The sequence below is a fragment of the Capricornis sumatraensis genome, chromosome 1 (genome assembly GCF_032405125.1).
Source record: "Capricornis sumatraensis isolate serow.1 chromosome 1, serow.2, whole genome shotgun sequence".
Taxonomy (NCBI): domain Eukaryota; kingdom Metazoa; phylum Chordata; class Mammalia; order Artiodactyla; family Bovidae; genus Capricornis; species Capricornis sumatraensis.
Genome location: NC_091069.1, coordinates 176226867 through 176348762, shown reverse-complemented (window position 1 = coordinate 176348762; position 121896 = coordinate 176226867). Strand labels below are relative to the sequence as shown.

At 40.6% G+C, this 121896-nt stretch overlaps 1 protein-coding gene and 1 non-coding gene across 2 annotated transcripts; one reads left to right on the top strand and one right to left on the bottom strand.

Moving 5' to 3' along the window:
* The first annotated feature begins 1253 nt into the window (after nt 1–1253).
* Nucleotides 1254–52079, top strand: SNX4 (sorting nexin 4). Its single transcript, XM_068976361.1, has 14 exons — nt 1254–1394; nt 14571–14692; nt 20393–20528; nt 20606–20755; nt 21218–21265; nt 28247–28302; nt 31822–31894; nt 36569–36630; nt 40219–40284; nt 44437–44526; nt 46257–46356; nt 48078–48223; nt 49280–49394; nt 50998–52079. Exons 1-14 carry the CDS (start codon nt 1254–1256, stop codon nt 51043–51045), a joined length of 1353 nt encoding a protein of 450 aa, XP_068832462.1. The 3' UTR covers nt 51046–52079.
* A 31031-nt stretch (nt 52080–83110) lies between these two features.
* LOC138093523 (U6 spliceosomal RNA) lies at nt 83111–83217 on the bottom strand. Its single transcript, XR_011146111.1, has one exon. It is a non-coding gene; the product is annotated as a U6 spliceosomal RNA (small nuclear RNA).
* Nucleotides 83218–121896: the final 38679 nt, after the last annotated feature.

The window sequence follows — 121896 nt, the reverse complement described above, 5'->3', positions numbered from 1 at the left end:
GCGTCTCTTGTTGAGCAAGACTTAGGCACATGGGCTTCAGTAGTTGCAGTACGGGGGCTCAGTTGCTCACCGGCATGTGGGATATTCCTGGATCAGGGATTGGATTTGTGTCCCTTGCATTGCAAGGTGGATTCTTAACCACTGGACCACCAGGGAAGTCCTAAATGCCTTTAAACATTTATTGAGTAAATGTCCTAGGCTTGGTAAGAAAGAACAAAAAATAGAGTCCTTGCTTTAAAGGAGTCTGAAGTCTAGTTGGGGCAGACAGACATAAATAAATAATTGTAAATTGTAAAGAAGTATGAAAAAGGTCGTAACTGATTTATGAACAAAGTGATATTAGCACTTGGACATAACCTGAGGTTTTAGGGATGAATGGGAAAAATCGCTACCATGCCAAAAGAAGGATCAGGAGGAGGAGAAAACTGCGTGTCACCGCTTCGAACAGCTAAGTTATTTGGACAGAAAGATCAGTTTCTCTCCTTGAAAAATTGACGACCAGACTTCCTATACAAGGTACTACAAAGTACCACAGTCTGGTACACCCAGTGAGCGTTTCCCGTCAGGTTATCACAGTGAATACTTGCCTAGGAAATAGGTTCCGAAAATTCAACCGAAGTGTTTATAGAAAATTATCAGATATCACCAGGGCTTCAAGAAACACTTGAAGATAGAACTCAAACACAGCTTCAGTTAAGCGCTTCACTTTTCTCAAACACTTGAAAAGTGTTTACCTTTTCCTGATTGTGTCACTCAACCTGGTGAAAATTAGTGAGTTACGCGGCTCTGATCTTTCTGGGTGTGTGTTTAGCGGGTGGGGGTGGGGCCAAAAAGGAACCAATGATGGCAGGTAAGATAAAAGGCCAAGAGGGAGACGTCAGATCACAGCCACTGATTTCTACCGATTTCAAGTTTTCTTTAGGTGATCACCAACCTGAGTGGTTCCAGCACCCACCCTGTCTTCACCTTCCCCTTGCCTTTCTGTCTTTCCCTCCACCGGTTCTCCCGGATTCCTGGGTCTCCTGGCTCCGGAGCTGACCACTTCCCGCGCAGGCCCGCCCTTCCCAAGTACCATCCCCAACTGCTGGCCTAGCCCAGGAGCGGTCTCAGTCTGCGTGGCCGTGAGCTGGCGCGGCGGGGCGGGGCGGCGCGGCCGCAGGCCGAGGGGGCGGGGCCTGGCCGGCGGCCGTGGGCGGGGCCGGTCCAGGCGAGGCGGCGCCGGCGCACTGTGTCCGCTGCGCTGAGCCGCAGCCATGGAGCAGGCAGTTCCCGACCCTGAGCGGCTTTTGCAGCCCGCGCCGCTGGAGCCGCTGAGCCACCCCGACGCTGGGCTGGAGTCCATGGTCGGTGAGGAAACGAAAGGGGCCCGGGACGAGGGCCCCGGGGACGGCACGGTGAGGAGAAGGGGCGGCAGAGCCCCCCCACCCCCGCGGCCTGGGGCGCGGCCTAGAGGGCGGAATGGACTGGTTTACGCTGACCGCGCGGGTGGGCTCGCTCGGCCGAGAGGCCCCGCGGCGACGGGGAAGCGGGGTGCAGTCAGTGTGGGGAGGCTTGGTGGGAAAAGGGGGTTCTGAGCAGGGGCGAGCGCCAGGGCTGCGGGACCGCAGGAAGGGTGAAGAGGGCGCGGCCGTGGGCGCGGCTCGGCGGGCGCGGGCGCGGGGCCCGGAAAGCGCCAGGCTGAGGCAGGTGCGGTTTCAGGGTCGGGAACCCCGGGGGGTTGGACCCGAAGAGGAACGCTGATGTTTCTGGCATCTGTAATTTGTGCGGAGGAGTAGGCTTAACCGTGGGCGGTGGCAGCGGTGTTTGAGAAAGAAGAGAATGGGGGACTTGAGGAACAAGTTTGGGGCACGAGGGTGTTTGGCTTGGTGCCACCATCGGGAGATGGAATAAAGTGTTAGAGTCAAGAAAAGGTACAAGTGAAAAAGATTTTTTTTGTTTGTTTGTGTGGTTTTAAATAGATTTTTAGTTGGAGGATAATAAAATTGCTTTACTATATTGTGTTGGTTTCTGCCACACAGGAACGTGAATCAGCCATAAGTAAGTATACATATGTCCCCTCCCTCTTGAACCTCCCCCCATCCAAAATCTTATTTGACTTGTAATTTTCTCATTTGGGGTCAGTGCTGTGTCTCCCAATGGAGATGTGTCATGGATATCCCATTTGTTGGCTTTGTGAAGCTCCTTTGATAGTGATTTTCATTTGCTTGACAGAAGGATGAAATGCATCATTTTATATTTGTAATTACTTTCATTCCAAAGTGTTTTCACGCATAATGCAAGATGAGTAGACCATGTTAAATAAAGTGATTTGGAAACTCAGTCGAGTACTTATCATCAGACCACGGTAATGAGCCTGTGCAGTGCTCATCCATTTTGGTTGGTTTTTTTCTGAAACAAGTTAACAATATAAAACTGCCCATCCTTGTGATAAATGGATAAAGAAAAGTTAAAAGTTGTTGGCTGACTGTAACTAGAAAGACAACTAGCTAGGAATTTCAACACTAGTTGAAGTTCAGCACTTCACCACTAGCTATTTTAACTAGCTAGGAGTCCAAGGTTTTGCCTACTTGGGGGAAATGTCGAGGTATAGGATAGCATGAAAACTTCTGTGGGTGAATTTTAAGTTTTTCATTTATTTTCTTCCTAAATTATAGAATTGTTTGTGGAGAGGTATCTTATATGAAATGTGAGAGCAGTGTGTGTATTCTGTAGTCCATAAACTTGACTCTTACATGAATTGCTTTTTTAATGCAGATTCTATTTGTGACTTAGTTTTTCTATTTCTTAAAAAAACAACTTTTACTGTGGAAGTTTATAATTAATGCAGAGAAGAGTCTCACAAAATAAAAACTAGTTTCTTTGAAACCTGTGTATATTCTCCTGTTACATCTGCTCCCTCGACCATAGAAGTAATTATATTCTGAATTTTGTATTAACAACTTTCTAGCTTTAAATATATATATAAATGTAAATGTCCCTAAACAACATGTTGTTTAGTTTTACTTCATTTTGAAATTTACATAATCAAACTAGTTTTACTATGACTTCCTTTTTTTGCTCTATACTGTTTTGGGGATTCACCCAAAATGTCACTTAGTTTGTTTTTATACTCATGACTCTATAGTATACCATTTTGTAGGTATTCTACAGTTGATTTCTCTTTTCCTCGTTTTACAGACATTAGGGTTGTTTCAAGATTCTTGCTGTTCCTGAAAGATTACTACCACTATGAACTTCTTACATGTAAGAAATACATAGTGCAAGTGTCTATAAACTTAAAAGTGGAATTGTTGGATCATAGGGTGGTAGCATAAGACATGGAGAAGACAATGGCACCCCACTCCAGTACTCTTGCCTGGAAAATCCCATGGACAGAGGAGCCTGGTAGGCTGCAGTCCATGGGGTCGCTAAGAGTCGGACAGGACTAAGCGACTTCCCTTTCACTTTTCACTTTCATGCACTGGATAAGGAAATGGCAACCCACTCCAGTGTTCTTGCCTGGAGAATCCCAAGGACAGGGGAGCCTGGTGGGCTGCTGTCTATGGGGTCGCACAGAGTCGGACACGACTGAAACGTGTCTGACTGAAACAGCAGCAGCATAAGACATAGAGGTGTGTGTGTGTGTGCGCGCACGCACGTGTGTGCTCAGCCACTCAATCATGTTTGACTTTGCGACCCCATGGACTGTAGCCCACTAGAATTTTCTAGGCAAGAATATTGGAGTGGGTTGCTGTTTCCTACTCCAAGGGATTTCCCTACCCAGGGATTGAACCCAGGTCTCTTGCATGGGCAGGCAGATTCTTCAGCAGTGTGCCACCTGGTAGCACTGTAGCATAGTAAGTAGTGCCAGGTTGTTTGCTAGAGTGAACATGCCAGTTTGTATTCGCATCAGTAGTGCCTGCTGCTGTCTGTCCTTATCAGCACTTAATATTTTCAGACTTGAAGTTACTTGCCAACCATATGGATATGTGTTAAAGCAATTTTAGATTGTTTCAAAGGGTGAGAATCATATCTTTCGTTAGCTGCATTGTGAGTTTAATTTTGATAATGACTGAACATTTTGGTAATTTTTTTTTGTGACAGCCTTTGGATGGTTAACTAATATGAAGTTGCAACTATAGTATAAAATCCATTTGTGTGAAGTGATTATAAATATCTCATTTAAAATAAAAAACCTGTGTTCAGTTTAAGATATTTGAAATCCCAAAGATGCCATCATACAGTAAAAGTTGTAGTTATGTAATATTATCTGACTTTTAAATGTGTGATAAGAGACCATTTGAGATTGCCCAAGCTTAGGGTTTCCTCAAACAATGATTTAGTAATTTATAGAGATAATTTAGTAATTTTTAGAAATACAAGCCATTTGGACAAATATTTCAGAATCATCTGGAGCTTATCAACACACACATGTGCATCCACATACACTCTATATGTTGTCCCCTCCTTCTAAAAGTCTGCAGTCTCAGAAGATCTACTCCTTGTCCTGTTTCTGTCCCCTCTTCCACTCTAATCCATCCATAGTTGAGAAGTATTGCAGTAACCATAGCCATGTTGCCACTGTTACTGGTAGATAGGAATGTGGTCTGGGCAGACAGGTAAATTACATTTGTTTGTGCTAGACACTGTGAGGCTCTACTTTTCATTTAATTTTCAAAATTACTCCCAAAAGACAAAAGACATACAGAGATAAGGAAGCAGAAGCTCTGAGAGAAGTAATTTGGCCAAAGTCACAAACTAGTGACATGACTGGGATTTGGGCCCAAGTCTTTGTGGCTTTGACATCAGTGCTCTGTTCATGAAACCATAAAGCTTCACTCCCTGCCCCCTCACCACCAAGAAAAAAAAAAGATTAAAAATAGTCTTGTAAATTGTAAAATACTATACTTAAATATTTTTTTGTTTTATTAAGATTCAAGTTGTTATTTTAAGAAGAAAAGAGCTCTGAATAATATGTTGACTTATCAATAACTTTTTCACCATAAAAGCATATATACTGATAGTGTGGAGAAATGACAAAAAGCCTCATCAGCCTTATTTTTGACTCTGCAGTTTGGTTGGAGAGAAAATTGTGCTAGTTGCCCCACACCGAGGGATAGTGGAAACATGCACTGCCAAGGTGATCTTTTCCAGTTTTAAACATCCCTAATTTTAACATTCTTTAAATTCGGTTGTAAACTCTCATTCTCTTGTTTTTGTTTCTGTGAGTCTTCGTCCTCTTCCTTTCCAATGTCTGGTTAGAAGTTTCCCTTTCTTTCTGTACTTTTTCCTTACGAGGAAGAGTGTATTTTTTTTAAAGTGTTGTTGGTTTTATTTAAAGAAGTTTGGAATATGAAGAATGAGGGAGGACCACAATCTTCAAGAGAGTAGCAGTCAGTCCTGGCGAGGACGCAGCAAGGGAATGGGGGTAAAAATGCTGCTTTTTTTGGGCTGGAAAATTCCATTGAGTTGGCAGTTAACAGTATTTGCTCAGAGAACCGCTGCCTGAGGTATTCATAGTGTCTTTTCTTTTGTAGGGAGGATTCTTTAGGCTTCTGGAGTGCTCCTGGGGCTAAGAGTGCTTCAGCAGCCATTGCTTGAACAGTGCCTGTACACTGTTAGTTCCTTCACAGGTTGGCAGCAGAAAGCTGAGTGAAGGAGTCCAGAAGTGAGTGGAGGAAGGTTTGAGACATTTGTGGTAAAGATAATATGAAAAAGGAAATGTATAGGCAGAGTTACAGAATTTATCAGCTTAGGGCTTCCCTGGTACCTCAGCTGGTGAAGAATCCGCCTGCAGCGCAGTAGACCCCGGTTCAATCCCTCAGTCGGGAAGATATCCTGGAGGAGGGCACGGCAACCCCCTCCTGTATTCTTGCCTGGAGAGCCTCCGAGGATAGAGGAGCCTGGCGGGCCACAGTCATGGGGTTGCAAAGAGTCGACACGACTGAGCGACTAAGCACACACAGCACAGGAGATTATTAAATAATTCTCAAGAATTGCTTTCCTCACTTTCTACTTCAGCAGTTCTGTTATTTTTTGAAGGCAACTCATGGTGCAGAATGCGTTTTAAATCATAGTCAGTACACATGTACTTGTGTACATAGGCACTGTTTCAAGTCAGTCATGGCCCACTCTGACCCCAGGGACTTTAGCCCACCAGGCCTCTGTGACCATGGGATTTCCCAGACAAGAGTACTGGAGTGGGTTGCCATTCCCTTCTACAAGGGACCATCCAATCCAGGAATTGGACCTGTGTCTCCTGCTTTGCACGTGGATTCTTTATGCTGAACCACCAGCCCCCTATTTACCATGGGAATAAGATATTTGCATTTATTATCTACTTTTTATTAAAAAAATTTTTTTTGATGTGGACTATTTTTGAAATCTTTACTGAATTTGTTACAGTATTACTTGTTTTTTGTTTTTTTGGCCACAAAGCTTGTAGGATCTTAGCTTCCTGACCAGGGATTGAATCTGTGCCAGCTGCATTGAAAGGCGAATTCTTAAGTACTGGTCCACTAGGGAAGCCCCTGCATTTATTATCTTAACTGACTCTATTTTTAGCTGATTTTTTTCTGTTATAGTTTATGCTTTCTTATTTTGGTTTCTGTTTTTGGATTTTCCTTTGTGGACCATAGTTTCTTTCGTTTTATCCTCTATAATTTTGAAGGCATGTCTTTTTTTTTTCTTCCTCAAGACATAATTGAGACAGATTATTTATGTAAATATAATGCCATTAAATTTTTGAAGTAATTAATAGAAAGGATCTCAAATTTATAACCAAGTACAGTACAAAGAATTGTTTCCCTTGAAATATTTGAGAATAAACTGCTGTTTATCTCATCCTCAGAACATTTAGTATATATTTCAAGGGCAAAAAAGGACATTTGATATAATCACAGAGCCGCTGTCAAAAGCATTGATAAATTATTATCTAATCCTCAGACTTCATGTAAGTTTTGCCAGTTGTACCAACAGTGTTCTTCAGAACAAAATAATTCAGCCCAGACTCAAGTATTACATTTAGTTGCATTGTCTCTTTAGTCTCCTCCAATCTGAAAGTGTTTCTTGGTCTTTGCTTTCATGACTTTGACCCGTTTGTATATTCAGTTCAGTTCAGTTCAGTTCAGTCACTCAATCGGGTCCTACTCTTTGCGACCCCATGAATCGCAGCATGCCAGGCTCCCTGTCCATCACCAACTCCTGGAGTTCACTCAAACTCACGTCCATTGAGTCGGTGATGCCATCCAGCCATCTCATCCTCTGTCGTCCCCTTTTCCTCCTGCTCCCAATCCCTCCCAGCATCAGAGTCTTTTCCTGTGAATCAACTCTTTGCCTGAGGTGGCCAAAGTACTGGAGTTTCAGCTTTAGCATCATTCCTTCCAAAGAACACCCAGGGCTGATCTTTAGAATGGACTGGATGGATCTCCTTGCAGTCCAAGGGACTCTCAAAAGCCTTCTCCATCACCACAGTTCAAAAGCATCAATTCTTTGGCGCTCAGCCTTCTTCACAGTCCAACTCTCACATCCATACATGACCAGTGGAAAAACCATAGCCTTGACTAGATGGACCTTTGTTGGCAAAGTAATGTCTCTGCTTTTCAATATGCTGTCTAGGTTGGTCATAACTTTTCTTCCAAGGAGTAAGCGTCTTTTAATTTCATGGCTGCAGTCACCATCTGCAGTGATTTTGGAGCCCAAGAAAATAAAGTCTGACTCTGTTTCCACTGTTTCCCCATCTATTTCCCAAGAAGTGATGGGACCAGATGCCATGATCTTCGTTTTCTGAATGTTGAGCTTTAAGCCAACTTTTTCACTCTCCTCTTTCACTTTCATCAAGAGGCTTTTTATTTCCTCTTCACTTTCTGCCATAAGGGTGGTGTCATCTGCATATCTGAGGTGATTGATATTTATCCTGGCAATCTTGATTCCAGCTTGTGCTTCTTCCAGCCCAGCGTTTCTCATGATGTACTCTGCATAGAAGTTAAATGAGCAGGGTAACAATATACAGCCTTGACGTACTCCTTTCCCTATTTGGAACCAGTCTCTTGTTCCATGTCCAGTTCTAACTGTTACTTCCTGACCTGCATACAGATTTCTCAAGAGGCAGGTCAGGTGGTCTGGTATTCCCATCTCTTTCAGAATTTTCCACAGTTTATTGTGATCCACACAGTCAAAGGCTTTGATATAGTCAATAAAGCAGAAATAGATGTTTTTCTGGAACTCTCTTGCTTTTTTGATGATCCAGTGGATGTTGGCAATTTGATCTCTGGTTCCTCTGCCTTTTCTAAAACCAGCTTGAACATCTGGGAGTTCACGGTTCATGTATTGCTGAAGCCTGGCTTGGAGAATTTTGAGCATTACTTTACTAGCGTGTGAGATGAATGCAGTTGTGTGGTAGTTTGAGCATTCTTTGGCATTGCCTTTCTTTGGGATTGGAATGAAGACTGACCTTTTGTATATTAGCAACCAGTTATTTTTGTAGAATGCCCTTCACTTTGGGTTTGCCTGATGTTTTCTAGTGGTTAAATTCAGGTTATGCTTCTTTGGCAGAAATTGCCACTAACGTGATGCCGTGTTCCTCTAATTGCTTCTTACCAGTTTGCACATGATTCAGGTTTGATCACTTTCTCTGCTAGTCTTCTCCAGTATAAAGTTTCTCTTTTCCTCTTTGTGATTAACGTTTTGGGGATACACTTTTTTTTTCCTTTCTGTTTTATTGAGGTCTAATTGGCATACACAACTATATGTGTTTAAGGCATACAATATAGTGATTGGACTTACATTCATCATGAAATGAACGTCCATCATCTCATATAGATACAATATTAAGAAATACAAAAAATACATTTTTTTTTTGTGACGAGAATGCTTAAGGTTTACTTTCTTAGCAATTCTTGTAAATAACATACATCAGTGTTAATGTATCATGTTGTACATTATATCCCTAGTACTCTTTATAACTTTGTACCTTTTAATTCTTTCATCCAGTTTCTTTTTTCCCCATCCCCTGCCTCTGGTAACTACAGATCTTATCTCATTTTGTGAAGACATACTTTGAAACTAGAAAAGTACTTTGTTCCTCATCAAAATCTCTATTTACTTGTCTGTTTCATTATGGACTTGTGGGTTTTATTTTTTAAACTTTATTAAGATATGATTTATATATCATAAAATTCCCTCTGTATGTATATAAATTCAGTAATTTGTAGTAAGAGCTTCACTGGTGCCTCAGATGTAAAGAATCTTCCTGTAATGCAGAAGACCTGGGTTTGATCCCTGGGTCAGGAAGATCCTCTGGAGAAGGAAATGGCAACCACTCTAGTATTCTTGCCTGGAGAATTGCATGGACAAAGGAGCCTGGCCAGCTACAGTCCATGGGGGTCTCAGATTTGCAGAATTGCACCACCATCACTACAACCCAGTTTTTGAACTTTTCTGATTTTTTTTAAATTACTGAATAGCATTCAGTTTTATGGATGTATCACTTTTTGTTTATTCACCATTTGATGCAAGTTGGGGTTATTTTCAGCTTTCATATTATGAATATTATTGCTGTGATGAATATTCATTCACGTTCAAGTCTTTGTGTGGATGTATGTTTACATTTCTCTTGAGTTAAATTTGTAGCAGTATAATTGCTGGGTTATATGGTAAGTTTTAACTTTTTGTTGTAAGAAACTGCCACTGTTTTCCTGAGTGTCTGTACCATTTAACATTACCAAGAGCAATTATGAGGCTCACTTTTCTCCACACCCCTGCCAGTACTTGGCAGTGTCTGTCTTTCTGATTATAACCATTCTAGTGGATATGAAGTGGTTTTAATTTGCATTTTTTAAATGACTGATGGTGTTGAACATCTTTTCATGTGCTTATTTCTATTTGCATATCTTTTTTGGTGAAATTCTATTCAGGTCTTTTACTTATTAAAATTGGGTGGTTTTTCTTTTTATTGAAGGTGCTTCCCTCGTGGCTTAGCGGTAAAGAATCTGCCTGCCAGTGCAGGAGACGCAGGTTCTGTCCCTGGGTTGGGAAGATCCTCTGGAGTAGGAAATGGCAACCTGCTCCAGTCATCTTGGCTGGAAGATTCCATCTACAGAGGAGCCTGGTGGACTGTAGTCCATGGGGTCACAGAGTCGGACACGACAGAGCACATAGGCACATGTTGTTCAGTTATTCTGGATTTTTTTTTTGAATCAAATAGTGAGATTTGCAGATACTTCCCCTGGGCCATGGCTTTTTACTTTTCTTAATGATACCTTTGAAAGTTTAGCAATAGTTTTTAATTGTGATGAAGACTAGGAGATCAGGTTTTTGTTTTCCTTTTATAGATTGTGCTTATCTAAGAATGCTTTGCTTATCCCAGGATCATGTTTTTTTTTTGTCTTTTTTTTGAAATTACCCCAGATGGCTTATGGATCTTAGTTCTCTGACCAGGAATGGAACCTGGGTCCTTGGTGGTGAAAGCATATGAATCCTAACCACTGGATTGCCAGGGAATTCCCCAGGTTTCGCGTTTACATCTGAGAATGTAAACTGTTTTGAGTTAATTTCTGTGTACAATGTGAGTAAAGGGTCTAGTTCTAGGGTTTTTTCCTTGGTCTGTGGCTACTCAGTTGCCTCTGCACTATATGTTGAAAAGACTCTCTCTGTCAAATTGCCTTGGTGTGTTTATTAAAATCACTTGACCTTAAATGTAAGGGTTTATTTCTGGATTCTCAATTCTGTTCCATTGATCCATTGATGTCTATGTCTATCCTGCCAGTGCCCCCACTGTCCTTATTAGTTTAGCTTTTTAATAAATTTTGAAACGAGATAGTATAGATCCTGCAACTTGTTATTTTTCAAAACTATTTTGGCTATTCTAGGTCCTTTGTATTTCCATATAAATTGTAGGAACAGAGCATCAATTTCTACAAACAACACCACCACCACAAAAATCCCTTCTGGATAAAGTTATCTTTAAAGGAACAGTGTGTTAGTATTTTTATAATATTTCAAGCATTCTATATCCATGATGCTCCTTTGTCATTTGGCCTTTATATTATTGTGAAATCTAGGGCAAATCTGGTCTTTATTCTTTGGTAGTGATTGTGCTTTTTATTTTCCTGCCTTAATTTTTTAGCATTTTTTTCCTCTATGCTGAAGATGTTTAATTTTCTAATTCATTATACATGGACCACATGCCTTTCAATTTGGAGCTGTGGAAATATTTTTCAATCCAGAAAGAGTTTTTGTTTGTTTCTTTTTTATTATACTGGTGATTATTATTTCTGTTCTGTTTCTTCTGATTTCTTTTTTAAGAACTATTATTTAAGCATTGGTTCTTCATTTTCCTTTTTTAAAAAATCATCTTTCATCATTTTCACTTTTCTGGATGGTGAGAATTCCTCAAGCAAACTCAACCACTGAACTCTGCACTTTGAAACGCTGAACTCAAGCACTTTGTTTCAGTTATCTTCTCACTGCTAATGACTGGCACTGTAGATACTCAGTAATCATTCAGTTACTGAATTAATAGTTTCTGTCATTCCTTTTATCACTGTTACCTGTCTTATGCTTGCTTTTACTGTTTCATTGTTTGCACCATTATTTGTTCATTTGTGGCTGCACTGGATTTTCATTGCGGTCATGGGCTTTCTTCTAGTTGTGACAAGGAGGTGCTGTTCCCTTCTTGTGGTTTTCAGGCTTCTCATTGCCGTGGCTTCTCTTGTTGCAGAGCACAGGCTCGAGGGCACATGGGTTCAGTAGTTGCAGTTTGAGGGCTCTATAGCGCGGGCTCCGTAGCTGTGGCACACAGGCCTAGTTGCCCCGCAGCACGTAGAATCTTCTTGGACCAAGGATCGAACCTGTGTCTTCTGCATTGGCAGATGGATTCTTATCCCCTGAGCCTCCAGGGAAGTCCTTGCAGTATTTTAAAACTTATAGTAGATTGATTTGGGGGGCTTGCCTGGTGGCTTAGATGGTAAAGAATCTGCCTGCGATGCAGGAGACCTAGGTTTGATCTCTGGGTTGGGAAGTTCATTGGAGAAAGGAATGACAACCCACTGCAATGTTCTTGCCTGGAATATCCCATGGACAGCAGAGCCTGGTGGGCTGTAGTCCATAGGTTCGCAGAATTGGGCATGACTGAAGTGACTTGGCACACACACACACACAGATTGATTTTTGCTCATTGACTTGGAAATAAAAAATTTCATCAGCCTTTTAAATATGTCCATCTTTTATATTTATTTGGTCTTAAGTCAGGTAGGAAGTAGTGATTCACCTATCAGGCATCTACATTTGGGATGTTATTCTTTGAATATAAGTATAGGATACAAGTGTAGCATCATTCTTTAATGATGTTCTTTACTCTGATGAGAAGTCCACTTTTAATTCATCTAAAGCATTGTGTTTCACCAATACAACATTGTAAATCAACTGTACTTCAATTTAAAAGTAAATACATAAAATATTCTCTCTCTCTTTAAAACACACTCCTAGTCTCATCTTCCAGTCATCAAGTTTATCCATTTCTAAATCTTTTGAATGTGTCCTTTTAACATGAGTTATGCTATTCTTGGCACCGTTTGTACTTTAATATGACAGTGTTAGCAATTTTATACCATCTACCAATCCCTGCTGGTATTTTTATGTGCCAGTCTTTAGTTTTTATGATAGTTGATTTTATACTTTTATTTTTCCCTTCTGTGTAATTATTTGGATGCCATAATGGGGTAAATTTATGATTCATGTGCACTATCTTTTTGGTGGGAAATAATTTATCAGTTTTTGATTCTAGAATTGAGAGAATTTTTCAGTGACGTACATGATGATAAATCAGTGCTTGGCTGTGGGCCAAAATTTTTTATATGTATAATCTCAACCAGTGAGGGGTCATAATCCTGATGTTGAGTGGTTTATGCTTATGTAATTTCTGGAGCTTTCTTTTAGTTGAATGATTTTTCTTTATCTTATTTTCTCTTTTAATACATGAACATAAAACTTGCAGTTTATAAAATTGTCTTGTTTGGCAACAGAGTAGTTTTGTTTTGGGTTCATTTTTAGTTCTCTATCCTTTATTTTCTTTTAGCATTTTTACCTCTTCCATTATTCTTAAGCGTTCTTGGGGTACTTTCTAAGCATGTCATCTTGATTCATCACTGATTTAATTTTGTGTATTGTCACATAGCTTATTCTGTCTTCATAGCACACAGATTTAATTCCTGTGTAAAGTATCATCATGGATTTTTATTGCATATCGCTTTTTCTTTTAACTTGTTGGTATATCCATCTTTTTACTTATATCTCTTCTTCACAAACCAGCCCCAACTGTAATGCAATACAGTGCTTTTTAATTAAAACCCACCTGTGAACTTTGAAAGTTCAGGGAGGAAGAAAAAGCAAGGGAACAAAAAGAAAAGCACAGCAGTTATCGCGTGGCCTCACTGTGTCTTTATTGTTTAAACTTGGAGCTAGTTTGGGTGTATTCAAGACCCCTCTTCAGTGGCAAGACTTCCCTGGTGGTTCAGATGGTAAAGCGTCTGCCTACGATGCCGGAGACCCAGGTTTGATCCCTGGGTTGGGAAGATCCTCTGGAGAAGGAAATGGCAACCCACTCCAGTACTCTTGCATGGAAAATCCCGTGGATGGAGGAGTGTGGTGGGCTACAGACCATGGGGTCGCAAAGAGTTGGACAGGACTGAGCGACTTCACTTTCACTTTCTTTCTTCAGTGGCACAAAGAACCTGTAAACTACCAAGTGATGTTGTTTGGTACAGACCTGGGGATGATCTAGCAAGAAAAGAAAGAAGTTTCCTGTTCTTAAAACCTGCTGTTTCAGATAGACAGGGTCCTGTGTATAGTACAGGGAACTCTATTCATTATCCTGTAATAAACTATAATCACAAATAATATGAAAAAGAATATATATTAAAGAATATCTTTGCTGTATACTAGGAACTAAGACAACATTGTAAATCAACTATACTTCAATAAAAAATGAATAAATCAATAAAAGCAATATTTATAAAAAAGAAAAACCTGCTATCTCACAGTGGAGCCTGTTAACCACTGCCAAAATTTTAGGCAAATTTATGATCAAATATGTGATGGCTCCTTTTTAAAAATGAACCTTCTTTTTAAAAACATTTAAAATTCAGCTTTAATTTTTAAAGCTGAAAATCTCATCTTTTGTCACATATCATTTTATATTTGATTTGAGTGGTAAAATGATGTCAGTATTGAGGATCATTCGTCTTTGTAAACAGTGTTTTTAAATTTTTTCTTATGTATTTCTATATAGATTTATTCTTGGTCATTTAAGTGCTATGTATACTTTTTATTTTAATTTTTTCTCCTATAATCATGCCTACATTTTAATAATTAAATCTATGGCACTTGCTAAAATAGCTTCTGGAAAAATTTAATGTGCTACATACTGATAAAAAGAGGGACATCATTTGCTGATGTTGTTGAGCAACCACTAGTAATGCAAGAGATATAAAAAAAGTAACCTGTGATACGTACTAATAATGGATTTGATTATAATAGCTGGGTTTTTTTTCAGTATCATTTAAAAAGTTTTTTGTTGTTCTATTTTTATTCAGATGACAGAAAATAATTTTTCATTGAAGAAGATTGAAATCAGTGTTTCAGAAGCAGAAAAGCGAACTGGAAGAAATGCCATGAACATGCAGGAAACGTATACTGCTTACCTCATTGAAACAAGGTGAGTGATGAGAATTATGTCTGAGGTTAGAAAGGGCTTTGGTAGCTGTTGATACAAATTCTGTTGTATAATGGAATCATTTACAGGTCATTGTCTTTTAGTTTCTTTACTTTTTAACAGTGACTAGATTTTCTTTTACTCTGGTACTCTTAGAGCTACATCTGAATGTATTTGTTTTGGAGGGAGAACGAAGGTTACTGGATGTTACTTGATGCTTGCTTTAGTGTCAGGTAACATCCAGATCCCATCCACATCACGGGCCTGCCCATGCGGGAGACACGGGTTCGTCCCTGGTTTGGGAAGATCCCACGTGCCTCAGAGTAACTAAGCTCATGTGCCACAACTACCGAGTCTGTGCTCGAGAGCTCGGGAGCCATGACTTCTGAGCCCATGTGCCACAACTACTGAAGCCCGGCCCCTAGAGCCTGTGCTCCACAGCAAGAGAAGCCGCTGTGCACGACAACTAGAGAAAGCCCACACAGCAGGGAGGACTCAGCACAGCCACAAATAAAGTTATTCATTTTAAAAACTCACCAGGAAAGTCTTTTACTTCATAAGGAAAAAGATAAATGAATTAAACTGTTTTGTCTAGAGAAAAGCAAAGGATGTGTGTGTGTGTGCGCTCACGTCTGACTCTTCGTGACCTACCAGGCTTCTCTGTCCGTGGGATTCCCAGGCAAGAATACTGGAGTGGGTTGCCATTTCCTTTCCCAGGGCCTCTTCCTGGCCACTTCCTGACCTAGGGATCGAGCCCACATCTCTTGTGTCTCCTGCATTGGCAGGTGGATTGTTTACCACTGCACCACCTGGGAATTTTGCTTATTATAAATAGTTTATATAAAGAATGTACCGACAAGTGCTTTTCTTTCTGTGAACTGAGAAGAAATGCTTTCAGTTAAAACAAATGGGGGGCTTCCCTGGTAGGCCATTGAGACCCACACTTCCATTGCAAGCTGTGCGGGTTTGATCCCTGGTTGGGGAAATCAGATCCCACATGCTGTGCAGTGTGGCCAAAATGTAAAAAAATTAATAAAGTATAGTCCATGTTTTTATAGAAAAGTAGAGGGACTTGCCTGGTGGGTCAGGAAAGTATCCTGCCCGTGTACATACATGCATATGTATCGGAGAGATTTTTAAGTTAATTTAAAAACAGTATGGTCCCATGAGAGGTTTTTTTTTTTTAAGTTAGCTATTTTAAAATATCATACTTTAGAAATTTGTATTGGCTCTAGCTTTTTAAGTAAATTCTTAAATTTAAAGCTAAAAAGGATATTTTTAGTATATGCCTGTTTCTTCATCCAGTTGAACAATGAAATTAGCTGTTGATTAGCTTTACTGCTAGAAGAACCTCTTGATTTCAATTATCTGGAATAATTTATAGCTGTTTACTCTTTATTTATTATAGTTGTTTACTCTTGACTTTGAAATGAATAGAGAATTATAATTCAAAAGTTGGAGTTAGAAGCGACCATACATGAGTAATATAGCTAGCCTCTGGATAAATATATAAGTGGATCATCAGTAAATAATGTGGTACACAAAAGGATATTGAGTTGACTTTCACACTTACATTTCATTTATTTTAAAACAGTGCTTCTTAAACTTTAAAATATATAGGAATCACTTGGAAAATTTGTTAAGCTACTGAATTTTGAGTGGAGTCCAGGAATTAATACATTTTGAGCTTAAGTTCCAAGTGTTTTTGAAGCAAATGAGCCATGGACTATAGTTTTATCTTTCAAATACAAAAGCTTTACATCTTAGGATAGTCAAATTTATCTTTTTTCTTTATGACTTATGTTTTCCCTGTCTTAAATTCTTGCCTATCCCATGTCATATACACGTCCACTTTGAGAAATACTGTTTATAAATAGATTATTTTGTCAGTACCATAACTGACCTTCAGCACCCACAGAACCCTGGAATTTATTATTTTGGTCATGTAGAATTCTTGCTGTAATTCAGTGTTAGGCAGAGTATCTTGGACACTATGAATATTGTTGAGCCTTGTCATTGACTAAAAGTTCAACTTTATCACATAGCTCATCTCTTCTCTAGACACAAGAAGAAAGTCAGTTTAGCAGTTGCCTGTTGTGTTACAGTTTAATAGATTAAGGATTAATAAGGCTAAGGTCATTGATTTTAGTTTTTCCAGAGATTTTTATGTTTTCCTGTTCATAAAGTGTGAACCCTTTTAAAACAGGTAAGAATATTGTTAAGTACTAATAGGTAAGAATGCCTCTTTGTCCTGGGAAGCTATATGGTGTTTTTACTTAATTCTTCTAATTTGTAAAGTAGGGCTAAAGATCCTAATACTTTGTCAAATTAAATGGTTTAAACAGTTAAATTTTATTTAAATATTGCATGTGAAACCACTTCAGTTCAGTTCAGTTGCTCAGTTGTGTCCAACTCTTTGTGACCCCATGAATCGCAGCACTCCAGGCCTCCCTGTCCATCACTAACTCCCGGAGTTCACTCAGACTCACGTCTATCGAGTCGGTGATGCCATCCAGCCATCTCATCCTCTGTCGTCCCCTTCTCCTCCTGCCGCCAATCCCTCCCAGCATCAGGGTCTTTTCCAATGAGTCAACTCTTTGCATGAGGTGGCCAAAGTATTGGAGTTTCAGCTTTAGCATCATTCCTTCCAAAGAACACCCAGGGCTGAAGGAGTTCAGAATGGACTGGTTGGATCTCCTTGCAGTCCAAGAGACTCTCAAGAGTCTTCTCCAACACGATAGTTCAAAAGCATCAATTCTTTGGTGCTCAGCTTTTTTCACAGTCCAACTCTCACATCCATACATGACCACTGGAAAAACCATAGCCTTGACTAGACGGACCTTTGTTGACAAAGTAACCAATAAAGTTTGGTTGGTCTAGGTTAAGCGGTCATAACTTTCCTTCCAAGGAGGAAGTGTCTTTTAATTTCATGACTGCAGTCACCATCTACAGTGATTTTGGAGCCCAAGAAAGTAAAGTCTGACACTGTTGCCACTGTTTCCCCATCTATTTCCCATGAAGTGATGGGACCAGATGCCATGATCTTCGTTTTCTGAATGTTGAGCTTTAACCCAACTTTTTCACTCTCTTTCAGTTTCATCAAGAGTTTTTTATTTCCTCTTCACTTTCTGCCATAAGGGTGGTGTCATCTGCATATCTGAGGTGATTGATATTTCTCCTGGCAATCTTGATTCCAGCTTGTGCTTCTTCCAGCCCAGCGTTTCTCATGATGTATTCTGCATAGAAGTTAAATAAGCAGGGTGACAGTATACAGCCTTGACGTACTCCTTTCCCTATTTGGAACCAGTCTCTTGTTCCATGTCCAGTTCGAACTGTTGCTTCCTGACCTGCATACAGATTTCTCAAGAGGCAGGTCAGGTGGTCTGGTATTCCCATCTCTTTCAGAATTTTCCACAGTTTATTGTGATCCACACAGTCAAAGGCTTTGGCATAGTCAATAAAGCAGAAATAGATGTTTTTCTGGAACTCTCTTGCTTTTTTGATGATCCAGTGGATGTTGGCAATTTGATCTCTGGTTCCTCTGCCTTTTCTAAAACCAGCTTGAACATCTGGGAGTTCACGGTTCACGTATTGCTGAAGCCTGGCTTGGAGAATTTTGAGCATTACTAGCGTGTAAGATGAGTGCAACTGTGTGGTAGTTTGAGCATTCTTTGGCATTGCCTTTCTTTGGGATTGGAATGAAAACTGACATTTTCTAGTCCTGTGGCCATTGCTGAGTTTTCCAAATTTGTTGGCATATTGAGTGCAGCACTTTCACAGCATCATCTTTCAGGATTTGAAATAGCTCAACTGGAATTCCCATCACCTCCACTAGCTTTGTTTGAAGTGATGCTTTCTAAGGCCCACTTGACTTCACATTCCAGGATGTCTGCTCTAGGTGAGTGATCATACCATCATGATTATCTTGGTTATGAAGATCTTTTTTGTACAGTTCTTCTGTGTATTCTTGCTACCTTTTCTTAATATCTTCTGCTTCTGTTAGGTCCATACCATTTCTGTCCTTTATCAAGCCCATCTTGGCATGAAATGTTTCCTTGGTATGTCTGATTTTCTTGAAGAGATCTCTAGTCTTTCCCATTCTGTTCTTTTCCTCTGTTTCTTTGCATTGATCGCTGAGGAAGGCTTTCTTATCTCTTCTTGCTATTCTTTGGAACTCTGCATTCAGATGCTTATATCTCTTATGTGTTATTAAATATTTGTTAAATGATTGGAAAAATGGGGTAGTTTTGTGGTTCAAAGAAAGTCTTCTCTGTGCTTTTAGGTGACTTCCGCTTACTTCTTTCTGTGGCCTTTGAAATGAAACAAACCGAAAACAACTTGTAGCAGCTCTTCTAACAGCCTTTAGATGTACTGCCTATAGGCTATATTTATCTACTTTTTAGCAAGATTGCGGCTCTGTTGGTAATGATTTTGAATAATTTGAATCTTGATATTAACCCAAGATATTTTTTTTTTAGCTGAAGTTGAAAATCTGAATTAGAAAAGTTTTAGTCAGCTAATGGTTAGGTCAACTCTTTAAAATGAATTATCATTTAATAATCCTCTATCTTGCCATTAAAGCCATTTGTATATTTTGAATTTCATATTATGTTTCCCTTTTTATTAATATACAGTGAATTAATGTAGCAAACTTAATATGTAAATAATAAAAACATTGAACATCTTGTGTTGAGCATGGCATGGTGTACACATTTTCTCCAGACTTTATTCCGAGACTGACTTAGCCTCTCTTCCTTTATACTGTACATGTACAAATGCACATTTTGGTTATATGTATGTTTCTTGGAGGATTTGTAAGTTATTTTCAATTAGGAAATGAGAAGGTTCAGATAATGTTTAGAAGACTGATGTTTTCTAATAGTCATTATGCTAGCAGAAATCATAAATAGTCAAAATAATTTCAAATAGTCTTTTTATGATTTTACCCAGCTTTCCCCCAATTTGAACTTCTGTATGGGTGACTATGGCATTGCCTGCAGCTCTTTATATTAAATACAAGACTAAAACTGATTCATTACTTCCCTTCTTGCCACTCTTTCAGAGTTCATTGACACTTTACTTTTGTGGATCTTTTCTGGTACTTGGATGCATCTGGTTCATTGATGATGTTAAATTGAGGGTTTTTGGTGTCACGGTCTTTGGCATGAATGTTGTTCTCTCGTGGTGGCAGTTGTTCTTTCATTGTGGCAATTAAAAATACTTTTTTCTTTAATGAAACACTGGTTTCATTGAAGTCTGGTGAAGCCAGACTTTCACTATATTGTAAAGCCAGCCATTATGTTAACTGAATTATTTTACATTGAGGCTTTTGTTGAGAAGAATATTCCTAATATGACTATTTCTCTCAAGTTCAGATAGGTTTTCTATAATGAAGTAAAGTGGTTAGGAGTGAGGGCTTGGGAATCAGACGGATCTGAGTGCTCTACCCACAAATCTTTGTGATTGAAGGAAAAGCATATACTGTGCCGCTGCTTCCTCATCTGTGAAATGGGGACAGTAATCCCTGCTTCACCAGGTGTGTTGTAGGGATTAAATAATACATGAAAAGTTCTCAGTCCCTGGTTCATAGCCCTCCTGGTTCATAAGCATTCAGTAAATGGAGTTATCAGTTTTAAAGGAGGTCGTATGCATGCATTTGTATTTTTTAAAAAATCACTAGAAATCTTATTCTGTCTTTTTCAGGTCAGTTGAACATAGTGATGGTCAGAGTGTCCTAACAGACTCACTGTGGAGGCGGTATAGTGAATTTGAGTTGCTGAGAAACTACCTTTTAGTTTACTATCCACATATTGTTGTGCCACCTCTACCAGAAAAAAGGGTAAGGAGTGAAATGGTGGTGTCGTTTAGAAGTCGTTAGCATTGAGACTATTCTTCATGACTGTTTTGTTTATCTAGGCAGAATTCGTTTGGCATAAACTCTCTGCTGACAACATGGACCCGGATTTTGTGGAAAGACGACGAATTGGTTTAGAAAATTTCCTCTTGAGAGTCGCTTCACATCCCATCCTTTGTAGAGACAAAATCTTCTATTTGTTTTTAACACAGGTATTTTTCTTTTATTTAGTCTTTTAAAAGATTTCATTTGACTTGGGATTTTAAAAATTTTAAATTGTGGACTGCTGCTTCTTAAGGATTCTCTTGGAGCCGCCCTTTGTTAATTTATATGTATTTTCATGGTTTGTTTTGTTTTGAATTTCCAAAGTATTATATCATTCTTTTGGCTAACATTTTTATACTTAAAGATACTAAAGATGGTACTTTTCGGTATCACTTAAATGGTATCAAAGTTAGTCTTTAGTTTTTTGAATCCTGGATCTGTAAAATTTTGAGGCTGTCTCTGGTAATCTTTTGGAATCTGGATTGTATGTGTAATTGTGCAATGAAAATAATTCTTTTTTAACCACTCTCCCCCATCTCCCATGAAAGAACAGAACGATGGGTATTTTATTTGGGATATTACTTATGGGCTATTTTACAGTGATATCTAAAGTTATCTTCAATTTTTAGGAAGGCAACTGGAAAGAGACAGTAAATGAAACTGGATTTCAGCTGAAGGTAAGGGTAATTGTATGAAATAATTTGTCATGTCCGTTTACACTTTATTGCACAGTGCCATGCCTTAATGGGTACTTGGTATTTATTGAATGAGTGAATGTTGGAAATAGGCTTTACATCTAATAACACTGGTAAAGTTTTAAAAGAAACAATGCAGTTTATTTTTGATCGGTGTAATTTTTGTTAATAGTGAGACTATAATGGGCATATTTATGTATACATTTAATTCTCTTGGGAAAGAACATTTTGAAGCAATAATTTAGGTATAAGCTATAGATTTTTCCCGCAGTATAGTCATATTATGCTTTTCATGGTTTTTTCTTCCCTCTGTCCTTATCACTGTCACTCTCAGTGGTGCCTGCATAATTGCTTACTCTATTAGATAGAAAAGACACTTGTAAAGGGTTGAACTTGGGTTTTCCTATCTTAGTAGGCTAAAAGAGGAGCCATCAGTCATGCTTATTTTGTATACTGAGACATGGTGGCCGATTTTGAGTGGGCATAGGATTCATTTTGTATCAGTGATACAGGTTTAATTAGCTTTTGATTGCTCATCATATTGATCATTAGAATTAGTGTTTGGGAATGGAACTGTTACCTAAAAATTAAAGAGCGTGTCAGTCATAAGATGACTACCCTCACTCTGCTCTGCTCTCCCCTCCCTCTGGTTTCCGAAAGTAATTTAGCACTGCAGATTTTTAAAAGTTTTCATCTTTTACATAAACAGAACAGGTAAGAAGAAAAAGTAATATAAATTCATAAACAGTTCATATGATATCACAATAACAGAAGTTCAATAGGTTTAGGCAGCAAGAACAGAATGTCTTTACAGTAATTTTAAGAACTAGAGATTTATGCATTGGCCTATAGGTATTTTAATTTTAACACAAAAAGGAGAAAACATTTTTTTCTGCACAGAAAATGTAATTAAGTATCTAATTTTGTCATAAACCAATTTTAACTTACTGGTTCAACTTATGAGTTATCTGAAACTTCAGATAACATGAAAAAATTAGTATTTTCTTAGCTGTAACTCACTGTGGTGCTCAAAAAGAGAATAATGGAATTTTAAAGATGATTTGAAATAACTCTGAACTTTAAAAAATTGTTTATATTTTGATAGAATTTTATGAGAACTAGTCCAGGATTTCTTAGGAGCTAATAATAAAGAAAAGAACAAACTAAAATATTGTTTTTGGTGATGTCTCTTTATATAATAGAAAATTTTTAAACTTTTATATTTTTGAAAGTTTCATTGATTTAGTCATTATTTTAGTAACTGGTTATCAGTTGTTTGTCCTTAGCACAATTTTTGGGCGTAACTGGGTGGCCTTGAGAAAATTCATGAATCTCCCCATCCATTTAGACTATTCTGTCTACAGAGTGCTTTGAATCTTGTGTGTCGGTGCTACCTAAGTGTTTAGATATAATGTTTTATATTTAGGTAGCCTTACGGTAAAATCCTGGTTTCACTTTTATAAAATCTTTGAAAGGTAATACTCTGTACACAGTATTAATAATTTGAAAAGTAGGAATTGAAATGGACTAGACATAAAATGTAGGAGAAAGCAGTGGCAACCCACTCCAGTACTCTTGCCTGGAAAATCCCATGGACGGAGGAGCCTGGTAGGCTGCAGTCCATGAGGTCGCTAAGAGTCGGACACAACTGAGCAACTCCACTTTCACTTTTCACTTTCATGCATTGGAGAAGGCAATGGCAGCCCACTCCAGTGTTCTTGCCTGAAGAATCCCAGGGGCAGGGGAGCCTGGTGGGCTGCCGTCTGTGGGGTCGCATAGAGCCAGTCACAACTGAAGCGACTTAGCAGTAGCAGCAGACGTAAAATGTATAGGGAGAATTTGGAAACACTTGCAAGGCAATGGAACCTTTTGGACTAACACGTGCATGTATGTGCATGCATACATTCAAGCATGTACGTGCATCTGTGTATATATATAGAGAGAGACAGAAAGACTCACTTACCTGGAGATTGTGTGCTTGGTAGTTATAACTAACCTGATGACAGTCAAAAGGTGGGATTTAGAACTGACTTCTGAGATGTTCAGATGGATGTGGCATAGCTTACTACAGTGTTTCCAGATATACTTTGGTCCTCTCAGATGGTATCCAGTTCATTTTATTGTAGTTATCCAAACAAACTTGACTGTTTTTAGTCTGCAGCCTCCTAGAAAGTTTTAAAGGTCTAAAGGTGCATACTGCTGGAGTTAGACATACCGTGACAATAGTGAGAGTTGACAGCTGAGCCTGCCGGTCAAGTGTAACAGTGAGGTGAGAGTCAGACACTGCAGTACTGGGGTCTGTGGCATGGTGCCAAATCCCCACACACCTTTGTAGCCTCTCGGGCTTCATTGCATCACAGGTGGATTCAGTATTAGTTGTTTATAGTGGTTACTTTGAGGCTTCCAGAAAAGGTTGAATTGCTGGCTGAGTACTTATAATTCAGTGTTTTTTCTTCTTCTTCTCCTTCTTTTTAGCATGCAACTAGTTTTTTGATGTAAAAAATTTTTTTTAATTCAATGTTTCTTCAAGTGTGGTCAGTTAGCTTCATGAGTCTCAGTTTGTTGGGATTGTTCAGAATACTGAATCCTAGAGTTCATTGTAGACGTACTGACTCCCATGGGCCTAAAACTTGACAAACATTGTTGTAAGATGACAGATAAGAATATTTTTAGGAAAATAATTTTAAAAGATTATCAAAATTGTTAAGAAGAAAAGTTTAGAACCAAAAGCAGCATTTTGTCTGAATATCATTAACATTAAATGTTTACCATGTGCTTAAGCACTGTACTCTGATATAGTGTTCATGGTTTTTTTGCTGGCAGCTGCCTCAGTACTTTTGAGGTTAGTTCAGTATTATCCCAGCTTTTTAGGTCAGGAACTCGAGAAAGTGCCTTAACCCACAGTCATATAGTTATAAGTGATAGAGGCTGAATTCAAGTCCAGGCCTTCTTAATTACCATCCTGTATTACTTATCTTTTCACTAGCTACTTATATAATTAATGTATATAAAGATGGTTGGTAAAGGAATGTTGGAAACTATATTTCATTGAAAATGAGATTGTTCTGAGTCAGACTGGAGCTAATATAATGTTATAGGTCAATAATGAAAGTGAAAGTGAAGTCACTCAGTTGTGTCCAACTCTGTGACCCCATGGACTGTAGCCTAGAGTATTATACTCTGCAGGATAATTGTAAAAATTTAGTTTTATTAAAGTCTGTGCTTTATTTATTTATTTTTTTGGCCATGCTACATGACTTGTGGGATCTTGATTCACCAATCAGGGATTAAACATTGAATGGAGGCCCTTGACAGTGAGTGCAGAGTTCTAACCATTGGACCGCTAGGGAACTCTCTCCCCTCCCCTCACCTCCCCACTCTTGTTCTTCATTTAACACAAATATGAGCAACAGGCTTTTCATCACTGTTATATATTGGCATTCCTTCATTTTTCTTGGATGTCTATATGATACTTCTGTTAATTCGCTGAAGGGAGAGCAGAGAATTTCTCTTTAGAGTAATGAACATATTAACTAGTTACTTTAATTTAAAGAAATACCATTTTAACCCAGTTACATGAAAGTAAGTGTCATCCATATGCCCAAATCTTAAATGAATTTAGGCTGACTGGGAAGTATCTAGAACCTTGTTTGTCACTTGGAGGAGGAACTGCCAGAGACAAGATCTGAGCCTTTAGTATCTCTGCTAAATCTGGAGATTCCAGATGCCAGGTACCTACAGACTGTCAGATATTCTTCTAGGTGCTGTGGATCCAACTGTGAATAAGCTGGAAACATTCATAAGCTCCAATACTGAAGTAGTTGAAGTTGAATTAACATCTATTTAAGATACTTTGAAAGTTATAGGTGATAAAAAAAGAAAACAGTTATCGTTGTGAGATAATATGACAGCTGGAATTTTTTCCCCAGAGATTATTTTGAGATATGACAGTATAATTTATTGTTCAAATGGAGACAGTTTTGAGAATAAAAAGGGGCTCTGCTAATAATTAGGTTAGGACAGCAGGTGTAAACCAGTAGTACTGTTCTGGGCAAACTGGGTCACATGGTTGAAGAGAACATTTGAGCTGAGACCTGAATGATGAGAATCCTTCAGTGGAGTCAGCCAAAGGGGTCAAGGAAGAAGAATGTTAGAGACAGGGAAAGCTGGTAATGGTTTACTAGGTAAGGTTTGGAGGAAGAATCTGAAAATGAAATAGAGGAGAGACAAGGTCTAGAACAAGAGAAGTATAGTGTGTAATAGGAATTGGAAAGGGAAAGGGAGGTAGGGATTAAAGAATATGGGAAGGTGTTAAGTTGGGACTGTAGAATAGTCGGGGTTTTGTTTTTGTTTTTCATTCATCCAGTATACTTACTGCATGTTTTTCTTGTGCCAGGCATTGGGAAGTGTTGGGACTACAGGAATGAAAATGCAGTTTAAAGTAGTGCCATGGAGGCTATTGTGCAACTCTCGGGCCCTGTTCACATTGTGTTTTTCCTTGTGGCTCTTACATTTTCATGGACAGCTAGGAAACAAGCAAACAACCCAGGGGATTTCAGACAGTGCTGTAGCAAAGGAGACAAAGTAGGGTGGTATGAAACAGTGGCTTAAGGGCTTCTTTAGATATTTAGTGGGGGATCTCATAAGATGGATGAACGGTAACCTGTCAGATTTGGGTAGGGCTTCCCTTGTGGCTCAGCTGGTAAAGAATCCACCTGCAGTGTGGGAGACCTGTGTTCGATCCCTGGGTTGGGAGGATCCCCTGGAGGAGGGAAAGGCTACCCACTCCAGTATTCTGGCCTAGAGAATTCCATGGACTGTATATTATAGTCCATGGGGTCGCAAAGAGTTGGACACGACTGAGTGACTTTCTCTTTCACTTAGAGATCTAGATTTGGGGAGAAGTTTCTGATTTGATGACATTTTAGGTAGTTTCTCTTTTTATGAAATCTTGTGATATGATGAGCAGATTGAGTGGGGTGTTATGATGGACTGACCTGTCAGTGTTTGGTAAGCAAGGTTAGGATGGTGATGGTTTACATTTTATATGCCTTCTATAGTGGTAAATTGGTAATATTAAAAGTAAAAAATAAATTGGTGGGATTCAGTATGAGATTCAGAAAAAGATACACATGAAAATTTTTTTTTTTTTACTTATGGGTTTTATGTAATTTCATCCTTATTTAAAGAATCTCATTTGCTTGTGCCTATAAAGTCATTAACACATTGGTAATTTGAAATCACTTAAAGAACACAAGGGAGTCATATATGCCTTAAATTCATATATGCATAATTGAAAGGACTTTCACATGCATTAGCTCCTTTGCCCTTCAGATGTAAGAAATTTCAAGAATTGGTAAAATATCCATTTATTTATTAAAAACTTTTTTTTGGTGGGGGGCGCCATGCCACATGGCATGTGGAATCCTCATTTCTTGACCAGGGATCCAACCTGTGCCCCCTGCATTTGAAGTGTGGAGTCCTAACCCCTGGACTGCCAGGGAAATTCCTAAAATATACCCCATTTTAGAAATAAGAGAATCCCCTGAATTCAGTGACAACTTAAGCTTTAGATATTCTTGATAGCTCTTTGAATTGCTTTTGGTCTAAAGTTTTAGGATGCTGGATTTGTGGAGTGGTGTATTGCAGTTTTTTTTTTTTTTTAAGCTGTGTAATCTAGGAAGCCTTAGTTGTTCTGGTTTGTTTGTTTTATTATTTGGGGAGTATTTGTAATTAGGGTTTAGAAGTTGGAATGATATAAAATGTTCAGGATGGTTGGTATTTTCAAAACCAAATCATGTTATAAATTGTTAACCGATTGAGCTACACCTTTTGTGGTTTTTGTGCCTTGGTCAGGGGAAAAAATACATTTATGTATATATTTTAAATAAGGACATAGACAAAGAGGATAAATTTGGATATATTAAGTATAAGTTTATACAGTGAAATTATTATTTAGTGTTGATCCTTCTGTCTCTCCTTTGAAAAAAGGTAGAAGTGAAGAGGTTTCCCAGGTAAAGAATCTGCCTGCCAACACAGGAGATGTAAGCTCTATCCCTGGGTCAGGAAAATCCCCTGGAGAAGGAAATGGCAACCCACTTCAGTATTCTTGCCTGGGAAATCCCATGGACAGAGGGTGCCTGGCTGGCTGTAGTCCACAGGATTGCATAGATTTAGACACCACTTAGCAACTAAGCAGCAGCAGAAATAACTAAAGGTAGTTAAACAGTTATGTCAGAATACCTAGAAATAAGTAAAGGTTGTTTAAAAGTTGTGTTATAATGTTTTCTGTCAACTAGAAAGTAATTAATATGATGTCATCTAGCTTGTTTTCGGAGAAGGCAGTGGCAACCCACTCCAGTGGTCTTGCCTGGAGAATCCCAGGGACGGCAGAGCCTGGTGGGCTGCCATCTATGGGGTCGCACAGAGTCTGACACTACTGAAGAGACTTAGCAGCAGCAGTGGCTTGTTTTAATTTGGTACAGGCATTTCCATATTTCTTTCTTTTCTAAAATACTGATCATGAAAATGAGAAAACCAATGCACATTTGGTTTATGTACATTGAGAATGGCCATCTGAGAATGACCCTCAGTAAGGCCCAGGCTTCAAAGCAGTAATTTTATTTAGTTTATATATACAGATCATTGTTTTTCTTGATTTAGAGAAAAAGTAAACTACTTTTTATAATAATGCAGAGCTGTATGCTTGCTCGCCTGTTGGTATTTACAGTTGTTTTACTTTGGTATCATTGAATGTCATGTATTCAGTTTAATTTATAATACTATTTTTGCAGTGTTCAAAAAATAACTACTAGGTGTTTTGGGGGGTATGTTTAATGTGTTTGACACAAATAATATGAAGAAAAGTATACTTGAATAGCTTAATTCTAAGGGGAAAATAAAACTGTTTGGATTTATACCCTGAAATATAATTGTATTAAGTGAATAAATTATTTTTTCCAGGCAGACTCCAGGTTAAAAGCGCTTAATGCAACATTCAGAGTGAAAAACCCAGACAAGTAAGGTTTTGCTTTAATAACAGTTACAATGTTGTTTTGAATGGTGCCTATCAATCTATTTAATTTTTCATTTCTGAATGTATGCACTTTATTTGCTAAATATTTTAAATAGTAATTCACATTAGTAAAATCCTTTTATAGTCTAAAACTGATTTTGAAATTTGATGATTTTATTGGGATTAAGGTTGTAAGTAACTGAAGTTTTAGAAAATTAAACCACTATTTCCTGGAAGGATTTATTAAGTGTTATTGAAGGTATCAGAAAAATGAGGAAAGTAATTTTATTTTCGTATAAAATAGGTTTTCTTATTAGACTTTGCTTGTCAGATATGTGCAAAACTCAAGATAATATATTATCTATTTTAATAATAAACTATCTACTTTGAATGCCAAGAAAACTTGATCAGTAAATGCATACTAGTATATAATGTCATGGAGCTATATCTATATGACAGTTACCTGACTTCATTAATGTTAGTTTGGAGTTTGTGAGAGCGTTTCTATATTAAAGGAAACTGTGTATTCAGAAATAACTTTCCGGAGGGTGGAATCTAGGTACTTAAGATTTGGTTTTGCTCATTCTTGGAATTTGGCAGATAATTCAGGCTCTTTGTCATATGGACCTTTGCCTGAAGCTTAGTTCAGCTGTACTTTCCAGTTAGAAATGTGCTTAGGTAGATGGAGTTATTCCATACTTGGCGACCAAGTTTACGAGGTCTGTTAGAGTTTCTCTAGTCAGGCCTTCAAGCCTTAACTTCTACATAGTGTACATTCTTAGCATACAGAGGCCAAGTTTGCATAGTCTGACAGCCTGTTATGCTGATTTTCATAAACCATAACATATTAACGTAATGCCTCTACTTTTTAATATAACGTCTGAATATAAGATGTAAATATTAATATTTTAAAGTTTGGTAATTAGGGAATTGTGATGGTAACCATTGAGGTTTTCACTTTTTTAATAGACTTTGTTTCTTAGAGTAGTTTTGGGTTCCCAGAAAAACTAAGTGAAACATCATACAGAACCTCCCGTATCCCCTCTGCCCCTACACCTGCAAAGCTGTTCCTGGATACACACAGCCACTCCTGTTATCCCTTTCCAGCATGATACATTTGTTAATGATTGATCAGCCTGCATTGAATCATCATGATGCCTGTCAAAGTGCATAGTTTACATCAGGGTTCACCCTTGGTGTTATATATTGTATGGGTTTTGACACATGTACAGTGACATGTATGTATCATTATAGTATCATGAAAGGTATTTTCACTGTGCTTAAAAAGCCTCTTTGCTCTCTCTTTTTATCTCTTCCTCCCCATAACCCTAGCAACCATTGATCTTTATACTGATTCCATAGTTTCGCCTTTTCCAGAATGTTGTATCATAGTATGGAGCATTTTCAGATAGACTTTTGCTTTACAGTATGCATTTAAGATTCCACTGAGGTTTTAATAAAGGTTATGACATCCATAATATATAAGAGGTGTTGTCTAGATTAAGAACTAAAATTATGTCATCCTCCAGAAAAAGCTTTGGAAAATGTAAGCAGTAGAGTGTACGACATTGGTGAATGTATGTTCGTTAGAGGAGCATGTAGATGAGACAGTTTAAATTAATATTTTAATGTTGCTGTTAAATGTTTTTTAATGTCATAAAAAATGTATTGTCAATTGTATGTTTGTCTTCCCTTTTCTGACCTACCATCTTTTCTAGACTGCTAAATTTTACTTAATATCCATATTAGAGAATTTTGAATGTGATATGGCCAATAACATAACCAGGACAGTTTTTTGCTCCTGTTAAAAAACTTGTTAAAGTATATAATTAGTAATATAATTTGTTTGCCTTAAATTTTAGATTAGAGAATTATCTATATCAGTCATTGTTGTAACAGATTTTTAATGTGTAGAATCTCTGTTCTATTCAAACTATTACTAAAATAGTTTATATCGCTAAAATACTTTATTTCTGTTCTTTCTTAAAATCTAGAAAACCAGAAAGAGTTTCAGAGGGAATACCAAAATGATACCTCCTTCATGCACGTTTATTTTTCTTTGCACTGTTCAAAGCAGTAAGGAGGAGGACCTTGAGTCTTCTACTTTCTTGTGGCAATATTTGGCTGATATTTAGGAGGTAGACAAAGTGATTAATAGAATGTATGGCGTGAAAGAGAGGAGAAGGAAATACAGGTGGCACCTAGGTTTCATTTTTAAACTGCTAGGGAGTACAGAGGAGAGAGATTTGATGGGATAGGGGAAGATAAATTGAACTTTGGATATGTGAGCAGCTACTAATCTGCTAATCTAATCTGTTAGCCAGTTGGCATTATAGATACAACATTTAAAGAGAGAATTTTGGGCTGGAGATAGATATTTGGAGTTAAGCAGCATGTAGATCATAATCGTGAAGCTTTGTGAATAAGTCACATAGAGTACGGGCTTCCCGTGTGGTGCTAGTGGTAAAGAACCCGCCTACCAATGCAGGAGACCCAGGTTCGATCCCTGGGTCAAGAAGATCCCCTGGAGGAGGGCATGGCAACCCACTCCAGTATTCTTGCCTGGAGAATCCCATGGACAGAGGAGCCTGGTGGGCTACAGTCCATAGAGTTGCAAAGAGTCAGACACGACTGAAGTGACTTGGCACGTATGCACACACATAAAGTATGTAAACCGAATGATTGGTTGTAATATGGCTAGGACCTAGGGCTGAACTCTAAAGAAACCAGTGCTTGAAGGGTGTTTTCCAAAGTATAATCTGAGGATTACCAGCATCTGAATCCTGTGAGTGAGTTTGTTATAAACTTAGATTCCTGAGTCCCACTAGGGCCTCTGTGTACAGTTATGGTGATTACTCATGCCCTCTTTTACTTAGAGGCCCTCAGTTGTAATTCTGGCAAATATTTTAGCAGTGCTTTGCACACTAAAGTTGGCATTATAAGAGATGGGTGAAGGAAGTCAGTCCTGCAAAGGAGACTTTAGGAGTGACCTGAGAGTAAAAGGAGAAATCATTAGAAATTAACAATGATGTCAAGGAAATAAGTTTTTGAGGAGGGTGAAGTAAGCTGTTATATTGCTGGAAGAACAGTGGTATCTAAAGTTTCAGGTTGTTATGGAGAATGGCAGATATTAGATTATAGAAACAAAGATTACTGAGCAGCGTGGAGATTAGGGTTAGAGATCATGAGTTTATGTTTGTACCAAAAGATTTTTTTAGCACCATAAATTTTCTCCTGTTTTCTTTTTTTCCCAAGTAACTTTTCATACCAACAAATTTTATCTCTATCTCAGTTCCACGATGTAAATTATAAAGTATGACATCTTTTCTTGGCTTTAAAAATATCTGAAGAAAATGTGGTTATTTAATTTTAGAACTTTCTGAGTTTGTATCAGTGTGTAAATGTTTAAGGCCAGCATATGGTTAAATAGAATCAGTTTCATTATTCTCAGGAACTGCTGTTTTGTCTTTCAGTTTCTGACTGCTTTTCAAGAAAAAAAATGATGTTTTGTTTCCTGTTTCAGGAGATTTATTGAACTAAAACACTATAGTGATGAACTGCAGTCTGTCATCTCACATCTCCTTCGAGTCAGAGCTGTAAGTGGTCACCAGAAGCTTTTTGACAGGTGTTCTTGTGGAAGTGCTTCTCATTTAATCATTATGTTTTTAAGTAATGGAAGGTGTTTATGATGAATAACTGATTTTTATATTCAAATTTGGCGTGTTATTCACCTAAATTGCATTTTTTTTAATTATGAAATTTTTTCTGGCATAAATAACTTAAAGAATTTTAACCTATTGTTTTCTCTGTAGTCTATATATGGTTTCTTTTTTTTTTTCTTCTTAGTATATGGTTGTTTTGACATTTATCAAAGGGCCTGCCATTTCAGCATTGGAATATAATTGTATGACTTTGATCTACATATTCTTTTATTCTTTCAAGATTTATTTTTAAGATTCATGAATAGTTAATATTAAGCCATTCTGTGTCTGTGCTCTTAAATTATACTAAATAAACTTAGGTAGGGTAATGGTCTGCTATGACATGAGGAACTAGAAATATACCAGTAATGATTGTACTTACCTGTAGAGTTTGGCTGTAATAGACTTGGAGAAATATATTTTGGGGTAGATTAATGTAGTACCTGAAAAATATTGTATCATCCACTCTGGTCCTTTGGGGTAACCTAAAGAAAACCTTAGAACTGGTCTTAAAGGGTTTGAAAGACACTGAGTTACCAGGTCTAGTACCATATCTTTACACTCATTGGAATCATCTTGAAATGAAATATATCATCTGGGATTTGTTTTAATGAAAGAGTCTGCTGGTAAAGTGTGGAGAGAGGGTCAATTTTAGATGCAACTTAATTGGCCATATGATAATTGTTGAAGGTAAGTGTTGGGAAATGAGAGTATATCCTACTGTTCTCTACTTTTTGTGTGTTTGTATGAAGATTTTCATTAAAAGTATAAAAAATAAGGGAACACTCCTTTTGAAGTATCCTCATATTGGCCCAATCTGTGTAACCATCCAGAGTACTAGAGGACTCTTTATATAAATTGTAAGTTACTTTGTAGGAAAAGAAAAAGGTACCTATGGGAATTATTAGGGTAGAGTCAAGAATCGGGTATTGAAAAGGACTTGTGAATTGATGAGATAAAATTCCTAGGCCTCTAGTTGCTTTGAAGTTACCTAAACAAATAAGGCAACAGTTCTTAATAAGGAAAGTGAAGGTGGGGTCAGAGACACCCCAGAAGACTGGAAGAACCCTTCATACAAAAAACCTCTGTCAAAAAACTTAGAGAATTTACTTAAATTAGAGGTCTGGCTGATTATGAAAGCTGTATCCTTCGTAAAGACCTTCCACCAAAGGGAAGAGGGGGCACACTGTGGAAGGTGTCATGCCACAGGAAGCTGGACAGCGCTGGGTGTCGGGTAGGCAGAGGCACGCTGTTAAGCAGTCACATAACCAGCTCCAGGTATTGAGAGATTCTCAAGCAGTCGTTCACATCCAGAAGAAACAAAGGGAAAAGGCAGAAAAACCAGCCAGAGTCAGATTTATCGAAAATATCAGAGGTGAGTGGTGAATTGAACAAAATGTAACAGTTAAAACCCAGAAAATCTGTAAAATGTAGGGAATAAGTTTGAATGATATTTAAAGGAGGGAGGAAATAACTGTCGCTGTTGTGAAGCTGTGCTGCAGATCATCTAGCCTGCAAGAAGATGTGGGTGATTGCTCTCATAAAGCAAGTAAGAAAATGATCACAGTCAAGCTGGGATATCCAGTGATCATATTTGGCTTTCTGCTGAAAGTATATATATATTTTTTAACTTTATTTTACTTTACAATACTGTATTGATTTTGCCATACGTCAACACTAATCCGCCACGGTGTACATGTGTTCCCACTCCTGAACCTCCCTCCCACCTCCCTCCCCATACCGTCTCTCTGGGTCATCCAAAAGTATATTTTTGAATGTGATTAATACTTAATAATCTTTAGAGATCATGATAAAATGTAATAGTGATGTTACAGAAAATTTTGAGTCTTGCACACAGCTGTTTGAATACTTCGTACATTTCATTTTGAGGGCTTCCCTCGTGGCTCAGTGGTAAAGAAACTGCCTGCCAATGCAGGAGAGGCGCAGGTGACTTGGATTTGATCCCTGGTTTGGGAAGATCCCCCTGGAGAAGGAAGTGGCAACCCACTCCAGTATTCTTGCCTGGGAAATCCCACTGACAGAGGAAGCTGGGGGGGCTACAGTCCATGGGGTTGCAAGAGAACACGACTTAGTGACTAAACAAGAGCAGCACTTCATTTTAGCCCTGTTGTTCTTCTATTTTTAACCATGCCAAGCTTGTTTCTGGTCTTTTGTTTGCCGTTTCCTGGGCCTGTACCCTTCTTCCCCCATGCCCTACCCCCAGGCTCCTCACTTGGCTTATTCTTTTGTTATTCAGTTATTGGTTCAGATACCTCTTGGGAGAAATTATCTTTCTTGAGCATCCTGTATAAAATGCGATGCAGGTTTCTATCATTTCTGTCATTCTGAACTTGTTAATTATCGCTTGCAAGAGCAGGAGCTTTGTTTTCTCACTGCTGGATCCTGAGAATAGTGCTTGACTCGAATAGCACCCACTATGTATTCATTGAATGGATGAATAAATAAATGTATGTGCTGACAATTTTATGTTTACAAAAATCTTGAAAAGCAGTAAGATAAATTGCTCCTTGATCTTAATTATAACCAGCCAAGGGGAACTGGTTAGTAATGTATATATGACAAGAACTTTTAAAGAAAATGACCTTGTCATCAAACAGCTTGTAATACACAAGTAAGAGAATTCTGGGTAGATATTTACCCTAGACTTTATGGAAACAGGCTTCAGAAACTTAATTGACCTGAAAGACTGCTTGAGCTCTTCAAAGGAAAGATAGCACTTGATAAATAAGATAAATGCCAGGGAAAAATATGGAATAGCTAAAATCTTGATTGTACTAAAATTAGGAAAAAGGCTTTTTAGTCATTGACAGTAACATAAAAGTTAAAAATGGAAGGTTAGAACCCAACACTGATAGAATGCTGAATACAACAGAGATCACCACAGGGAGAGCCTTTTTGTAACATTCAGTGTCAAAAGAAGAAGGCTTAGACACTGTTGGAGACATGATGACTTGTTAACAGATAAAGAGAAAATACAGTTATTTGGTTATCTTTTCTGTTGAGGAAAATTCTTTTGAAAGTCTTGATAGAAAAGGCAAAAAATAAATGACTTAGAGGTTAAAGAGTTAATATTTAAGATATTAAAACAGAACAACCAGAAAGGGTGGGTAGTCTTAGATTGAGAGGAGCTGGAGTTAGCACTTGTCTCTGCCATTTACTAAGTTCTTCAGGCCAATCCAGAGACCTTTCAGAGTTTGTTTTCTTGGAGAGTATCTGCCTGGTACACAGTAGGTACTGCATAAACATTTGTTGTATGAATGAGTGTGTTATTCATAGAGTTGTGATATTCGGATGAGATAATCCATGTTTCATAAACTAAAACAAAAGTAAAAAGTACTAATATCTAATATTTTGAACTGTGGTGTTGGAGAAGACTCTTGAGAGTCCTTTGGGTTGCCAGGAAATCAAACCAGTCCATCCTAAAGGAAATCAGTCCTGAATATTCATTGGAAGGACTGATGCTGAAGCTGAAACTCGAATACTTTGGCCACCTAATGCGAAGAACTGACTGATTGGAAAAGGCCATGATGCTGGGGAAGATTGAAGGCAGGAGGAAAAGGGAATGACAGAGAATGAAGATGGTTGGAAGGCATCAGCAACTCGATGGACATGAATTTACGCAAGCTCCAGGAGTTGGTGATGGACAGGGAGTGCTGGCGTGCTGTACTCCATGGGGTTGCAAGAGTCAGACACAACTGAGGACTGAACTAAACTGAACTGATCTAATAGATGGCAGCCCACAAGGCTCCGCCGTTCTGGGATTCTCCAGGCAAGAACACTGGAGTGGGTTGCCATTTCCTTCTCCAATGCATGAAAGTGAAAACTGAAAGTGAAGTCACTGAGTCGTGTCCAACTCTCAGCGACCCCATGGACTGCAGCCCACTAGGCTCCTCCGTCCATGGGATTTTCCAGGCAAGAGTACTGGAGTGGGGTGCCATGGTTAGAAGGCATTAATTTGATAAAGTAGCACAGGAACTATATTGCATGTGTGTAGCATTTATGTATAAAACTATCAATAATACAATTGAAAATGTTTATATTCTCTTCCCTGGTAGATCCCTCTTTGGGGACTTTTATCTTAAGGAAGCAATCTGAAATTTGGAAAAAGCTTACTCTCAGAGAATGCTTATTTAATACTGAAAAAATTAGGGATAACTGAGTACCTGACAAGGAATGCGTATATAATCTGTATACCACTAGGTGAAATTTTATGCATCTGTTTTTTTAACTGGTGTCTATTAAAAATAATATTAACCTGCTGGATAAAAATATTAGCACTCTTGGTATAGGAAATTTTAAAATGTTAATTAAAACATATATATATATGAAAAAATTACATAAATATGATGACAACATTAGTTTTTTTCCCCCATGATGAGACTGGAAGATTTAAGATCTTTTTTCTTTTTTTGCATATTTTTCAAGTTGTGCTAAGTATACATATGTATTTTTAATGAAGATAAAATGTATTTTTAGCAATCTGTTTATAACTTATAAACAGTGAACTGTTTATAACTAATAGCAGTTTCTTTTGAATATTTATTCCAGAGAGTAGCAGATCGACTATATGGTGTATATAAAGTACATGGGAATTATGGGCGAGTTTTCAGGTATGCAAACTTTTATAATAACAACTAGCTCTAATCAGCTTTTTCGTAAGAACTGTAATTCTTGAATATATATGAGTCTGCAAAGCAAAAGATAATTTTTAATTGTTATTTATTTATTTTCTGTGCTGGGCTAGGTCTTCATTGTGATGTCTGTGCTTTCTAGTTGTGGCGCACAGGCTTAGTTGCCCTGCAGCATGTGGGATCTTAGTTCCCTGACCAGGGATCCAACCCTCGTTCTGTACGTTGAAAGGCAGATTCTTAACCACTGGACCACCAGGGAAGTCCCAAAAGCTTATTTTTTAAATCCCGTCCAATAGTAGTAGTCTTCAGACTTTTCCTGTAAGCTCTTGATTCCCTGACCAGGGATCGAACCTATGCCCCCTGTAGTGGCGGAGTCTTAGCCACTGGACTGCCAGGGAGTTTTAAGTCTTCAAACTTCTTATTGTAAGGCCTTTCTTTAAATAAAAAATAGTAAAGGAGTCTAATATATTGCGCAGATAAAAGATAAACCCCTCTTAAGCAATGAGCAGTGTCTTTTATTTTCTTGGCAGAATGCCCAAGGAGATTCCTTTTAAATCACTGTCATATTGAATTGGTGGTTTTCTTTTTCTTTTTTTTCCTTTGTTTCATTTTATAATTTCTAAGGCTTTTGCAAGATGGGTTTTTCAGTCTTGGGGTAATATTAGTGTAAATTAGAATATTGTGTATGTAACTTGCATATATTGGTCATTTTTGAGCCTTCTGTGAATTTTTGTTTGTTGATTATTTTAGTTGTAAAATTTTAGTAGTAATGATCCATATCTCCTTGTAAGAAGACTGTCCTTGCTAATGCTCTGTCCTTTTGATTGAAGTAGTCAAAAATAATTCATTTAACATATTTGAATAGGTAAGATATTCATATAATACAAAATTCAGTAGGAACAAAAGCTTATCTAGTGAAGTCTCTTTGCTCCTCCTGCCTGCCAACCACCCAGGTCTCCTCCTCTCAGGCAACTACTAGCAGTTTCTGAGTTACATGTGTATCCTTCAGTAAAATGTATTGTAGCACTGTCAATGTATAAAGTGAAAGTGAAGTCGCTCAGTTGTGTCCGACTCTTTGCAACCCCACGGACTGTAGCCTACCAGGCTCCTCCGTCCATGGGATTCTCCAGGCTAGAGTACTGGAGTAGGTTGTCATTTCCTTCTCCAGGGGATCTTCCCAACCCAGGGATTGAACCCAGGTCTCCCGCATTGGAGGCAGACACTTTAACCTCTGAGCCACCAGGGAAGCCCGTCAATGTATATTAACACACAAACAAATGCATTCTACTCCCTCCCTCCCCCCCGCCTTTTTTAAACATGTAAATGTTCACTTATTTTATTTTGCTTTTTTTAACTTAAAAACTGCTATCCTAGATATTTTGTTATCAGCAAAATAACTATTGGGCTTTACTGAGCTGGAGCATCATAATTTATTTAACCAGTTTCTTCTTGATAATTATTTCTATTCTGCTGTTGGATTCAGTGCTTTAATTAATGTTCATGTTCATGTCATTTCACACATGATTGAGTGTATATGTAGGATAAAATTGTACAGATGTTCTTACTGGATCTAAGGATAATTGAGTTGGTAGATATTGCCAAATTTTCCTGTATGGAAGATACTCAACTCCCATCATCAAACTGTTAATATCTATTTCCTCAGATCCTCACCCAAACAATTTTTGGTGAACTTTCATCTTTATCAGCCTGATGGTAAAAAATGCCTTCTCACTGTAGTTATAATTTGTATTACTCTAATTATGAATGAAGTTAAACTTTTTTCCTGATGATTAATAGCCTCTACTTTATTTTATTTTTTTAATTTTATAAACTGTCTGTATATATCTTTGGCCGTTTTTTCCTGTTGGGCTGGTAGTCTGGTTTCTTAATTGATTTGCAGGAGTTGTTTATCTTTTAGGAACATTAGACCTTTATGAAATGGATTGCAACTTTTCCCTCCACTTTGTCATATGTCTCTTGACTTTTCTTATGTGGCTTTTAATATACAAAAATATTCAGTCTATTAAATTCAGTTGACATGCAAGTGATTAGTTTTTTTCCTTTATAAAGTCATAGCTTCTGACTTTTTGTATATCTTAGTAAGGTCTCCCCCTTATGAATAATAAAGCATATATTTTTCATTGATTCATCTGAAATTTATTTGAATATCAGTGTTCAGATGTAGCACAGCCAAAGAAAAAGAATCATTTTGTAAACAGCCAGCACTAAAAAAAGATTAACTGTTGCTATTACTATTTTGAGAATAAACACGAGTAAAATTATCAGAAGGAGATATGTTTATTTATGTTTGTTTTCCTTCCTTGACAATTTTAAAAACCATGTGAGGGTTTTCCCTTCTAGTATTATAAGCATACTGCTACTGCTGCTAAGTCGCTTCAGTCATGTCCGACTCTGTGCGACCCCATAGACGGCAGCCCACCAGGCTCCCCCATCCCTGGGATTCTCTAGGCAAGAATACTGGAGTGGGTTGCCATTTCCTTTTCCAATTATAAGCATATAGTCTTGATATTTCAAGAACAGTTTATAAAGACTACAGATTAACAGAATCATAGTGTTTTAATTTTTCTTTTTATGATATGCAGTTGAAGGTGTTTATTATACATTCTTTACATAGCAGAAAAATTGGAAACAATCTTGAATGGTTCAGAAAATGGTTAAAAAAATTAAGAGTTGCCACTGAAACAGTGCTGAGAACAAATTATTTTAATAATGTGGGGAAATACTGTTAGCAAGAAAAAACATGGTACAAAGGTGCATGTACTACATGATCTCAGCCATATTAAAATAAGTAAAAATAACTAGAAGAAAATACATCAAATTATGTCATCTTAGTATTTAAGATTATAGATGTATTCCCCCCTTTATTATAATGTATACATCTTCCGTAGAAAGGAGTTTTTATTTCAGGAATTTCCCTGAAATGGTAACAAAATGATCTGTAGTTCCAGTAGACTTTTTTTGTGCAACTTAAGTGCAAGTTACTGAAGTTTTATGGTACACCCAATATTTCTGTACAATTGTCTTTTTCTGTTACCTATTAAGATAATGAATGATATGTAATCATGTGTGGTTATCACAGTGATTCATGTAGAGTTTAAAAATATACATGCCTCAGCTTTATCCTAGAAATTCTGATTAAGTCATTCAAGAGCAGGACAAGCATTCATAGTTTCTGAAAGCACCATATTTGATTTAAATAGGCACTGTAGCTGACAGAGTCAGACATGACTGAAGCGACTTAGCAGCAGCAGCAGCAGCTGAGAAAGCTGTCTATAAGCAGAAACTGTTTTGTGTGATACTAACTGTGTACTTAACAGCAGATATAAACTTTTGAATTAGCGTTTTTAAAGCCTTCACTTGCATTTAGTTGTTAAACTTCAGGGAAAGGAGCATATTTGAGTCACAGAAAATAAATCGTCAAGAAAAAAATAAAATAGATAGCATACTGTTTAAAAGCTAACTAGGGAAAAAACGTTGTAAAGATTCTGTTTAATAATATTTCATATCTAATTCATGATGGTTTGGGTTTTATCTCTTTCTTCGTAGTGAGTGGAGTGCCATAGAAAAAGAAATGGGTGATGGACTGCAGAGTGCTGGTCATCATATGGATGTGTAAGTACCCAGAGAATTTAAGGTAGAACTGGAGGTGACATTTAGTGTGAAAGTGTTAGTGATTCTTCTGTTTTTAAAAAGTTTGCTGGCATTTGTATTGCGCTCTCTGTATACAGATTTGACTTAAAGAAGTTAATCTCAGGAATGCAAGATTAACATTCAAAAATCTTTCAGTTTAGTTCATATATTAGCAGAACAGAGAAGAAAATCCAGATGTTCATTTCAGTATATGTAGAAAGCATTTTACCATCCATTCACAGTAAAAATTTTCATCAAACTAGGAATGTAAAGAATTTCCTCAGTGTAAAACATACAGCTAATACTGTACTTAATAGTGAAATATTAATATTTTCTCCTAAAATCAGGAATAAGGCAAGACTGTTTGCTCTACCACTACTGGTAGAAGTGGTAGTAGTAGAGATCCTGGTCAGCGCAGTAAGGCATGAAGATCAAATAAGTGGCACACGTCTTAGAAAGGAAGAAGGAAATGTCCTATCTTTATTGGCAGTTAACAGGATTTTTCTGTAGAAAATAAAGAAACAGCCAAAAAATACTATAGAATTAACAACTGCGTTTAATAAGAATGTATGATACATAATGAATATAGAAAAAAAAATTTTTTTCATACTAGTAAAATTAGAAAATAAAAGCTTAAAAATGCTGTTTATAATAGTGTGAAAGACCTCTACACTGAAAACTTTATATATAAACATTGCTAAGAGAAACTAAATACCTAAGTAAAAGGTGAGATTAAACCATGTTCATAGACTGGAAGACTCAGTAGTGTTAATATGAGCATTATTCCTGAATGACAGTCCCAATCAAACCTCCAGTGATTTTTAATAGAAATTGATAAGCTGATTCAAAAATGTATATAGAAATTCAAAGAACATGAAGTAGTCAAAAACAATCTTGAAAAAAGGACAAAGTTGAACATATTACCTAATTTCAAGATTTACTATAGAGCTATAGTTATCAGGAGATACTGAGATAAACAGATCCATGGAACAGGATAGAAGTCAGAAATAGATCCACATTTACATAGCTCATTTCAAGAAATGGTTCTGGAATAACTGGATATCTTCATGGGGAAAAAACTCCGGAGCCTTGAGGTCTTCCCTTTTGGCTTGGTAGTAGAGAATCCTCCTGACAGCGTAGGAGCCACAGGTTCAGTCCCTGCTCCCGGAAGAGCCCACATGCCACATGGCAGCTAAGCCCCTGTGCCACAACTGTTGAGCCTGTGCCCTAGAGCCCAGGAGCCACAACTTCTTAGCTGACGTACTGCAGCTGCCGAAGTATGCATTCCCTAGAGCCCGTGCTCTGCAACAAGAGAGGCCACTGCACTGGGAAGCTCATGCACTGTAGCTAGAGAGTAGCCCCTGCTGTCTGCAACTGGAGAAAACCCCATGCAGCAACGAAGACCCAGCAGAGAAAGAAAGATGGAAAACTCTTTATCTGCAGTTCAATTTTGTTTTTCTGTGGAAAATAAGTAATTTTTTTTAAAAGTGAATCATTAAAAAAAAGGAACCTTGAGCCATATCTCACATCATACATAAAAGCTAATTCAATTTGGATGACATACATCAATATAAAACCTTAAACTACAGCTTTTAGTAGAAAATAGAATATTTTAGCAGCCTTCAAGTAAGCAAAAGATTTTTTTTTAAAGGACATGAAAGGAAAAAAAATCTTTTAAAAATGGTAAATTGTTCTTCAAAATTAGAAATTTTGGGATCTCTCTGGTGGTCCAGCAGTAAAGACGCATGCTTCCAGTGCAGGGAGCACTGGTTTGAGCCCTGGGTAGGGAACTACTATCTAACGTGCTGTGCCAAAAAACAAAAAAAAATTAATTAAAAATTTAGCTTATCAAAAGATTCTGTTGTAAGTGGAGGGAATGTAGGCGTACAGAGTCAGTTGGGGAAGGTAAGTTCTGGAGATGAATGGTGATAATGGTTGCAACGACAGCATGAAAGTACTCAAAGCCACGGAACTATATACCCCAATAAATTGTTAAAAAGGTGAATTTTATGTTACATTTTACCACACACACGAAAACACACCCCATTAAGATGGTGAAGAGGCAAGCCACAGACCGGGAGTAAACATTTCCAACCAAAATACATAAAGAACTCCTACAACTGACCAATAAAGAGACAAAAATATTTATTTTATTTAAATATTATTTTTCTTTGGATTATTGTTTAAGCTGACCAGCTGCTTTTCAACTATTTTGTTGTCTTCATGTATTCTGTTGACAGGACAGTCTCAGTGTTTGCAGGAATTTGGGATTATCCCTTCACTTGGTTTATGTAAATGTTAAATAAAATCGATTTTAGTACTAATACCTAAAACATCTTTACCACTTATCCCTTTCTGCACACTGTGTTTCCTGTCTTAAGGCCACAAGCCATTTACCTTCTTTTTTGTTTTCTTAACATTAACTTTTCCAGAATCGTAGATTTATTAACTACAGACAGTTTTTCCTACTCTTAACAATGATTCTCAAGACATTTTTCAGTCACATAGGACAAAGTCCACACTCTCACAAATGTAAATTTATATTTACAGAATATGTATTTTTCCTACTTTCGTAAATACTATAAGCACATCGCTTTTCAGTGAGCATTAACTTAGATTTTTTGTTTATTTTTTAATTCAGTAAACTTGTTAACTTAACTACATGAAGCAGGCTTAAAGACATAAAGTATATTTTTCTTCCATGCCCATGCTAAGGAATCAGAATTAATTTGAAAAAAGAATGCTAATTATACCATACAGAAGTAATAAATGACATAGACGATGTCCTTAGGGAATTTATAATGTGATCAGAGAAGGTGTTATTGCTTAGTTGTATCTGACTCTTTTTGACCCCATGGGCTGCACCCCGTGGACTCTGTCCATCGAATTGCCCGTGCAAGAATACTGGAGTGGATAGACATTCCCTTTTCCAGGGGATCTTCCCAACCCAGGGATTGAACCTGGGTCTCCTACATTGCAAGCAGATTGTTTACCATCTGGGCCACCAGGGAAGCCCTGATGATCAGAGAAAACCAACACAAAAGCCATTTTTTAAAAAACTTTTTATTTTGTATTGGAGTATAGCCGATTAACAAATGTGTTCTGATAGTTTGAGGTGAACAGTGAAGGGACTCAGAGATGCATATACCCATAAGAGACATTTCTTTGATAAGACTTAAGTTCTCAGTTTTTGACAAGAGATCAGAAGTAGAGTGATGAACAAGGACTAAAGAAGTCTGGAGAGATTTCTAGAGGTATTGAGGATTTGGCAAAGCAGTGTGGAGAGCCATTATAGTTCTGTGCAAGGGAAGACTCAGAACAAGAATGTCACACCAGTGAGGGACTTGTACAGATCAAAGCAGAGGTTGCTATTGAGAATTAGAGTAAAATAACGCTTCTAAAATTTTCTCTGATCTTCATTTGTTCAACTGTTCCTTTTATAGCTTTTTGACTTTATATAGTTGCTATCAAGGATACTAAATTCTTCAATTATACTAAATTCTTATTCTTTGTACAGATTTTGTAGCCTTTTTTGTACTACATTTAACGAGATACTACAGTGCTTATTAAGCTACCTTAAGATGGACCATTTTTTTGTTTGCTTTGTTTTTTTATGTCCAAGCCCTTGCTAAACACATTTTGGTAAAATTCAGTAGAATTGTCATGGTAATTAAGGATTGCTATTGCGAGGAGGGATAAATTAGGAGTGTGGGATTAACAGACACAAACTATGTAAAATAAGTAGCATGAAAGTGAAGTCGCTCAGTCGTGTCCAACTCTTTGCAACCCCATGGACTGTAGTTTACCAGGCTCCTCTGTCCATGGGATTTTCCAGGCAATAGTCCTGGAGTGGATTGCCTATCTTGTAATAACCTATAATGGAAAATTTGAAAGAAATAAATATATAACTGAATCACTTTGCTATATACCTGAAACTAACATAGTATTGCAAATCAACTATACATCAATTTAAAATTTGCTATAAATGTTTCTAAATGCTTATTTTCATTTTCTGTACTTTGGTCATTCATGGGTAGCAAGTGGTCAGTGGACCACGCTTTGAATAGCCCTTCTTTAGAATATTAGTATTTTGTGTCTTGATAAAAGTTACTATATACATTATTTTTTAAACAGGTATGCTTCTTCTATTGATGATATTTTGGAAGATGAAGAACATTATGCAGATCAGTTAAAGGAGTATCTTTTTTATGCAGAAGCATTGCGGTAAGTATAATACATGTTCCAGATGCAGTCCTATGGCTGACCAACACTCTCTTCATCTGTTACTCTAAAACAAAGAGAATAAGGTGATTTTTAAATGAATCCCCTCCCCTAGATATTGAATGAGATCTCACTGTATTCTGTCTGTTGCAGAGTGCTAGACATAGGAGTTTGAGATGACCCTGATCCCTGGTGGCTCAGATGGTAAAGAGTCTGCCTGCAGTGCAGGAGACCTGGGTTCAGTCTCTGGGTTGGAAAGATATCCTGGAGAAGGAAATGGCAACCTACCAGTATTCTTCGCGGGAGAATCCCATGGACAGAGGAGCCTGGAAGGCTACAGTCCATGGGGTCACAAAGAGTCAGACATGACTAAGCGACTAACACTTTCACTATATTTGAAATGTTATATTGATAAAACCTTTTAGTCTCTGACTTCAGGTCTGTCTGTATGTTGTTCTTCCTGCTTTTTCCAGCTTGGAAATTGGAAGCAGAGTACACATTGAGTGTGTGTTATCATGATCTGTCATTAAATTGTATATTACCTTTAAATTCTGTGATTTTCCATACCTGCGTATTTTATCTCCTTAGTAAGGTTGTAAAATTTCTTAATGTCGAGACTTTGTTTGTATGGTATCTCCTACAGGGCCAAGCAGAATTCTCTGGGAGATATTCCAGTTTAGAAAAATAAATCATTTTCCTGTCACTTTTAAAATCAGTGTAAGAATTCTCTTAATAAAACAGAAGAGCAATATTCCTTTGGCTGTTCAGTAGCTGGGTTGAAAACATCACATTGTTAGCCTTTTTCCTTCTAGAGCTTTGAGTAGTAAAGGTCACACCAAGCTTTTTCAAGTAACTTACCAAAGAAAGGTTGCTCAACACAACGGAACTCTTTGCAACTCTTACAGATTATAGAAAAAATGAATGTATATTGATAAAGAAACGTGTCTTTGGTATATAGTTCAGAAATGCCTAGCTAAAGTCTAGAACAATATATACCATCTATTAATATGAATTGTGTCTGGATAGTAGAACTACGGAGAAGAAAGTGTTTTTGAAACTTATTTAGTACATTCCTGTATTAGACTCTTTTTTTTTTTTAGTGAGCATGGATTACTTTTATGATAATAAAAACTAATAGACATTTCTAAATAGAAAACTTTGAGATAATCTTTTTAAATAGTACTCAGTTGTTATGTGAGATTATAGCATTAATTCCAGTGCTGTACAAAGAAAGCTTTTTTAAAAAATGTATGTGATAACGGTATGTTTATTGAAAAAATTTTTGCAAGTGTCTGGAAAACAACCTTTTTTGATTTAAGAAAATATAAAGTATTTATGCTTAGGTTCTGCTAGATTAAATTTTTAATATTGGGGCCTGGTGGCTTAGAGGTTAAAGCGTCTGCCTCCAATGTGGGTGACCCGGGTTCAATCCCTGGGTCGAGAAGACCCTCTGGAGAAGGAAATGGCAACCCACTCCAGTATTCTTGCCTGGAGAATCCCATGGATGGAGGAGCCTGGTAGGCTACAGTCCACGTGGTCACAAGAGTCAGACACGACTGAGCGACTTCATTTTCACTTTCACTTTCACTACATTTTAAGCTTAAAAATTCTAGATATAAAAGTTCTGACCATAGTGAGACATGAATGCCTCCACTTTACCCCCTGGGGAAAATTTAACATGTTAATAATTAGAGAGGCCACAGAAATTAACTGGCAGCACTTTTTTCCCCTAGGGCTGTGTGCAGGAAACATGAGCTTACACAGTATGACTTGGAGACGGCTGCTCAGGACCTAGCAGCCAAGAAGCAGCAGTGTGAGGAACTGGCCACTGGGGTGAGCTGTTTTCTATTTGGGTCTTTGGTATCATTAAAATGAACCTTAAGTGAAATGGGCTACAGGATGCCTGTAGCTTTTAAAGGGGAGTAATTTGTGGACAACTGTATAATTCTTTTGGTTGTGATCTTGACATAAAAAGATATAAGCCACTAAGGGCTTCCCTGATGGTCCAGTGGTTACGACTACATGCTTTCATTGCAGGAAGCACGAGTTCAGTCCCTGGTCAGGGAACTAAGGTCCCACGTGCTGCCTGGTGGAGGCCAAAAAGTAAAATTAAATTTAAAAAATTAAGTCTTAAAAAAAATGTAAGCCATTAAAACATATATAGTGTTATAAGAAATTTTGCCAAATTGCACTGTGTAATAAGAACCATCTCTTTTCTGATTAAGTGAAAAAAACCATTATTCTTTGGGATTGAAATAATGACCTTTGCAAGGTTTAATTTTATCACTTACATTACGGAAATTTTAGTTAACTTTGAAAAACTGCCCTGTTAGAATCATGCCTCTCTCCTAACAGAGAGCTTTTTGTGTACTTTATTCTTGAATCCTTACAGTGAGTACTTGTGAAGAAAATTTTGTATCTTACTGTATTAGACTTAGATAATTTTTATAATCAGCTTTCTCCTGTCTAGCTATTTCACTGGAATAAATAAGCTGTCATGGTGAGAGCACATAATCTGGAAGTAATGAAGCAGCGACAGTGCCACCATTTATAAGCCTTTTCATAGTTAACAAGTCCTTTACTTTTAAAAGTGCTTGTGGGTTCCCCACATAAAGATATGTGGGGAAAGACCTTTGACCATGAAGCAGATACACACTGGCTTGATTTATTTTTAAAATCCAGGGGAGATTTCCAGTCAGTTTTCAGGGAGCTTGGTCCTCTACTCCTGCATGTGCTGGGAAAAGCATCTCCTTCAGTAAACTCCAGAGAGTGAGGAGATGGTGAAGTTTGAGGCTTGGGTTTAGGCATTCTGCTTTATTAATAGATAACCAAGTTTTAGTGTGAGTTATGCAGATTTTAAATGGTTTTTTCAGTCTGATTTATTTTCATTGTTGCCTGTTGAATTTTATCCCTTTTTTATGATCACAGAGTAATTGAAAAAATATGACTACTGACATAAATAACTTGCCTAGTATTTCGCCTGGAAGTTTTCCATATGATGAAGAAGCTCAGTTAAAATTTTTCCTTTTTTGATTCTTCAGCATTTTCTAGTAGTATAAGCCTTAATGGTAGCCCCCTGATTGTATGGTTTGTGGTGTTCTGTCTGAGTTAGGGGGAAATGTCTATTTCCTCTTAAAAAAAAAATTGTGATAAAATATACAGAACATAGCATTTATTATTTTAACCATTTTTCAAGTTCAGTAGTAGTAAGTTCATTCACATTGCTGTGCAGCCAACCTGCAGAACTCTTCATCTTGCAAATTGAAACTCTATACTTATGAAATAGCAACTATTAATTTCCCTCTTCAGCTAGCCAGCCCTTGGCAGTCAGCATCCACTTTCTATCTCTCTAAGTGGCACTGCTCTGGATGCTTCATGTAAGTAGACTTGTGCTGTATTTGTCTTTCTGTGACTGGCTTATTTTGCTTAGCACAGTGTCCTCAAGGCTCATCCATATTGTAGCCTGTGTCAGAATTTTCTTCCTTTTTAAGACTGAAAAATATTTCAATGTACAGATGTGATTTATCCATTCATCTGTTTCTGTTTCATTTTAGACTGTGAGAACATTTTCTTTGAAGGGAATGACTACCAAGCTCTTTGGTCAAGAAACTCCAGAGCAGAGAGAAGCCAGAATAAAGATGCTAGAGGAACAGATAAAGGAAGGAGAACAACAGCTTAAGTCTAAGAATCTGGAAGGCAGGTAAAAATGCTGGGATGCTTAACAGGGCTAGACTTGCAGGCTCTGTGGTAGGTGGCTTCATCAGTGTCCCTGGATGCAGCCTCATCTTCTAAAATACAGGGATTGAATATTCCTAAGAAATCTGAGTATTCAAAAATCGTGTTACATAGAAACAGTTGTGTTAGTGTTGGGGAAAGAGGAAGAAGGAAGTGTTTAAAACTTCATAATATTATTTTCTTGCACTTTACATGATTTCTATCCTTTGCATATTTCCTCTACTCTTTCCTGTCAGTTAAAAGCCTGATGATTCTGCAATGCCCAGCTCTTGAACTGCTTCCTTTGTTAAGCCTTCTCACAGGCTGTCACAGCACTTGGTTCATACCCTTTTCCCATGGCAGTTTGCACAGTGTGACTGTCTCTGGCTATACGAACCCTTCGAAGTCAGTGATTGTGTCTTCTTCATCCTTGTGTCCCAGCACCTTGCATATGGCTTAGAACATAATTATTCCAGAAATATTTTTAGAACTTCAGTTCTCAGATCTGCCATTGACTTTTGGGCCCATTTTTCATGTTGTTTTTGTCTGATAGTTGTTGAGTAGATTGAGGCAGACTAAGAGTTTCGCTGATTTGGAGGTGGTTTTGTTACTTTTTGAAACTGCTGGTGTCAAGTAAGTCAAAGTAAACTCATGAACAGAGTTAAAAAGACAAATGGCTCTCAGAATTTCTAAAAGTGTAGTTGTAATTTAAACAAAATACATGATAAATATAATAACATAATCCATCTTGTTGAAAAGACTGTATGTTTTGCAGTGACTCCAGGCAGGTAAGTTCATGTGGCATCTGTTGGCTTATAAGTTGGTTGAAGGACCCATTTACATCTGTTTTATAGGAACAATTTGAAGCTGGAATTTGTGGTAAAAGAGACTATTAATATGTAGAAGAGTCTATGACTGTCTGCTTTTTCTCTCACTTTAGACAAAAACCCAACTCAGATGAGAAGTGTTTATTTGAATTAATAATATGTAGTTTACTTAATTTAAATAAGAATAATAATCATGACTATACCCTTTATTTCAGAGAGTTTGTCAAAAATGCTTGGGCTGATATTGAACGCTTCAAAGAACAAAAGAACCATGATTTAAAGGAGGCCCTCATAAGCTACGCAGTCATGCAGATCAGTATGTGCAAAAAGGTAGGTTTTGGTTTCAGTGAAGCTACGAGTATATTCAGAAGTGCTGGCAAATTTCTTTAAAATCAGTTTCTTATTTGGAACAAAGTATATATCACTTTCATTTTTAAAGTCCATTCTTTTCCAGAATGTTTCCCAGTTTCTCTACTTAATTTTGAAAGAACTGTCATAATCAAAATCTTAATTACCAAGTCTCCACTCATCTGAAGTTCCAAATTTGTATGCCCTATTTATTACTTGTATTTGAAAATATGTACTAAAAGCATTGTATGGTTATGTGATATTCTTGAACAGGGCAGTAAAATACCATTCCTAGCGATACATAGTTTCATTGGAAAATGGTCTAAAGGTTAGGGCCTGGATAAAGTAGTATCTAATGGAGTATTCATTGTTAGAAAAGGCAAGATGGCTCTCACATGCACTGTCCTAAGAAGACGTCCTAATAGGACGGCAGATGAGAAAACAAGCTACACACTGGTGCACGTAATGCAGTCCTGTTTTTGTGGGAAAGAGGAAAGTGTGTATTTTTTAAATGATTGTATATATACAAATGAGTTTGAAAAGATACACATGAAAGTGTGTATTAATAAACATGTCACTGATACCTATCGTATAAGGTATGAACACTGAAGCTTATTCTGGTTAAAATAAATGTTTTGACAGTGATGGAAATTTTTCTAAAATGATGTCGTAAGAACAAAATGTATAATATTCCTTAATCTCATTTTCATAACCCCAGAGCTGCCTATGTGATTACCAGTCAGTACTGGTGCTTTACATTTCTCTAGTACTTCTCAATTTATTGAGCGATTCAGCATGCTTTATCTCAGTAAATCATTTAGTAAGGCAATCTGGGACATTTTAAAGGATTGTGCGGTTTTGTTTTGTTTTTCTTTCGTGTTCCATCAGGGAGGAAAAAAAGCTAAAAAGATTGAATTTTTTCCTGTTATTCAAAGCCTCAGTAAATATTGATAAACTTTAATGTATAAGTATTAAAATATTCTTCATAAATTAGCAGTTATTAGAGAATATATGTATATAAACAAGATATATATATATATATATATATATATATATATCTTGTTTGTTGAAAACATAGCTTCTACCACTTTCTAGATTTTACTGTTACATTTTTTACAAACATGCATTTTTGTTTAAGCCTATTAGGTATATAATAGCATGTTAGTTTTTGCCAAATAGCCTGCTGTAACCATTGAGAGGGAGTTTATATTAATAGTTCATTAAATAATATTTGTTAGACTAATCAAGTTTTTTGTTTCAGATATTGCAAAACTTGTTTGTTTTATAAGTAGAAATGATATGAATATATGATATGAGTAAATGAGTCTTTCAGAAAGAGGTAGGAATTCTGTCTGTTTTTTGAAGATAGGCTCATACAATGATTCTATGACTTTTTTCAGAAGTATTTCACTTTGACTTATATTAGCCATTGCAAGAAAAAGTATTCTGTTTGTTGGACTTACTGATTATTCCAGAAGGTGAAACCTAACATACCATTTAGCCAAGTACTTGGGCTTTCAAAATCCTTCCAAAATTACATTTTAAGGTTTTGGGGGCTTTTTTTTTGGTTTGTTTGTCTTAAAAGGGAATTCAAGTTTGGACCAATGCTAAGGAATGCTTTAGCAAGATGTAATCCTGTGAAATGAATTTCTCTTCAATCAAACTACCCCAAAACAGAAGCACAAGTAAATAAAAAAGATTTGTTACCCTGCATACACAAAAATATATAGTAAGTTGAGTAAGTTGGACTTTCTTTAATTTGATTATATTAATAGTTATATTAATATAGTACAAAAGGATATATTTTAATGAAGATTAAAATTATAATTTGAGGTTTTGGGGACTGGTGCTGATTGTAAAATGTTAATTAGATAAAATACCAACAGATTGTCGCTTCTGAACCAGTGTCTGAATATCAAGTAGGTCATTTCTAGAAGTTCATTTCAGTGCCCACTGTTTCATATCTGCTTACGTAGGGAGTCTTTCCCTAAGACTGAATTCTTATCTTTATTTGGTAAGGCCCACTAATCTATCACAGAATTTTTCTTGCCTTACAGTTGAGCTGTTTGGTTTGACAAAGCTCAGCTGAAATTTAGTGTGAAATCTAAGAATTTCTTCTATGTTCATTAATGCCCGTGAACATTACCTACACTAGACAATGCCTTCAGTGTGTTTTACCAGAATTTTGATCTGGTCAAAAATTTTATACTGCCAACAAAGAAGACTCAACTTCTCAGTGGAATACATTGTTATAATCTAGGAATTGGTATACAGAAAGTTTTGAGTATGTTACATATACAAGCATTAAATTCTTAAATAATTCTTAACCTCAGTGATGAGCCTAAATTTACTCTGCTTGGCTCTCTACACATGGCATTTCAGGGTACAAGATGTAGCATTTCAGTGTATAAGATACATACGTATTAGTATCTTCATTATTATCATCCTTTTTTATTGCTTGGCTGTAATTTTTATAAAGATAAATTATATTGCTTTTGTGTATGTGTTTTTGTGGTATATGTCCAGAAGCCAAGCACCCTTGGAATTTGCTAGCTTTGCAGAACTCTACATGTGTACTCATTATTACTAACTGTAAAAAAAATTTTTCAGTACTGTTCAACATTTGACTTTTTTACATGTTTGAAATGTTGCTGGATTTTTGTGCTGTTGCCAGACTTATACGGTAAATAAATGAAGTACTGTGTTGATTTTCATATGATTTTTGTTATTTAACAAAGTGGTCTATATCTATTAGTATCTGATGGCCTGTGGAAAAATAATATATGCCATACTATGTTTTGAAGAGTTTCAGTTCAGTTCAGTCACTCAGTCGTGTCTGACTCTTTGTGACCCCATGAATTGCAGCACGCCAGGCCTCCCTGTCCATCACCAATTCCCAGAGTTGACTCAAACTCACGTCCATCGAGTTGGTGATGCCATCCAGCCATCTCATCCTCTGTCATCCCCTTCTCCTCCTGCCCCCAATCCCTCCCAGCATCAGTCTTTTCCAATGAGTCAACTCTTTAATTGTATATATTTGTCTTATGCCAAAATATTGGATTTCTTAAAAATAAGATGCTGAAATGATGTATGATTTCTGAATTTTTACCTTTTTTTAAAAAAAGATAAAATTGTTAGAAGCAAAAGTCATCTTGGTAGGTACACTTTTCATCCCACTGAAGTGTATCCTCTCTTGGCTCACGAAATAAAATAGCTTTCCATTTGGCCTTTGAAATCAAAAGCCTTTTCTTCCAACCTAACCTTATGCTAAATAGAAAATGTATTAGAGGACTTCCCTGGTGGTACAATGGATAAGAATCTGCCTGCCAATGCAGGGGACACAGGTTTGATCCTTGGTCCAGGAAGATCCCACATCCCTTGGAGCATCCAAGTCCATAAGCCACAGCTACTGAGCCTGCACGCTCTAGAGCCTGTGAGCCACCACTAACGAGCTCCTGCACCGCAGCGGCTCAAGCCAAGCACTTAGAGCCCACGCTCCACAACAGGAGAAGCCACTGCAGTGAGAAGCCTCTCCCTGCAGCAGGAGAAACTCCAGGCAACACTGAAGACCCAGCGCAACCGAAAAAAAGGGGTAGATTTTTTTTCTACTACCTGACCTAATTTGAGAAGGTCACTGATACCTATGTTTTGAGATAAATTAGCAAAAATATTTTATTATCTCTGAAATATACAAATATTCATTTGGTTGTATATTTAAGTAGGAATATCTTGATGGATTGAGTTTGAAAAAGTTTCACTTGATAGTACAGTAATTCCTTTAAAAAGTGCTCTTAAAGGAATTTTATGTAAAAATCAATTTTGGTACTATTGTATGTGCGTGTGTGCTCACTCAGTCGTGTCTAACTCGTTGTGACCCCATGGACTGTAGCCCACCAGGCTCTGTCTGTGGGATTTCCTTCTCCAGGGGGTCTTCCTGACCCAGGGATTGAACCCACCTCTCCTGCACTGGCAGGCAGATTTCTTTACCACTGCGCCACCGGTATGCATTTACACTTTTCAGTATTTAAAAACTAGAACTCAAAAATGAATTATTTAAAGGGGAGATAGATCTCCAAAGATAAATATAAAAAGCTTGTATGAGGAATAACTAAAGAAGACTTATTACATAAATGTAAATACTTCATAACAGAGGAAAATTTAATCTTTACAGGGTACCAGTGATGCAGTTAGTGTAGTCAAAGCAGTAAAATTAACTGAAGTCATACCTCACCTTCATTTATATCCAAAACCTTGATGAATGAGTCATGGGTAATTACAACATAGCATCCAAAACAGGAACTGAGAGTTCTTAAAATTCAAGCATCTTTAGAATAAACACATACCCAGCTTGGAATAGAATGAAAAGCCAAGGGTTATGTAACAGGAATGCTAGCTAGGCTTTGTATATTCTTATAATTATTTTTTATATTTACATGAATACTCTCTTCATGGTAGAATTTACTGATTATCCTAGAAATATTTACCTTAAAAAATTTTAGAATTTTTAAAAAATTTAATAATCCAGAGAAATAAACTAACAAAAGGCCAAATCAGTAAAGTTATACTTGCTTCCTTACTTTCATAGCTTTAAATATTATATATTTAAAAGAGCATACTAGAGGGAAAAAAAAGAGCCAATAAAATTCAAAGTAAGTAGAACAAAGAAATATTAAAAGCAAGAGCAAAAATCAGTGATACTGAAAACAGGTAATACAGTTAACAAAGCCAAAAGTTGATCTTTGAGAATATTAATAAAATTAAACCTCTAGCAAAATGATGGAAAAACCTAAAAGACAGATTATCCCTATCAGGAATGAAATCAAGAATGTTATTTAGATCTTTCATATATTAAAAGGATAATAAGGAATATTATGTACAAATGTAAACCAATGAAGTCATCAAATTTCTTGAAAAGTACAGCTTACTAGAACTGACACAAGACAGAAAATGTGAATAGTTTTAATATTAAAGAAATTATCAGAAATTTTCATACAAAAGAACTCCAGGTCCACTTTACTTTATTGGTGAATTCTAGCAAACATTTAAGGTATAAAAAGCTTTAATTCTACACAGATTTTCAGAAAACAGGGGTAAAGGGAATACATCCCCAATTTTTTTAAAAAAATGAGAAAAGTATTACCCCAATAGTGAAACTAGCCAAAGACATTTCAAGGAAAGAAAATGGACATACCAATATATATCATGAACATAGATACAAAAATTATTGAACTATTAGCTAGTTGAATCCAGCAATATATAAAGAACTTAATACCTTATGACCAAATAGAGTTTATCTCAGAATGCAGGGTCGTTTTAAAATTAGAAGAGTCAATTACTATAATCTACCATATTAACAAAATAAAGGAAATCCTTCATGATCACTTGAATACATGTAGACAGACGTTTGACAGGATTCCACTCTGATTCATGACTTAAAGCTCTGAAGAAACTAGGAATAGAAGAAACCTTAATTTGATAAAGTGCATCTGTGGAAAACCTACAGCTAACATCATATTTAATGTTGGGAAAGTTAAGTTCATCACTAGACAACTCCCCACGAGACAGTATATGTCCCTATTTCCCCCTTTGCTCCCACCAGTGCTGAAATTCTTCTGGCTTTCTCCCTTCAGCTGTCTCTTTCCCAGATTGTTCCCTGTGCTCACTTTTCTCAGAATATTGTTGAACCTTGAAGAAGATTGATGCCTCATTCTTAAAGCTTCTAACAGGAAGTTCATTCACGTATGTTTGCTAGGTGGACACTGCATAAGTCCAAAAAGTCTGGGGAATCTGTTGATTCAGCAGATTTTATAAAAATCATCCCCAGATGAAGGTGGAACTAGTTAATTCAGTACCAAGAGTCCAAATGAATAAACCATCGTGTGATATAAGCAGCATCAGCAGAAGACGAGAAACTCCTAAATACTCAGTTGTTAAGGCCTTGATTTCGGAGCATAATAGCTAACATGCATGAAAGTGCTATTCATACTACACGTAAAACTGAGGCACAGTGTGGCAGTGTGCTGGCCCAAGGTCCCATATATAGTAATTAGTAGAGTCAGAGTTTAAATGAACCCAGATAACATGGCTCTAGAGCCTGGATTTTTCGAGGCTTTTCCCGTTTGGAGGAGCAGAAACTTGGAGGAGACCCTCTGGGACAGACCCATGAGGATGGCAGAGGGATAGAAAAGCTAACTTTCATCATACTCAGATTGTAAGGTATTTGAAAGGAAAATGTCATGGGTACTTCTGAAAGTAGGAGCAGGGAGTGGAGACATGAGAGAGAAGCGGGACCTGGTGAAATACTAGACTAGTTCTCCAACTTTAATGTGTTTGTGAATCGCTTGGGGATCTAGTTAAAACACAGATTCTGATTGAATAGTTTATAGAGTGGAGCCTGAGAGTCTACATTTCTTAACAAGCTCCCAGATACTGGCAGTGCTACTGGTCACCCTTTGAGTAGTGAGGTGTTAAATACATATTTTATGTTGGACATCAGTAGCTATTAGGCCAATGACCTGGCCAAACAGATGTATTTTGGTTCAGTTATTTAGAAAATACACAAAAATTTAGCAGTTATACAAAAAAAAAAAGAAAGATAGTAGCAACTTTTTAGTACTATGTCAAGTTTGGAAGTTTATATCAAAAGCAAATTCTGTGTGAAGCTTTAATGATAAAGATGAGTATATGGATAATAATTACGTAAAAACACTGAAATTTTATAATATGGTGATTAAAATAGCATTTATGAAGCATTCATCAAATATTGTGGAAGACTTGCTGTTAAATACAGTGATTTACACTGTACTTTTGGTTTATCTTTGCACCTTCTCAGAATTCCTCTAAAATGGCAGTAAGGGGAAAAAATTTTTTTTGAGTACCATTAAGGGCAAAGGGAACAGAAGAGACAACAGTGCACAAGAAATGTTGACAAAACCACAAAAGTTTGGAAGAATAAAAAGATGGAGAAGTGTTAATTGACTAAGGAAAATGGGTGACAGCTGAAACTTAATAATACATGCTTATAGTGGGGGCTGCTAATGAGAAGCAAGCTAATTTGCACAGCAGAATATAAGAAAGATTCAGGAATTAGAGGAAACCGAATGAATGGGTGTAGAGTTAAAGGTGGGGGGGACGGGTTGGTGGAAAATCTATACCAAGAGCAAGTAGACGCCCAGGACCTGACTCTTCTCCATATAAAGAGGAGAGCACCATTGCACGTTACTGTGAAATTTCAGATGAGTAGAAAATTCCAGGAAAACAGTTAATATACAGAGAATTGCCATCATCATAGCATCAGGCTTCACAATAGCAAAGTCTCCGAAAAGAATAGAGTAATTGCTTCAGAATTCTAAAGATAAACTGTTTCCAGCTTGACAGCCAAACCGTCAATCACATGTGAGGCAGAACAAAGACATTTTTGGATACGTAGTCTCAAAAAATTCTCTTCCTATACAGTTACTCCCAAAAAGCTATCAGAGGATGTGGTTCACCAGAGCAGGAGCATTGACCTGGAAGACATGGGATATAGAAAAAGGAGATCCAGCATAGAAGGTAGATGACAGAAATGCCCAGAAGACAGTCAGAAGGAGTCCCAGGAAGGCACTGTCCAGTGGGAAGCCAGAGTTGGAGAGCTCCAGGAGGAAGAACAGCTGGGGAAAAGATGGAATTGTAGGCTTCTGTATGGATTTGACAAGTGTGGAATGTTGTATTTGGAGCCATTGGAGTGACGCTAGACATGGAAAACGAAGCAATAAAAATAAGTCTATTATTCAGGAGGAAAAGAAATGTTTTGCAGGAAGAGTATCATAATCAGAATATACTACATGGCTCTGAAGTTAAAGTATTTACATAATTATAATAATGGAAACCTGACAATCAGCTTATCCAGTCATGGTGCTAACCACTATAATGGTGGTTTGGGAGGAGAGATTAAGCATGCCAAATACTTAACCTAGTATGTCGATAAATCAAGACACAGCACCAGAAGCATTGTTAAAAAATACAAAGATAATTGTCCAAAGAAATGAGAGAAATGGCAAAAAGAAGTGAAGGGACTGAAGAATAGAGAATAGGTAGAAGGTGAAATAAGGGGCAGCTATTTTTGTCATAAACCTTTTTTTTTTTAACACTGTATTGTGGAAATTCTCAAACATACTCAACAGTATAGAGAAAAGTACAGGGAATCTTCATGTACCCCTCAACCAACCCCAACAATTACACACTTGGCCAATCACATTTCACCCATACTCTCACTAATTTTATTTTATATTGTAAATCTTTAAATGCTATTTAATTTCTTAAAAATTTATTGAACTATAATTGATTTAGAATGCTGTATCAATTTTTACTGTACAGCAAAGTGATTCAGTTACACATATACATTCTTCTTTTCCATTATGGTTTATTATAGGAAATTGAATGGAAGTACTATTTAATTTTAAATTAATAGTTAAAATACCATCAGATGATAGGAATAATACTTGTGAAAAATTATCACTATACACCAAACTGCTTTGTGACAAAAGGAAGATAACAGTAATCACTACCTCAGACAACATGACCCCATAGGAACCATATCAAAGTTGGTACATGTGTTAGACAGTATAATACACTAGAAATGAATATGGATATGAATGATAAAAGGGAGGAAAACACACATCTCCTCTCCAGAAGTGGCTCCAAAGGAATTGTAACTAAAAGCCAAAAGTATGGCTACAGTATACTGACGTGAAACGGCAGTGTCCACATCTGCCCCTTCCCACTTACTGTGAAAGTGAAAGTGAAGTCGCTCAGTCGTGTCTGACTCTGCAACCCCATGGACTGTAGCCTATCAGGCTCCTCCCTCCATGGGATTCTCCAGGCAAGAGTGCTGGAGGGGTTTGGTTTCCAGTCACCACAGTGAAGTACACTTCCTGCTTGTTAGAAACTCGGCTTGGTGTGCAAATGCTGCGCTCCTGTATGTGGCAAGATGAAGAAAAGAGAAGTAATGTGAGTCAATAGCTAATTCAGAATATGTATAATACAGTAAAAATAATTGCTTCTTTCGTCTAATATATAAGAAGCAGAGAAAAAGGTGGGGCACAGGTCAAAAGGATTAGAGTGGGGAGCAGTGTATACATAACCAGGGAGCGGCTGACACGGGAAGGGAGGTCTATTCTAGCACATTCATGTCTGATTACGTTCCCATGCTGGCTTTAAAATAATTTGGCAATGACCTACCATTTAGGACTGCTTACATTTTACCCATCCCCACCCCAACCCCTCTGCCCACAAGGTGAAAGTGAGAGTTGCTCAGTCATGTCCGACTCTTTGCAACCCCATGGAATCAAAAGTACAAAAAGGTAGCCAGCAGTGCATCAAGGCTCCACAATGACAGATTCTTATCAGGAGAAGCAAATCTGAGGCCAGAAACTCAGGGCGACCCCCAAGCCAAGGGTCAGAATGGGAGCCCACTGAAAGATGGTGTGGGCCCTCATGGGCGTTGGCACCTTCCAGCACCTGTCCTGGCTCTCCTGCCCTTTCTTTTCCTGCCCTTGAGCTTCCAGTTTGGAGTGGGTGGGGGCAGTTAGTGATTTGGGAGTTGCTCCAAAGGACAGAATTACTGTGAGAACAAATTAATACTATGCAGTCAAGCACCTGATGCTCAGAGAGGCCAGATGAAGGGCAGATGCTTTCTGGAGGCATCAAGTGAATAATTCTTCCCTGAGTTGCTAAATTTTAAGAGAATGGTTGAGCAGTGTGTTTTCTGGTTAAAGGAGGTGATAAGAGCCAAGACATTCATTCCCTCAAAATCAATCCCTGATCTTTCCCACTGACTCTAATACATGTGAGAAAGAAATTTTCAGTGGTGATATTTATGAATTGTTAATTAGCATAGTTGACTTTTGTTGATCTCATTAGTGGGAGTCAAAATTTGAAGGAAAAAAAGTTAAAATTCATGAGATTCTGATTCATGGAATTTCAGGTGGGGCTTGGGGTAAAAAATACGCATTTTCTAAAAATATATCAGGAGATTCTGATGAGCAACCAAGTTGAAAACACTTCATTCTAAGGTTAGAGGCAAATGGTAACCACCACAGTGGAGTTCAGTTATAAATGACACATTCCATACCCTTCTTTGCCTTCCAGATAGGCCAATAAAAATGCAGCCCATAAAAGTTGAAGCCCTTCCAAATATGGTCATGGATGTGGTGAAGAGTTCACTTTAGGACATGTGGAGCTTGGTATGATGAGAACAGCCAGGTTGAGGTGACCAGGAGGGCATTAGATATAAAGGTCAGAAGCTCCAGAGGAGTCTTGGCTGAACATGGGTTTGGGAGACATTACCAGATAGATGGAATGAACGCTGAGGGGAGCAGCCTGAATGAAGGGAGACCCAAGCACGAAACTGTATGTGTGGATATGGACGTGGCCATGGCAACTAATCTTCCTTCTACTTAGGTTTTGGTAAAAACTCAACTCTTTGTGTGCTAACCTGTGTTCCTGTTTAGACTCTGAATGCCCAGTTCTTTCAACCATCACTCACGTGCTTTCGAAACTCCGACCCACCTGACTAATATTACTTGTCAACCTCTGATTTGAAGTATCCTTCTCAAAATTTAGGACCCAGAAATAAGTATGACCCTGCAGAGGTTCACCCAGTGTAAGCAGGATAGAGGAAGGCTGCTCCTAGCTGGTGTTGAGGTACCACTCGTTACCTGTCAGCCAGCTGAGGATCACCACTGTGAGCCTGGTCCCTGTTGGCCTTACACCACTAAAGATGCTCGAATCAAAAAGAAGAAAGAGTGAGTCGCTCAGTCCTGTCCACCTCTGTGACCCCATGGACTAGCCCACCAGGCTTCTGTGTCCATGGGATTCTCCAGGCAGGAATACTGGAGTGGGTAGCCATTCCCTTCTCCAGGGGATCTTCGCGACCCAGGGATCAAACCTAGGTCTCCTGTATTGCAGGCAGATTCTTTAACCACCAAACCTATGTTGTATCACATAATTCTACTTTCCTTGAGTCACTGTATATTCATATATATATATATATATATATATATACACACACACACATATATAGTCACTGCAGTTGGGTCTGAGTCTGTGCGACCCCACGGACTGTAGCCCACCAGGCTCTTCCGTCCATGGGATTCTCCAGGCAAGAATACTGGAGTGGGTTGCCATGCCCTCCTCCAGGGGATATATATATCTATATCTATATATCTATATATATATATAGATCTGAGAGAGAGAGAGAGAGAGAAAGGTTTCAAGTTTCTCTCTGTATCTTTAGGTATAGATACATGCATACCCACAGGTAAAGGATTGGCTTCTCCTAGGACTTAAACTAGCATATCAAGAACGTTGGTCAGGGCTGATAGAAGCCCCAGTGTTGCCCGTGTTGTGTGTTGGTCAGGTGGGGATGACTGAAAAACACTGGCCCTGCTGCAGCCCTGAAACCGTGGGTAACCATTAGTCAAAATTCCATGTCACCTGCCTTCACTAGTCAAGGTTCTCTACAGAAGGCTTGCACATCCTCCATGCAGCATGGAGCCTAAACAGTAAGATGTTTGCCCGAGTTATTTTCCAGGAACGTGGAGTCTGCTGCATCTAGTTTGAGCTGAGCCGGTTGAGACTGGACAGGACCACCAACCCTTGAAACTGGGCATGCACGAGTGTCTGCCCAGTGACCTTTGATGTCAGAGGGCTCACAACCACCCTCAGGTGGTGCTTGGTGCCTGCATTTTCCAATTATGCGCTGATGCTTGTAGCTCTGTGCAGAATATCCGTTACCTCACCTTTCCCCAGGCTCCCTACACCTCAGGCTACCCTGCATCTTTATTCCTTAAGTGCCTTGAGCCCTTTGCCTATGGAGAGGTCCGTGTGAGGATTATTCGCCCCTGGCTGCCTTGTGAACAAGCCCCCTCTCTGCTGTAAACCTCAGCACCTCAGTGTTTTGGCTGCTGCGTGGGGAGCAAAATGAACCTGGTACGGCAACAGCCCCTGAGAGGTCTAGTTCCCAGTCCAGCTCAGCAGAGTCGGGAAGTCCCTCTTCTACTTGTCAGCAGCCCCAGTAAGTCAACGGAGGGGATGATACCCTCTAATTAAGAACTTACTTGACTGACCTTTGAAACAGACCCAGTTCTTCCAATGATAGGATCCCAGAACCTTCAGCAAGAAACAAGCTTAGAGATGATTTCCCGTCAATTTAGAAATGAGGAAATATGACCAGAGAGGGAAAGTGACTTGCTCCCAGTCACACAGCAGATTCTCGACTTCTGGACAGGGTTCCTCCCCTCCTGTATTTGCTCTGTCTTCTGAGCTAGTTGGAGAAGGCAATGGCAGCCCAGTCCAGTACTCTTGCCTGGAAAATCCCATGGACGGGGGAGCCTGGTAGGCTGCCGTCTATGGGGTCACACAGAGTCGGACACGACTGAAGTGACTTAGCAACTGAAGTGACTTAGCAGCAGTAGCAGCCTGAGCTAGTGGGGCTGGGTGGCTTGCCCTGACCTCTCTGGCTCTCATGTCTCACCACTTGCTCAGTAGCCAGGGATGGGGACTGAAAAGGGGATAAGGCGAGCCCCCACACCAGGTCGGGGCACACGGAGAGCAGTTTGTGGGGAGAACACGGGAAAGCAATTGGCTGAATGAGTGTTTGGGATCAACGCTGCCTTTCAACCACACAGAGACTTCGGATGGTTACTGTTGCAAACACCTCTCCAGTTCCTCCTTTAACCTGAGCCTGTGTATGTGACACCCTGGGGCGTGGGCAGGAGGCCAGTGATAGCTGTGTTTTACAGGTGGCCTGAGCCCCAGAGGACGACGGGTGATCCGGGTCACACAGCTGGGGGGACCAGGCCTGGAAGCCGTGGCTCCGCCTTTGCCTGGCCCAGCCTGCAGGGAGGCCTGTAAGGCTCTTCGGGGTCCTCCTGGTGGGGAATGGGTTCCTTTGGTGGTTGGCAGAGCCACAGGAGTCCTGCGACCTTCCCACTTGTGGTGAGCTCGCCAAACCTGCCTGACACCTGAGCTCCAGTGGCTCCTTTTCAGGCCCAGCTCATGTTGCTCTTCGGGGGACATGGCCCTGCTTGGAAGTAACTGAAGACCCCCTGTCTTCTCTTAGAGGTGGAAACTGAACCATAGCTTCTGGTGGGGCCTGGGTAGTCATGACAGAGAGCTGGTGTTACCGCAAGGGTTGCCCTCTGCAACTCCCTGAGCTCATTCGCTTTTGTTTGCCTCAGGACCCCGGGACCTAGTGCCTCTCCTGCGTGAGGCAGGCTCGCCTCCCAGCTGATCTTCTCTATCTAGAGAACCGTCCTCACAAACTCATCTCAGCCACGACTTCCTCTGGGCGATCTTCTCTGTGCCCCCAAAAGCCTCCAGCTCCCCAGGCCCCCTGTTCTTAGACTTTAGCATCAAATGCTGAAACTGCTGGTTTCTCCGTGGGGGCGGGGAGGGTTAGCGAGTGGGGGTCGAGTCTGCGTTTGAAAAGGACATGTTTGCTTCAGCTACAGGGAGCAATGTACTCTGCAGTGTTTTTATTAAATTTCTAAATTGTGAAGTTCAACCCTTTATCCTTACAGATTTTTTTTGGTTGCTTGATCAACTACTGAAAGAGGTGTATTAAAATCTACTTCAATGCTGAACTTGTCAATTTCTCCTCATAGTTTTGTCAGTTGATGCCATATACAATTTGATGCTCTCTCATTGCGTGCATGAAGGGTTTTAATTTTTATCTTTATTGATACTTTTTACCAGTATATTATGCCTCTATTTCTATTTATACCGTGGTCCTTCCTCCACTCCACAACTTACATGATGAGATTTTTCCCTTTAATTTTTAAGGACTACATACGGATAAACCATGATTTAATTAACTAGTCCTCTATTATTGGACATCGATTGTATCTAACTTTTCACTTTTATAATCTCACTGAAATGGAATTTTTGTATACAACTCTCTCTTCTTATTTCTTCTGCACAGAGTCCTAGTAATGGAATTATGAGGTCAGGGCGTATGAACATTTTAAAGGCTTGTCATATCTGTTGTTCCTTCATGGCTATTGATCAAATTAGAATTTTGAGTGTGGAGTCACCCAGTTGGCTCTGGTTGAGCTGTGTGTTCTTAAAATCTCTCAGTGTTTTTGGCTTGGTCTTTTTTTGTCAACCAGGCATCCGCCACACTTACGCACTTGGTGGACAATAAATGTAATTGAGAGCTTTATTCCTGTTACGTTTTGCCTGTTAGTTTTGGCCAGCCCGCCGATACCTCAGCCTCTGATTCAGTCACCGATGTGGGGCCATGCCTCCTGTAACTTCGCTTGGGTCAAAATGGTAATAAGAAGAGGACCCCACAGGGATATCGAATTCTTAAGACTAATTAATAGTTTATTACACATATACTATGCACACCAGGCATTATATATACGTTAACTCATTGAATCATAACAAAATCCCTCAAAAGCCACTTTAAGAGGTAGAAAATGAAATTCAGAGCAGGGAGACTCTAACTAGTCACCCTGCTCTGAATGAGCGGAGCCACGATTCCTGCCCTGGACTCAGGTTCCAGCCTGCGACCCAAATTGCCAGCCCTGCTCTACAGAAATCCACCAGCAGGTGGCAGTAGTGCTAATGGGCCTAGGAAGGACCTCTTGCTGAAGATCAGAAATAGCCACAAACCTGCATTTTCTTCCTATAAAGTAGCATTGACTCTTATTGACGTGCCTAAAACTAGATTATTCAATAAAATAAACATTAACCCAGCAGGCACATTCCTCAGGGTAAAAAGACAATAAAGTAAACAGACCTTTGACCGTGGCCCTCTCTTGCCTAGATTTCATCACTGTGATTCCTCAGGGGGAATCTCTGCTTTGAACTCACCTGCACTTGGTTGATCCTTCCTGACTTTCCACCCACCCTTTGCTGCTCCTGCCCCTGCCTTTCCACCCCTGGCAGAAATCAAGGCCGTGGGGCCATATCCTCAGCTGGAAGAGCCTGTCAGAGCCTGGGGCAAGGGTTTTAGAGAGAGGAACTTGGTGGCCTGTGGAAACCCTTGGTGACTGGGGTAGTCCTATTTTTGGAAAGAATCTTCGACTCACGGCCCAACCACCCGTCCTTCAACCTATCCAACTTGTGTTCGAGAATGTGCCTCTTTCTGATCTAGGAGCCCACAAACCCCTCTCATTTCTTCAATCTCCCACTCACAGTTTGAGATTTTTCTGCTTCCTTTAAAAAAAAAAAAAAGGTTTTATTCTTTCTTTTTGGAGTTCCTGAACAAGCACGAGGGCTTTGCTTGCTGCTTTCCCCCCTTGCCCAGCAGCATCTCTTTCACACCCTTTGTACAGGCACACGTTTGTATTGTCTAACTGCGTCTATCCTTCAACAGAAATAGAACAGCAAAAGGATTTTTTTTAACATTTCACCACATGTGGGTTCTGCCTAAATGGTCCAGGGTTGAACAAGCCTTCCCCAGCGGTGTCCCTTGCTGCAGTCTGACTGCTCCCAGAGCCACTCTTCATGCTTGGGGCAGGGTCTCTTGCAGGCAGACAAGTTCCTGACTGTTAGGGACCTCAAGGTGGGGCTGGTGCTCGAGAAGCAGCCAGGGGTGGCACTCTAAGCTCCACCCTTTGCAAAGTCTGGGGTTTTAAGGTACATCCCTAGAGTTTTTGAGACTTGGTTTCCTCAGTGCAAAGTGGGCATAAGCATAGCATCCACTGTGCAGAAATGTTGTGTTAGGTACAATAATGCACGTAAAGTGCCTAGCATAGCACCTGGCACACTGAGCTGTGCTTGGTAATGCTGGCTATTGTTCAGTTAAGTAAAGGATGGAGGTGGCTCATGGGGTCATGGAACAATACTGCTGATGTGCCTGGAGAGACCAGGCTACACTGCGGTCTGAGTGCTCATTTCCCCCCAGACTGATATGTTGAAATCGTTATGCCCAGCCTGATGGTGTTAGGAGGCAAGGTGTGTGGTTCAGAGGGTGGAGCCCCCCAGGAACGGAATTAGTGCACTTATAAGAGAGACCTCACAGAGCTCTCTCATTCCTTCTGCCATATGAGGGTCCAGAGGGAAGTTGGCACCCAGAAGAGGGCTCTCACCACAACCTGATTCAGCCAGCATTCAACCTTGGACTTCTAACCTCCAGAACTGTGAGAAATTTCTGGTGCTTATCAGCCACCCCATCTGTGGTGTGATGTCAGGGCAGTCCGAAAGGACTAAGGCAGGATAGTTCTCTCAAATAACCAGAAGTCTTGCTTCACCAACTTGGATGAAAATAAGAAACTATTTTTTAAGGTCCAAATAAGCAATTCCAAGCTCCCAACATACAACTTGTTAAAAAATATCTCCTGTTATTTGTCAGGTATACTTCAGTAGAGCTTTTAAAAAATGTGTCCTGTCTGTCAATAATGAATCTAGAAACCCTTAGTGCTTCTCAGTCATGGTCATTTCATGTCTTAGAAGATACAAGAGGCCAGAAGGACTGTTCACCATGCGGCCTGCCACCTAGGCCACGGCTGTTTCTCAGGGTTGTCTCTGCAGGTTGTGGTCAATGGGGGCTGGCCTGGGCTCCCATGGCAGTGATGTTTTAGAAATAAAGCTCTTTGAACTTTGGGCTTCCCAGGTGGCTCAGCAGTAAAGAATCTGCCTGCAGTGCAGGAGACACGGGTTCGATCCCTTTGTCAGGTAGATCCCCTGGAGGAGAAAATGGCAATCCACTCAGTATTCTTGCCTGGAAGAATTTCATGGGCAGAGGAGCCTGGCAGGCTACAATCTGTGTGGTTGCAGAGAGTCGGACACAACAGCACACACACGCCTCTTTGAACTTCTCCACACAGATGCTGGTCATCTGGGGCTAGTTTTCTCCAAGGCTCTGAATCCCTCAAGGGCTCTTTGTGTCCCCTGGAAGCTGGAGGCTGCCCCTCATTGCAGCTGCCAGCAAAAGTAAAATGGCATCCAAGGATGCTGTTAATCCCCCCTTCACCCCTGCAGCAAGCATCAACTCACTGTCGTCCCCAGAGCTGCTTCCCATCCTCCCAAAACTCCTGCGTTCCAGAATCCCCAGAGGAAGTCCTTCATCTCCCAGCCGCAAGTTCACAGCAACCCTGGACTCCTCTTCCCAGCAGCACCTCCCGTTTCCTTCAGGAGAAGCCACCATCCTGTTGCTCCTGTATTTGGGCGAGACGACTGCAGCCTAAGAGAGGCAAGGTGACCACCCAGTACACACAGCTGGTCAGTGGACAGAGCTCACAGATCCTGACACGCAGCACAGAGCTCTTTCCCCAAAGCCTAAGGGGCCTGAGTTAGAGTGGAGAAATTGGGAGTGGCCAGGGGTCAGGAACAGGCAGTTAAGACAGGCAGTTGTTGACTTTGCAGTTCATGGGGGTAGAAGTGATAAGGGGGCCCAGGCCTGCTGAATGTTGTTTTGCATTTTTGATAGAAACTTTCCTTAAGAGCTCTGCAATTAGGTGCTTAATGAATCAAATAGTATTTTGAAGATTAGAAGAAATACCCAGTGCTGGCTTATGGCTATAGGGCTGTTTTAAAAACCAAAACCATGAAGTCTGGGGACTGAATCCCACTCATTTGCATGTGAGCTGCCATTAATTTGTAGATTGAATTTGGGGCCCTAACAAGGCGCACATAAATTAGCTAATTAGTGCTAATGTCTGCAACTGCTCTCAGGACAATTACTCAGTGAGGGAAGTGTGCGAGCCGAAGAACGTTAAGTCAGGCTCTTCTTTTTCTTGGTCAGCTGCGTAAATGCGGGGCTGCAGATAGCTCAGGAGCACACGTGAGTATACCACTACCATCCCAGAAGCTTCCACGCAAGTAGATGGGGTTAACACGGAGTGGTCAGAGAGCAGAGAGCCTGTCGGCCTTGACCTCTGTGCTCGAGACACTTCTTATTGAGACCAGGAGCAGCTTGGGATGCCTGCAGGAGGGATGAGGGAATTCATCCAACTTGGGGTTTGCAGGATGGAGCATCCAGGCACCTGGGAGCCCTTTATTCCGGATGCTTAGAGAAGGAAGCCCTTGCTCTACGTGCTGGCTTCTCCTTCCACCTTAAGATGGTGTATTTCCCAAGTGTGGAGTCTGAGCCAGCAGCATTAGCATCACGTAGGAACTTAGAAATCCAGATTATCAGCCTCACTCCAGGCCTGATGAATCACAGGCTGCGCAGGTGATCCTGGTGGCTCTGATGCACCCTCAAGTTAAGTTCCTCCCTAGGGGATCCTGGGATGGTAAGAGTGGCCTGCGTTCCAATTCTGGCTTCACAGTGGGACTAGGGCGAGCTGGGGCACCTATGTTTAGATTGTACAAAGGCTGGCTCTCTGTGTGTACCCTCGCTCCAGCTGCTTCCATTGGCTCACCCCATTCCCAGACCTGTCTTCACTGGATGGGTAAGTAACCTTGGATCCTAAAGAACTGAGTTCTGGTTTTGTTGTGCTGAGGTGGACCTAGGAATGTGCATTTTAAGAGCTCCCTAGTTATTCTGATGATCAGCCAGGTTTGGGGGTGACTGGCTTAATATCTATGATCCTCAGTTTTCTAAACAGGGTGGCAGTATCTGCCCTGTGGGGTCGTTGTGGAGATTAAATGCACTCGTGCAGAGAAAGCACTTAGCATCTGTCTAGCATTTGGTGAGTGCCAACAACGGCCGTGAGGGAGGATTTGCTGGGTGCCCCTGAGGGGCACTGAAAAGGCCTGGACTGGGAGGGGCACCACGGTTAAACCTCCCCTTACCAGAAGTCTGGCCAACCTCCAGAAAAGGGGCTTTGGTCATCCTGCACAATGACAATCCGCAGAAGCCTGGGGTACTGTGCTGGGCTCTCTACCAAGCCCAAGAAGGAATGCCCATGTTACGTTGAGCTAAGACTTGAGTTAGAATGAAATGAGAGAGGCGCAGACATCTTGGATTATCAACTAAGAGCAGATGTGCTTGCCCTCTTGGTCTCATAAAATTCTTCTGAAAACGGTGAGGCAGGCTCCGTCATTGTCCACCTTGCACAGATAAAGATACAGAGGTGCAGAGATGTTCACCTGCTCTGTAGCCCAGGCTGGTTACCTTACACAGGTGGTGTTCAAATTGTGCTCTGCACACCCCAAGCCATTGATGTCACTTTACGGGGCACTGTAGGAGCAAGGAGGGCGTCCTCTGGACCAGCTTGGATGTCCCCCTCCCTCTTCAACTAAAGCATAGCTTTTAACTTGTCTGGACCTTCAGATAGGACTCTGCCAGGATTTCCCAGCTAAAAAAGAAAAAAAAAAAAAAATATATATATATATATATATATATTTTTTAAACCACTGTCCCATCCATCTGCTTGAAGACTTCCAGTCAGTATCTGCCCCAGCCGGTCCTGGACCCAGTGCCACAGAACCTGAAAGTGAGGCTCTTTGGGCCTCAGCTTTAACTGAAGTATTGCTATGAACAATACTAGATGCTGTGTGAGCATCAGATAGAATTCCCATGCACTTTGAATTTGTAAAGGAAATTTCAAAGAGTTGATTCCACAACTCTTGGACTCCTCAGGCAGATTAGGGATATGAAAGTAACTCAGGTTAGGGATATGAACTCTCTTCCAGGGTAGAGTGTGGGGAGAGAGGGTGACTTGTGAGAGGTCACAGATCTTGGAGAGATCTGTTGCCAGGCTGAGTCCCCATCCTACCATCTATTTCACATCCAACCTAGTGGTAAAGGCTTCCATGGGGCTACTTGGAGAACTTAGAAGCATGTCAGTTACTGATTGCTACAAAACAAACCACCCCTCAAACTAGTGCCTTACAACAGTAATCACAGATTTGTTCACATCTTTACAATTGGGACTGGGCTCATTGGGGACATCTGTCCATGTTCTACATGGCTTGGTCACCCGATTAGCAAGTTGGCGCTGGCTGACAGCGGGGAGGTCAGCTGGGGTCATGCAAGAGGGTTGGTTCTCCATGTGGCTGTCTGGGCTTCCTCACAGCATGGATGCTGGGGACCAACAGGGAGGGAGGGGGAACTGTCAGTCTTCCTAAAGCGTGGGGACAGGGAGGATCTTGGGAAGAAGTGGATTCCTCCTGTCTGCCTAGGGCCTCATTTAAAGTGAAGAACCCCTTCCTCCCAGAGGGGATTAGCCCTGAGAATGACATTATTTCAAGGAAGTCTGTATGCTGGTCTGCCCCCTCCTCATCCCAAGGAATTCCTGGATCGGGAATAAACACAGAAGTAAAGCTCGGGTCCAGACCTTGTTCAACTTTTAAGTGCCTGGTAAAATCTAGGATTCTTCTAGTTGTTAGTGCTAGTCACCAGATGTTTACGTTTCATCTCCCAGTTACATCTTTTGCTTCGAAGTTAGGTGTAGGCTTGTGAGGTGGTTTTAAAATATCTAAGTGTTCTTTGATACTACTCCCTTCGGGAGGTGGAACTTCGCTTTACCCATATAGTATGGGTTGGAGTTAACGACTCACTTAGAATAAACAGAATATTCTGACTTTCAGAGAAGGTCCTAAAAGGTTTCATGGCTTCTTCTTGGACTCTCTGTTGACATGCTCATTCCAGGGGAAGCCAGCTGCCATGTCATGAGAACACTCAAGGAGTACTTTAAAGTTTCATGTGGGGAGGACCTGAGGCCTCCTGCCAACAACCAGTCCTAAGCTGCCAGATGTGTTAGTGAGCTGCCTTGCAAACAGACTCTCCAGCCCCTGTCAAGCCTCCAAATGCCTGCAGCTTTGTGAGAGGCCTGGGGCCAGAGCCACCAGCTAATCTGGTCATAGATGCCTGACCCTCAGAAGCTATGTGAAATCATAAACGTTCATTATTTTCAGCTACTAAGTTTTGAGGTTGTTATACAGCAATTGATAAGTAATACACCTGTGATTTGCTTTGGCTTATAAAGAATGGACAGAAGTGTCATGCGTCATTTTCAGGAAGAAGAAACCTTAAGGACAATGTTCAGTTCAGTTCAGTCGCTCAGTCGTGTCCAACTCTTTGCGACCCCATGAATCGCAGCACACCAGGCCTCCCTGTCCATCACCATCTCCTGGAGTTCACTCAAACTCACGTCCATCGAGTCGGTGATGCCATCCAGCCATCTCATCCTCTGTCGTCCCCTTTTCCTCCTGCCCCCAATCCCTCCCAGCATCAGAGTCTTTTCCAATGAGTCAACTCTTCGCATGAGGTGGCCAAAGTACTGGAGTTTCAGCTTTAGCATCATTCCTTCTAAAGAAATCCCAGGGCTGATCTCCTTCAGAATGGATTGGTTGGATCTCCTTGCAGTCCAAGGGACTCTCAAGAGTCTTCTCCAACACCACAGTTTAAAAGTATCAATTCTCCAGCACTCAGCTTTCTTCACAATCCAACTCTCACATCCATACATGACCACTGGAAAAACCATAGCCTTGACTAGATGGACCTTTGTTGGCATGCCAACTATATTCTTTTTCCAGACAAGTTCTAGATAGTGGCAGCTTCATCAGGCTGGCCCTGGAGTGAGGACCGTGTGTGAGTCAGGGTCCAGCAGGGGAAAGATGGCACAGGCAATAGGGGAACTGGGCGTTTAATAAGGTGTTAATCCACGAAGGCGTGGACAGCCTTAGCAGAAACTGGGGAAGGATGGTGAGACGTCCCCAGCCAGCATTACTACCTGCCCCCCAAGCCTGAAGGGGCAGAGGACGGAGCAGTTGCTAGGATTTGGTGAGAGCTGTAGCTGGAGGAGGGCCCCAGCAGAGCTATAGGTTTCAGTACAGAAATGCCACTACTCCAACTCACAGCCCTGCCAGGAGGGCTCTGGAGGAATGAACACCTGAGCTTACCTCCTCCTGGGTCTTCCCCCTGGCCAACACATATAGTTTCAAATATTGGTTTTGTCAGTATTTAAATGACTGTTTATTTATCTTAATAATATTTATTTGGCTGCTCCGGGTCTTAGTTGTGGCATGCAGGATCTTTAGTTGCAACCTGTGGGATCTAGTTCCCCAACCAGAGATTGAGCCTGGGCCCTTTGCATTGGGAGCATGGAGTCTTAGCCACTGGACCACCAGGAAAGTCCCTCAGTGAGTCTTTAAAAGTGGTACCAAAGAGTTCTCTTTATTAGATATTTAGGGATACAATTTATAGCTTATTCATTTTGATAGTTCAGTGAGTGTTTTTCTTAAAATAGTTGTACTTCTGAGGCCATCCTGAAGTTCCTTTATGGAAGAGGTGGCCAGCATCTGCTTTAGATCCTTGTTTGATGGGGCTTTCCACATGCCTACCGGCCAACCCCGGCCTGCACTCTATGAGGCTTGCTCATGGAGGTTGTGGCCTCTGATTTCAGAAGAATACATCTTTTCCCAAATAGCTCAGGCCTTCCATCCTTCCATACTCACATATGGTGGTCCAGTCCAGTCCTAAGTCCAGCTGGAGGATCTATACAACACCCCTTCCCCAGAGCTGCTTTAGCTACCCCTAGGCTTTCAAGATCCAGGAGTCCTAGGCAGAGAAAGGGCCAACTGAGTAGGAAAGCGCTTATGGGATAATTGACTCAACGTGCAGAGTTCTTAGTGTGTGCTTGCTTTCACAGAGAGCCTGGGCCAGGTTGGCAGTTTCAAACCTCTCCTTAGAGCCTCATTATTCTAGTGAACCAGCCCACCCAGTGTCCACCACCCAGGCATCTTCTCCCTAGGATTTCAGGTAGGTCATGGTCATGAATGCTAGAGATGAAAAGATCTTGCTTAAGAAGTAAGTATTGGCTCTTGCCTATTGTGGTCACTCTTAATGTTTGTATCTGTGTAAAACAGTGGCTAAACAGTAAGTCCAACTTATCTGTGTTCACCACATAATGTCAACTTAAAAAAAATGCCTGTCAACCAGAGCTTTTATAGGCCTTCTTTTCTATATTTTAGAAGAATATGCAATGTTCTATTCTAAGACAGTTAATATTGGAAAGAATGGTTCACTAATCTAGACTCTGAAAGCACTGAAAGAGAGAGGAAGAAAGAGAAATCGCTCAGTCATGTCTGACTCTTTGTGACCCCATGGAATATAGCCTATCAGGCTCCTCCAGCCAAGGGTTTTTGCAGGCAAGGGTACTGGAGTGGGTTGCCATTTCCTACTCTAGGGGATTTTCCCCACCCAGGGATCGAACCCAGGTCTCCCACATTGCAGGCAGACGCTTTACTGTCTGAGCCACCACGGAAGCACTGGCCCAACATCAAAATTAAAGTAAAAGTGTATCTCTGGGCATAGAGAGGTCCAAGTCAGCTGGTCCAGAGTTGCTCAGTTGGGATAAAAACAGCTCATCTTCCTGGAGCACCAATTCTGTTAGAAGTTTTAAGGGTAGGGGGAACACATTTTTATCTATAACACATTATGAAACAGACTGTAATTCACATGGACTTGAAATATAAATTGCAAATCTTCAAACGCATTTTAGCTTACAGCTGGCCTTTTTGGGCTACAACATCTTCTCGCCCACCTCCAGCTCGTATTCACGTGAGGGTGCTTTCGTGGCAAAACTGGAAAAGCACAGGATCTGAAAGCGCCTTGCTGGTGGTAGAGCTCCCCAGATGAGAAGACTCAACTAGGACCAGAAAATAAAATACCCGGACCCCTCTCTTGTCTGTTTACATAAATAACTTCCCCAGGTTGGGACAGGATATCTTGCTGTGTGCTTTTACTTTTATAATGAACTAAAAAATTTTTTTGATGTGAACCATTTTTAAAGGCTTTGTTGAATTTGTTACAATATTGCTTCTGTTTCATGTTTTGTATTTTGGCCGTAAGGCATGTGGGATCTTAGCTCTCTGACCAGGGAGGGAATCCACACCCCCAAGTGTTAGAAAGTAGTCTTGACCACTGGAGCCCCGGGGATGTGCTGTGTGCCTAGTCGCTCAGTTGTGCCCTACTCCTTTGCAACCCCATGGCCTGTAGCCCTCCAGGTTCCACCGTCCATGGGGATTCTCCAGGCAAGGATACTGGAGTAGGCAGCCATGCTCTCCTCCAGGGGATCTTCCCAACCCAGTGATTGAACCCAGGTCTCCCTCATTACAGGCAGATTCTTTTCTGTCTGAGCCACCAGAGAAGCCCTTGGAGCCCCAGGGAAGACCTTGGTATGTGATTTTGGCAAATTCTTGGAGAGCCATCCAGGCCAATGAGTTTAGCAGAATATCTTTATAAACTGTTTGAAGATAGTAAGGGATTCGAGCACCCAGTCCCAGCTTGTGGCCGGGGTGAGCATGAGGGTGTGTTCCCCACACCAGCAAGCAATTCTCCTGCACCGGTTGGGTGTCCTGTGATTCAACTCGATTCTGACACTGTCTCCCTGGAGATAGTGCCAGCTTCCACAGGTTAAGGCTCAGTCCCACAAGAGGCACCGCCCCCCCCCCCCCCCGCCCCGCCAACATTCCAGTCACAAATCTAGTTTGTCTCTGTACTTCTGACCTCCTGCCTATAGATTGGAGGTTCTATGACCCCCACTTGGGTTCAATCAATTTGCTAAAGGGGCTCGCAGAACTCAGGGAAACATTTTACTTACTACATTACTAGTTCATTATGCAAGGATGTAACTCAGGAACAACCAGATGGAAGAGATGCACAGGGTAAGGCATAGGAAAGGGACCAGAGGTTCTTCATCTGCCCCCTCTTCATGTGTTCACCAGCTCCAGGGCTCTCTGAACCCTGTTCTTCTGGGTTTTATGGAGGCTTCGTTACACAAGCAGGAGTGATTAAATCAGGGTCATTGGTGATTGAACTGTCTCTAGCCATCGGGGAGTAGGACTGAAACTTTCAACCTTTTAATCACAAGGTTGGCTCCTCCAGTAGCCAGCCCCCCATCTTTAGGTGCTTTCCAAAAGTTGCCTCATCAACATAAAGTCAGTTGTGGTTGAAAGGGACTTACACATAACAAGATACCCACTTCACCGTTATGGCTCTGAAGCAATTTCAGAAACTGAGGACGAAAAACCGAATATTACAACAAAAGATGCTCTCAAGACTCATAGCTCAGAAAATACCAAGGGTTTGGGGAGCTCTATTCCAGTCTTCAGTGTCCCTCAGTACCCATTACGTGAAGATTCACATAAATTTCTGCTTGATTTTAGATCTCAAAAAGAGCTGCCTTCACAAAAGAATTCGTACGAATTCTTTTCTTATAGGACAATGAAAATTATGTAACTTACTGTATTTCTTTCTGCTTTGTTGCCAGACAGCTTAGAACCAAATTGCTCAGGTCTTGTAATACGTTCTGCTCTGATGCCAGAAAATGCCCGCCTCCTTTGTCTCCTTCAGATGGACTCTGAGCTCTTTCATCCTTATATGTCATGTCTTGTTCTGTGTTGCAAACAGTCAGCCAACTTAGGAAGCAAGCAGGGCACAGATTTTAATGTAAATATTGTTTTCAATCAGCATTTAAATGAGTGTGATCAATGTACACCAAAATTCAGACGCAAGGCCAAAAATTATAAACACAGACAAAAAGATAAGTCAAGCATTAGAGAGGAACAACTGATGAATATTGTTTTAAAACAGAAAAGCCAATATAAATTCATATTGCTATAAATAATACTACAATGAATAACTGTGCATAATTCTCTGATTAGTTCTCTAAAGTATATTTCGATAGGTAAAGTTATTGCCCTAATGGCATAGCTATTTCCAGTGAAAGGTGCTCAGTCATGTCCAACTTTTTGTGACCCCATGGACTATACAGTCCATGGAATTCTTCAGGCCAGAATACTGGAGGGGGTAGCCTTTCCCTTCTCTGGGGATCTTCCCAACTCAAGAATCGAACCCAGATCTCCCTCATTGCAGGCAAATTCTTTACCAGGTGAGCCACAAGGGAAGGCCAAGTATTTTCAAGGGCAAGTTAATTTTCTATGGATATAGGGTACTTGGGGTCACGCACAAGGCTGTACAGCATCGTGGCTGAGACTGTGGGCTCCAGGGTTCAAATTCTGGCTCCACTACTGAGTATAATTAAAAGCAGGCTATTCACCCTCTAGTTTGCTTTAGGAAATAGTGGTAAACACAGTGATCTACTCAGTTCAGTTCAGTTCAGTCGCTCAGTTGTGTCTGACTCTTTGTGACCCCATGGACTGCAGTACGCTATGCTTCCCTGCTGCTGCTGCTGCTGCTGCTAAGTTGCTTCAGTCCGTCACCAACTTCCGGAGCTTACTCAAATTCATGTCCATTGAGTTGGTGATGCCATCCAACCATCTCATCCTCTGTCATCCCCTTCTTCTTCTGCCTTCAATCTTTCCCAGCATCAGGGTCTTTTCAAATGAGTCAGTTCTTCACATCAAGTGGCCAAAGTATTGGAGTTTCAGCTTCAGCATCAGTCCTTCCAATGAATATTCAGGACTGATTTCCTTTAGGATGGACTGGTTGGATCTCCTTGCTGTCTAAGGGACTCTCAAGAGTCTTCTCCAACACCACAGTTCAAAAGCATCAATTCTTAGGCCCTCAACTTTCCTTATAGTCCAACTCTCACATCCGTATATGACCACTGGAAAAACCAAAGCTTTGACTAGATGGACCTTTGTTGGCAAAGTAATGTCTGTGCTTTTGAATATGCTGTTTAGGTTGGTTATAACTTTTCTTCCAAGGAGCAAGTGTCTTTTAATTTCATGGCTACAGTCATTATCTGCCATGATTTTACAGAGGTCTACTCAGCAAAAGGTAAAATATAAAAAGAAAGAGCAAGGATACATAAAAGCTAGAAAGCTTAAAACAAAGTGAATGAAGCAAACCGAAATGAAGCTATTATGGAAATAATTGTAAATGAGTTAAACTTGCTAGAGTAAAAGAGAGTGGTTCTCAAAATCGGGTCAGGAGTCAAATAAGAGATTGTTCCCTCAACTCCGGCTGACTCCTTCCTATGAAATCTGGGCACCATGCACAACTCCTGTCACTGCTCCTGTCTTGTAGGTGGCCACTAAATCCAACGGAGGCTCTTCAGCCCTTGTCTTTCCTAACTTCTTAGAAATAGTGGATGTTGCAAGCCACGCCTTTCCCCTCTATACAAGCTCTTTCCTCAGCTTCTCGAAGGCTGCATTTCCTCCCAGTTTTCTTCCGGTCTTGTTGGCTTTTCCTTCTAAGTGTCTTCGGCTCATCCCTGCAGTGTTGGCACTGTTCCTCAGGGTGTCCCTAGGTGCTTTTCTTTCTCCCTCCACATATTCTTTCTGTAAGATCTCCACCACTCACTCCCAAAGCTCTGATTATAACCCATATGCTGATGGATCCCAAATCTGGAATTCCAGTCGAGGTCTCAGGAGCAATTCTGAGCTGTAAATCTGTATCCCTAATTGCATATTGGCTATTTCCATCTGGGAAGTTTGGAGGAACCTCAAATTCAACTTTATCCAACTGAATTCATACTTTTTCTCATTTCTTTCTCCTGATGCTAGTAAATGGCACCCCCTGGTTGCTAAAGTCAGAAACCTAGGGTCCAACTTTGACTCCCCTCTCCCTTACCACTCCTGATTCAAATGAAACAGTCTCTCCTAAATATTTTCCCGATCCGTTTGCTTCTCTGAGTCCTCAGGGTCAACACCCTCTTGTGGCTCACTACCCTTTCTTGCCTGGGTTATTGTAGAGCTTCCTAAATGATTTCTCTACCTTGAGTCAAGCTATACTTCAAACCAGTCAATGTCCATTGTGCTCCAGGGTGCTTCCTCTAGAGCAAAGAATTTGACCATGAAACACCCATGCTTAACATCCTTCAGTGGCAAGGCCCTTGGTGACCTGCCACTGAATTTCTTTTGTCTTAAGTGTGCCTTGCTCTTACATTCAGGCCTTTGCACTCGCTGTTCTTTCTATTATTTGCAATTCTTTTCTTAGCTTACCTCCTCTCATTCTTCAGGTCTCAGATTAAATGTCACTTTCTCAGGAAACTCTAAAGTAGGTTAGGCTTCCTGGCCATGTGCTTCATTATCACCATACAATTTCTCTACCATTTATCACAAAAGTGTTGCAATTTCTTAATTGTCGGTTTCCCCATTGAGCTGCAAGGTCCATCAAGATGGGAATTGTGTCCGTCTCTTTCACCACCATGCACCCCAGAATATGCCCAGTAATAATCATTAGATGCTCAATAAATAGTTACTGACTACATGGACAGATATACAAGAAAATGTATATCTTAAGATTGCTCAGAGTGGCAGAAAAACTTGGAAAACGCCTAATTTTCTAACATGAGAGGATTAGTTCAATGAAGTATGAGTCTTCATATTTTAAATTTCCCAGTCCAGTTACTAGGAAAATTATGGTTAGAAAATGTAAATGACATATGGAAAGATGCTTCTCATATACGGTTAAGTGAAAACAGTGGTATTACATGTGTAGATGTCTAGTGTGATCTTATTCTTGCCCTGTGTTTATGAATTTCCCTTAGCATTCTTCGTCTCATGCATCTACCTTTGTATTTATTTCGTTCTTTTTCTTCTTAGCTGGTTTTCATCCTATGACTGTCTGCTTATGTTTTATGAAAGACGTCTCTTCTTCCATCCTTTGGAGGCTGCCCAGCAATTGCTCGGCAGCCTTTTCCTTCTGTATCCTGTAGCAGTCTACATTTTCAGGGATTTGTCCCTTCCTCTTATTGTTCAGGGATCAAGAGGTTTGTCCTTCTAAAAAAAATTTAGTAGAATTTTTTCATGGGTTCCATTTTTTTTCTCCTTTTACTTACTTGGATTGAATGAAACAATGCCATCAGCTTGGCCCAACACTTTCTGCTTGGGAGATAATAGCATCCTTTTCTTAGATCAACAGCTTGAGAGGAGGTTGGTGTGAATGGTTCCCAGTCAAATTCTGAGTCCTAGGGGACTCTAGACAGCTTTGCTCACTAAAGTGACATCTCCTTCAACACCTACCTCCTGGCTCTTTGATTCTGTGACCCTATATGGTATGTAACAACTTCAATTCCTTTTCCACTAAAAGGAAACAGGGCTTCTAGGGAACATGGCTGATTCCAGGTCTGGATGGGAAATATACAAGATAAGCCTAAACATCTTGTCACACCAGATAGTGAGGATTGTATATCAGAAGGATTCAGGAACTAATGTGAAGGGGTTTCCATTGGCCAATGGTGGATAATTTGAGCATAAGTGAGGATAACTGCAATGGATTGAAACACTGAAATAATTAAATCCATGCATTCACAATAAACCCTTTCCTGGCAAAGCTCTAGTTGGTCTCTGGGAGGGTGCTAGAGACCAACACATTGTTTTTAAAATTAATAAATAAATTAAGCAGTTATGGTGCCTTTCCTTTTTTGAACTGTATCATGTAGAAGCCAAATAGAGACTGTGATAAGTTTCTCTTTATAGAAAGAAACAAAAAATAAAAATTATAAAGTTTCTCTTTATTGCAGTTAGTAAATGAAGAAGGATGGATAGAGTTAGAACCATTTTGCAGCCACCACCGTAATAGTGGGCCTAGGCTTTGACCATCCACAGCCATCAACATCACAAAGAAGAGATGGAACCAGACTGTAAGGGACTCCTGGGGGAAGAAAGCAGCAGCACCTAGAAGGTAGTCTTGCAAAAAAAATCTAACAAACCTGATTAAGCCTCCAGATTCAACTTCCTTATATAGGAAATTCAGGGGATAGAGGAGCATGCTAAGCATTTCAGCAATACCAACATGAGGATGCAGTCATCAAAATCCAGATGGTGGGAAACTGCCTATTCTCTTCCACAAACAATTTTCCTGGAAAAAGAAAAAAAAATATATATATATATACACACACACACATATGAGAAATGGTAAAGGGAAAATGTATAAAAGATAGTATTATCTTAAAAGATAGTATTATCACCATTTTCAATGTATAGACCTTATTTAAACACGTTACCATTCCTTTATCCAAGAGATCTTCCCAACCCAGGGATCAAACCCAGGTCTCCTGCATTGCAGGCAGATTCTTTACCAGCTGAGCCACCTGGGAAGCATCTAGTTAAACAAGCAAACTATTAAATAAGTCAACACTTCCCTGGTGGTTCAGTGATTAAGACTCTGTGCTTCCAATGCGTGGGGTGCAGGTTCAATCCCTGGTCAGAGAACTAGGATGACACATGCTGTGTGGCCAAATTTTTTTTTTTAATCATAATCTTTATGCAACAATTGAAAAATTGAGCACTGATTGGATTTCTTTACAATGTTAAGAAATTACATTAACTTTTTGGGGGTGATAATGATATTTTATTAATGTAAAAAAGTCTATTTTTGCAGATGAAATGATACGGTGTTTGGAATCTGTTTCAAAATATATGAAGATAGTGAATGAAATAGAAAAGAAAGAAGTTTGGCCATGAGTTGATTGTTGTTGAACTGGGTGATGGGAACAGACAGGCTATTATAACTTTAGACTATTCTGCTAATTTTGCACATGTGATAGTCTCTATAATGAAAGTTTTTTAAATTGCAACTATCAATAAAATTCACTTGATCACTGAGTAAACACTGCCTCTATCCTTATAGCATGTTAGAATCCTTCCAGCTCTCTTGAAACTACAGTAGATCCCATTCCATCACAATTATGTTCTTGCATCAATACCTATGGCTAAAGTCAACTCAAGTCAGAACTACCTTGAAACTCTTTTAAATTTCCCACAAAATAAGTAATTAAGGCATCCTCTGGATACTTTGTAGAGTGATTCTTATGAACATGAGCATTTGAAAAAAAAACTGAGGGAAAAAAAAACAACTAAAGGAACTCAGTAATTTGGAATACTTCCTTCATTTGTTTTCCTGAACACCACTTTTTCTAGATTCTCCCCTTTCCTTACTAGCCACTTGCACTTTTCCCATCCTCCTCCTCTCCATGTTAGAGTGTCCCAGGGTTCAGTTCTTGAATCTTTCTTTTCTATCTGCCCTAACTTCCTAGTGAATTCATTGACTCAGGGCTTTAATTAATGATAAACTGATAACTCCCATGTTTCCATCTCTAGCCAGAATCAATCCTTGAACTCCAGACTCATTTATTGAACTGTCTACTTAATTTGCCCATCTGGGCACCTACTAGGTATCTCAACAGATTCAAAACAGATTTTTTAAAATTTATTTTTATTTATTATGGTCTGTTTTGAGGTGTAGTTGATTTACAGTAGTTTTTGGTTTCAGGTTTACAACATAATGACGATGATGATGATGACAGTACCGACGACCGTTATTTGTGGTCTTTTTGATGATAGTCATTCTGACCAGAGTGAGGTGATGTCTCATTATGGTTTTGATTTACATTCCTCTGATGATTAGCAATGTTGAGCATCTTTTCATGTGCCTGCTGGCCATCTATATCACCTTTGGAAAAATGTCTATTTAGGTTTTCTGCCCATTAAAAAAATATATAGTTATTTCTTTGTGTGACCGCACTGGGTCTTAGCTGCAGCACGTGGAATCTAGTTCTGTGACCAGGGATTGAACCTGGGCCCTCTGCACTGGCTAGCAGTGTCTTAGCTGCTGGACCGCCAGGGAAGTCCTGCCCATTTCTTAATCCAGTTGTTTGGTTTTTTGATGTTGAGTTACATGAGTTGTTTATATATTTTAGATACTAACCCCTTATTAATCATATCATTTGCAAAAATGTTCTCCCATTCGGCAAGTTGTCTTTTCATTTTGTCAGCGGTTTCCTTTGGTATGCAAAAGCTTTCAAATTGAACTTAATTTTGTCTATTTTTGCTTTTGTTTCCTTTGTCTTAGGAGACAGATCCAAAAAAAAGACTGTTACATTTTATGTCAAAGAGTGTTCTGCCTATTTTCTTTGAAAAGTTTCATGGTTTCTGGTCTTTAATTCATTTTGGGTTTATTTTTGTATGTGGTGTGAGAAAGCTGTGATGTCATCTTCTACACACAGTTGTTTGGTTTTCGCAGCACCGCTTATTGAAGAGACTGTCTTTTCTCCATTGTGTGTTCTTGCCTCCCTTGCTGTAGGTTAATTGACCACTGGTGTGTGGGTTTATTGCTGGGCTCTCTATTCTGTTCCATTGATCCATGTGTCTGTTTTTGTGCCGGTATATACTGTCTGATTACTGTAGCTTTGTGGTATGATCTGAAGTTAGGGAGCATGATGCCTCTGGCTTTGTTCTTTTTTTCTGAAGCTTGCTGTGGCTGTTCAGGGTCTGTATAAATGTTCGGGTTATTTGTTTTGGTTCTGTCACAATTCTTGATTTCTGAACCTTCCCCATCTCACTCCTCCCCCAGCATTCCTCTTTCTTCAATGGCACCAGTTGCTCAGGCCAAAAACTCTGGAATTGTCCTTAATGACTCTTTTTTTTTGCTCCCATATTCATTCTTTCATTACAGCTTATTTACCTTTAAAATAAATCCTGAATCCAGTTTCTTCTTACCATTTTTGCCTGTATCATTTCTATTGTTTGTAACTGGTGTCCTAGCTTCCAGCCTTGCCCCACAGACCATTTCTTTTTAACCCTAGCAACCACGTGGTCTCACATCCGATCATGTTACTCCTCTTGTCCAAATCTGCCCGCCATGTTCCACCTCACAGTAAATATGTCTTAAAATGACCTACAGAACCCTTCAAGTGATTGTGAAATGAGCTTTACTACGTTCCGTGAATCAACCATCCCTCTGACCTCCTGTCGTACTATTCTCTGCCTCACTGGCTTTGCTTCAGTCCCATGGACTTTACTGCTGCTCTTCAAACACATCAAGCACACTGCCACCCTTCTATCACTTCTCTGCTCAAATGTCATATTATAACCTCTCATCACACAGACTTACACACCCCTCAGCACTTCCTGGTGGCTTAGATGGTAAAGAATCCACCTGCAATGCCAGAAACCCGAGTTTGATCCCTGGGTTGGGAAGATCCCTGGAGAAGGGACTGGCTACCCACTCCAGTATTCTTGCCTGGAGAATTCCATGGACAGAGGAGCCTGATGGGCTGCACTCCATGGGGTCACAAAGAGTCAGACGTGACTGAAAGACTAACACTCTTTTTCTTCTCTATTGCACTTGTCTTCTGCTAAACTATACAGTTCTTTTTTTTTAATTAAAAATAGGGAAAATATTCTCAGTCATAAAACTGAAATACAGACAGGTACATTTGAATACATATAACTTAAAATATTAATCTAAATAATAAACACAATAAAAGGACAAAATCAAACTTGTAAAGTTTGGCTTTAAATATAACAACAGAGGGTTGATATTTTAAAAAATATTTGCCAATAGTTAAATAGTAACAATCTTATTTAAAACTGGAAATAAAATATGAATAAATAATTTTGAAGCATTTCTTTTATTTTAAAATTTTATTAGCGTATAATTGATTTACATTGTGTTAGCAAAGTGAATCAGTTAATACATATACATATATCCAGTCTTTTTTCGATTCTTTTCCCACATAGATCATTACAGTATCAAGTAGAGTTCCCTCTGCTGTACAGTAGGTCCTTATTAGTTATTGATTTTATTTGTAGTAGTGTTTATATGTCAGCCCCAATCTCCCAGTTTAGCCCTCTCACCCTCTTACCCCCTAGTAACCATGCTTGTTTGCTATGTCTGTAACTCTATTTTTATTTTATAGATAAATTCATTTGTACCCTTTTTTAAGATTCCACATACAAGTGATATCATATGATAGTTGCCTTTGTGTGCCTGAATTACTTCACTCGGTATGACAGTCTCTAGATCCATCCATATTGCTGCAAGTACTATCCCACTGTATGTGTATGTAGAGATATATACACACACACCCCCCATATCTTCTTTATCCATTCCTCTCTTGATGGACAGAAATATGGACCACTTCATGGATTTGTGTGTCATCCTTGTGCAGGAACCATGCTGATCTTCTCTATAATCATTCCAATTTTAGTATGTGAGGCTGAAGTGAGCATTACGTTTCTGTTTTATTTATTATTTGTCTTCTCTACTGGACTGTAAAATCCCTAAGAACTGGATATCTGCTTTGTTCTCTGCTGTATTCCTGCTACCTCAAATCATTCTTGGCACGTAGAGAGAACCCCCAAATATTAATAGTTGAGTGGATGAGTCAGTGAAGGAAGGAATGAGAAGGCTTCTAGTCACAGATGGGTGGGCATGAAAACGTTTAAGATGGTCCTCAAATCAGCTGTGAGTGGGGAACAAGGCAGGGAATTCGGAGCTGTTCCTGCTTGTCTCCAGGTTTACTCCATTCTGTTTTGTTATTGAAGCCCTTCAAATGCTGCAGTGTTGCGATACACTGTGGAGAAGCCCGTACATATCTCAAGAAACCAGCCATGACAGCTACGAGGAGCTGAATCCCACTGACCGCCCCGTGAGTGAGGGAGGAAGTGAGTCCTTCCTTGTTGAGCCTAGAGAGACCCAGGGTTAGGAACCAGCTAAGCCACGCTTGGACTCTGACCCCCAGGAACTGTGAGAAAATAAATGTTGTAAGCCCTTTTGTGGTAATTTGCTATGCAGCAAATTAGTTAACTAAGAACTTGGTTTAGTGACTGGACCAGAAATTCCTTGAAAGCAGTGACTATTCAGCGCTTGTCAGATGAGTATTTTTTGTTTTAATCCCTGGATGACAGAGTTTTAATCTTTTTCTGTGCCTGCATGTATTTTGGGGGCAGGGAAAGCTCCCTCCAGCGGTTGCTAACCAGGTGCTACCTTACATGTAATGTCTGTATCTCAGCCTTGCTCTCAGTCCTCATACCGCCACCTCATTTATGTGAATCTCCCTGTGGTTGTGATGACACGGACAAGAGTGAAGTTTCCTGAACAAGCGATCACTTTCTACCCTGTCTAGGATGCATGGTTCAAGGAGAGGGATAAGCAGAGAGAGGATGAACTATTATCAGTAATAGTGGCCCCTTGATTAGAAATTGGAATGCTGCTCCTCTTAAAGCATTAACCTGTAGTTAACAAGCACAAGTTATTGTTACAGATTAAGCTGCTTGACTGTTTCCCTCTTGATTTTAAGATGCGCTTCCCTAGAGGTGCAGTCAGCAGGAAACAGTCTTCCCAGTCTAAATGAAGCATCGTAGAGAGGACTTTTCTAGAGCCACTAAATAATGCCAGCTCCCAGGTTGCCAGCATTTAATCCCTCACTGTGAATCTCAGCCAGAGAATGTGATAAATACAAGGGATTCAACACATCAACTATTGGGTGCAAGCACTTGATTTTTCCATGTGCACATTTTGATACAGGCAATGCTTATACTGAGACATAGAGAATCCTTTTCATCAGAGAGCTGACTGAGCCTCAAAGTTAAAATTCCTTATTGTACCAGTCAGAGACTCAGGGAGAGCTGTTCGGCTCTGCCAAGTCATGTGGTCAGCGGCCAAGCTGACGAGGAAACTAAAAAGCAGTCGATGTGAACACTTCCCTATATACCAGCTTCTTCTAGGGGAAAGATGTGAGAGCCCAGGAGAAAGGTGGTTAGGTCAGAATCTTTTCTTTCAACCCCACATTCCATATTCCAAGAAAGGATTTCTACTCTCTATGGGGTGTGTTCTAGAGCCCTAGGGATTGGGAGAACACAGCTGCATGGCTTTTTTTTACTCAAATTTGTATGCTTCTCCAGCAGATGATTGCTAACACTGGCAGGGCTGGACAAGCCTAGTTCTAATTTCTTAAGGCACGCACACACACACACACATTAAAGAAGATTTTCTAAGCTGCTTCTGAGGAGGAGGAAAAGGGCTTGGTAATGCATCACCCAGGTTGGGAAAACTGAAATTATGCAAGGGTGTCGGGGGTCAGGCTGGAGACCTGAGACATGAGAATGGGTTTATGAGGGGCCCTCCCTGGAGGTAGGGTGGGTGGGTTAGTGCAGTTAATACCAGGGAACCCCTGAGTTGGGGGAGGCACCTCTGTGGAGGGATGCTTCCTGATGCTCAGGGAATTCTTGGCAGTGAGAGCGTTTGGGCTGGTTAGTTAGCAGTGGATCTAAAACTTCATGTAGGTTGAGCTGTCTTTATTCCTACAGATCCCCTGGAGGAGGGCATGAAAACCCACTCCAGTATTATTGGGCTTCCTGGGTTTGATCCCTGGGTTGGGAAGATCCCCTGGAGGAGGGCATGGCAACCCACTTCAGTATTATTGCCTGGAGAATCCCCATGGACAGAGGAGCCTGCCAGGCTACAGTCCATGTGGTCGCAAAGAGTTGGACATGACTGAGTAACTAAGCGCAGCACAACACCCTAGGTTAACATGTAACGTTGTCCAGAAAGTTTTCCTCTGCTAGTATCTGAAGCTCTAGGAAAACCAAAATCTGTAAATAAATATTTTACTTATTTATTTTTAAGTAGTATCGATGGTCTCTGAAGTTCTCTCTGGGCCCTGATTAGTATTATATTCATTCATTCATTTTATACATCCGTTGAATACCTTTCTTGAGCACCCCCTTCCTGTCGGATGTTGTTCTAGGCTTTGAGGTCACCAGGGTGTGGAAGGCCCATGAGCTCTGTGCCTTCATGGAGTTTGCTTTTGTGCGGGGATGGCAGGGACCGAGCACCATCCAGAAGGATGAGTCTGCTGGCTCATCAACTTCTGTGGGCAGTTTTATCCCAATAGTCAGCACAGATGTGATTTCCCCAGTGGGCAGCTATTCTTGACTACAAACAGCTGTGAATCAGCATGTCAAAAGCCTTCTTAAAGGAATGCAGTCTTGTCTGAGACTGTGGAAGCTCCAGAGAAAGAGGTTTTTGTCCAGGCCTGGGGAGGCTGTGTGTTGGCAAGGGGCACCCAAGAGAAACTCTCAAAACACCTAGAGGTGAGTGTAGCTTGACCACCACCCTAATTTTGTCATCAGAGATGTAAAACACCTCTCAACCTACACCCCACTGTCACTCCACCATCATAGCTGGGTCAGCAGACCTAAGGCACAAGGTCCTCTGAGAATCAGGACAACAGATAAAAACAACTGACCCACTGATTGCGGAATGATGCTTTGTGATATGGTAGAATGTAAGCAGACTGGCTTGTTCTGAAATGATGTCTGAGAGGAACATGGTTTAAAATGGCAATTCTCAAACCTTCAACAACGGAGCTTCTCACCTCCAGCTGCACATTGACCCAGAGAATTAAATAAATGACCGATCCCTGACCCAATCCCAGCCCAGTTGGGAGCCACTGCTGTAGCCTGCTCTGAACCAGATGCTGGGTGACCTGCTACAGGGCAAAGGTAAGTTAAACAGGCTGCTGGCAGAGGGCCTTCCAAGCTCACCACTAAACTGGTCAATAGATGTACATTTCAAAAGCCAACTTCCAAAAGTTCAAGTAATCTTTCCTGTGGCTAGAAACGTTTAAAATTGTAAAAGCAAATTTTTATTTCCAAAGCAGCTTTGAAGTTTGAATTTTAAAGCTGGCAAGCTGTGCCGTCCTGCAGAAGGGAATATTTTAAATTCCTGGAGAGCATGTCAGAATCTCAAAGGCTAATAATAATAGGTGAAAGCTGACTGATGTCTAGTGCCAAGCAGGCCACAAGGTTTAACAGGATCCTAGTCACCAAAAACCTCTGGACCCTCCCTTGGTGTTCTCCGTAGAAATAGACAATTATGGATTTGGAAGGCCAGCCCTTACCCGGCACACAAATCTCTGGACCATCTCTGCTGGAAGGAACGTCACTGCTAGAACAAGTTAGAGACAGAAATACCATTTTCTAGAACACTCTGCACCACTTTAATATATCTGGGTTAGTGTAAGAACGGCATTATCTTTGGGTTGGCCTGAAAGCAGCAGATGTATCTCAACAGTCTCTATGATGGCCGTGTCCACTCCCCAAGTCCTCCTTCTCTAGCCCACATCTTCAGTTTCTCTGACCGTTCTGGGTGTAAGAAGTCTTCCAGATTCCTCACTACTTGGCTGTTCTCTCAAGTTGCTTCTCAAACGATGACAACCAGGACTAAACACAGGGTACGAAACAACAGGTGCATGAAGTGCTCGGACAAGATTCAGACTCAAGACCACCATGGCCTAGTGCCTCTGTAATTACAGGAGGAGGCCGGGCCCAAACTGGGTCAGCATGGGGACTTTGGCACAGTCCCAGACAGACCTGGGAGAGGCACAGATCTTGGGTGACCATAGCTGTGTGATCAGAGAAGGATGGACAGGATTTAGCACCACTTTGTAACCAAGGATTACACACAAATGCTACTCTGTAATTTTAGATCACGCCTTTAATTTTCTTTAGTAAACATCTTGAAAATGTGTGGTCTGCTCTTTGTATTGTCTTTGCATATGAAAAAGAGGGAGGCCCACAGATGGAAAAGAAGGAAAAGCAAGATAGGAAAGTGCTCCCTGTGCTCTGGGCAGGAAGGACCTTGTCGACCTCTGGCATGTGGGCTGAGAAGTCAGAGGCTGTGATGTCAAATAAAAGTTACTGAGAGGACTGGGTGATGCCCTAAAGCTCATGGAACAATCCGGAAGCAGGGAGGGATTGAGACCAAATAATGGGTACTGGTGTTAGCACCCTATCCCCTCCCAAGAACAGTGGAAGCTCAGTGATTCAGGAGAGCATGGAGGAGGCCGAGGTGGCGCCCCAAATATATTCACCAAAAGTCACTTTTCTTGGAGAAGGAAGAAGACAGTTATTTCAAGTCCCTTGCACACCTGTTTCTATCTTGTGCCAGAGAGTCTGGGCTTTAAAGAATGCTTTAAAGAGTGTCTTGTCTTGGAGAGAGACAAGCCCAGGGTGATTTCCAAGGGTAGAAGACCAGAGGCAGCTTTGTCCTTCCCAAGGTGAAGGCTGCTTGGAGAGTGGCAGTCTGGAGGTGAGCAAGCACGATGTTTCCTCCCGTTGGAGCCAGAAAGAGGAGCTGTAATTAGAAGTGATGTAATCAGTATGCTTGCTTATAGTTTCTGCGGTTGTAATAGCTGAACCTGGAGGGTCTCCGTTTACAGAGAACATGTTCTGTGACTCACCAACAGAGTGCGTTTAATTCAGAAAAACACCCAGGGCAGTACCAGAGTCTCAAGTGGTCATATGATTGGGACCATCCTACAGGAGCAGGTACTGAAGCTATGTTGACACCAGCCCAGGCGCCAGTTTGTCCTTTTGTTTAGTCCTAAACGTGTCACCACGTATAATAACTACGTGATGAAAGACTTTCTGATTTTTTGGGTAGTTAATGGCTGATGAGGCCACTTTTGATCTGATTTTCTCCTGCTAATTTCACCATCTTCCTGTAAGTAACCTCCTGGAATAACAGAGTTAAGCTGATGAACAATTAACTGTAAGAACTGAAGGTGGGGAACAGAGGGGAGGGGCGTTTTCCTCGTGTGCAATATCTGAACTCTTGGAGCTCTGACATGGCTTGGCTGACATCCGAAATGAAATGACATTGTGGCAGCTGGAAACAAGTGCATGCAAAAAACTTCCACGAAAGGATATTTTCCTTTTAGGGCACAAGCAGCCTATTTTGGGTGCTGTTTCTTTAAACTGAAAGAAGTCAACGTTTAGCCTGAATGGATCCTCACAAGCTTCTCTAACAATGCAAACAAAAGACCTAGAGAGATACTCGCCACTATTAGAGCCACTAAGAAACGGAGGCACTTCTCTCTGCTGTCAGAGAGATACTGCCTAGTAAAATCCACAGCATCTCAGATATTCCAGGGAATGTATCACTCTCATGTTTTAGAGAAGGAAGCAGGTTTGGAAATGGAATCTGTTGAGATGAATGCCAGCCCATAAGGAATTATGCCGCTTGAAGAGGAATTTAAATGTTCTGAACATGTGCAACTACTCAGTCGTGAAATGTGTTTGTTCATTCACCTGTTCATTTATTCACTGATTTACCAGATATTTGCTGGGGGTCATCTCTGTGTCTACAGTGGCTCTACGGGTGAGGAGCGGCTCTCTGTAGGGTTCTAACTCTGTAGGAGAGAGACAGTGTGTAGCCACGCGCGTTCTCCTGAGACGTGGGCGACAGGACACTAGTCAGGCACAGGAGCATAGCCCTTATGTTTTGTAAGCTCCTGGTAGCCTTCATATTTGGAAACACACTGTGAGGGAGGTGACTGATCTCACCTATGTGGTTGGGACTAGAGCCACATGAGCCCATGCTTGCTCAGCTTCCCTAATCTCCACAGTGAAATATACACTTTCCTGGTGGTCCAGTGGCTAAGACTCTGCACTCCCAATGCAGGGGGCCCAGGTGCGATCCATGGTGAGGGAACTAGATCCCACATGGTGCAACCAAAAAAATAAAAAGATCCCTTATGCTGCAACTAAGTCCTGGTAAGGCCTAATAAAAATAAATTAAAAATGTACATCTTTACTCACTGTCTTCTCCTGTCCTCTTGTTTCAAAGAAAGAAGTGTCCAAGGCAGACCTCACAGCATCTGATCTCTCGCTTCCCTCTTGATTTTTTTCGCCTCTCCATAAACATTCCTGATTCTTCCCCTTCTGCACAGGCCATCTTTCTATTCTGCTACTCCTCTGCCTCTATCGTTTTCTCTATTTCCAGTGAACAGTAAGCTTCTCCCATGGTCTTTCCTCTCTAGGAAAGACCCACCCTCTCCCTGTGGACTCCCTACAGCCCACTAGACGAAGCTAACTGCCAAGGTGATCAGTGACCTCTGTGGTAGTTGTGTCCTGATTCTGTCATCTTTTTTCTACCTTTAGAAATAGAACTCATCACTTTTATCTGAGTACAGCTGCCCAACAAAAGACTGCATTTTCCAGGTTCCCTTGCAGCTTGGTGTTGCTACGTTCATAGCTTCCAGACCATCCCCTTGAAAGGAAGGGGTACATTTTCCATGAAGTTTTCAGCCTTCATGCTGCCTAGACTGTGGCAAGATGACAGGAACAGTCATTTAAAGATAGCAACCTCATGCTCAAGATGGCAGTGTACCAAGGTGAGATTAGCCCAGAACTGCTTATGCTGGACTGTCATATGAGGGGAAATATGCTTCACACTGGCATTTTTGGCCTTCACTGTAGGCCTCTGTAGACTGCTTAGTCGTGTCAGACTCCATGTGACCCCATGGACTGTAGCCTACCAGGCTCCTCTGTCCATGGGGTTCTCCAGGCAAGAATACTGAAGTGGGTTGCCATGCCCTCCTCCAGGGGATCTTCCCGACCCAGGGATTGAACCCAGGTCTCCTGCATTGCAGGTGGACTCTTTACCATCCGAGTCACAGCATCCAAATTGGTATCCTTCAGGGATAACCCAGTCTTCATCAACACAAGCTTCAAAGTGCTAATTCAATGTCTGTTTCTCAGGCCCCACTCTGCTTGGTCTTCCTGCAGCGCTGGGGTTCTGGGGATGACCTTCCTTCCTGAATCTTCCTTCTCCTTGTACTCCGCTTTTGCACAATCCTGCTTCCCTTTGTACCTCTCTGACTGTTCCTTCTTTGTCTGCCTCCGTGGTCCTCCCCTCTCTTTCCCTCCTCTCACCACGGCGTTCTCCACCGATTTTCTCCCCTTCATGCGGCGCCCTCCTTTGGAAAGCTGACCCCAGCCATCAGTTTCAATCCTTTCCTCAGGTCCACCTCTTTGACAGGTGCAGATGCTTACCACATAGTGCGTGGTGTGATGGTTAAGAGCACAGACTCTGGATCCAGACTGCTCTGTTTGAATCCCAGATCTGCCACTTGGGATCTTGGGTGAGTTACTTAGCCTTCCTCTGCCATGGTTTCCTCAAGGATGAAAGAGAGATAATAAGAGTACTTATCTCAGAAGGTTTTTGTGAAGATGAAATGGGTTAAAAGTTGTGCAGCACCGGAAGCAGAGCCTGACACCTGGACAGCACCATGACAACGTTAACTCTTGTTGTTGTTGGCATCACACCTGGGGAAACAGGTCCAAGGCCGTGACCAAGCTGCGGCTGGCCCAGACATTATGTCAGAGTCGTAATCACTTCATGGTGCTTTGGTAGCTAGAGATGTGATTGGATTTCTCTACTTGCCTCGATTTCTGATCACCTGTCTGCTCTGGTCTCTGGGAAATTACAAGACAGTTTTATTCGCCTTTGTGTTAATGACTTTTAACACCAATCTCCTATCCTGCCACTTCACTAGAGCCCCAGTGCTGCCTCTTAAATAATCTACGGCCATGGCACCTGGAACCCATCTTTCATATTGCTGTCAAAACTTCCTGTGTGGGTTCTGCTTGGCTGTTGGAATCATAGACCTTGTAACTGTGGGGACGATTCATTGTGAGAATTTACGTGCACTACCAAGCATTTTCACTGAGAAGTTTCTCTTTGCTTTTCCCGGGTAATTATGGTGTCAGATTTATGTGGATTGGTAGGGAGACCTAATTCTAGAATCAAACTGATACTAATAAAAATCCAAGCTACTCCTACTAGCATTGGAGAAATTATTTAATTATTCAGTAATTCATAACACATAGCCCAGCAGTATGTTAGGTAAAATTGGACACATAACACACATAGGGAACTTGGACAAGGAGGCAGTCAATCAATTTTTTCTCTTATTTTAAAACTACCATTTGTCTATTTACTTTTACTTATAGTTTGCGTTTATTTCCGCGTTAACCTTGTATGAGACGCTGGAGGGGCTGAAATTTCTCGTGCCCTTCTAGCACAAGAGGCTCACTCTTAGTGGATTTGCTGGCAGTGCAGTGACTCAGGAAGTGTAACATGAATGCGTTTATATCAAGCCGATTCCAGAAATGAGCTTAAGTGACCCTTTAATAAGGGTGGCTCACTTTCTTCCCCAGCTATCCTGTGTTGAACAAATGGAGTGCTTAATTTTTCATCTGACTATACACAGAGCCGGCCCAGAAGGAGCTTTGCTTTTTTTAAAAAACAGGATTTGCTCCTGATGGTCATTGCCATCTAGCTCTGGTCCTTTTGCTTCTGAAGTCCCGTAACTGATGCTGCAGTGGAGAAAATAAGTAGTTGTCTATATATCCTGCCTCTTGGAGGTGCGGGAGCAGGGCTGGGGGGCAGAACACGCGTAGGGCTAAAACGAAATCAAATAGGTTCTTAGTTCTCTCCCCAAGTAATATCTTGACTCCCTTAATAAAAATAAGCTAGCCCCTCCAATATTAGCACTACAAGAAGACTCCAAATATTATATGGGATATACTTCCACTAAAAATTTGTGTGTTGTTTATTTGAAATTCAAGTTTAACTGGGGATCTTCTATTTTTTCTGACAACCATAACTAGAAGAGTAAGGAAAAGTGTTAGGGGTGATGGGTTCTATGTGAGAAGAAGAGAGGGCAGGATAATGTCCGCTTGGTGAAATAAACTTGTGGACTGAGGATTTTAGCACGTGAAGCAGCATGCTCTTGCTGGGTTTGAGTCTAAGACACTGCACCCTCAGGGCTGCTGGGGCTTGTTTTTCTTTTCTGCTTTAGAGAGTATGCCTGAGGGAGGTCTCTGTCACCCCCACTGTCCTCAGAGAGGGAGAATCTTCACTCGGACCCAGAGCTGTTTGTTCTTTTGAGAGCCTTCTGAGAAACAGAATGCTGAGGGGGAAAAAGAGATATGCAGTGAAATGCCTAAAGTATAACCTAATCTGGGCCAAATGTAGCCCACAGCATCCTAAAAATGAGACACGTGGGCACCTCCAGCCTCTAATTACACAGTGAGGATGACGCAGATTGGCTGCAGCTCCGGGTTGCTGGAGTGTACAAAACCAGACGTCTCTTTTCTTATGGGAAGTGGGGAAGCAGTCACTTTGGTGATGGTGGGGTGGAGAGAATGCATGCATTTAATTCTCATCAGTATGAACATGCTGTTTATTTCTACGTACTTAATATAGTTTTCTGTGAGGTTTAAGGCATCCAAAATGCTCTGTATGTTAAGAAATGAAAGCAAAACAAAGGCACTCAACACTGAGAGTTATTAGGGAAAATGCAAATTAACACAATAAGATGCTACCACCTACTTTCTAGAATAACTAAAATTGCAAAACAAAAACTAACAGCATCATGTGCTAGCTAGGCTATAGATCAGCCATGCAAAATGGTACAGTCCCTTTGGAAAACAGTTGGGCAGTTTCTGACAAAGTTAAACATACATTCACTATGACACCAAGAAGTCTTACTCCTGGGATTAAACTTGTTAGTTTCAAGAGAAATAAAAACACACATCCACAGAAAGACCTGTGTGCCAATGTTTATAGTGGCTACATTCATAATAGCCAAGAAACTGGAAACAAAAAAAAAGCCCATCAGCTGGTAAATGGATAAACAAAACTGTGGCACATCCACACAATGAAATAGTACTCAGCAATATAAACGAACAGGGCTACTGATGTGTGCAAAAGCATAGATGAGTCACGAAAGCACTATGTAAGCAAAAGAAGCCAGACTCAAAGGCTACATGCTCTATGATTCCATTTATATGATGCTTTGAAACAGGCAAAAACCAATAGGGACAGAAAGTAGATCAGTGGGGTGAGGAATTTATACAAAGGGATATGAGAGAATTTGGGGGGTAATGAACCTGTTCAATATCATCATTGCAGTAGTGATCACACAATTGTGTTCATTTGTCCAAACTCATTGTATACTTAAAAAATGATATTACCCTATGTAAATCAATACAATACACCCAACTTAAAAAAATCCTAAGGTATTATTTTTATTAGGATATCGTTATCAACTATGTTTATGTGAGCTAATATTAGAACATTTAATATGTGCCAGTCACTATGCCGCACATTACATATTAGATGAGTCTAAGTATATACATATACACATACGTATATTAGAGTGATTATTAGCTGAAGAAACTAAGGCTCAGAGAGGTTAAGAAACTTGCTCAAGCTCACAATGAGCTGAGATTTGAATCCAGCTGTGTCTGATTCCAGAGCCTTCACATCTTGTCGCCCTAGTTCAAAATGTAAGCATGATTGACTCACATATCTAGTCAGCGTTTCTCAGTCTGCATGATTGACAGTTAAGACTGGGTAAGTTTTTGTTTGGGTTTCCCAGGTGGCGCTATTGGTAAAGAACCCGCCTGCCAATGCAGGAGACACGAGTTCAGTCCCTGGGTCAGGAAGATTCCCTGGCGGAGGGCATGGCCACCCACTCCAGTATTCTTGTCTGGAGAATCCCATGGACAGAAGGGCCTGGTGGGCTGCAGTCCATAGGGTTGCAAAGAGTCGGACACGACTGAGCGTGCACACACAGAGGTTTTCGTTTGGGGGTTGTCCTGTGCCTTGTAGAATGTTTAGCAATGTCCCTGGCCTCTGCCTACTGGATGCCAGTAGTCCTCCCTTTTGGTTGTGACAACGTCTCCAGACGCCAAATGTACCCTGGGGGCAACCTCCTCTCCATTAAAAATACTGAGATTTCAGGGAGACTGTCTCAAAGAAAGACCGATATGGGGTCATTGTGAATACTAAAGACCCAGAGAAGATATCTAGCATATTTGGGTAGCTGGAGCCCTGACTTACTTTGGAGCATTTGAGTAGTGGGTGAATCCTCAGAAGTTAGTTCTACGTAAGGCTCAGGTGCAGAATATATATGCACATGGACATAGAAATACAAGGATAAAACTATGAAGTTTCATGCTAAATAACTAGGTCAAAATGCATGTTTTTCCTCCTATAGTCACTGTGGGGAGCTTTACACTTGGGCCAGAGGTGCCTCATTATCTAGGGTGCTGGGCCTGTCCTTGGAAACTGCTTCTGCTTTGAAATCTCTACCCATGGCAAGTCTTCATCTTTTTGGTTAACACTAGCAGTTACCAAAAATGATGATCAAGGGGGCAACCATATTAGGTGGTTATGTTTTTTTCTCAAAAAGTAGATGTGACAACAAAGTAATAAGGTTGATCTTTCTCTGCAAAGTTTTTTTGGTGGTTGGTGTGCATTTGATGGTTTCGCTAAACAAGAAATACAGTAATAATACTAGCTACCAGTTATGGAGAGCTTATTACATGCTTTGTAATATGCAATTTTCAATTCATTGAATCATCGTAAAAACTCTATGATCTATCACCAAATATAAAACTGAACTCAAAATGGATCAACAACCTAAATGTAAGAGCTAAAACTTACAGTTTTGTAGCTAAAACTATTAGAAAACATAGTTGTAAATCCTGGTGACTTTGGATTAGGTAATGTTTTAAAAAATATGACACCCAAAGCACATGCAATAAAAAAGAACAAATTGAACTTCATCAAAATTGAAAGCTTTTGAGATTTTCCTGGTGGTCCAGTGGTTAAGAACCTGCCTGCCATTGCAAGGGACATGGGTTCGATCCCTGGTCTGGGAAGATCTCACATGCTGAGGGACAACTAAGCCTGTTCACTCTAGAGCCCATGCTCCACAACAAGAGAAGCCCCCACAATGATACACACAGCAATGAAGAGTAGCCTCTGCTTGCTGCAACTGGAGAAAGCCCACAGGCAGCAATGAAGACCCAGCGCAGCCAACAAAAAACAAAATTACAAACAAAAAACAGCCTGCACACTGCAGAGAGAAGCACATGTACCTTATGTAAGACCCGACATAGCCAAATAAATAGTAAATATTAAAAAAAATCATAAAAACATAAAATAACTCTAAAATGGGCTAAGTAAGTACACATTTCTCCAAAGAAGATATGCAAATTGCCAATAAACATATGAAAAAACGCTCAATATCATTAGCCATCAGAGATATGCAAATCAAAACCACAATGAGATACCACTTTACACCCAATGGGATGACTGTGAGAAAAAAGACAGACAACACCAAATGTTGGCAAGGATGTGGAGTAATTGGAACAGTCATACATTGTTGATGAGAATGTAAAATAGTGCAGCTGCTGTAAAAAAGTTTGGCAGTTCTCAAAAAGTTAAACATTGAGTTACCATATGACTCAGCAATTCCACTCCTAGATATGTGCCCAGGAGAAATAAAATCTATGCCCACAACAAAAACTTGTACAGGAATGTTTATAGCAATAGTATTCATAATAGCTAAAAAATGGGAAAAAAAACCCCAAATGTCTGTCAACTGATAAACAGATAAACAAATTGTGATACCCTCACCCAGTGGAATATTATCCAGCCATAAAAAGAAATAAAATAGGTTACATGTTATTACATGGATGAACCTTGAAAATACTGTATGATTCCATTTATATGAAATTCCCAGAATAGCCAAATACAGAGAGGCAGAATGTAGGTGACTGGTCAGGGGAGGAAGAGAGCTTGGGGAGTGACTGCTTAGGGGTTTGGGGCTTCTTTCTGGGGTGATGAAATGTTCTGGATTAGATATTGGTGATGGTTATATACCTTTGTGAATATACTAAAAAAACCAAGTTGTACACTTTAAAAGGGTGGATTTTGTGGTGAATTGTATCTCAACTTTTAAAAAAGAACTCTGTGAAGTGATTACTATTATTATCTGTACTTTACATAACAGAAAAGTCATGTTCAGAGACAACAAGTTATTCTAAGTGACTGAATAAAATGTGAAAATCCCCCTTTGCACCTCTAAACATTTGGCAGTTTGGTATGTTTGCTTCTAGTCCTTTTTCTATGCATCATGTGTGTGTGTGTGTGTGTGATATAAATGTAATATAAATCATGTTATACCTATTATCCTACATTTTGCTGGCTGTTTTATTCTGTGCTTTATTTTAGAGATCAGTCCATGCATATATATATAGAAAAGAGATAGAGACAAAGACAGAATGAGAGAAAGGAGTTCCTTAGGATTTCCTAGAATGAATGCATTATAATTTATTTAATCATTTCTCCTGTCAGTGGATATTTCAGTGCATCCATACCACAAACAGGCTTCCCTTGTGTCTCAGCTGGTAAGAATCCGCCTGCAATGTGGGAGACTGGGTTTGATCCCTGGATTGGGAAGATCCCCTGGAGAAGGGAACAGCTACCCACTCCTGTATTCTGACCTGGAGAATTTCATGGACTGGGATCGCAAAGAGTCAGATACTACTGAGTGACTTTTACATACCATAAACAATGTGTTTATTCCCCAGAGTCCCATCCTTGCTGGTCTCCCCACTCTCCCTGGATTTTCTCTCTTCTTCTCTCATGTTACTCCCTATCCAGTGGTACCTACTCAGTACTTCCATTAGACAAGAGGGTCCTTCCCTGACTTGTGTACTTTGGAGATTCCTTCATATGCAAACATGTACAGTATAAATGAATGGAGGACTACCCAAGCACCTTTGTCATCCAGGATCAGCACAGGTACTCAGGTATTAGCTTCAGTACTCAGCACAGGTACCGTGTGATCCATATCTGTAAACATCCACTCTACTAATACTGTTCAGGTCCCAAGGAAACACTTCTCCACATCTTTCACCCTATGTCCCTAAAACAAAAGGTAGCTGCCTCTAAATTCCGGCTGCTGACATAGAGAAGGATGCTGCTTCTGAGTTTGAAGAGGATTTGAGCAGGGTAAGTATTTAGACAATTAACTGGTCAAATCCTTTCTCTCAGACTGCATGAAGTATAACAGATTCTTGCATAACAAAGTGTTTCCCACTAATCGTAGAAAATTGATGGTGAACCTCTATTTTCTTGTTTCTCTTCATGTTCTAAATTCTTGATTCTCCTATTGTTGTACAGAATGGTGGAGGATCATTTTTCAATACTAAAATTGTTATTTTAAGTTATATATCCTGTTATTTACTATATCCTATTATTTTAAATTTGTATATATGTAGTCTATATGTAGGTCTGTGCAGCTATGAAGATAACCAGTTCTTCACATTGGCAACCAGACGGACTGTGGTAAATTGCATAGATAGCCGCTAATAATGCTTCCCATCCCTGTCCACTCATGGCATTTCTCCCATCAAGAAGCAGAGTCTGTTCCTTTCTCTCTGGAATGACCTGATGATTTGTTTTGAGCAGTAGAAAGTGACAGAAGTCTGGGGAAAAACAGCGGTCAGGGAGGGGGAGGGCTAGTTAGGGAGTTTGTGATGGACATGTACATACTGCTGTGTTTAAAACGGGTACTCAACAAGGAGCTACTGTATAGCTCAGGGAACTCCGCTCAATGTTACGCAGCAGCTTGGATGGAAGAGGAGTTTGGAGAAGAATTAGTTTTAGAAGAGTGTTAGTTGCTCAGTTGTATCCTATTTTTTGCGACCCTAACAAATACTGGGGTGTGTAGCCATTCCTTTCTCCAGGGGATTTTCCCAACCCAGTTCCGTCTGAGCTTCCGTACAGCTGCAGACTCATGAAAAGCTCAGGAGAGACTAGGAAAAGAACCAGCAAGCCAGTCCACAGAATGGTGAGAGATAAGAGCTTGTGATTTTAAGGTACTAAGTTTTGAGATGATCAGTTACATCGCAAGAGAAAATGAAAACATGAATTGCTAGAGTTGCTAATAGTTTTATCTTTCTAAAAATATTTAATAAGTTTTAAATTGTCAAAAAATTAAGACTTTCAAGTGCTTTCTCTTTAAATTGATATTTTTTCATTGTAATTTGTATTTTGCTTTTTAATTTTAATAGTTCTGAATAGTTTAGAAGAAAAATAATTTTTAGAAACATTCATGAAAGGTAATTGAAATTTTTTATATTTCTTTGATTTACATTTTAATAAAAATTTACTAAAATTCTTCTGTGTACTTTGAATAGTTACATTTATTGTTTAACCCTTTGAATCATTATTGTCAGTTACATACAAATTATGTAACAACTTCATTGAAAATTCTGCTGAAATGAAGGCATGGAAAATAAATTTCATAAAGGAAATGAACAATAATTTATGAATTACATATATACTTTATGACTTATCCTAATCACTGATCCATCAACAGAACTCCCAAGGCATCTGCCATTTTGCCAACTTTCACGCATATAAAAAACCATCTCTTTATACACATTTAAAAAAATTTTGTCATTATGAAGATATATGTGTCATAGTAAAAGGAGACAGTGTATTTTATTTTAAAATAACTTAGTCTGATTGATAACTTTCAAACATTTAAATATTAAGGTTCAGGTTATGTGTACTCTTGCCCCAGGCTCTGCAAATGTTGGGGAACCAGCTTTTATGTCACCATCTTCCCTTCTACCATCTGATCTGTATATTCATTTGCCTACTAAACAGTCTACCTGTTTGCCTACTAGAACTTCAGAACTGGCTTGTCCACAACAAAGTTCGTTACCTTTCTCCACTAAGTTTCCTCCTTCTTTGGGTGATTTCTCCGTCACTCAGGCTAGAAACTCATCCTGGGTTTCTTCACCCAGTTCCTCTCGCTTAACTTTCTAAATAATTCTCAAGTCCGTACATTTCACTCATCTTTGGCACGCATGCCCCAGTTTAGGCCCTGAAGGGCAGCACCGCCTGGAGCAGTACTTCTCTAACGTCAGTGTCCTGGAGGGCCTGGCATGTTAAAGCAGATTACCAGGCCCTGCCCCCAGAATTTCTGATTCACTGGGTCTGGAATGGGACATGACAATTTGCGTTTCTAATGACTTCCTTGGTGCTGCTGCTGCTGCTGCTGGACTACAATTTGAGCCCTAGTGATCTATGGGCTGATTTCAGATTTTACTCCCCTTATTTACTGTGTGACGCTGGGCAAGTTATTTAGTTTTTCTAGGCCTGTTTCCTGGTATATAGCATGGTGATAAAAGTCTTAGGTTTGAGAGTTGAATTAAATGAGATAATACAGTAAAGCACTTTCAATAAGCCTGGACAAACAAGGCCTCTTGATAACTTTCATCTTTCTCCTGGACTCACTATTGGTCTTCTCCATCCCTCATAAAACCATCTGAGTGATTTTTTTTCTCTCTCTGACCACAATCTCTTCCTTTCTATTGATGCTTGCCAAATAATATTTCAACACTTTCAAATTTCTTCCAGTTTTTAAAAAATCTATAATCTGGCTTTGACTCCCTTCTTTCCTCCTGCCATCCTATCTTTATCCTTTCCTTCATATCTGTGTCAAAGTCACTCAGTTGTTTCCAGTTCTTTGCAAGTCCTTGGAATTCTCCAGGCCTGAATACTGGAGTGGGTAGCCATTCCCTTCTCCAAAAGATCTTCCCAAGCCAGGGATGGAAACCAGGTCTCCTTCATTGCAGGCAGATTCTTTACCAGCTGAGCCACCAGGGAAGCCCAAGAATACTGGAGTGGGTGGCCCATCCCTTCTCCGAGGATCTTCTCAACCCAGGAATTGAACTGGGGTCTCCTGCATTGCAAGTGGATTCTTACCACCTGATCTAAGCATCTTTTTTAAAAACATTTTTTATTGGTGTGTAGTTGCTTTACAATGTTGTGTTATCCTCTGCTGTACAGAAAAATGAATCAACTATATGTATGCATATATCCCTCCTTTTTTGGATTTCCTTCACATTTACATCACCGCAGAGCACTGAGTAGAGTTCTCTGTGTTAAACACTAGGTTCTCGTTAGTTACCTATTTTATGCATCAGTTCAGTTCAGTTTAGTCACTCAGTCATGTCCGACTCTTTGCGACCCCATGAATCGCAGCATGCCAGGCCTCCCTGTTCATCACCATCTCCCGGAGTTCACTCAGACTCACGTCCATCGAGTTGGTGATGCCATCCAGCCATCTCATCCTCTGTCGTCCCCTTCTCCTCCTGCCCCCAATCCCTCCCAGCATCAGACTCTTTTCCAATGAGTCAACTCTTCGCATGAGGTGGCCAAAGTACTGGAGTTTTAGCTTTAGCATCATTCCTTCCAAAGAAATCCCAGGGCTGATCTCCTTCAGAATGGACTGGTTGGATCTCCTTGCAGTCCAAGGGACTCTCAAGAGTCTTCTCCAACACCACAATTCAAAAGCATCAATTCTTTCTTCATAGTCCAACTTTCTTTCGCTCAGCTTTCTTCACAGTCCAACTCTCATATCCATACATGACCACTGGAAAAAACCATAGCCTTGACTAGACAGACCTTAGTGCATATATGTGGAGAAGGCGATGGCACCCCACTCCAGTACTCTTGCCTGGAAAATCCCATGGACGGAGGAGCCTGGTAGGCTGCAGTCCATGAGGTCGCTAAGAGTCGGACATGACTGAGCAACTTTGCTTTCACTTTTCACTTTCATGCACTGGAGAAGGAAATGACAACCCACTCCAGTGTTCTTGCCTGGAGAATCCCAGGGACGGGGGAGCCTGGTGGACTGCCGTCTATGGGGTCACACAGAGTCGGACATGACTGAAGCGACTTAGCAGCAGCAGCAGCAATTTTACTGTATTACAGTCAGAAAAGATGCTTGGAATGATTTCAATTTTTTTGAATTTACCAAGGCTAGATTTATGGCCCAGGATGTGATCTATCCTGGAGAAGGTTCCGTGTGCACTTGAGAAAAAGGTGAAATTCATTGTTTTGGGGTGAAATGTCCTATAGATATCAATTAGGTCTAACTGGTCTATTGTATCATTTAAAGTTTGTGTTTCCTTGTTAATTTTCTGTTTAGTTGATCTATCCATAGGTGTGAGTGGGGTATTAAAGTCTCCCACTATTATTGTATTATTGTTAATTTCCCCTTTCATACTGCTCAGCATTTGTCTTACATATTGCGGTGCTCCTATGTTGGGTCCATATATATTTATAATTGTTATATCTTCTTCTTGGATTGATCCTTTGATCATTATGTAGTGTCCTTCTTTGTCTCTTTTCATAGCCTTTGTTTTAAAGTCTATTTTATCTGATATGAGTATTGCTACTCCTGCTTTCTTTTGGTCTTTATTTGCATGGAGTATCTTCTTCCAGCCCTTCACTTTCAGTCTGTATGTGTCCCCTGTTTTGAGGTGGGTCTCTTCTAGACAACATATATAGGGGTCTTGTTTTTGTATCCATTCAGCCAATCTTCGTCTTTTGGTTGGGGCATTCAACCCATTTACATTTAAGGTAATTATTGATAAGTATGATCCCGTGGCCATTTACTTTATTGTTTTGGGATCGAGTTTATACACCCTGTTTCCTGTCTAGAGAATATCCTTTAGCATTTTTTGGAGAGCTGGTTTGGTGGTGCTGAATTCTCAGCTTTTGCTTGTCTGTAAAGCTTTTGATTTCCCCTTCATATTTGAATGAGATCCTTGCTGTGTACAGTAATCTGGGCTGTAGGTTATTTTCTTTCATCAGTTTAAGTATGTCCTGCCATTCCCTCCTGGCCTGAAGAGTTTCTATTGAAAGATCAGCTCTTATCCTTATGGGAATCCCCTTGTGTGTTATTTGTTGTTTTTCCCTTGCTGCTTTTAATATTTGTTCTTTGTATTTGATCTTTGTTAATTTGATTAATATGTGTCTTGGAGTGTTTTGCCTTGGGTTTATCCTGTTTGGGACTCTCTGGGTTTCTTGGACTTGGGTGATTATTTCCTTCCCCATTTTAGGGAAGTTTTCAACTATTATCTCCTCAAGTATTCTCTCATGGTCTTTCTTTTTGTCTTCTTCTTCTGCGACTCCTATAGTTCAAATGTTGGAGCGTTTCATATTGTCCTGGAGGTCTCTGAGATTGTCCTCATCTCTTTTAATTCGTTTTTCTTTTTTCCTCTCTGATTCATTTATTTCTACCAGTCTATCTACTTCACTAATCCTATCTTCTGCTTCTGTTATTCTACTATTTGTTGCCTCCAGAGTGTTTCTGATCTCATTCATTGCATTAGTCATTATATATTGACTCTTCATTTCTTCTAGGTCCTTGTTAAACCTTTCTTGCATCTTCTCAGTCCTGTCTCCAGGCTATTTATCTGTGATTTCATTTTAATTTCAAGATTTTGGATCATTTTCACTATCATTATTTGGAATTCTTTATCAGGTAGATTCCCTATCTCTTCCTCTTTTGTTTGGTTTGGTGGACATTTATCCTGTTCCTTTACCTGCTGGGTATTCCTCTGTCTCTTCATCTTGGTTATATTGCTGAGTTTGGGGTGTCCTTTCTGTATTCTGGCAGTTTGTGGAGTTCTCTTTAATATGGAGTTTCCTTGCTGTGGGTGGGGTTGTATTGGTGGCTTATCAAGGTTTCCTGGTTAGGGAAGCTTGTGTCAGTGTTCTGGTGGGTGGAGCTGGATTCTTCTCTCTGGAGTGCAATGAAGTGTCCAGTATTGAGTTATGAGATGTCAGTGGTTTTGGAGTAACTTTGGGCAGCCTGTATATTGAAGCTCAGGGCTGTGTTCCTGTGTTGCTGGAGAATTTGCATGGTATGTCTTGCTCTGGAACTTGTTGGCCCTTGGGTGTTGCTTGGTTTCAGTGTAGGTATGGAGGCATTTGATGAGCTCCTGTCAATTAATGTTCCCTGGAGTCAGGAGTTCTCTGCTGTTCTCAGGGTTTGGACTTAAGCCTCCTGCTTCTGGTTTTCAGTCTTATTTTTACAGTAGTCTCAAGACTTCTCTTTCTATATAGCACCATTGATAAAACATCTAGGTTAAAGATGAAAAGTTTCTCCACAGTGAGGGACACCCAGAAAGGTTCATAGAGTTACATGGAGAAGAGAAGAGGGAGAAGGGAGTTAGAGGTGACCCAAATGAGATGAGATGGAATCAAAAGAGGAGAGAGCAAGCTATCCAGTAATCACTTCCTTATGTGCGCTCCACAGTCTGGGCCGCTCAGAGATGTTTACGGAGTTATACAGAGAAGAGAAGAGGGAGGAAGGAGACAGAGGTGGCCAGGAGGATAAAAGGGGGGCATGAAAAGGAGAGAGACAGATCCAGCCAGTAATCATTTCCCTAAATGTTCTCCACCGTCTGGAACACACAGAGATTCACAGAGTTGGGTAGAGAAGAAAAAGGGGAGGGAGGAGACAGAGGTGACCTGGTGGAGAAAAAGGAGAGTCCAAAGGAGGAGAGAGCAGTCAAGCCAGTAATCTCGCTCCCAAGTAAAAATGGGTACTGAAGATTGGGTTTTTTAAAGGTACAAAATTGATAACAAGTACCAAAAAGCAAAGATTAAAAATCTAGAGTAGAGATTGGATTTTCAAAAATACAATATTAAAGAAAAGAAGAAGAAAAAAAAACAAAGTCACAAAAATTATTTAAATATATATATATATAGAAGTTTTTATGACCCAGCAATCGCACTGCTGGGCATACACACCAAGGAAACCAGAATAGAAAGAGACACATGTACCCCAGTGTTCATCACAGCACTATTTATAATAGCCAGGACATGGAAACAACCTAGATGTCCATCAGCAGTTGAATGGATAAGAAAGCTGTGGTACATATACACAATGGAGTATTAGTCAGCCATTAAAAAGAATACATTTGAATCAGTTCTAATGAGATGGATGAAACTGGAGCCGATTATACAGAGTGAAGTAAGCCAGAAAGAAAAACACCAATACAGTATACTAACACATATATATGGAATTTAGAAAGATGGCAATGATGACCCTGTATGCGAGACAGCAAAAGAGACACAGATGTGTAGAGCAGACTTTTGGACTCTGTGGGAGAGGGAGAGGGTGGGATGATTTGGGAGAATGGCATTGAAACATGTATACTATCATGTAAGAAACGAATCGCCAGTCTATGTTCGATGCAGGATACAGGATGCTTGGGGCTGGTGCATGGGGATGATCCAGAGAGATGATATGGGGTGAGAGGTGGGAGGGGGGTTCATGTTTGGGAACTCATGTACACCCATGGCGGATTCATGTCAATGTATGGCAAAACCAATACAGTATTGTAAAATAAAATAAAGTAAAAATAAAATTAAAATAAAATAAAAAATTAAAAAAATATATATGTGAAGTTTGGTTTAAAAAATAGGGTCTTTTTTTAAAGTAATATTAGGTTATAAAAATGAAAATTAAAGGAGTAATAGAGGACTTAAAAATTTTTTAAAGTTAAAAAAAAAGAATGATCATAAAAATAGTAGAAATATATCTAGGACTTTCTCTGGTGTTGTTGTGGGCAGTGTGGGGTCAGTTCATTTTTGGATAGTTCCTTGGTCCGGCTTATATTTCTCAGGATCTATAGGCCCCCTCCTATGTAGTTGGTACTAACTACAGGGTTTTAATCTATTGCACCTGTCAGTTCCAAGGCGGTTCCCTCTGTTTTAGCTTTTGTTTGCTGGTCTCTTCAGGGTCTGATTTCCGCCCTGACACAAGGGGGGCGGTGGTGGACACCTTTTTTAGGCTCGTTTGTTCTGCCTGCAGTGCAGGAGACCCGGGTTCAATCCCTGGGTTGGGAAGATCCCCTGGAGAAGGAAATGGCAACCCACTCCAGTACTCTTGCCTGGAAAATCCCATGGACTGAGGAGCCTGGTAGGCTACAGTCCATGGGATCGCAAAGAGTCGGACAAGACTGAGCGACTTCAGTTTCAGTTTCAGTTCAGTCGTGCTGTGAGGAGGGAGGGACGCTGCAAACAAATAACACTGGCGTGTGCTCGCAGTGCCTCAGCCACACTGGGCCTGCCCCAACTCACGCAGCGTGTGCCCTCCCTGCCCACACTGCTCAGGCTCTAGGTTGCTCTGCTGGGAACCATCCAAGGCCAGCCCTGGGGTGCATGCACCTCCCAGGTCTAAGCCGCTCAGGTTCAGGCACTTGGGTAATCCTCAGAGGCGCAGAGTCTGTTGGGCCTGCGTTTTGTGCCCTTCCCAGGTCCGAGCAGCTCAGGTGATGAGGTGTTTGGTGAGCAGGGTCGCTGCGACTTATCGCCTCCCCTGTCCTTGCCGCTCAGTTTTCTGGGTGTACAACAGGCCCACCTTCTAAGGCAGATGATGACTGTCCAGAACCCCAAGAAGTCTTAGTTAGCAAAGAAGCCTGCTTGCAATTTGGTAGATAATGTCTCTCTGGGGCTGCTATTGCCCCCTTCTGGCTCTGCCTGCCTGTCACCGGAGGGGGATGGTCTGCAGCCGGCTAATTCTGTTCTGTCCTTTGTTCTGTGCGCAGGCCTGGCGGTGTCTTAGGTTAGAGCTTTTCACGTGGTAGCTATCCCACAGTCTGGTTTGCTAGCCCTTCAGGCCTGATCCTGACTCGAAGCAATGCAGCCCGCGCCTCCCTGCCCACTGCTTGCTAGTGGCGGATGCAGGTGTCTGGGCTGCTTCTCTGCTGGGGGAGTTACCGTTGGGCACGGAATCTGTGGGTTTTAATTATTTATTTATTTTTCCTCCCAGTTATGTTGCCCTCTGTGCTTCCAAGGCTCGCCACAGACTCGGCAGTGAGAGTGTTTCCTGGTGTTTGGAAACTTCTCTCTTTTTAAGACTCCCTTCCCTGGACGGAGCTCCGTCCCTACCTCTTTTGTCTCTTTTTGTCTTTCGTATTTTTTCCTACCTCTTTTAGAAGACAATGGGCTGCTTTTCTGGGTGCCTGATGTCCTCTGCCAGCATTCGGAGTTGTTTTGTGGAATTTACTCAGCGTTTAAATGTTCTTTTGATGAATTTTTCGGGGAGAAAGCGGTCTCCCCGTCCTATTCCTCCGCCATCTTAGGACCGCCGCCTCCTACTTTTAGCTTTTTAAGGAACCTCCATACTGTTCTTCATGGGTCTTCCTCAGTGTCTCAGTGGTAAAGGAATACCCTGCAATCCAGGAGACTCAGGAGATGTGGGCTCAACACCTGGTTCAGGATGATCCCCTGGAGGAGGGCATGGCAACCCACTCCAGTATTCTTGCCTGGAGAATCCCATGGACAGAGGAGCCTGGAGGGCTGTGAACCATGGAACTGCAAAGAATTGGACAGAACTAAAGCGACTTAGCACAGCACAGCATATGCTGTTTTCCATAGAGGTACTATGGAGAACGGTGTTAACATTCTCACCAACAGTGAAAGAGGGTCCCCTTTTCTCCACGCCCTCTCCAGCATTTTTTGTTTGTAGATTTTTTGATGATGGCCATTCTGACCAGTGTGAGGTGATACGTCGTTGTAGTTTTGATTTGCATTTCTCTTAATAATTAGCAATGTTGAGCATCTTTTCGTACACATCTTTAAAGAACTGTCTGGGATAGATGTCTCGACTACTTCCATTCTTACTCTTGAGGCCATCAGAGTCTGGCCTTTGCTAAGCCAGCTCTCTCTAACATAACAAATGGCTTCCCAGGAGATTGCCAAATCTCCTGGACACTTGATCATGCTACAGCATTTAATACTGCTGACACATCGTCTGTAGGAGGCAGTTTCAAAAATGGATCCCAGTGATCTCCACCTCCTGGTATTCATTCCGTTTCATGATCCTCTCCCCTTGTGTGTGGGCTGACTTGGTACCTTTCTTCTAAATAACAGAATAAGACAAATGTGAGATGCGATGACATGGCACTTCTGAGATTAAGTTATAAGAGGGTTGCTTGCGCTTTTCCTCAGGGTCTTCTTGCATGTTTGTTTTGTTGATGCAAGCTCCCAAGTTGTGAGGTACCCTATGGCGAGACCCACATGAGAAGGATCCAAGGCCCTCATCCTAACAGATCTTAGGAAATGGAATCCTGACAAAAATTTGTCAGTTTTCTAACAGTTTTGAAGAGGATTCCTACTCAGTCAACCCTACCAAAGAGACCACAGCCTTGGCTAATAACTCGACTGCAGCCTGGTAAGATAACATAACAAGAGGCCCCAGCTAAGCAGTGCACAGATTCCTGACCCACAGGAGGAGTAAGGTAATAAATGTGCTTTATTTTAAGCCAATACATTTTGGTGTAATTGTTCTACACACGTGTGTGCTCAGTTGGTTCAACTCTTTGTGACCTCATGGACTGTAGTCTGCCAGGCTCCTCTGTCCATGTGATTTTCCAGCCAAGAATACTGGAGTGGGTTGCCATTTCCTTCTCCAGGGAATCTTCCCCAGCCCAGGGACTGAACCTGCATCTCCTGATTCTCCTGCATTGCAGGCAGATTCTTTACCTGCTGGGCCATCGTGGAAGCCCATTTTTATAGTTATACAAAACAATAAATGCTATCAGGGAGAAATTGAGGAGGCAGAGCAATGAATGTCGTGGAGAGTATACTGTAGTATTAAATGGAATGGCCAGATTAGACCTCGTGAAGGAAGAGACTGTTGAAGGAAGCAAGAACTGTGCTAAATGAATAAATATTGGGGGGAAGAGGATTTCAGGAAGAGGGACTGCTGGTTCAGAGGGCTTGAACAGAAACTTAACTGGAGGATTTGAGGAACAGCCAGGTGGTCAGTGTGGCTTGAACAGAGAGAACCATAGGGAGGTTATTAGAGATGAGGTCAAGGAGGTACCTAAGTCCAGATCACGTGCAGTCTTACTGGCCATTGTAAGGATTTTGAGTTTTACTCTGAGTATAATTGGAGAAGGAAATGGCAACCCACTCCAGTATTCTTGTCCGGAGAATCCCATGGATGGAGGAGCCTGGTGGGCTACAGTCCATGGGTTGCAAAGAGTCGGACATGACTGAGCGACTTCACTTTCACTTTTCTGAGTATAATAGGGAACCATAGGAGGGTTTAGAGTGGAGAAATCATACAATCACTCTGATTAGAAAGTTTAGAATAGGTTGTAGGGAAATCATTCCTCTTCTTTTTATCTCTCAGCGCCACCCCCCAATTTTTTCTCACTAAGCCCTTTTTACCTCTTAAATATATGTTGAACCCATCTGTTTAATTTCTGTTGTTGCTACCTGTGTCAAACCAACAACTTCCTTTATTCAATCAATCAACTAATACTTCTTGATAAGCATTATGTTCCAGGGACTATTCCTTATTCTCTGGGCTTGGGACACAGCAGTGAAAAAACAGCCTGTGTGGAGATTACATTTCTCCCTTAGATTTACAGCTTTTAAAAACATGCCATCCCTCAAACTGTTATATATATATATTTGGTTACGTGGGCATTGTATCACCTCTCCTCACCGATGTGTGAATCTTGTGAGATCAGAGACAGTTTCTGTTTCTTCACCAACTCTATTCGCAGGACCTATAACAGCACCTTTCACATAGGATGTGCTCAATAAACACCAGTCAAATGAATGAACAGACTACTGTAATAGCCTCTTAACTGGTCTACTTTCAGAGGCTTTTAAACTCTCTTTGAACTTGACTCACAGGAGAAAAAACATTTTGCAGTATAATCCAGTGAAGAGTTGCACGCACGCACACATGAACATAATACAGTTAAAAGTATCGTTAGTGTGAAGCTGTCTGATATTATTTATTCTCTTCTATTACATTTCATTGAAGAAACCCTGCCAGTTACAACTTTAACTTTGATTTCAGAATCCTCTAATGGAATTTAATCAGAAATTTCATGAACACTTCCCTAATGCACTGTCCACAACTAGAGTGTTCTTTCTGACTTCAAAAGCCTTGTCCTGGTACTTTACTGTATAACATCTTTCAAAGGCAATCTCTGGGTCTCAGGCAGTTTCTCCCAAATGTCCATCTTTTATGGTTGTTCATGTACCAGTGATAATATATTTTAAAATTTGTGTGAATTAAATCACTTTTGTTGCTCAGTCCCATCTTGAGCAATAATGTTAGAGAATATGTTGGATACTTGCATTATGTATTTTCTAATGCATATAAAATCCACTAGCTACCAAAAAAAGAAACACACGTTGGTTTGCACACCATCTAAAATCTTGATCACCACTCAGCCACACTTTTGGGAAGCCTGCTCTCAGGATAAAGGTCAGGCAGATACCACAACGTAGCCCACGAGGCACTCTGGAGTTGGCTGGTGCTTTCCGCTGCAGTCTCTCAGTTTTTTTTTTTTTTTTTTTTTTTAACCACTCTCTGCACTCATTCATTCTGAATGACTGGCAGTTCCCCTGAATACACCGAGCTCTGTCTGTGCACCGAGCTCTCCCTGGCTCTGGGACTCTGTACTCGCCATCTCCTTCCTCTGTCTAGGACTCCGTCAGAACCCCAGCCCACCACCCTTCAGGTCTCTGCTTTGGTCTTATATTGGGAAGGGAGAGCTGCCGGCCCTAGGGTTGAGCCATGTCCTCCCCAGAAGCCTGGCTTGTCCGTCCTAGAGTGTATCATCCTCTAGAAAAGCGGCTTCCTTACATATTTGACTTCAACTGAATGAAGACTGCAAACTCCTTTTCAAGGGCTGGGGGAAGATTAATTTACCTACCATCGTATTTCTAGTATTTACGATAGTACCAAATATTCAGGAGTGATCTGATTGATGAATAAAAGAACAAATGTATGTATTTCTCAAGGACATGAATAGCAGTAACATTCAGCACATCGCCTGATACTGCTAGGCATTCAAAAAATATTGCTGGATGACTGAAGGAAGTAAATGCTGCTCCTCACCCTAGTGATACTACATTAAAAAAAAATATTTGAGAGATGGTCTCTGATTCAAATGGCTTGGCACTATGTGGCATTATTCTCTACTGTCTGCCCAGGAAGAGGTCAGAAATGAGGTCAGAATGTCTATCTGTGCCTGAAGAGACTTTTGGTCCTTCAGTAAATAGGCTTGCTGCGACAGAGGGCAGACTGTCAGGAAATCTGCAGTACACTGGCTTTTCTCTTAGTGCAAAGTAGCTATAGAGTAAATAGGAAACTTTTAGAAAAATTTATTTATTTGTTTATTTGGCTGCTCTGGGTCTTAGTTGTGGCATGCAGGATCGTTACTTGCGGTGTTTGGGATCTAGTTTCCTGACCAGGGATTGAACCCAGGCTCTCTGCGATGGGAGTGCAGAATCTTAGTCACTGGACCACCAGGGAGGTCCCAATATTAAACTTTTGAGTTAATATTAGAATCCATACTTCATATAGGTTTTCAGTGCATTTAATGTTATCTTACTATATATCCAAATTTTAAAGCCAGTTTTCTCCTTTCCTGAGATTCCAGAGTACAACCTATGCAGTTTTTTAAAACACTTTTTATTTTGTATTGGTGTATAGCTGATTAACAATGTTGTGGTAATTTCAGGTGAAGAGCAAAGGGACTCAGCCATACATATACATGTATCCATTCTCCCCCAAACTCCCCTCCCTTCCAGGCTGCCACATAACATTGAGCAGGGTTCCCCGTATGACCTTTTACAGGTCATACAAAGTCATGAAAGTCCTTTTCACAGCACTTTTTAAGACTGATGGTACCAATGTTTCTTCCAACAATGTGTGCCAAAGGGTATACAATAAAGGTTTCACAATAACTAAATTGTACTCCAGGACTTTTATTTTTATCTTTTGTAATATCTCTACTCTCTGGCATCTTGGGGAATGCAATATTTTATATAAGTGGAGTTTCCAAACATTGATATTTACTCTTGTAAATATCAAAACATTAGAAAAAATGGGAACTTTCTAATAGTATTGCACACTTCTCTGGCTTTTTAAACAAAATGCCTGAAATATTAATGGTTCTTTGTTGATTTGAGGCTCTACCTACAGATATCAGTTATTTGGATGTCATGTCTCTCTGTGTTAGAGTTCAGTGGAGCATGCATGGAGACTCACATGATGTGGGGCCTGGGGCTAACTGGATGATCACTTTAGTGGTGACAGCCTCAACCCGAGCACTCCATTCTCATGCATCTTGACCTTTCACCTGTGCTTCCCCCTGAATCCCTCCAAACCATAGCTATCTTACAGCTGATGAACTTCAGTGCAATCCAGGACCTCTTTTATCTCTTTTGCTGAGTCTTGCATATGCGCTTTTCATAAATATTTATCCCAGGTAGGAAGATGGTCATTTTGGAGGAACTCCTTCATTGTGTTGATCTTTATAATTGTTTGTGTGAATGGTTAGTCACTCAGTTGTGTCCGACTCTTTGAGACCCCATAGACTGTAACCTGCCAGGCTCCTCTGTCCATGGGATTCTCCAGGCAAGAATACTGGAGCGGGTTGCTATTTCCACCTCCAGGGGATCTTCCTGACGCAGGGACTGAACCTGTGTCTCCTGCATTGCAGGCAGATTCTTTACTCACTGAGTCATCAGGGAAGCCCTCACAATTGTTTCAGTTCAGTTCAGTAGCTCAGTCGTGTCTGACTCTTTGCAACCCCATGGACTGCAGTACGCCAGGCCTCCCTGTCCATCTCCATCTCCTGGAGATTACTCAAACTCATGTCAGTTGAGTCGGTGATGCCATCCAACCATCTCATCCTCTGTTGTCCCCTTCTCCTCCTGCCTTCAATCTTTCCCAGCATCAGGGTCTTTTCAAATGAGTCAGTTCTTCGCATCAGGTGACCAAAGTATTGGAGTTTCAGCTTCAGCATCAGTTCTCCCAATGAATATTCTGGACTGATGTCCTTTAGGATGGACTGGTTGGATCTCCTTGCTGTCCAAGGGACTCTTAAGAGTCTTCTCCAACACCACAGTTCAAAAGCATCAATTCTTCAGTGCTCAGCTTTCTTTATAGTCCAACTCTCACATCCATACATGACTACTGGAAAAATGATACCTTTGACTAGACAGAACTTTGTTGGCAAAGTAATGTCTCTGCTTTTTACTATGCTGTCTAGGTTGGTGATAACTTTTCTTCCAAGGAGCAAGCATCTTTATTTCATGGCTGCACTCACCATCTGCAGTGAATTTGGAGCCCCCAAAACAATTGTTTAGCAACAGGATATTTTTAAGATTCTCTGGTAAGGCTGGAATTCTGACGTGCCTTTAAAATTTAAATTATAAAAGATAGTAAAAACAAGAAAAAAAATCATCTCCACGTTATATCACACTATCTGGCAATAAGCTAAAGTATGAAATCTTTGAAAGCTCTAGAATGATAAAAATTTCAAATTGCCATTCTTTCTGTTTTATGGAAACCATAGCTTTAATACATATAAGAGTAGTTAACTTGTCTTCATTCTGCTTAAACTTTGGGAAAGGATAGGTAGGGGCTTGATTCATTTGTACTTGCTGAGTAGAAAATACCAAGCACCTTTACAATTTCATTACATTATAAATAAAATTATTCAGACAAAGATTATGCTCAGAAATAAATTCTTTAAATAATGTTGTGCTTAGTTGTTCAGTCGTGTCTGACTCTTTGTGACTCTATGGACTGTAGCCCAGCAGGCTCCTCTGTCCATGGGGATTCTCTAGGCAAGAATACTGGAGTGGATTGCCATGCCCTCCTCCAGGGGATCTTCCCAACCCGGGGACTGAACCCAGGTCTCCCACATTGCAAGCAGATTCTTTATCACTGAGCCACCACTGTCTAAGCCATCAGAGAAGCCCTTGAATAATGTTATGTATTTTTTTTCCTGCAGCTTAATTGCTTATTTTTCCTGGCTCCATCTATCATATACCATCTTTATTCCCTAAGTTAAACGTTTTCTAAGATATTTTCCCATTCAAATCACTTTTTTTGTACTTGAATAGTTCTTATCTTTTCCCTTGTCTCAGTCCACTTCCAAGAACTGACTTTTTGCCCTTATCAAATTTTATTTTTAGGCAATTTGGTTCAGCACCATCTTTAAATCCATTTTAATAGTAAGAATAACAACAAGATGCTGGGAGAGATTGAGGGCATGAGGAGAAGGGGATGACAGAGGATGAGATGGTTGGATGGCATCACTGACACAATGGACATGAGTTTGGGTGGACTCCAGGAGTTGGTGATGGACAGGGAGGCCTGGTGTGCTGCAGTTCACGGGGTCGCAAAAAGTCGGACACGACTGAGCGCCTGAACTGAGCAACAATATCTACAACACATAGAACATTTAACTGTGTGCCAGAAACTGTTTTAAATACTTTACATGTATTACCATTTCATGTTCTTAACAACTGTAAGAAGAAGTTACTATTATCAGTCTCATTTTCTAGATGGGGTACTTGGTAACACAGAGAAGTAGCTAAGGTCGCAAACCTAGTAAGTGGTAGTGATAGGATTTAAACCCAGAAGGATTTAATTTAACCACAAGGCTAAACTCTAGGTCCTGATAATATTTTATCCTTATAATGTTGCTTTATTTAATTTTTCCTTTCCCCAGATATCATCCTGGCCCAAGGCGTTATTTTTACTCATTGCTGTGTTCTTGATGTTCACTCAGTTCTTCCCTGGATCCCTCCCAACTATAGTTATCTCACAGCTAATGAACTTTAGTGCAACCCAGTACCTCTCTCAGAGGCTACTGAGAGGTGGAGGGCTACTTGCCTTCCTAAACTGAAAAATTTGTTGTCTAAACTCAATATCCTAAGCAGGAAAGAATAGGCCATTCGTTGGTTTTAGCTTTATTTATTAAATAGCTTTATTTCCCTGGTGGCTCAGATGGTAAAGAATCTGCCTGTAATGTAGGAGACCTGGGTTTTATCCCTGAGTTGGGAAGATCTTCTGGAGAAGGGAATGGCTACCCACTCCAGTATTCTTTCCTGGAGAATTCCATGGACAGAGGAGCCTGGAAGGCTATAGTCCATGGAGTCAAAAAGAATCAGACACGACTGAGGGACTAACACTTTCACTTTTCACCAAGAACAACACATATTTATGTGTACGATTTGATGATTTGGACATATGTAAACCTGGTGATACTACAATACTGTCAAGGTCATAGATATCCAAAACCTCCCAGAGTTTCCTTCTGTGCATGTTTCTCTCTCTCTACCCCTCTCCCTCCCTCTCTCTTTGGTGGTGAGAACACTTAACATGAGGTTTGTCAGGAAAGCAATTTTTTTAAAGATTATTTTTAATGGGGACAATTTTTTTTAAAGTCTGTATTGAATTAGTTACAATATTGCTTCTGTTTCATATTTTGGCTTTTTTGTCGGGAGACATGTGGGAGCTTAGCTCCCTGCCCAGAGATTGAACACATACCCTCTGCGTTGAAAGGTGAAGTCTTAACCATTGGACCACCAGGGAAGTCCAAGGAAAACAACTTTTAAGTGTACAATACTGTATTGTTAACTACAGGCACTATGTTGTATAGCAGATATCTAGAATGTATTTATCTTGCATTACTGAAACTTTATACGCATTGAATAATAATATTCCATTTCCCCTGTGCCCCTTGTCCCCAGCCTTCAGTAACCACCATTGTAGTCTCTGCTTCTATGAGTTTGACTATTTTGGATGCTTCATACAAGTGGAATCATGCAGTGTTTGTCTTTCTCTGTTGGGCTTATTTCACTTGGCACACTTTTCTCCAGGTTCATCCATGCTGTTACAAATGGCAGGATTTCCTTCCTTTTAAAAGCTGGATAAGATTCCATTGTATGTATACACCACATATTCTTCTATCTGTACATCTGTTGATGGACACTGGAGTTGTTTCCATGTTTTGGTCATTAGTTTTAGAACATATCAGTGATCAGTAAGTGTCCTTCAAATCTGAAGCAGGAACTGAGGGAAAATTGTCCCATGAAAAGATGGCCCTTGAGAATAGGAGAAGCCATGTTTTTCTGGATTGAGTGGGACTGACAAGATATAGTGGAGCAGGCTCCTGTGACCCAGTCTCTGACAGGGTTATGAATTTAGAATTTTGCAAAAAAAAAAGCCAAGTTTCTGCTTAAGGTAGGAGCAGCCTTTATAAATGGCTCATGCTGCAGGCGACACATGAGTAGAGAAGGTAGTACTTGCACATCCTCCTGAGCCTGAGAAGTCCAGGAAGCTTGCAAGATGGTCAATACAGGAGGTTCTGAAGACCTGGTGAAGTCTTTGGGGACAAGAGATGGAAGGACATTCCTCTTCTAAAGAAGCCAGAGAGCCAGAAGGTTGTAGGCTGAATCTGACTCACAGACACGTTTTGTTTAATATGCTTTCCTGTTTTAAAGAATTTTAAATATTATTTGCCAACATTAATACTAGGGAGAGTTCACCCCAAAATTCAGATTCCTGACTTCTCTTGATTTCTTTCTCTTTACATTCTCACTTAGAAATAATCAGCTGGAAATGAGTAGTGGCGATGCCCTTAGACTGGCTTGAACTGTCTGGCTCTTTACTGTCCCTTTTACTGTCAGTTATCTTTATATCTGGCCTGCCTCACTTATTCATGTTATCTGCTTAGCTTGTTGGACATTAAAGTTTTCTACCTGTGAACTGCATCCTGAGCAGCTTATATGTATCACTTTTCCAGGGAAATTTCTACACCTGCTTAACAGATGTTTCCTGAAGCCATCTCAAAGAAAGGATGTGAAAAAAAGATATATGCTATATGTGCTTAATATTGCAAGAAATTTAATAACTTATCCATGAGAGTTGTCTTTCTCTGCAGTGATACATAAGATATATAAGATTCCACTGTATGTATACACCACATATTCTTTTATCTGTTCATCTGTTGGTGGACACTTGAGTATCCTTCAACAAATGGGCAGGTAAGCTTGTTTAAAAATGCACCACGGAAAGTAAAAGAGAGATAGCATACATCCTACTCAGGAACCGGTTTTGTGGAGACCGTGCCCCTTTTTAAAAGGGAAAGAACCACAATGAGATTCCATTACATATGTGTTAAAACAGTTAAAAAAAAAAAGAGTGATAATATCAAGTGCTGATGAGGATGGGGACAAACTAGATCTCTCATACATTGTTGGTGGGAATGTAAAAGGATAATAGCCACTCTAGGAAGTAGTTTGGCAGTTTCTTTAAAAAATTAAATATGCACTTACCATATGACCCATCAATCATAATCTTAGGTATTTATCCTAGAGAAATGAAAATTTAAGTACACACAAAAACATGTACACAGGTTTTCACAGCAGTTTTACTTATAATAGCCAAAAGGTTGGAAACAACCCAAATGTACCTCACCTAGGGAATGGGTGAACAGATTTTGGTACAGCCATACAATGGAATATCACTTAACAATCACAAGAAATGAATGTTTGAAACCTGTCCCAAGTGGAACTCAAGGACATTGTTGTTGTTTAGTCGCTCAGTACTGTTTCACTCTTTGTGACCCCATGGACTGCAGCACCTCAAGCTTCCCTTTCCATCCCCATTTCCCAGAGCTTACTCAAACTCATGTCCATTGAGTTGGTGATGCCATCCAACCATCTCATCCTCTGTCATCCCTTTCTCCTTCCTTCAATCTTTCCCAGCATCCGGGGCTTTTCTTATGAGTCGGCTCTTTGCATCAGGTGGGCAAAGTATTGGAGCTTCAGCTTCAGCATCAGTCCTTCCAAAGAATATTCAGGATTGATTTTCTTCAGGATTGACTGGTTTGATCTCCTTGCAGTCCAAGGGACTCTCAAAAGTCTTCTCCAACAGCACAGTCCAAAGCATCAGTTCTTCAGGGCTCAGCCTTCTTTACGGTCCAACTCTCATATCCATACATGACTACTGGGAAAGGGCATTATGTTAGGTAAAAACATCAAAAGGTTTCATGCGATATGATTCTGTTTATATAACATTATTGAAATGACAAAACTATAGAGATGAAAAACAGATTGGTGGTTACTAGGAAACAGGGATAGTGTGGGGGGGTTAGCTGCTGCTGCTAAGTTGCTTCAGTCGTGTCCAACTCTGTGCGACCCCATAGATGGCAGCCCACCAGGCTCCCCCGTCCCTGGGATTCTCCAGGCAAGAACACTGGAGTGGGTTGCCATTTCCTTCTCCAATGCGTGAAAGTGAAAAGTGAAAGTGAAGTCACTCACTCATGTCCGACTCTTAGTGACCCCATGGACTGCAGCCTACCAGGCTCCTCCATCCATGGTATTTTCCAAGCAAGAGTACTGGAGTGGGGTGCCATCGCCTTCTCCAGTGGGGGATTAGAAGGGGAGGTAAATTTGTGAATACAAAACTGTGCATGAGGGAGTTTTTTTGTGATAATGGAACAGTTTCATATCCTGGTTGTAGAGGGTACACAAATGACACATGGAACAAAATTGCACATTCTGTTGCTGCTGACAGGTGCTCAGTTGTGTCTGACTCTTTGCAACCCCATGACTGCAGCCTGCCAGGCTCCTCTGCCCGTGGAATTTTTTCCAGGCAAGAATACTGGAGTGGGTTGCCATTTCCTGCTCCAGGGCATGTTCCTGACCCAGAGATTGAACCTGCATCTCTTATGTCTCCTGCATTGGCCGGCAGATTCTTTACCACTAGTGGCACCAATTCTTCAAGCTAGGCTTCAGCAATACATGAACTGTGAACTTCCAGATATTCAAGCTGGATTTAGAAAAGGCAGAGGAACCAGAGATCAAATTGCCAATATCCACTGGATCATCGAAAAAGCAAGAGAGTTCCAGAAAAACATCTATTTCTGCTTTATTGACTATGCCAAAGCCTTTGACTGTGTGGATCACAACAAACTGTGGAAAATTCTGAAAGAGATGGGAATACCAGACCACCTGACCTGCCTCTTGAGAAACCTATATGCAGGTCGGGAAGCAACAGTTAGAACTGGACATGGAACAACAGACTGGTTCCAAAAAGGAAAAGGAGTACGCCAAGGCTATCTATTGCCACCCTGCTTATTTAACTTACATGCAGAGTACATCATGAGAAACCCTGGGCTGGAAGAAGCACAAGCTGGAATCAAGATTACCGGGAGAAATATCAATCACCTCAGATATGCAGATGACACCACCCTTATGGCAGAAAGTGAAGAAGAACAAAAGAGCCTCTTGAGGAAAGTAAAAAAGTTGGCTTAAAGTTCAACATTCAGAAAACTAAGATCATGGCATCCAGTCCCATTGCTTCATGGCAAATAGATGGGGAAACAGTGGAAACAGTGGCTGACTTTATTTTTTTGGGCTCCAAAATCACTGCAGAGGGTGATTGCAGACATGAAATTAAAAGACGCTTACTCCTTGGAAGAAAAGCTATGACCAACCAAGGCAGCATATTAAAAAAGCAGAGACATTTCTTTGTCAACAAAGGTCTGTCTAGTCAAGGCTATGATTTTTCCAGTGGTCCTGTATGGATGTGGATGTGAGAGTTGGACTATAAAGAAAGCTGAGTGCTGAAGAATTGATGGTTTTGAACTGTGGTGTTGGAGAAGACTCTTCAGAGTCCCTCGGACAGCAAGGAGATCCAACCAGTCCATCCTAAAGGAGATTAGTCCTGGCTGTTCATTGGAAGGACTGATGTTGAGGCTGGAACTCCAATACTTTGGTCACCTTATGCTAAGAGCTGACTCATTGGAAAAGACCCTGATGCTCGGAAAGATTGAGGGCAGGAGGAGAAGGGGACGACAGAGGATGAGATGGTTGGATGGCATCACCGACTCAATGGACATGAGTTTGGGTAAACTCCGGGAGTTGGTGATGGACAGGGAGGCCTGGCGTGCTGCAGTCCATGGGGTCACAAAGAGTCGGACACGACTGAGCAACTGAAGTGAACTGAGTGCCACCTGGGAAGCCCAAAATTTTGCAATGCACACACACAAAATGTATTTTAAAAATGGTAAAATGTAAGTTCTATAATCTAAAAAATATTGTACCATATTCAATTTCCTGATGTTGATATATTTCTAAAACTCTGTTGCCATTGAGGGAAGATGAGTGAAGGGTAAATGGTACTCCTTGTACTATTTTTGCAATTTCTTGTGAGTCTTTAAATTTTTTTATTTTAAAGGAAAGTAGGCTGAATGCGTAAGATTGGAATTGGGGAAGTGAGCAAGAGGAGCATGAAGAAGGCAAACTGGGGCTCTGAGAAATATTACCAGAAGTTTAACCTACCAAAGGCTTAAACTTGCTCCCTGTCATCACTTCTGCTGTCACTACCCCTTTATGCTCTTTATTCTGCCCATGTTAGACAGTTATTCCTCTATTAGTTATGGTACTGAGTAGAGAACTCGGTCTATTCCTGATGATAGGCCAATCAGTCTTAGCCTACTGGGTGTAATCTCCAGGCCTTTAACTCTTTTTAGTTATTAGTTTTCCTATTACCTAATATTCAGTCTGCCTCTTTGCTGCCAGAGGTGTTTTTTTTAACATCTGAATTTGATGCCATTGCAGATGCTAGAAGTTGCCAGAAGGCTGTCCTCCAGATAACTGTCCCTTGCTTTAGCTTGTATCAATGTTTTGTTGCAATTAGCGTTCAGAATATGCACTGTCATCTTATTAAAATTTATATTTTTTAATGAAGAAAGCACAGGAAGAGTTGATTGTGGAGCTGTGGTTTACCCTTGCTTTTTCTTAGTTACCTGTGTCTAAATTAAGCTGAACCTCTGGGCTTCTGCTATTTCTAAACAGGCATCACGATTTACTAAGGTTGATGCCTGGGGGAATATTAACCTTGCAGACACTAATCTAATTCAGTGCCATCACAAGTGCATAATGCAGGAGTTTGGAGTTTTGCCAAAAAGCACTATTCAAATGAAGATTCATTTGGCAAGGGGTGAGAAGGTGGGTGTGGACAAGGGAAGAAGACCTCCAGAAATGCTTATATGGATATTTTAATGATTTCCCTTTCCCTCTCCTTTCAGGGGTTATGTTTAAGTATTGCAGAGAGATGCTAAATAAATCTTCAGACTATTATGAAGAAATCTTAATGAAGGTGTTTCATCCCATGATACCTTTCTGATCTCACAATCAACATTCACTGAGCATCTATTTTACATGGCTGACCTTGTGCTAGGGTGTGGACACAAAGATGAGTAATTGTAAGCCACTGCATTATGCACGAACACCTCACGGCGCCCAATAAATGTTAGTTGAATAAAGGCACCATTAAGGAGGTCACAGTTTGGCTAAGGTCACTTAAAGGTCCTCCAAGTCTTGAGACATTAACTGTGCAATTCCAGCTTTACATAGACTATTACCAAGTTTTTGCCATACAGAATCGTTTTGGGCCCGAAGGGAAGTGAAGGGGAAACATCATGTAAGATCTTGCCCAGTAGGATCCAGGGCCAGGTCTCTTGATCCTTTCCTATGCTCACACCTTGCATATGTTTGCAGACACTAAAGGGGTTTTCTAGTTTCAAGGGCGCAGGGCTACCGCCTGTGGGACAGGTGGCATTTGGGATGGTAGTGACTGGGGGGTCACAGCGGAGAGGGCTGGGGAAGAGAGGAGAAAGGAAAAAGCCCCTAAATTCTGATAGATAACCTTTCACCTGGGTCCCCACCAGCCCCTTCCTTTGCCCTGGGCCTGAAATGCACCCGACCACTGAGTCCTCCACGTCTCAGGGAGTTAGGCACTGATTTGTACTGAAGCCGGGTCCCCATCTCAAAGACATTTCCTCAGTTCTGATCTTTTTCAAATTGCTTTCCTTCCGGGTCCAGCCCGAAGGGACCCTGCGGCTCAGGGCCAGCTTCCCGGACCACGCCGGCCTGGTGACACGCAGGCGCCGGAATCGAAGCCACGCTGGGTCTTCTCAGCCTGGTCCCCGGCCCAAGGAGGGCGGGCGCCGCAAAGCGCTTCCCATGTGCGGGGCTTCCCACAATGCACCGCGCCGGCAGTGGCGGCGACCGCGGCGGCGCTCTAGACGCGGCATGTCTGCGTCTCTACTGCTCTGGGAGGAGGAAGAGAAGGAGGAAGAGGAGGAGGAGGAGGGGGAGGAAGAGGAGAAAGGCGCAGGGGTGGGAGCTGTTGCCGAAGCTGCCACAGCAAAAGTTCTCCCCCCTCCCCCCTTCCCCTCCTCTCAAGGCCCCTAGAAAGGTTGAAGCTGCCGCCGCCTGCAGTCGGTGACCGCGCGACTCGGCGCCCGCCCGCGGTAAAGCGCTCGGCCTGGCAGGCCCGGGCCCGGGGGAGGGCGAGGGAGGGGGAGGGGGCGGCGCGCGGGGGGAGCGCGCGGCGGTAACGGCCTCACCCGGGGGGAGCGAGCCGTGCGGAGGCTGGGGGTGGCCCCGGGCCCGGCCAAGGCCGAGGGAAACGCAGGAGCAGGTTGGGGGACGGGAGGAAGCAGGGCGCGGATGGTGGGTTGGGGGGTTGAGAAAGGATAATGACGGGGGTGGTTGAAGCGAGAAGGCAGCCTCCGAGGCCTGAAGCGG

What these genes read in the sequence shown, in the direction of transcription:
- SNX4 (XM_068976361.1), top strand. Translation starts at nt 1,254, where the DNA reads ATGGAGCAGGCAGTTCCCGACCCTGAGCGGCTTTTGCAGCCCGCGCCG. An exon ending in AGGGCCCCGGGGACGGCACG is followed by an intron (nt 1,395 to 14,570) that starts GTGAGGAGAAGG and finishes ATTTTTATTCAG; the next exon opens with ATGACAGAAAATAATTTTTC. An exon ending in CACCTCTACCAGAAAAAAGG is followed by an intron (nt 20,529 to 20,605) that starts GTAAGGAGTGAA and finishes TTGTTTATCTAG; the next exon opens with GCAGAATTCGTTTGGCATAA.